We start from the raw sequence: 122,062 nt of genomic DNA, 5'->3' as shown, positions 1-122,062 counted from the left end.
TTCGTACGTCCAAACGGTTATGTTTTACGGAGCTGCAGCTTTGCTCAAAAACAAATTTACTTAAAGTATCAATTACTCCCAAGGGGACAATCAGTTTACTGCTCGCAGCAAAGGCCTGCTGCCAGTTGGAGGGGGAAATTTTATATAGGGACAGATGGATTTGTCAAAAGATTCCCAGCAGGGCAGAAGACATGGGGTGCCCCAAGATGTTTTAATCATTGCTCTGGCCTCTTGGGCATGTTGGTGCCCTTTTCTACATGCTTTCCAATCCTGCAGTCTCTTTTTTGAGTGCATTGACCAGAACTTTTTTCCTGGTGTGGTTGCGCCACAGATGGACATCACACAACGTGAGAGGGGCAGATTTATGATTCCTTTGTTAAGGATCCCATCTACATATCTTCAAAGTTTGGATAATTTTAACCCCAAATCACCCCACTGTATTTGCTTCTACTGAATCGTAACCCAGTTAGAAGCTATCCTTTTGTTTCCACCTCAAATATTTCTGGGTGGTCAGCAAACAGAACATCTTATTCCAGTTCATTCATGAACGAGTTTTAAAGAAATTTACCTACAGGAATCCCTTCTTCCTAAACCATCCCATGCTCTCAGGTCCTCTGCAGGACATCTACTTCACTCAGCCATAACTTGATAACGTACCCAGAGGACATTTTCTTTGGCTGCCCACAGTTTGCAGAATGATCTGCCAAAGGAGTTTCAGATACACTGCCTGAGTTCAAAACAACAATAAAGGTTAGTAAACAACAATAAAGGCCTTTTCCTCAGATCCATCCAGATGGTTTTTAAAGTAAGGATTATTTTAGTATGTATGCTTATATGCTCTCTGAATCGATGTGTCGTGTTTTTAAACTTGGTATTAAGTGTTCAATCTCTTTTTGCATTTTAATCAGTTTTCCTTGCATTGATCCATAGGGAAAAGCAGGTAAGAGAGAAAGATGATGATGACCAGAAGTGCATGGCTACTTGGATACCTGATCAACACTAAATGGTGGGTCAGCCTCAATGTATCCTTACTGCAGTTGACCTGTGTGTGGGTTGCCCAGCATTTAACAATTATACCTTTTGCATAAGATTAATTCCATCTTCTTTTTAGGCATAAAATTAATTCCACCTTCCTGGGAAGTGAAAAGTGGTCCATAATGAGTCAGGCTTTCCAAGTATGACATAGGGGACAATTGGAAAAATGAATGTCTCCTCTCTCCAGATCACTCAGTCAGCCCACCCCCAAGTATCCATCTAACCAAGAAAATCAAGCTCAATATTGCAGCTCGAGTTTAGCGCATGCCAGGGCTCAGATTTCAATGCATCAGAGGTTTTTGCAGAGGCGACAACTTCTGCTCAGGAAATGAGGAGACAGAAGAGTCCTGATGATTAATTCAGGAAGAAAAAGAGAAGAGGGTGTTGGCTCTGAATGATCAGGAGACAAAAGACGACACCAGACCTTGAGGTGTGGGGGCCCATCGTCTGCGAGATGTAGGAAGGCAAGGATGGTGGGATGGGAAGTCTGAAAGTACCAAACATCACGTTACTATGTCTCTGAATTCTATGAGCAAGAAGAGTTCACTAAGTTGGGAAATAGCAAGTTTGACCACAGGGAGGGATCCCCTCCTTTTGTCACCAGCTGAGCGTGGCACAGAAGGAAGATTGGCCAAACTTTCTAGATACAACTAGCAGATCTCCATATATCTCTCTCAGTGTCTTGCCTTTTTCCACAGTACCTGGTCAGCTGTAGCATCTCTGGGGTGCAGTACCTGTTTTTAACAAGGGCTGGGATTCAAGACACAGCTCTCGTAGCCCTAATGCATTATCACCAGAGGACAGTCTGACAATTCTTGGCAAGTGTGCAAGCTTCATTAATAACCCAAGATGGGAAGAAACCTGGCGGTAAATTGATGCCTTTGAGCTGAGATTGGATGCTGCAGATTCTAAAGCACAACTTTCTTTTCCAGAGTGGTTCATTTGCACAGGAAAGAACATATTAATGTCTCCAGAGCCTGCTTTGAGCCAAGTACTCTGTCTCTAGTGCAGATAGATGGGGTTGCCTGAGATTATTCAAAAGCATTGTCTCCTTCCCAGGGGAAAAGGTACTGGGTCTCAGATTTCACTAGATTTTTCACTCTTTGAGCTAAAAACCATCCCTGCTAATGCCCCAATACACATTTTTTAGTTTTCAAGATACTTTGCACATGCTCAGGGTATTTATTCTTTCTTTGCAAATTCTGAAGTTGAACCCGTCCCAGCAGGTCAAACAGATGCCAACAGCAAATATAATCTGCCTAGGCCACTGACTGTGCAGGCTAAGGTATTATGGGGGTTGTAGTCCCTTCAAATATCATCCTCAACCTCTGCATTAGTCTCTCATCGTCTTCATGTTGCATGTCAGGCTGAGCACTGCTTTTTCAAAAGGTGATCCCGGTGAGAAAGTGCTGGTAGTCAGACCTGGACATGAGGAACATGCTTAGCTGTAAGGACAGGATGTCTAAAAATAATTTTGCACCTATATCTTCATTGCATGACCACAGAAGTAATTTGGTTTTTCCCTCCAGTTATCTAACCCACCAGCCAGTCTAGCTGATGCTCAGTATTCTCTCTGCAAATCCTTGAATGCTTGAAAAGTCTTCCAATGCCCTCTTGTGGAGGATCTACACATGGTCACTCATGAAGCAGCCAGTTCATTAAATGAGCGACAGACAGGGGAGAGTGGGTCATGTTCTGTTTTCTGCCCTCATGGGTGTGCCATGCCTCTGCCTGGGGACCCTCGCTCAGTTTTCCTGATTGGAATCTACCTCCATCAGCACACCCAAGTTTCAAGACCACCCTCCATGACGTACTTAGAGTATTTGATAGACAATGTACCCAGTGTTGCATGCACCTGGAGTGGATTGCTCCCACAGGCCACTGGGATGGGAACTGTGCAGTCTTCCAGATATTGAGGACTGCAACTCCCAGCAGCCCTATCCAGCATAGCCAAGGAGGAGGAAAGCTGAGAGTTGCAATCCACCAACATCTTGGGGACTGCACAATTTATGCCCTGAGGCATGGACCCCTGAATGGAGGGGTTGAAGGTGGGAGTCTTAATCCCCCAGGAAACGATCAACAAAATTGGATCACCAAGACTCTGACATAGTTAAGCCCCCTCAGGAATTATCAAACAAAAACATAACATAAATGGTCATTATTTTGCTATCGTTTTCATTGTACTTAGATTGTTAATACAGATATTCAGTTAGATGATAACCATAATGAAGATACAGTAATTCTTTTAATGCAAAGTATTGCTTTGTAAAAACTTACCTACATGTAAACTCCCTGCCAATTTTGAACCCCTCGCTTCACCTTAAAAACAGTTCTGATACACAGGTACGTTTAATCACCTTTCTCCCATGGGAGACTCAAGGCAGCATGCAATAAAACAGTAGAAAAGCATACAATGGAATAAAAATATGTACAATTTGGAACTTAAAATTAAAAGTGCACACTAGTTAAAAATACAGCACTCATCTTATTAAAAGCCCTTTCCATATCAACCAAAGTCTATTGCCAAAGGTTTCCCCAAATTAAAGGGTGTGCAGGCCATTAGAAAGACAACAGAGAGCTTATTGTATTTCCCTAAAAAGTTCACCATATCTCATATAGGTTGGCTCAAAGGCATCCAGCTTTACTTGTTGTGGATTGTGGACTGCCTATCTGTTTGGAGCATTTTAACAATACAGTATCTTGCTTCCTCCACCTGGCCTCCAGTGAAGTTCATTTCCACTGTTAAGGCTTCAGCTAATGTTATAGGTTCTCTCACTTGCAAACTGTTACATCAGGACATCAGAGTTTGAAAGTCAATTCCCTGGCAGAGAGGTATTCCGAAGAACCGGCATCTCCGAAGTGTTGGACGCAATAATCTCAGATCCTGAAAGCACACCCACAGTGGTAGACAGACAGAGGCAAGACAAGGTGCTTTCAAAGGCTTTCCGGAAGGACCTCATACGGAAGACATAGACCACGGGGTTGATGGCAGAGTTGATGTGGGAGAGAATGATGGTGGTCAGTATGACCTGGTTGGGGATGGAGCAGGTGGGACAGAAGAGCATGACGGTGTTAAGGATGTGGACTGGGAGCCAACAAGCAGTGAAGACGAAGACAATGATGAAGAGTGAGGTGGCCGTCTGCAACTCCTTGCGAACAATGATTCGGCGCCTCTCTTGAGCACTGACATCTACTTCTCCTTCAGCCACCTTACGGATCTGGCGTTTGACCTCCAAGAAGATCCGTCCGTATAGCACCATCATGACCGACAAAGGTGCCAACATGCATGCCATAAAGTTGAAGTAGACCATGTATGTGTTCTTGATGATGCTGTTGAAGAGGCATTCCCCGTTGGCTGGCAGTGGGTTGTGCCATCCCATCAGGGGCAAAAGGCCGATCAGAATAGCCAGCACCCAGCAGGCCAAAATTACCAAGAGGGAATTCCGAGGACTCATCAAGGACTTGTATTGGAAAGGCCTCAAGATGGAGATGTACCTCTCCACAGCGATGGCCAACAGGCCAAAGATGGAGGCTTGTGTGAACACTAACAATGTGCAAAGCATCAAGAGGCACAGCCGTGGCCTGTATCGTGGCATACCCAAGTTGGTAAACTGGGCACAAGGAATGGCAACAGTCCCCACCAAGATGTCTGCTATGGCCAATGAGACCAAGAAGTAGTTGGTGACAACAGCACGTAACTTCCTATTTTGCAAGATGATGGCACAGATGAAGAGATTTCCCACAATAGAAAGCAAAGCTGTCAGGCTCTCACAGAGAAAGTAGGGAACGTCTAGAACTGGGGTGGATGTCATGTTGGCGGCTCGGAGGCATGACTGCTTGGATGATGAATTATCAAAAGCTTCCATTATAGGATGTCGGCCATCTTGTTAAGAAGAACTTTCTTCTCTTGAAGCATTCAGTTCTCTGGAGATTGCCAGCTCATTACCCCCAAATCATAAGGAAGTTCCCGAATCTGTGAAATTAATGGGGAATATTTATTTTTTTCATTATCAGCATGCCTTTTCCAGTTTTCAGTCTGCCTTATCCTGGGAAGCTACTACAGTAGTCGGTTTGACCTAGCAACATCATCCATAAATGGCAGTAGTGGGTTTCCTGGATTTTACAAGAATTTCCCTCAAAACCTACCAAGATACCCCTTGTATTCCCCCGAGGGTATTGTCCCATCCAAGTACTAACCAGACCAATCTTGTCTAGTTTCCTAAACCAGATGCTATCAGGTGTGTTTAAGAAAGGGGACACAAAACACTTGTACATAGCTGATGATTCTGGGGGATTCTAGGTGATGCGCTATCTGATCAGATAACAAAGGCTGAAAGTCCTTTCCCAGGAATCAACAATCGGATTCCAGACTGGTTGATGGCTTTAATTTGGTTGTTGTTGTGTGCCTTCAGATCATTTCAGACTCATGGTGACCCTAAGGCAAATCATGGCAAATGCAATGATTGAATTAGGCTATCTCAGATGGATGGAGGAGAAAGTTTGGCTGGGGACACAACAGAGGATAGGCAAAGAGGTTGGCTTATGGTTTTGTTTCAAGTTTTGAGAAGAAATGCAGATTACTTGGGGGAAGGAAGGAGCACTTGATATTTGATGGTTTTGTTTACCTGGATGTCCACCTGCCTTGGAAACACGTTCCTTTTTTCTTGGGAACCTGACCTAGTCTTCCAGAAAGATAACTGATCCTTCAAAAATATGCTATCTCTAGATACATGATATGAAAATATGAGGATCCCAAAATAGTGAGGGGTATGTAGAGATGCTTAACTGAGTGAGAGGGAAATAAGGATATTGCATACCCTCTAACTGTCCCAATTTGGCAGGTAAGTGGAGTGCCAATCCTTACCACTATAGTCCCTGTATGTATGTATGTATGTATGTATGTATGTATGTATAGGAGGTAGTAGACTTTCCACAATGTGTGTCCAAAGCCCACCATATAGCAAACTGGAAATATTTATGTAAGTTACTCTGCAGTATAAAGAATTACCGCACAACAGAAAATGAATATTGATGCTAGATTCACAAGGCAGACAAACAGTAGGATTTCAAGAGACATTTCCCAGCTTTTGCAATGACGGCAAGATCGCCCACCAAGTCTCAAAGACTGATAAGTTTTCAAATCTCCCTTTTCTTGCGGTCACATTTCCTTTTTGTCAGAATTTTGCTGACCTCTCTGCTTCTTGGTGGCTCACAGATTGAAAAAGATTCTGTAAGGTTTGTTTGTGACAGTCCAGATTTTGGAGCAAGAAGCATCAGAGATGCAAAGATGAGGCATGTTAGGAAATGTCAACCTCGGTGCAGAAGAAGAACAAGTGGGAGAGGAGCAAAATTTGGAAATGTTAATATTTTGGATGACAGCTCCCATAATCCCCAGCCAGAGTGGCCACGGGGAGATTCTGGGAGCTGCATCCCCCCTCAATTCATACTTTTCATGAAAGCCTTCTTTAGAGTCTAGAAAACCAATGCAGGAAGAATGCTATGGATGAGCAAGTATAGCAGAAATTTGACTCACCTGTGGGTTCACTTTCAGAGTCACCTGTTTCCTCCTTCTCTGTCCTCAAAAGAGTGGGACCAGGAATCAAACACGTGGGTCCCCCAAATCCACATCCCTTGCAACTGGAGCCAATCGCCCCATCTACACCCTGCTGATGTTGCTTCCGTGTCATTCTGTTTATAAAAATTAGATCTGATAAGTGGGCAGTTGGCATACAAAAGCACCTGCATATGCCATGGAAAGGTAGGAACAAAAGACCGGGTGGCAGACAGAGAGGGAGTATGTTTGCCTGGCTGCAAGAGAAGGGGGGCAGGAGGAGAAGAAGGGCACACGACAGATGTATTTGAGGTGGACCATGGCAAAAGATCTGGTGGAGTTCAGTGATGTTTCTCATGTTAGCCCAGGTAGCGTGACAGAGAAACAGCTAAGACTTGGTTGTGAGAGCAAAGGAGAGTTGTTATGGTGTTCCTGACTTATGGCGACCCTATACAGTATTAGGGTTTTCTTGGCAACATTCATTCAGAGGTTTGCCACTGCTTTCCCCTGAGGATGATCGATTTGGCCAAAGGCACCCATACTTTGAGTTAAATGCAGTGAGCCCTTAATATCCACTCAGTTTGGTATCAGGACACACACACACACACACACACACACACACACACCCCGGTGGATACCAAAATCCATGGATGCTCAAGTCCCATGAAATGCAGTGGTCTAGTAAAATTGTGTCCCTTATATAAAATGGGGGAGGGGGGGGGGGAATCAAGGTTTACTAGTTGGAATTTATACTTATTAAAAAATATTTTGAAGCGACACTAAGGCAACTATCGTGGCTGTTCAGAGGAGGTTTTGCCATTGCCCTCCTCTGAGGATGACAGTGTGTGACTTGCCCAAAGTCACCCCATAGGTTTTGTGGCCAAACGGATAATAGAACCCTTGTTTCCAGAGTCGTAAGCCTATGCCACGCTGGCTCTCGGCAAAGGAGAGATGTCTCGTATATTAGGAGATCTCAAGGGTAGTAAAGGTATCTTCCTGGAAGGACAATGCCTATATTTTCCTAATGTGTATCCACACAGCAAAATTACAGCAGTCTGATCCCACTTTGACTGCCAGGACTGGAACCTTTTGAATTCTGAGGTTTGCAGTTTGGCAAGGAGCCTTCCTTTGAATCCTAGAACGTCCTAGCAAAGGACACTAGAGATTCCCCACTTGAGCATAAAAACCCACTGGGTGACCTTGTCCAAGTCACATTCTCTCAACCTCAGAGAATGGCAATAGCAAAATCTCCTCTGAAGAAACTTGCCAAGAAAACCCCATGATCGGTTTGCCTTCAGATCGCAATATCACTTGAACACATACAACAACAACAAAGTGAGCCACAAGTTGAGCAGTGCAATGCTTTGAGTGTTGGGTTGGACTCTGAGAACAGGGTTCGAATTCCCATTTCGCCATAGAAACCCAGTGGGTGTCCTTGGCAAATCCACCTTCTCTCAACTTCTCTTGCCATCCCCTGAGACTGAGACAGTGTGACTTCCAGAGTCATAGTCCAACACCTAAACCACTACGCTATGCTAGCTCTTAAGTGAGCCATACTGATCATTAATTTTATTTTCACCTGATTTTGGTAGCGTTTGAAATCCAGGGGCTTTGGGGGTGCAAACTTTCCCCCACCCCTGTTTTAGAAGCACAGGAGCACCACCAGGAAAATATGTTGGCCACCCTACCCCATGTCGCTCACCCCCCAAAATCTGAAAAACACATTGGTTTCTGCACACTGGAATAGTCAGTAAACAGGTCTCTCTTAACTTTATTTTTGTTTTATGCAAAGGAAATATTGACTTTTACGTCAAACATGGCTATAAATCTCTTATCTGGAGATGTGCCTGACGGGGGGGGGGGGGGGGGGGGGGGGAACCAAAGCTATTGTGAAAAGCTTATATGGAAGGGATGGCTCATTAAACCTGTTAAGTTGCTAAAAATGGTGAAGGAGATGTGGATATAATGCTGGATAAATAGACATACCTGGCAAGAGAATGGGAGCAAAACCAAGCAGGCATGGATGGGGCTAAAAAGACCCACGGTTTCATGTCCATGGAAGAGCACACAAAAGGGTACCCAGAACTGGATGTCTGCTTCTTAGGCGTTCAATGAAGTTCCATGAAAACTGGAGAGAAAAATAAATATTGATTAAACAAACAATCATATTTGTGAAAGGCAGGCACGAAGGAGCAATTGCAAAAGAAAGCAAAGAGCAGGGAAATCAGTGCTTTGCTTAGGTCCTTTTCCCTATAACAAGTTGTTGTTATTAATTATTATTATTATTATTATTTATACAGTACCATAAATTTGCATGGCACTTTACAGGCGCCATCCCAACAGCATATAACCTGCTAATGGCATGCAACCTAAAAGTTATAAAATATATACAGAATTAAGCAAGTTACGCAGTTGAAATACAAACAACTAATACATATAATCCCATATAAAATTATAAAACAATGTTAAAATGCAGTTCCAAATGCTTTCGAGAACAAGAAGGTCTTTAATTTAGATTTAAAACTAGCAAGAGAAAAGATAGTCCACGGAGTTCAGGGAGGCAGTTATTTATAACATCCTTCTTTGTTGTTGTTGTTGCTGTTGTGTCCCTCCAAGTCATATCATAGGATTTTCTTGGCAAATTTATTCAGATGGGGTTTGTCATTGCCATCTTCTGAGGCTGAGAGAGTATGATTTACCCAAGATTAGCTCCAGTGGGGAATTGAACAGCAATTTTTGTTTAGGACAAAACAAGGAAACCTGGGGCCTGAAATGCAAAATCTAGGTTTAGGAACAGTTTATCCCCACTGTTTTTGGTTTAGGATTAACGGCGCTACGAAACACGCTCCAGATAAGACAGGTTGCGCATCTGCTGACTTTCCCATCTCCATAGCAGGATTGTACCTGCCTTTGTTGAAAAGCACAAACGGCAGTGTGCGCTTGTGGAGCCAAATTCAAGCTAATTCAACATATCCTCCAGTTGTTGCTCCCATTTGGAATGGACAGTCCTTGTTAACCCCATTTATCTCGCTTTTCCAGTTTTAAAATGTCTGACGGCACATCCGCACTGTCAAGATAATGCAGTTTGGCACCACTTTAAACTGCCGTGGCTCCATTCTAGAGGCGCCTATGTGCGTGTTGTGTGACTTCAAGTCGTTTCTGACTTAATGGCAACACCCCAAAGCAAACTTACTGTGTTTTTTTAAAATTAGATAATTTTAATTGTTTTAAAATGGTTATTGTAAAGTTTTTAAAATGTGTTTGTCTTGTGAGCGGCCTGGAGTCCCTTTTTGGGAGGAAGGTGGCATAAAAATGAAATAAATCATCATCATCATCATCATGAAGTTTTTTTTGTCAAGATTTGTTTAGAGGGAGCTTCCCATTTCCTTCCCTTGGGATTTGTAGTTTTGTGAGGCATTTAGCCTTCTCTGTCAGGAGAGCTCTGGTGCCAACTACAATTCCCAGAATTCCACAGCACTGAGCCATGGCAGTTAAAGCGGATAAATCTGGATTATTTCTACAGTGTGTAGATGCACAGGTTGACACCGCTTTAACTGCCATGGCTCAATGCTATGGAATTCTGGGAAATGTAGTTTGCGGTGGCACCAGAGCTCTCCTGACAGAGAAAGCTAAATGTCTCACAAAACTCCCAAAGCACTGAGCCTGGCTTTTGTAGTTTTCTGGGACAGTTAGCCTTTTCTGGCAAGAGAGCATTGGTGCCACCACAAACTACAGTTCCCAGAATTCCACAGCACTGAGCTATGGCAGTTAAAGCAGTGCCAAACTGGATTATTTCTACAGAAGTTGGCAGCACTGTGTTTCTCCTCTCCTCCTTTTGTTTCCAAGGTCCAAAACACACTGCAGAAATAATCCAGGTTGAGACTGTTTTAACTGCCCTTGTTCAGTGCTATGGAATCCTGGGAAATGTAGTTTTGGGAGATATTTAACCTTCTCTGTCAGAAAGCTCTGGTGCCACAACAAACTACAATTCTCATGATCCCCTACCCAATGAACCAGGGCAGTTTAAAAGGTGTGAAACTGGAATCCCCCCCCCCTTTACAGTTTATTGGGGGTTAGACCCAAGTAAGGGCAAGAAAAGGGCAAGGTGTCGCTTCAATGGTGGATTGTGAGCATGCGCCACGGGACGACGCATCTCAGTACTGTACGCTCATCAGAGGTAGAAGGCTTTAGCCTAGCGACCTGACCAGCCAATGGCTTCGCGTCGTCATCGCTCAGTCCTCGCCTACCCCTGTCAATCAAGGCTTCATTCTGTAATGGGCGCGAGGCCCAGGCGAAGGAGAGCTCGCGCTTTCCCGCCTCTTGGAGGCCTTTGTTGTGAACCAAAGGTATCCCTGTGAGGGGAGCCATAAAACAAGCCTTCAAGCTTACCACTATTTCATTCTTCTTCCCAGTATTATTATTATTATCATCAACAACAGCAGCAACAACAATAATAATAAAGTATATTTCTTTTCCGCCTCTCCTCATATGTCATGTTAAAATTAAATACTGTACATAAAAGCAACAACCCATAAAACCAACAACTCAACACAACTATTAAAAAAAAATACATGTAATACAGTCTTTAAATATATTACTAGTTAAAAAGCCATGCTTTAACATTGGGTAGGCCTGTTGGAAGAGATTGGTTTATTTTGTTTATTTCATTTTGTAAGCCGCCTTTCTCCCCCCAAAAAAGGTACCCAAGGCGGCTTACAAAAGTTAACATCTTTAGTGCTGTTTTAAAAATAGTATTTTCAGCTGTATTATTTATTATTACTGTATTAATCCTCACAATGTACCACTAAAGTAAAACAAAAGCACCCATTCTTAGTCAAATAAATGCCTTCTTCCTCATATTCTGGATAATCGATATCAATTTCTCTTATTAAATCGTGAGAAATGATGTATATTTTAGTCTGCCAAGATTTTGAGAGCTAATATGATCAGGATAAACAAATGTCCTTACTACAAAGGAGGACAAGGTGCCACAAAATGTGGGACATTCAAAGAAAATATATGACATTACCAAGTATAATAGTTAAAAACACTCATAAATATGGATTCATGCTTCTTTGCCGTGCTCACAATAGACGGCATTCAAGAAAAATGGAGGACATTACCAAATATAAAGGCGAAAAACACTCATACAAATACAGATTAATGGCGGCATTCAAGAAAAATGGAGGATATTATCTAATATCAAAGCTAAAACACAAATAAATATAAACTCATGGTTCTTTGCCATGCTCAAAATAGATGGCATTCAAGAAAAATGGCGGATATTACCAAATATAAAGGCTAAAAAAGCTCATATATAGATTCATGCTTGTCAGAATAGACAGCATTCGAGAAAAATGGAGGATATTACTCAATAAAGGCTTAAAAAGCTCACATATAGATTAATGCTTCTTTGCCATGCTCTGAATACTGAATAGAGGACACTCAAGAAAAAAATGGAGGATATTAGCAAGTATAAAGGCTAAAAACACCCATAAATATAGATCCATGCTTCTTTGCCATGCTCAGAATAGAGGACATTCAAGAAAAATTGAGGATATTACTAAATATGAAGGCTAAAAAAGCTTATATATAAATTCACACTTCTTTGCCATGCTCAAAATGGAGGACATTTTGGTATTTCTCCTAGTCAGAAGGCTGAAATGGAGGGCATGTCCTGGAAAAGGAGGACATCTGGGCACCATGATATCATAGTCAAAAGCAAGATAGTAAAACCAAGACATTATCCATGTTTCCCTTCCTCATGTTAGCCAATTTTTCCCCGTATTGTGTTTATATCTGTGTATAATTTGTGAGCCAGAAATGAACATATTTCTCTTTTTACTCTCATTTCTCTCTGTGATAGATGGGGAACCCAACTGGACTGGTTTGTACCCAGAAATCGAAAACGAACAGCAAGAATATCAAACAGAATTTGGACGGCAGGTGAGCCAACAACTTGAAATCCAACATAATGTAAGCCAGGATGGGAATCAGGAGGTCCTCCATGTGTTGTTAGTCTGCATCTCCCAGTTTTGTCACCATTGGTGAATTGTATGTTAGGGAAGTGTAATAGCAAAATCTACATAGCTCTGCTTTCTTATAATCATAAACTTATTGTTAGAAAATCAACAATAGCAAGCAGTTGCATTCGAGAAAAATTAGCTGCTGATTTTGGTAGGAAGATTCTAAACGCGCAAACATGTATTATTTTTGTTTTCATTCTCAGCAGAATCAGCAAACGCAATAACTATGCCAGCACACTTAAAGAACTGGCTGAGATGCTGCCCATCCCATTGCAGACTGGCTGCAAGAGGTTGACAAAGGTATTGCACCACCACAGCATTTCTATGAGAATTCAAGGAGGATTGTGGTAATAATATGTGATCTGCATAGGGCTGAATACTGGCCCCATATAAGTAGCAGGTTTAACATATATTTAACACGTGACGTTGCATCCAACTGTCCAAACATGTCAAGGATGATCCAAATTCTTCCTCTGTCATCCCACTTTCTCAACTGCTTTTAAAACATCTTAGCTTCTCCTCCTCTCACTTTCCCTTTTGTCCTCAGCTTATTTCAATGGCTGCAACCTGAGTTCAAAGTCTACAAGTAGTTTGCACTTAGTTTACTCAGCAGGGGGAGAGGAGAAGAGGGACAGAATTTTACCCTTCCCAGGAGGCTCAAACAAAAGCAAGCTACTTTAACCTCTCCTAGCTTGGTTATCCTTCCTCATTAATAACTTGTCCTATCTTGGCCACATTCTGATGTGTAACTATGCCACACATGTCCCGAGTTTGATCTGCAAAATGTCAGAAGGCACGATGTGGCCACATGGTTCTGCTGTTTCCAGATTTCACATTAATAAGAATTTAAACGGTTTCTCTTTCTTATTTGTTTTGAATTATCTGACTTGAAACAGAAGGAAATTATCTTCCGCGTCCTCCGCTACATTGAACACTTACAGTCAAGCATTGATACTGCCAAATCGCTGCTCCGAGTCAATTCGGAGGGATCAAAAGGTAAGGGAGCACTAAAAGGAGGCAGCAAAGACAGAGGAGTTAACAAAACTGAGTGGGTGTCATGGAGTGAAAGGAAAGAAAGGCATGCAGCAGTGTGATGCAGTGGTTTGAGTGCTGGATTACACAATTCTGGTGACCAGGGTTCAAATCCCTATTCAGCCATGGAAACCCACTGGGTGCCCTGAGGCAAGTTACATTCTCTCAGACTCAGAGGAAGGCAAAGGCAGTCCCCCACAACCTTGCCAAGAAAACCCCATGATGGGTTCACCTTAGTGTCTCCATAAGTGAGAAATGACTTGAGGGCACATAACAACAACATCGAGAGCATCTTCATAAATAGTCACTGTCACTTGTACATAAAACAACAGTGAAAGGCTCTGGCCTTCACCCTCAAAATCAAAATCTGAACAATGAATGAGAGCTGTAAGGAGAAGGGATGCTGAGGTATGAAATCAGTTTAGGAAGTTGCAGAATGAAGAGCTGAGGTTTTAGTTGATGTGACTATACTAATAGAGATGGCTAGAGTCAGGGAGTTCCAAGGGAAAGGGAAGAGGAAGATGGAATTTGGCTTTTCAAGGAGAAAGGGTACCACTGGTATGATGTAGAAAGTTAAGTGAAAGTGTTAAGCGTAGCAGAAAAATCAGAGAAAACTAAATGACATCTTGAACTCAGGCCATGCAAACGTCAGAAAACACAGAACTTCCTTTGTGATATGACTAGGTCTGCTTTTCTTTATTAAAGCAGAAGAGACAAAGCAGGTGGTGATACCTGTCATAAAGAGAGGACGAAGAGAAGCCACACCACGCACAAAGAAAACCGAGCCACTGAATGTTGGCAAGAAACCTAGGAAGAGGAAACGCGCTCGCAGAGCAGGTTGGGGGAAGGATTCTGAAAGCATGGGGTTCTCTACTGCTTCTTCAGTCTGTTTTACTCTGTAGGCCTTTTGTTCTCCCTCTCTTGGCATTATAGTGTCTCCCTGCTGTTCTCCCTCACATCTATGGGTGACTTTCATCTGTACAAGATTCTTCCTTATCCCCATGTAGTTGAAGGGAGAGAGCAAAGTGGCACCACAGCAAGCCATGGGCTGTCCTGAGTTTATTTATTGCTTCTGGGGCAGTAGATAACTTGGAAGAGTTGGTACAGGCAGTCCTTAGCTAAAAGGGAAATGGGTCCCTGGGTCTATGCACCCTTGGGGAGATTAAATTTAGGGGCAATTGAACTAAGGAAGGCTAGCAGCAAATGGATAAACAAGACAGTTGAGTTTTTCTCGTGGTTTTGTGTAACGAGGAAGGAAGAGTTTTGCCTTTAAAGTACCTGCTGAAACGAAACAGATGACTGGCTTGTCTACATGATTAAAATATCCTCCTTCCAGTTATACACAATTTGCAGGAGTTCAGGTTTTTTGCCCCTTCCCCTCCGAAAAACTCTATGGAAAAAGTCCTTGGAGTTTTTACTGGAGTATCTGCGGAAATTCAAAGATGTGCCCATAATGCATTTATGTGTAGACTAGCCCTCAGATAGCTCAGACTAATCTTCTCCCAAATGACTTCATATTGTTCGGTCTTGCAGAGCGGCGAAGTGTGATCAGGAAAGCACGCAAGTGCCTTTCTCTGGAGGCTGAGAACATCCCTTCCCAAGCTGATGTCCACAGGGAGGAGAGCGTGTTTGCTGCGGGAAAAGAGCCCTTGGTTCTTTCATCCTCTCAGGAGCCTACGCCTTTCTTTCCCAGCCTCGAAGTTCTAGTGTCAGAATCTCACCAGCCTACAGGTAATGCCTTTCTGGACGCCAATAAAATGGGATTCCCATTTCACAACATGGGGGTGGCTTTCATTATGGCTTCATAGATGATTTCTGTGAACTTCAGTAAAAATAAAAATAAAAAGGGAAATACAATAATCAGAGAATTTATTTCCTTTATACTAGTTTGTCATTTGAAATTTAAAAAATTATCTTGAACTTGGTATGTTTTGTATTCTCTGGAATGACTGTGGGCACAGATACATGTGCTTAATTCCCCACCCTTCTCAAATCAATGGAATTTGTAAGGGCTTAACCTCAGCTGGACTCACCTGACTTTTACAGAATAGCATTTCAAAGACTGTATATTAAATGTTAACACACACACACATTTCAGTTCATATCTGTATTCAGTGCTTACTTAAAAAGGAAATTCCAACTTGGATTTTATCAAACGTTGAGAGGCAGCTCTTAATGGAAAGGTCTCTTCTGCGTGATGTACCTTCTTGTACTTGACTGTGATAAAATTTGCTTTCTGTAGTTCAAAGAACATGAAGTAAATGGGTCTTGAAATGTTTTAACAAAATTTCCCCCTTCCTCTGTAAATCTTATTGGCAGACTGGAACTTGGATAGCAACCAACAGGAATGCAAAGAGGAAGAGACGGCATTTTCTGTGTGTGCAGCACAAGTTGCCTACAATGAGCAATATCAGTAAGTACACTGGAGAGTCTGGATATTTACTGATGGGTTAAGAGCAGAGAATAACAAAACTGTCATATTTTGAAAGTGGGTTTCCACAAGGCTGTGGCTTTGAACTAGATCTTTCACCTGGAATTTCTTTTTAACACTGCCCATGAGATTTGAACAGAGATAGGCTCTGAAGACTAGAAGGGCTGGCATTGTTGATAGTAGTCGCTGGAGAAGAATTCACAGGTTTCAGAGGCCAGGATTCAAATCCCTGATCAGCCATAGAAATCCATGGGGTAGGTAACCTTGGGCAAGTCACAATTTGTCAGTCTCAGAAGAAGAAAATAGCAAACCCTTTGAAATAATCTTGCCATTGCCCCCTCCCCCATGTTTTGTTGTCCTTAAAGTTGCCATCAGTCAGAAATGACTTGAAGGCACACAGTAACACAGCCACTCTTTTTATGACTGATACTAGTGCCACCCCTTGACTGGCTTGCTAACCACCTCAATTGTGCTTTCAGGCAGGAGTTGGTATATTATAATTCTTCTTATGAGGAGGAAGACGAAGAAGGACCCAGAGCCAGCCCTTGGCTCTCAGCCCAGTCTCCAGTGGGGATCACACATGGTGAGTTGCAAGCACCTTTTTGGAAAGCTGGAGGAAATACGTGCTGGAATGCAGGGTTTAGGGACCTTGATGCAGGAGAGCAGAGTACAAGCTGAGATGCACAGTATAATCCTAAACTAGTTTATGCCAATTAAATCCCCAATAAATTGAATTTATATCTCAGTAAGGTACCAGATCCTAAAATAATAAAGTTGGAAGAGACCACAAGGCCCATCCTGTCTAATCCCCTGCCGTTCTGAACTTGGAAGGCAAGCAGAGTCAGCTGTGGTTAGTACTTGGACGGAAGACCCAGTGAATGCCAGATGCTGTAGCTTATATTTCAGAGAAAGGTACTGGCAAAACAACCTCCAATTATTCCTTGCATAAGAAAACCCTATGAAATTCATGAGGTTGCCATAAGTCGACAGGTGACATAAAGGCACATATGCATATACACAAGTGTTTTACTGGAATGTAGCCTAAATACTGATGAGAGGCATACAACGTATGCTGTTAACTCCCTCATACTATTCAACATTGTCTATATACAAAACGACTTAATAAATTACACTCTTTTCTTAACAGAGAGTTTGCAGCTGTTCTCTCCTGGGACTGGGACCCAAAGCAACAGTTGTTCAGATTTGGGGCTGAGCCCTTCGCTTTTCTCCTCTCCTTCTCGGCTGCTCCCCAGACACATCCTCCAAGGTGGTCAGGAGGCACTTTCCCCAGGTAAAACAGCAGAAAAGAACAAGGATCAGTTGTGTCTGACATTCTGATACCTAACATAAGTCTCATCACTTGCAAGGATGGTAGAATAGGAGCATTCTAAAGTGTGAGATTGTAAAACAGTCTTTTAAAAATGCAAGACACCTCCAAGTATGAACTTCAGTAGGTGGAAGGAAATGCAGGGAACTATTTCATGTACCTTATTTATTTTATTTTATTTTATTTTATTTCATGTCATTTATATCCCGCCTTTCTCCTGGAGTGGCACCCAAGGTGGCTCACAAAAAGGATCAGCTAAAACCAGAGTAATAAAAATGTAAACACAATTAATAATCAATCATATTAAAACAATTAGTTATAGATTAATATAAAATCATTAAAAAGCATACAGAAATTAAAACAAAGCACACACACACATCTATAAAAAGGTTCTCTGCAAGCAGTTACTCATTAAAATGGAAAGAGATCTTTGCCTACTGGCAAAAGGAGAGCAGGGCTGGGGTCAGTCTGACCTTCTGTGGAAGGGAATTCCAGAGGCGGGAACAGCCACTGAGAAGGCTCTTTCCTGTGCCCTTGCCAAATGAACCTGCGGTGGTACCAGTTGAAGTGGAATCATAGTGCTATAACTCTGAAGTGTGAAAAGGTCGTAAGGCACAGTGGGAGGAAATGTCCCTGGGAAAGTGGATGCTGTGTCAGGAATGTTCCTCTCTTTTCTATCCCTTGCCATATATTCTCAGTTGCTATCTTTTCATGTTCTATCAATCAACTCTCTCCATGGCACAAATGGACAATGGCCATGTTGAAGTTGTGATTTCTGAATGTGACACTGGTTGCATTGGTGCCTTGGGTCTGACTTTTCGGGTGCACCACTGACTCAGTGGTGTGCTCCGCATTATCCTTTGAGGTGAGGCTTTTATTGCTCTGTGTGTGTATAAGTGCTGAGGAATGAGAAACTGAAAACAAATTATAAAACTGGTATTTGCTTAATTTGTACTTCAGTATAGCATTTACCTTCGCCAGTCTTGGCCTGAGATGAGGGGAGGGGGGTATAGCCTTCTTTGAAAGTGTTTTCATGAGATTTACAAGAACCTTTCTCTTTCCCTGCAGTGTTGTTTGAAGATGTTTATCTATCCCCTCAGTCCAGTAATTTTTCTCAGACCCTTTCAAGAACCCTCTTGAGGAAGGTAAATCCTTTCCCCTTGGCTTTGTATATTTCTCTGCTATGTTTCTCTAAAGCTGTTTCACATGGAAACAGATCTATTCCAATATGTATTCACCCTGTGGAGCAGGGACAAGGAAAACATGGCCCTCCATATGTTCTTGGATAACAGTCACCCCCCACCCCTGATGTTGGAGATGACAAGAGTTACAGTCCAACAACAACTGGAGGGCTGTTCATCCTCTGTAGCATCTGTACTACATCTGATCTCCCCTCTTCCTGTTCCTCCTCCAAGACTGAAATATGTGGCCATTGGTTGGAGCCTGGTCCACTTATGGCAAGTTCCACGATCAACACTAGAGTAAATGAAAAAATAAATAAATTTAAAAGCAAAAGGAGTAATTGGGGTGAGAAGGAGTGTTTAGATGGAAAATCAGTAAGAACTGGCAGAGGTATGGGTACCTTCCAGTATTTCACAGATGAAAATTGAGATATCCAACAAAGTCAGAAGTTGCTGCCATTTGCTTTTGCCTGAGTGTAGTGGAAGAGCAAAATTCTGGCCCCTCTTCTCCTCTGTCCTGAGTTAATTGAATTCAGACTACCTTTGCACTTTGAACGAAAAGTTTGGAGTAACTGAAGTAAGTTGAAGAGGAAGGGGGAAAGTGGGAGAGAAAAACCAGGACATCAGCCGAATCAACCCTGGCAATCAATGGGGTGACAGATGTCGCAGCCAGATCGTCCTCACATCCAAAACTGGGACATGTAAGAAGCAACTGAAAGAGTGAGGCAGCAGAGAATTAATCAGGACAGCCCCTGACAAGCTGGGACTGTTGTAGGCAATTGCCATGATATGGTCTATGACAGTTCAAAGGAGTCCAGAGTCTGGTAAATTTCGTCTGATTCCATCAGCCAGGTTTAAAATGCTGTATTCATATGAAACATTGGGAATTAAAGATGCTGTAGGCACCAACCCTGTTAAGTAGTCACTCCCTTTTATTTTGTTCAACACATGCCGAGCAGGGCAAGTTTACAGTATATATAGCATATTGTCTCTGGGCCAAAATGTCTACAGTTGGTGACTCATTAACTATTATTTCCAAATAGCTAGAGCCACTAATTGTTCCAATAACTTTGTACCACATGAACAGTTAAACTGCCCTGGAATTCGCTCACTAAATTCCAGACATAAGGACTGGTCGAATCTTAGCTAAGATCATGTAACAGTGATTGTTAGCACTTGCTGTTAGCACAATAAATCTTGCTGTTGAAGGAAAAACCCATTTGGGACATAACGTTCCTTTTTGTCACTCCTATCATGCACCACTACAACCTTTAAACATTTCCTTGCAACAGCCCCTCTCTCTGATTTCTTCCCTCCCCTCTTGCAGTCAGCACTCACAATGGATCACTGCTACCTTTCCTACAATGAAATGGGTAAAAGCAATCCCAGCCCCGTGTCAAGAGTGAATGAGATAGCATCTTCATCATGGCACAAACCGTTCTTTAAAGAGGTGGGAAGAAAGTGTTGGGATGGGGCAAGGGGCGTTATTTTGTGCACCAGGGAAGTCATGCTGTGAAACTTGGAACCACTAGTTCCACTGTCAGAATTATTACATGGGTTTTTCTGCCACAGTTGTGACTACAGCCATCAACATGGGGTGCAGCTACACTGTAGAAATAATGCCGTTTGACACCATTTTAAACTCTGTAGTATGTAGGATTCCTATGGAATCCTGGGATTTCTAGTTTTACAAGATCTTCAGCCTCCTCTGTTAAAGAGTGCTAGTGCCTCACAAAACTACGAATCACAGGATTCTGTAGGATGGAGCCATTGCATTTAATGTGCTGTCAAACTGCATTTTTATACAGAGTAGATGCACCTTTAGATGGTTTTCAAAGCAGCAGGTAGTAGGGGTGGGATGATCAGTTACTATGGACTCTTTCATACCACACAATTGCAGCCGTTGATACAACTTTAATTGCCTCAGTTCTGTTTTTAGATGGAATCCTGGGATTTCTACATCGTTCCATTAAATACTTTGAATTTTCTTCCAGAGTTTTAGAGCCTTACCAAAACATGTCCTTGTGTGTTCTTGTCTATCACATACCTTAGGAATTAATGATTCCAAACAACAGATACATGTAAGTTGTACTTCTGTGCAACTAAGCAATTTCATATTATAAACTAAACCACAGTTATTTCAAATTAATTTCATTGTATGTGTTTGAAAACATGTTACTTATTGTAATAGTCACTGTGCTAGTAGGGTTTAGCCAGAAGTGCTTTCTTCTACAGAGGAAAGTTCAAAAATCATGCTTCATTTTGATTTTTTATGAGGCAATTTAAATTGCTTCTTTCTGCATGGTGCCATCTGACCTGACCCTACCTCTATCTTGTCTTTCTAGGAGGCTGCCACCCTCAGGCCTGAATGCCCCATGTCCTCCAGTGATGAGAACAGTGACAGCACCTGGGTGCCATGCAAGAGGGCCAGGAAGCCACTTCAGGTAGCCTCTCAGAAGAAGAAGAAGAAAGTGGTCAGGAGGCAGAAGTGCCAGGCCTTAGCCTGTGAGAAGCACAGTAGCTCCTCTCCTCTGAAGCTGAAGAAGAAATGTGTGAATGGGTTTATCATGTTCTGCCGCCTGAATCGCAAGCACTTCATCCGGTGAGAAAACAGCCAGACTTCTATGGAGAGGCTAAAATCCCTCTAATTAATAGATCTCTTCCATTTCTTCACACTACATACAAGAAAGATACTGATGAATTGTTTGTTTTTAAAATGTAAAGCAAAAGTAATTAGCATGTATGTGCAGTGTTCAGGTCCTCCTCTCGCTCTTGCTCTCTCACTTTCACACACACGCACTCACTTTTGATTGATTGATTGATTGGTTTAAATAGTTATATCCCTTCCTATATCTCAGGATCACAGAGAGGTGTCCAATAACATCAATAAAGTGCAACATTAAAAAAATAACATTAATTTGAAAAGGCCAAAAGCATGTTAATCATTTTTTCAAGAGCTCTTAAATCAAATGTAATCTTAACAACCCTTGAAGGTGGTCCATTGTTCTGATTTCCTTATATTCTGGAGGGGAGTCCAAGACCACATGTCAATATGATACCAGTTGAAATTCTGTCACTGGCATATCTCTTTATACAATTACAGATTTGAAATTTTAAATCTGTTGGATAGCCTCAAATTCTAGGAAACCTGTGCTTGTAGATAAGAGGCTGCTCATGTGTGCTTCTTAGCAATCATGAAGGCTGGTATATTTAATTCCCTCCTCTATGAAAGGTGAGCTAGAGAAGATTTTATCAAAAGACCTGTAGCCAGGGAACGGAGAGAGGCAGCATCACAAGCTAGAGCTCTCAAGCAAGACCATTCCTTAAGCAAACACGGGTCTGAGAGAAGTGCAACCCAATCCCTTGCGGTTGTTTTTAGTTATAAATTGCTAGGCTCCTCTGTGAGTTGGCTATCCTCTGCACAAATATATATATATATATATATAATAAAATAAAATCCTTACATCTGTGGGTTGAGAAGATGGATGGGTGTGTGCTGAAGTTCAGTTTCATTCATGTTTTTGTTTACTAAGCATTTTAAAACATTGCTCTTCATGGAGAGCAGAAGGCTGGCTGGCAGGGAGTTGCTACAGCAACCTTGTTCTCTTGGCACCTTTGAGGGGACATGAGGCGTTGGTTCTGCCTTGTGTGCACACTCCTTATGAGTCTGAATGGCCAAATTAGTGTGTGTGTTTGTTTTGTTTTGTGTTGGCAGGGCTTATCCTGGCATGGCTTCTACAGAGGCTACTAGAGAGCTGGCCCAGCTGTGGCGTGTGATGACGAAACAGGAGCGGAAGCCATATTGGTATGTCTAGTATTGGCCAAAAGAGACTCTGGGCTTGGAAGTACTGTTACAAACAACATCATTATCTATATCAAATTAATATTTTAAAAAATAAAACATATACAGTAGGCCCTCCACATTTGCTGGGGTTAGGGGCAAAAGACCCCTGTGAAAGTGTCATATATGTATATGCATATGTACAAAACTGGAGAAGTCACCATGTAATGAGCTTTCATCCCTCATTCCCTCTTTCTCATGGCCACAAGGCAATTATTGTTATTAGTAAGTGATTCCATTTGTTCTGTGTGTTTCTAAAACTAGGTGTTAATTAGCTATCAAGGGGGATCCAGTTATAAATGGCCGTCTCTAGTCCTTTATCATCACTTTGGAAGCTGCTAAGTGAGCTTACCTTGCATACTAATTTCATTATCTTGTTTTATCAGATAATAATGGCAACTATCACGCAGTAGCTTGTCTGTGTGGAGAATCTATTGCAGTCTGGCCTTTGCAGATAGCTGTCAACAGGAAAGAACTCATTAAATGATACCGCTTATCACTCATTTCCTCTTCCAGCCTGAAAGCCCGTAGATTCAGCCTCCTCAACAATCGCATTGTGAGAGATGACTTCTCCAGTGGGGAAGATGACCTAGAGCCTCCCAAGCCTTTCCATCTGCTGCTGGCTGAGAAATCCATCCCTAACACTCAGTTCTTCCATGATTTGTCTTTACTGGAGCTTATCCCCTGATGCTTTGTGCAGTACCGGTAATGGCATATCCCTCCACTGGGAAAATGGCACCTATCTTTGGTCAGTTAGCAATAATGACTGAGTTTCCCAGTTAATGTGTTTGCAAGGTAGTGCTTGTCTTCCCCTTCTGTGGCAAACAGGGCCTTCATGTCTAGGGCACCATAGAGCAGTAGCGTAGTGGTGAAGGATAGGACTGGACTCCCTTTGTGGCCACCCATAATGCATTAGTCCCTGCTCCCCCCATTTGCTGCTCCTTTCTACTGCTTAACAATGCCCTGCACCCTGCCAGCACTGTATTATCATTTGCTGTGCCTTCAGTTTCCAGACGCTGGTTGCTGAAGGGAAGGAAAAGCATACCCACAGCCACAAAAGTTGGATGTGCACCTTCATTACTTCCAGTTTACCTACTTGCCACCCTTTATGTACTATGCACCTATGACAACCCAAAGCTGATCTGTGATGTTTTGGGTCATGGCGCTAGCCAGCCACTGACCATAAAGGGATGGGAAATCTATGAAAGTGGAAGACACGGCAATGCTGACCACTAGTGATCACTTTGCTTTAGGTATTTATGTGGGCCTTAGGGCTTGATTGGCAGTGCTGAAAGGAGTAGGCATAATGTTGAGAAGGAGAAAGATCTCTGTGTTGTTGTTGTTTTTTAAATACCTTGTTTTTCTAACCATGACTTTTCTTAAATGTTGTCTAGTGGGCTGGAAAAGTGAGAATTTTTTTTAAAATGTATTGTCGAAGCTTTTATCTTGTCTTTCCATTCACCAGAACTTAAGCTGAAGTAGTATGTTTTATGCTATGCAGCCCAGCTGGTTTAGTTAGCCTTAACCCAAATGGCTGTTTTTTAGGTCCACGTGGACATGGAAAATTTGACTCTTTGTTATGTATTAAGTTGCTTTGTTGTGTACATTTGTCGTTATCTGTAGACAATTGAAGTGTTCATAATTTGCTCTGGAAAGCATTGGATCCCTATATAACATTATACTGTATGTGCCTGAATGTCAAAGTTCCAGAGGAAGGAATAGTGGGGTAGACTGGATCTATAGTTTGGTGAAGTCAGAAGGTTTCAGAGAGACTGTGATCTTACAAAGCTGAGAATGCAGAAGGTCAGGACTGCAGTTGTGAAGGCATAGATCAGGGTGTCTTCATGTTCTGGTCGGTTTTTATCTTGACAGGGGAAGAACTCCTCATCCGGCCTTCCATTCCTTGCCTCCACATTTGCAATCTGTTTGTGTTTCAAATTCTGTTACGTGCTTGAATGGGTTTTTCCCAATATTGTATTTATCTATTTATATATTTATTCATAGTTCTTCTGCACCTCTATTTATATTTAAAATAATTTTAAATGAAATTGTAAATGAAATTTTAAATAAAAATTTAAATGAATACAGTTTTGTCTGAATCCAGTGGCTTTGAGCCAGGCTAAAATCTTAATCAACCTTCTTAATTGGGGACTTTTCCATTTAAACAGAGGCTGCTGCTGCTGTATATACCTGTCCTTTACTTCCAACCCCTGTATCTTCAGTAACACCTTCTACAGTGGGTCCTTGGGATCCAGTGGGGTTTGGTGTCAAGCCGTGGATGCTTGAATCCGTGGATACGGAAGGATGATTATACTTCACTTCTATGGGGACATTGATTTTGCCACTGAGTGCATTTGGTGCTGTTTGTGTGTGAGCTAAGGAGAACAGGGGCTCATTCACACTATGGATTTATCGCATGAGTCCCATTCTCACCACAGTCATGCAAATCAATGAAAACACAAACATACTGGTTTCATGAGCAGCCATTATTGCACATCTTCACAACTGCGAGACTGTGGCTACTGCTGCCATTGCACTCTCTCCTGCATTCCCCCTTAACCCTGCCCTATCTAACATGGCTGTCACTTTATTTTATATTTTACTTTTTTAAATGCAGTTCAGAAGTTCTGGTAATGTGATTTAGGTTTTTTAAAAAGAAAGTAAGGAGTAAGAAGGGAAGGCGGACAGGGTCAGAGGAGGGGACTGTGACACCAGGTGACTGTGAATCTCACAACTGCCCTGGCAGTGATGCTTTGCAGTTGAAGAGTCCTAAAACTGCTATGCAATTGGGAGCTATTGATAGGTTTTCCCCATCTATGAAAAAAGATGCCCTACCCATGCTTGATATACACAGCAGCTACTAGTCAAAGGCGACGTCTTGTGGTAAGTATTGCCAACGGCGCTGTTTTATTATTATAATTGCTTTTAATTCAGAATTATAGTGCTATTATTCCACTTTAGCTGCCTTTGTTCCATCCTATGGAATCCTGGGGTTTGTCATTTGGGGAGGCACATGAGTCAGAAACGACTTGAAGGCACACAACAACAACATGACTATGTAGTGTTACTGAATGTGGAACAGTTACAAATGCATAACTGTGTACAGGATGCCAGTCAATATTTGAAAGCATTAGAACAAAGGAGGAGTCCATTGGCAATGCATGCAGGGAAATAGAGGTTGTGTTTTCCACGCTGTACTGTTTCAGGATCCCAAATCGACAAGAGTGGAAGTGAGGGGTCCCAGGAGGCTGTTCTGGAGAGGCTGGTGTTGCAGAAAATCCATCATTTGGGCACCATGAGCAGAGTTTCCCATTGGATCCGATAGTGGCAAGCCAGGGTAGATCAGGGAGGGACTGGATCCGTGAGCTGCTGGGCTGTCAATGGGGGAGCTCTCATCATCGGAGCTGAGGATAACGTGTCTCTCTCGTGGCAGGTCCCTTCCTTCCTTCAGAGAGCCACCTTCGCTGTTTTCCCTGCAAGGAGGAAGAACAAGAAGGAGAAAGAGAAGACCACAAAATCACTGTCCCCAGATGGTAAGAAAATCTATCCATCTGATAGGACTGTGGAAAGAGGTCCAAAGGTAACAGGACTCATTTAATTGATCAATTAAAAGTAATCAGTGAAAACAACTTGTCTTTCCTCCACCTTCTTTGCTATGTTGGTACAAAATAGATAGGCCACAGACATCTATACACATCTATCCATTATGCTTTAGTAAAACCCCAGAACTTACATGCTAGTCCCACATGGGCAGTCCTCACCTTTCCTTGGTCTCTGCTGCCCGGTCCCTTTGGCGTCGGTTCTTGAACCAGTTGCTGACCTGGGTAGAGGTCAATCCAGTGGCATCTGCCAGTTCCCTCTTCTCCCGAGGAGATGGATAGGGATTGTGGATGTACCATTCCCGTAACACACTCCGGGATTTTTCCTGCAACAGAAAAGCAGGAGTCAATAAAGTAACTGCAGTCAAAGACAAAACATAAAGCTGTTGAGGAAAATAGAAACAGTGAGAACAAAACCTCATATTTTTTTTTCTCAATGAGGGTACATCTACACTGTAGAAATAATGCAGTCTGAAACCACTTTTAAATGCTGTACCTCCATCTGATAGAATCCTAGAATTTTACAAGGTGTTTAACCTTCTCTGCCAAAGAGTTCTGGTGCCTCATAATAACTACAAATCCTGGGATTTTGTAGGATAGTACCATGACAGTTAAAGTGGTGTCACACTGTATTAATAATATTTGTATTCCACCTCTCCTTATATTGGATCACTGTACGTTCTACAGTGTAGATGCAGACTCTGAATTGTACCTGTATAAGCATTTTCATACATTTTCTTTCCGATAACACTGACTTCCCCTTCCCCTTTTTTATCCATTTTTATTGGTGGTGGAAAAGAGAAGATTATTTAAGTGGTACTGTTTGAGTTGACTACCAAAGTTACAATAGATGTAAGCAGGCATTGTAACAATCCCAAACAAGTAAACTAAATTGGAATACTAATCTGCTAATCCAATCCAAGGATATAGCCGTGTTAGCCTGTAGAATCTGTAGAATCAGTATGTAGAAAGGTCTTGTAGTACTTTTGAGACTAACAGCATGACTTTCATAGACTTAAGTCTGCTTCCTGAGATGCATTTGGTGGAGTGGAAATCAGGATCAGACATACCGTATAAGGATGAGAATGTCAATTCAAGAAAGGGAAGGGAAAGGTTACAGCCCCTTCTCTCCTTTGCCTTTTGCAGAGTTAATGGAGTACAAACTATTTTTGCCCTTTGAATCCAGCTTGTAGCAATGGAAGTATGCTGCAGATAAAGAGCAAAGGGGAAGAAGGAGAGAGAAATTGGGATGTTTTAAAAGCACTTGAAAAAGTGGGACGACAGAGGATTAAATCAGGACTTTCCCTGCCAAATCAGGACAGTTGGAGTGTATGGTAGCCTTACCTTGAAGCAGTAGCTTGTCTCCTCTCCATCCCAGATGGTCCGCGGCAGGGGAAACTTACGTCGCACCCTGTATTTCCCCACAGCCCCTAATGGTCTTCCACGCAACTTCTCGGCTTCGATGTAGTGGGCCTTGAGCCACAGTTGCTGTAGCTTGGGGTGATTGTGCGGTGAGAACTGGTAGCTCTCCAAAATCTTGTAAAGCTCCCGGAAGTTTCCTCGGTGGAAAGCCACCACGGCTTTGGCCTTCAGGACACTCTCGTTCTTGTGCAGGTGGTCACAGGCTGGCAATGACCAAAGGAACCGGCCCAAACGCTCGATGTTGCCCCCTTGCTGCAATACCTCACACACGCACGCCACTTGCTCCTGGGTGAAACCAAAATCCATGGTGGAGAGGATAGGACACAGGTGACCTGCTCCAAGAAGATGAGACAGTGACTCCCAGCTCCTCCGGCTTTTAAAACCCAACTCAGGCAGGGTCTGTAAACCTGATATGCCACCTACAAGGAGTCCTGAGTACAAAAGACAATGCTCTCTTTGGAGCAGAGGACATGAGCAAATCCTGCCTTTTTGACAGAGGAAACCAAATCTGTCCCACTATGGCAGGAGCATAGGAGGTGAGCAAGAGGCAAGTCTGACACCCGCCAATTTTTTATCTGGGATAGCCATATCCCCCTTCCAAAAACATACTTTATTTCCCCTTGCCCCACACCTCCACTTCTCTTTGCTGTCAGGACTCCCTTTCTCTCTGTCTGTCTCATGACTCTAGAGACAGTCGCCTGGGGTAGATGTCTGGGGGTATCAGTTACAGGCCCAGCCCACGCAGACTGCAGCTGCGGAGAGCCATTGGCCAACTGTACAAGAACAGTGAAAGAGAGAGAGAAAAGTGAGAGAGGAATCTTTTTAACCACCGTCACCCTTGGATGACAAACCTTTCTTTGGAGGGGTTGTCAGGTTATGGAAACTTGAGATGCTCCCCTGTGTTGGGGGTAGCTGAGAAGGAGGCAAACTTATAGAGGAACAGCTCTATGTCCTTCCCATATCTGCATCTTCTTTTGTCTCATTGCATCTGCTCAGGCCTACCTGTTTTGGATGGTGCCTTCTGCTTTCCACCTTTGGAACATGGATTCTGACTCTCATCCTAGGAAGCATGAACAAAGGACTCAAAGCTCTAATACTACCACCTTTTGCTGGGCTTCTTAGGGCTTGTCTACACTGCTAAAACCCTCCTCATTCTAGTCAATTGCGATGCTATCTGGCCACATAGATTTTGCAGGAGACTTTTGCCATGGGGGTCCCCCCAAATTGCTGTGCAGAAAATGCTGTTTTATGTAGACAAAACTTGTTTTCTGAGTTTAAAGTACTCTTTTCTACGCAAAAAACCCCCTGCATGCATATTTTTGGTCAAAAATAAGTCCTGCACTGTAAATAGTCTTTGAAAACTATGCACTTTCGACAACTCTCTTTCAGTGACGAGAAAAAGGATGAAGTTAGATGGTCTTGCTTTTGAGAACAAAATTTACAAAGATTTGCACACCTAGATAGTACATCCAGATGGATTAAGTAAATCCCAGATTTTGTTTCTATTCTTTCTGAATTTTATTTTGGAAATCTATACGCCTTTTGTTTATCCTGGAATATATTCTGTCAGCTCCCAGTACGATCAGAGACTTTTTATATGCACTCCTCATTTCGGTTTATTTTAACCCCGTACAATATTGAAGAAGCCTGGAACAAAATCAGTCTGGCTGTGCCCATAATACTGTACGTAAGGTTTCTTTTCCCCTGTGGCTGGTGAATCCCCATGAAAAAAAACATTCATGGTCTCCCTTTGTTCTTCTTGTTCCTGCCAGGTGACAGAACAGTCCCCCTCCCCAAGCAGAGCCCCTTCTGTTTCTTTTCCTTGCCCCTTTTGCTCTTCCCATGTGCAGATCATGTTTCCCCACCACCAACCTAGCAGCCATTCCTGAGACAAATAACCTGTTGCAAGACAAATAACAAGAGGCCTTGTGTAGTGGCTGGGGACAGCAACAACTCACTTTTATGGGTGAGGGATGGTTGGAGAGAGATGTTTTGAGCGGTGGACCTAAAATCAGAATTCCCGGCGTCTTAGTACAAAGGTGGAGGAATAATACTACATCCATTACAGTAGGAGCTGTTCAGCCGTGGAATAGCCTGCCTCTGAAGGTGGTAGACTCTTCTGCCTTGGCAGAAGTTAAATGGCCACCTCACAGGGTTGTTTTAGCAGCACTTTCTTGCATGGCAAGGCTTGGAGTAGGTGGTCCTTGGGGTACTTTCCAGCTCTATGATTCTATGACCTGCCTAACAAGGCTTGCTCCAGGTAGGAGGATGTTGTTGGTGTTTCCATGGCAAAGCTAAGTTAGGATCCTAGGAGTTCTAGTGCAATCCATAAACCACTAAACTACACTGGTTCTTCTAGGATATTTTGTTTTAACTGTCCTCAAGTCGATCTTGACCCATGGTGACGCTGTGGATGAGACATCTCCAAGACTCCCTATCCTCCATTGCTCTGCTTAGTTTCTGTAAATTCATACCCATGACAATCGAGTCCATCAATCTAGTATGTGGCCTTCCTCTCTTTCTCCTTCCCTCCACCTTTCCCAGCATTATGGTTTTTCTTATGAATCCTCTCTTCTCCTGATGTGTCCAAAATACAGCAGCCTAAGTTTTGTCCTCTTGGCTTCCAGGGAGATGTCGAGCTTGATCTGCTCTAGGACCCATTGGTTTGTCCTTTTGGCTGTCTATGGGATCCTCAGTAGTCTTTTCCAGCATCACTTCTCAAGTGAATTGATTTTCTTCCTATCCTTTTTCTTAACTGTCCAGCTCTCACATCCTTACTGCTAAGAAGGAATACAGTGACTTGGAGGAGTCTAACTTTTGTGCTCAGTTTGAATAGCTTTGCATTTCAGGATCTTTTCTAGTTCTTTCACAGCCACCCGACCCTCCCCATTCTTAATCTTCTTCTGATTTCCTAGCTGCAGTTCCTGTTACTATCAATGTTTAATCCCAGGTATGAAAATTATTTTACTATTTCTATTTCTTCATTGTCTTGGTTGAATTTGTGTAGTTTCTCCGTAGTCACTGTTTTCTTTATGTTCAACAGTAAGCCTGCCTTTGCACTTTCTTCCTTGATCTTTCTCAGTAGTTGTTCCAGGTCTGTGAAATTATCTGCTAGCATTATGGTGTCATCTTCATGTTAATATTCCTTCCTCCTATTTTCACTCCTCCTTCTTCTGTGTCCAAGCCTGCTTTTCTTACAATATGTTCTGCATATAAGTTGGAACAAGATATTTCTAGGATATTAAAAAGGGTTAATTTTGCCTTAGAGGAGTGGTCTCTTTTTCATCCACATCCCCTGCTTTCCCACCCAATTCAGGGCAAAATCAAATCCTTCTAAATATTTCCATCCCAGAAGATATTGCTTACACAGCCATCTGAGTAATACTATCCAACCTGGATCAACTTACTCCTTCCTAGCAACTTAACAGCCTCTCAGGGAAATGAAAAGAAAGGGGGAAGCTACTGTCGGGAGGAAGAGAAGCTTTGTTTCAGAGCTGGGATGATGGTGGCAGTAGCTAAAACAGCAAACTTGCTCTGTGTGGAAAATCAACCATAAGAGAAACACTTGAGAAGCACTCACTGCATCCCCATTAAGGCATTTTCACAAGGAAACCTTCAAGTCTGGACGCAGTAAGTCCGTTTGCCTTGATTTCATGCCATCACTTTCTGCATGAGGCTGCCTTTGGAAACTGTTTGCAGGGAACATGTAACTTCCCTGTTGAAGCAGCTTCACGGGTGACTAGTCTGAAATACTGGTTATGAACTAGAAAGTACGGCAGCCACAAGGTTGTGAGTTCGATCCCAGGCTGGGCTCCAAGGTCCATTCAGCCTTCCATCTTTTCGTAGCTCGGTAAAATGAGTACCCAACTTGTTGGGGCAATTGGCTTACACATTGTAAACCACTTAGGTAGTGCTAGTTCAGTGAGAAGTGGTATAGAGATGTACTTGCTATTACTGAATTGCTATTAGGTCCAGGCTATCTGGAAGACTGTGAAGTGTATCACATGGGGATAGAAAGTGAAAGTTCAGCCAAAGAGTAGTGCTTTTCTGCATTCCTTACCAAATGACATCGTAATGCTTCAGTTCTCTTCCTGCAGATAGACATAAAAGCAAGTGTCTTTTTTTCTAGCTGGAAAAATACGTTGGACAAAAGATTCACTTTTACAATTGTCTCCTGCAGGAAGAGAACTGATGAAGAGCAACAACGTCATGAAGTAAGGCACAGAGAAGGGCGCTGCCATCCAGCTGAAATCCGTTTTCTTTGAGCAAAAAGCTCCTGTATCTCTTGCTCTGACCTTGCCAGACCTTTAAAAGAACTTCAGAGTGGCCTTTCTCTTGGTCCCACCATCTTCACAGGTACAGTTGATGAGGATGAGAGTTTTCTCAATGCCTGCCTCCAGTTTATGGAATTCCTCCTAGTGGGAAGCTTGGAGTCCATCTCTTCCTGCTGGCAGGCAAAGACTTTCTTATTTACCCAGGACTTTGACTATTCACTGGCTATTGCGGAAAGTCTTATAACTGGGGCAAGCAGCATTTTTATCATGTTTAACTGCTTTTAAACAGTAGTGTAGTTGGACCTTCACATTTGTGGCTTTGACTTTTGCAGATTTGATTAATATATTCTCTCTAGAAATTTCTAGCTCCTCCAGCACAACTTTGCCAGACGTTGACCATAGAGTCATGCTGGAGGACCTAGAGATTCCTAAGAAAATACTTCTCTAGGCATTTGTATGTCCTCCAAAGTGATTATATGGTCAACCTCTGGTGGACATTGACCACAGAGTTATGCTGGAGGACCTAAAGATTCTCAGAGAGGTGTTCTCTCAGGTTAAAGCAATGTTTTTAATTTGTTTTCCCCCACTTTCATGGGTCCTGCACCCCTAACCCCAGAGAATATGGGTTGCTACTGCAGTAGTAGTAATAATAATAGCAACAATATAAATATATACACACATACAGCGCTCTAGGATAAAATATATTTATATATATATAAAATATACATATATATATATCAGAAATACACTTAAAAACAAGAAAAGATATAAAAATATCTCATTGAACTGATTGCTTCTCACAAACAAAGGGAAAATATGTAATGCTGCAGTACCTGGTTGGGAAAGAAGAGGAGGAAAAACATCCCGACAATCAAAATCATTTGCTTAGATCCCATCCTTTCTCTTCAGGAATGATGGGATACCCGCCACAGATATATGTCAACTATTTTTATCCCCCCCCCTCTTTCTTTATGACAAAATATGTGTCAACTGACAGAGTATAAGAAACCCCAACAAACAACTCCACTCAACAGTACTTTTCTTTTCTTTGAACTATGTACCATTCAGTTTCAGGAAAAAATATGGATATTAACTGAGTGGTTCAGCAGAAAATGATAGTAGCAGAGGGAAAAAAGGCACAAGAATTTCTGTTTGAGAGGACAAACTTCTGTCGAACTCTTAGGTACCATTTTTGGGGGTACAAAAGGACTAGGAACCTGCCCTACAATGGTTTGGACTCTGAATGTATTAAACCCAGTGCCATTTATATCAGTCTTCTCCAAACTGATGCCCTTCAGAGGTTTTGAAAATCCCAAAGCAGGTACGTTGGAGAATACTTAAAGTATGTTGTGGTCCTCCTAGGCCTCTATGTCCAATACACACTGCAGAAATAATCCAGTCTGAGACTGCTTTAACTGCCCTCAGTGCTAGGGAATCCTGGGAATTGTAGTTTATTGTGGCACCAGAGCTCTCTCACAGAGAAGGCTAAATGTCTCACAAAACTAGTCCCCAGAATTCCCTAGCACTGAGCCAGGGCAGTTAAAGCGGTCTCAAACTAGATTATTTCTGCATTGTGTTTCGGACCTATATTCCCATAATGTTTCCCAAACTTTGGTCTCCATCTGCTTTGGACTTCAGCTCCCAGACGCCTTAGCCAGTTAGGCCAACAATCAGGAATTATGGGAGTTGAAGTCCAAAACATCTGGAGGATCAAAGTTTGGGAAACACTGATATAGAACAAGCTAATTTCACTTGTAAGAGAACGTAGGTATTTTTTAAAAGAACGCAGAAGGGAACTCTTTGGAGAGGAACGAGTCAAAGCACCTTGTTCTGATTTTAATTTTTAATTTGTTCAGTTCTGATGGCTCAAAGTCTTGCCCTGCCTTTCCAAAAAAACTGGCACCGTGGAGGCTCTTTTGTTCATAAAATGTTTAAAATTCGTTCTGTGAGTCTTAGGGTCGCTGTAAGTCGGAAAGAACTTAAAGGCACGCAACAACAACAAGTACTTAGGAATACTGTGAGATTTCTGTCTTTCAGATGATCACTCAAAAGTGTTCCTAGTTAACACAAGACATGACTTCTTCCCAACCCCAAATAGAAAGGGATATTTGTCTGTGACTAAAACTCACTTCACTATGTCTTAAGAAGCTGCAAATCCATATCTACAATCTATTTGCATGTACCTTTCATTTTTAGGAATAACCTGTGCATCACCGAGTCCCTTAGTTTAAAAAATGTGCCTATGTTCACACATAAGTGTAGTGTCATGATTAGTCCAGGCTTTCTCTTGCTTTCCCGCCTGCACTAAATGTTGAAAGACTATTCCACAGATAAGGCACCGGCTGATAAAAACCAAAATGAAAAGTGTTTGGGGACAAACAATGGAGAAAGAACAGAGGACACTCTAGCTCTGGAGGACTGGCGCAATGTCCAACTGTTCCAATTTTGACTTGCTAGGATGGCGCCGATACCTCTAAATGCAATACTAAAAAGCCAACAAGAAACCAAAGCTTTGATGCCCCTCACCTCCTTGCAAAGAACACAAGAAAAACTGGATTTATTCTCCCTCCCTTTCCAAAACGGGATTTGGGGTCAAGCGAGTTAGGCTCAACCTCATCCCTTAGCACCAAGGAGGTAGGGAAAGGAAATAACCAATGTTTCCATGTGTAAGTGCTACCTGTCCAAAGTTAATCAGAAGTTACTATCTTTGCAAGCTGCATCATCAATCGGAGGATGCTCAATGGGCAACTCATAGGCTGAAGAGTTGAGGAAGAAATGGAGAACATCCTCAACTTTTGAAGACAAGAAAGAGGCAGCAAAGAGAAGCAAGATTGTGCTTACTATTCAACTGGCAGCCGCAAGGTGGCACCTAAGAGTGCTGGACACACAACTGTAAGGGGATGGAGGCATTGCCCTTGTGTTTCACTACTTTAGTGTTTGCAACACACATTCATACAAAAGTTGCAACCGTAGTCCTGATTGCAGGAAGAGGGAAGGCTCACAAACATGGGAGAAGAGTTTCCCTTATCAAGGCACTTGTAGAGTTCCTAAACCAGCATTCCTGGTCTGGGAGATGGCAGGAGAAGGGACCAAGAAGGATAGATTAAAAGGCAAAATCCCATTCTCTTCCTGCAGCTGGTGATAGATTACCTCCAAGCCCGACTCACTGGATCCCACCTATCCCATTCTTTTATAAGTCCAGAGAATCTTCTACTGGCACCGACTGCAGCTGGGTCAGCACTTTCTCCCCCGAGTCGAGAGCTTCTGGATCCATGGGGTCACCCCCCGAGTCATCCAGCAAGAGGCCTTCGTCTTCAGGAAGCCTGAGCAACCCCGCTTGCTCCACCATCGGGCTCTTGTCCATTTCAAAGAGCCCATCAGAGCTGGTCCCTTGAAGATCCAAGGGGTTGGGCCACACCATTTGCTGTTGGGACATGCCCAGGCTTTCGGGATGGGAGAAGAGAGAGTCTGGGGCAAAAGACGACAAGCTGGCTTGCCCGGCATTGTCAGATGCAGAGAGAGAGGAGACTCCGGATGTGATGCTTGAAAGCAACAGGTTTCCTGGACCACTGCTGTCGCCACCGCCATCACCGCCACTTCCTTCATCAGCCGCAAGAGATGCGGGTGGGGTCACCACCTGTTCCTGTTTGATGGGCAATGCCAAGGTGGGCACCGCAGGAGCTGAGAGGATGGGCGCCATCAACATGCCAGCTGGGAAAGTGGCTGTTAGGATCAGCTTGCCTTGCTGGAGTGCCATGCCAGTGACGATGGTGCCACTGCCTGTCGCTGGGTTGCTCAGGAGAATATTTCCTAAGGTGGAGAGAAAATGGGAGAGGCCTTAGGTATGGAAAGATCTCAAGAGCCCTGTCTTGCCCTCTCCACCCAGCTGGTAAATATTTCTCCTTTTTCTTATCCATCCAAACGGCAATTTTCTTTCTTTCTCTTCTTTGTCCACCCAAGTGGTAGACACCTTATGTTCTCTCGTTGCTGCCCATTCAGCCATATGACTTAAATACAGCAACAAATCTCCCTTTATGAGCCCATTAGAGCTATAAGAGCTTCAGGAGAGTCCCTTCTCTCTGCCCCACCACCTTTCCTGGCATCTTCGCTGGGAACAAGGGAGACAAGGCCTTCTTGGTGGTTGCTCCCAGACTTTGGAATTCCATCCCTAGGTTTGCTTCTCATAACTAGTCAGAGAGAATGACAACCCACTTGGCACAGTTGCCCCTTTGACCATGGCTACCACATACTCATTCACAGAAGTTATGCAATCCCAATCAGTAAAAAATGTCAAGGCAATTATTGTTCAGACCATTCCTGCTCCTGTCTTAATGATACACATGAAAATCTTCAACACTGTGATAGTTCTAGTCAAGTCCTTAATGCACATGTCTTTTCTCAAGCTTCCCCAACTGCTTGCCTCCCAAAATGGATACCTGCTGTTGTGCCTGGAAGCTGCAGTGCTGTCACACCAACATTGGTATTGATCAGATGCACGCTGTTGCTCTGTCCAAGATGCCCTCCTGCCACGGTGGCCTGTTGCGTCCCTGCCATGGCACCCATTTTGATGGGGGCAGCGCTTGTCAAGATCTGGATGGGGCTGCCCATGCTTTGTTGCAGTGTCATAACCTGGGAGGTGGGCACCACTTGGGGCAGAGAGATAATTTGTGACCCCTGGGGAACTTGCGGAAGGGAGACAAGCTGAGGGGCAGGCGGACCCTGGGGTACGGTGTAGATCTGAGTGGGGGACATGGGAACCATTTGAGATGGGGAGAGCACCTGGGTCCCCGAAACTGGCTGGGAAAGGGGTACAACCTGGGAAGGAGGTGAAACCTGGGCAATGGGGACCAGGGATGGGGCAGGAACGTGGAGAACAGTGGCCTGACCTGGAGAAGACCTGGGGATGGAAAGCAGAGATGTAGCCATGGTGGTAGGAGATGGGTTCGCTAGGGTCACTTGGCCACTGACAGTGACCACAGGGTCTGGCGCAGTTGGCAAAGCTGGAGTTGCAGGGACTAACTTGGCCAGGGAAACAACCGGAGGGCCGGAAGTGCCCCTAGGATGAGGTGTAATGGGCACAGGAGTGGTTGCAGGAGCCTCGTCTTTGGATGGGACAACTTGAGGCATGGAAAAGGCCCCCAAGAGGGTCCCCTTATGGTCAGAGAGCAATGTGGAGGCATCGGGGAGAGTTAAGAGGGGTGGGACGGAGTCTGCCTCCTCCGCCTTCACTTCCATACCAAATGGTAAGGCCTCTTCTTCTTCGGATTTCACCTCCCCCTGAAGGGCTGGTGGACCCAGGAGGACAGCAGCTGGAGGAAGGGGCTCTCGGGGGCCTTTGGCGACTTCCTGGCTGGTGGGTGCCATGGGTTTGCTGCTCAACAGAGTGGTGGAGCCGTTGAGGAGGATGGGGGGACTGGGAGTTGCTGTCACAGGACTCAAGGTGATGGTCTGGTTATCTCCCAGGGTCAAACCATTAAGGATGACACCACCTCCAGGGGTCTGGATGACAGAGCCGCCATTGAGGAACATGGTGGGAGAGGTGGCTGTGATGAAGTTCCCATTAAGAAGGATGGAAGAGGCGCTGGAGCAGGCAGCCGGCAGGAAAAGGCTGTTGGAGGCTGTGACCCCTTCAGGTGTGGTAGATGTCCCCGTGGCTGCTTCGGTTTCTTCAGGCCCATGGCTGGACTCGTCCTCCGTGCTAGGATTCCCGTCTGATTCACTGTCGGGTGGAAAAAGAGCAGGTAATAAACTCCCCAAAAGTGTGTGGGGGGGGGAGGAGAACAGCTGTGTTAGACTATTTAGAAGAGTATAAAATGCTTAATACAGTCAGCTCTCATTTGCCTTTGGGACTGTTCTGAGTTTTTCTTGCTGCTTTGGGGGTCTGACCCACTGACCCTAGAACAGCATTTTAAAATGTCTGAAGCTGTTTTAGTCCACTGGAGGAATCAGAAAAGGTCTTCCCTTAGGTCCACAAAATGCTCATCCCTGCCTGCCTCAGGGATTTAGCTCAGGCTGACATTTGTTCCAAGTTCACAATAAGCCCCTGGGCCTCCAGATTTGCTCCTGGACACTATAGAAACATGGGCCTCCAGGCTCAAAGCTGAGTCCAGGAGGAGACTCAAACTGTGGAAATGCATCTTCAGGGGGAGTGTAACCCCATCTAACACAGGTTGGATACCTCTTCACTGATCTGCCTTCCAACTGACCAGAAGCATCTTTGTCTTGTCTGGATTAAGCTTCAATTTGTTTATTCATATCCACTCCATACTGTACTTGAATGCCATTCTCAGTGTGCCTCACCACTTAGCTCTCGACTGGCTTGCAGTCCAATAAGACCCAGAGGGCTGCTCCTTTGACCATCCCTACTGCAGACAATACTGAGTGTAGACATACCAACAGTCTTGACTCACTACCAAGGGGGCTTCATATGTATTATTTTGTGGCAAGATGCTGGGATGGTTCTGGACCTATTAGGTTTTGGTGATGACAATGGAGTCCATCATCCACAGTGGTAAGGGAATGGACAAACACCCACTACCTCCCAAAGAGTCATAGGAAACTTAAAACCACTGAAGTTGTATTTTATAACAAGGAGAAAGAGCTCAGAGCTGCCCCTTTTCATATTCTGGCTCAGCACAGCTAACTTGCAGCAAAGTGGAAAGAGATGCATGAGTGTGTACATGACAGAAAAGATGTGTGTGTCCAGCTGCAGGAACATCTGGAGTTGCCAACACTGTTTTTCCCCATCCTACCCCCCTGGAAGGGTTGGTAACAGAGGAATGAGCTGGAACTTTCTCAGACTGCAGTGGTTTCTGTTTTGTTTGTAGAGGGAAGAGGAGCAAACAGGCACAGACAAACTGGAATTGCTCTTTATATTTTTAGCCTCCTCTAAGTGCAGAGGGGGACAACCACAAGAAAAGCGCTGCTGGCTTCCAGTTTAGGGACCCTGCCTAACATGGCGTGTCATTCTACGTAAAGCGTAGGCATCCAAAGAAATGGGATAGGCGAAGATACCAAGGGAATGCAAACACAACAGATACAAGGACAAAAGTAACAGAAGTATGAACAATTTATCCTCATCTTTTAGTGCCTACAACGCTACTATTTTGGGGACGAAAGGAAAATTTCATTTGGAAGAACAGAGTTTTAATGGGGGTGGAATGCTGCCTCTAAGATGCAACCTCAATTGAGGCTGTCGTACTTTGGTCATACAGTATCATGGAAAGGCATGATTCCCTAGAAAAGATGGGAAGGGAACCTGGGAAGGTGAGAGCCAAGGGGGGCACTCTGCCCATGCCCTGAGGATCCCTCCCCCCTTTCCCCTTTGGTATCCCTTTGGGACCAGATCTCACCTTTTGTTGGGTTCAAAGTGAAGGGGCGCACTAAGACAAATGACTGTACTTGCCCATAGGGAATCACAGGAGTAGAGTTGCCCATAGAGAATCATTGGAGAATACTTGTCCATAGAGAATAATTGAAGACTTGCCCATAGAGAATAATAGGGGAAGAGTTGCCCATATAGAGTAATAGGAATAGCGGTGCCCCTAGAGAATCATTGGCAAATACTTGCCCATAGAGAATAATAGAATACTTGCCCATAGGGCATAATACTGTAGAAGATTTGCCCATAGGGAATAATAGAAGACTTGCCAACACATCCATGCATTTGGGTACCCAATGTGGGTCTAGAAACCAAATCTTAGCAGATAGGGGAGGAAAGGGAACCAGGGCAGGTGGGAGCAGGGGGTGGCACTCTGCCCATGCCCAGAGGACCCTTCCACCCCTCTCCATCCTTTTGGGACCAGATCTCACCTTTTGCTGGGTGTGCCACCACCACCACCAGTTCCATGGCCTCCTCTTCCAGCTCCCCCTCGGTCCCTTTGCCTTCGGTTCTTGAACCAGTTGCTGACCTGGGTCAAGGAGAGCCCAGTATCCCTGGCCAGGCGCCTCTTTTGCTCAGGGCTGGGGTACCTGCTCCTGCCATAGGAATCCCTCAGGGCAGCCCTGGACCTCCTCTTGAAGCAGTAGACTGTTTCTTCTCCATCCCAGATGGTGCTGGGCAGAGGGAACTTCTTCCTGAGCCTGTACTTATCCACTGCCCCCAGGGCCCTGCCTCTGGCAGCCTCTGCCTCTCTGTACCTGGCCCTCAGGTAGAGGTCCTGCAGGAAAGGATGATGGAGAGGCTGGAAAGGGCGGCTCTGGACCAGACGGTAGAGCTCTGCGAAGTCCCCCTTTTGGAAAGCCAAGAGGGCCCTTGCTTTGGCTAAGCTCTCCAAGCAGGAGGAGGATGAAGATGAGAAGGAGGAGGATGCCTCTTCTTCCTCGGATGCTTCTGCAGGCAAGGAGCCCAAAAAGCGATCCAAGCGGCCAGGATCCCCAGCTTGGAGGAGAGCCTCGCAGACACAAGAGACTTGCTCTGCAGAGAAGCGTAAAGATGGAGAAGAGGAGGAGGAGGAGGAGGATGGGGAGGAAGGCTGGCTTGCCAGGGCCACCGATGGTGCCCCGGAGGCTGGCACTCCGTCCGGGGGAGCCAAAGGCTCCCCCGGACAGAGTGCCAGCCTCCGGGGCACCATCGGTGGCAAAGGAGCAGACAACAAAGTGGCCCCTTTTCCCTCCACCTCCTCCACCTTTTCCTCCTTTGCACCCTCCCTTGCCAAGGAGGCCATCTTCAGCCACTCCAATCCCTTTCCCCCCACCCTCTACATCCTCAAGTTGTCCTCCAAACTATAACCCACCGTGCCCCCTTGCCCCCTTCCTCCGATCCTGCCTTTGCCAACTTGGCCAACTCTTTGGCAAACTTGGCCAACTTGGCCAACCCTCCCTTTGCGCCTTTCTTGCCTCCTCCTCCTCCTCCTCCTCCTCCTCCTTCTCTTCCTTGGCCAAACTTTCCTTTCTCCTCCCTTTCCCCCCTTTCCCTTTCCTCTCTCCTCCCTCTGTCCTGCCTTCTCGTTGTTTTCCTTTCTTCCTTCCCTTTCTTTTTTGGGACCTCCCTCCCTGCAGCTCCTCCTTTTTTTGCTCTCTCTCTCTCTCTCTCTCTCTCTCTCCAGCCCCAGAGTTTTCTTACTTTCCTTTTTACGCACAAGGAAAAAAGTCTTTCCAGAGGTGGAAAGGCACATTCTCTCTTAGCAGATTCCTTCTTTCTAGATCCCTTGGGTAGTCCCTCCTTTGCAGATTCCTTGTAGTTTAGCTTCCCAGATTTTCCTTCTTTGCAGATTCTTGGCAAGTTCCTTCTGTGTAGATCCTTTTGGAAAATGCCTCCATTGCAGATTCCTTCTTTGCAGGTTCCTTCTTTACAGATCCTTTGTAGATTCGTTGCAACTGGTCCTTCTTTGTAGATCTCTTGGAAAATTTCTGCTTTACAGGTTCCTTCTTGGCAGATCCTTTGTAGATTTCTTGCAAGGCTCTTCTTTGTAGATCCCTTTGAAAGCAAACGGCAACATGGTGCATTTTTTGTAGACAAATAAGCCCCAAGGTATTCCAGTGGAATGTACTTCTAGAGAAGCGTACACGGCATTGCAACTTAAAATTGGCTAAATTATTCACAACTGATCCCCGCATCTATGTAACTCTGCATTTGCACTTGAAGTTTGAATATTGTGTGCATTCAGTGTATCAGAGGAAGTACATGTTATGCTCAGTTAAATCCATGAAAGCACATGCCAGAGGAAATGTATTAGTTTTAAAGGAGACACAAAGCAAAGCCAACGCACTGTAGTTGTCTGATGACTTTTTCACACGGAGGAATATATCATCGTCCCAAAAGGGGGGAAAAGGGGGGGGGGGCAATCCGAAAATGCAAGACATTACATTGTAGCTTATCACACGCACAGACGAACACAACATCCGAAAGAGAAAGCAGTGTGAATGCGAATGAATTCATCACATGAGTAGGTACCCATTGGCTTTTTGATTTCAAATTAGCGTGTTTGCGCATGCGCAGGGAGGACAGGATCCCATGGCCGACAGTAATCCCATGGCCAAACTGGAGGTGCATTTCATACTAACACAAATGAGAATTGACTGTGAATTTGCAGTGGAAGAGGATTTATAATTTCAATATTTTTCTGAATTGAGCTGTTCCTGGGATGTCTCACGATTGTGTTTGGATTGCGTTCCATTTGCGTGTGACGTCATTTGAAAATCTTTTGCGAAATTACGTGAAATACCTTGGATGACCCCAGATTGGTTAAACTTCCATTTTTCCCTGTGTGATAAAGTCCCGAGTGTTGAACTGCAACTTTGGAGACAAGGGTTCGAATACGCACTCAGCCATGAAACCCACTGGGTGACTTTGAGCGTGTCACATTCTCTCAGCCTCAAGGGAAGGCCATGGCAAACCTCATCTGAACAAATCTTGCCATGAAAACCCCATGATCGCCTTAAGGCAGCCTTTCTCAAATAGTGGGGCGGGCCCCCCAGGGGGGCGCGAGGCTCCGTAAAGGGGGGCGCGAGGCTCCGTAAAGGGGGGCGCGAGGCTCTTATGCAGAGGTGTACTTATAACAATTTTATAGACAAATGATACTATTTACAGTTGCGCGGGGGGCGTGAAATGTTTTCTTCTTCCTAGGGGGGCATGACAGAAAATAATTGAGAAGCACTGCCTTAAGGTCACCATAGGTTGGAAACAACTTGATGGCACACAACAACAACAACAACAAAAGAGACACAATACTCTCTGTTCTCCATTTTATGATGAATGTTAAATTGCTCATCCAGACTGATTTAAAGCAATAGGAAAGTCCTAGATTTTGTTCCTGTTTTTTCTTTCTTTCTGATTTTATATCTTATTTTCAATCAGCTTTTGTTCTTTGTTGCTGTTTGGTATGTCCTGCAATGTCCAGAATGGACACAAGAGGCCGCTGTTGTTAATGGAAAGTAGACTGGGATTAAATCTTTTGGGATTTAATTGGGAAGCGGTTGATATTTAGGGTAAGTAAGACACCTATTTGCATAGATCAGGAAATGCAGAAATGTATATTTTTATCACATCCACTCACAATCTATTCTTGGAATGAGGAGTGGAATTTGCGGAAGGGGCGCAGAGCAACAGATTTGGCCCACTTTATTATTTTAAACAGTAACAATTCTTATTTAGCCCCTATTCCCACCCCGCCCCATAGATATGTGTGTTGTGTGCCTTCAGAGTTGTTTCTGACTTATGATGACCCTGTCAAGGGCCCCATACAGACAGGCCAAAATAAAGCTGCTTCAGGTCACTTTGGAGGTATGCTGTTTAAAAGATGCATGCGTCCTAAGAGGCCAGAAGCCGCGCAAAAGCCACAATCCAGTCCTAAGGAGTGGAGCGCAGCTTTGGCACAGCTTCCTGACCCTTAGGACGCATCGTTTAAACAGCATACCTCCAAAGTGACCCGAAGCAGTCTTACTTTGGCCTGTCTGTATGGGGGCAAGGGGTTTCTTGGCAAGTTTTTCAGAGGGTGTGTGTGCGTTTGCCATTGCCTTCCTCTGAGGCTGAGAGAGAGTGACTTGCCCAATGGTTTTTCCTGGCTGAGCCATGATTCGAACCGTGGTCCCCGGAGTCCTAGTCCAAGGTTCAAACCACTCTGGCTCTCTGCCCCATAGCTCTGTCTATTTTGGGGGAAACAAAATACATCCCTAAAGACGCACTGCCTTTTCATTGCTCCCCAAATGTGCTGCTTGAGGCGGCTGCCTCATACTGCCTTAATGCTTGCATGTTGGATAACCAACGTGGGGGAAGGAGTTGAATAGTTGTTTGCTAGCTATGCTTCTCTCAAGGGCACCTTGGCTTGCTCTAGAAAATAAACTACAAATCCCCTGTGTAAGCTGGCCTTTGCCTTCTCCCAGTCACCTGTAACAACCCTTCTCAGGTTCCTTGCAGACGTGTGAAACCAGGGGGTTATTTGGACGGTGAAAATAATCCTGGTAGAATGTGGGTTGAATCTTTGTGGTTCACATGCCTTTCGAAGGCACCAGAATAACTTTGGGTGCCACAATCAACTGCAATGCCCTGAATTCCAGAGCACTGAGCCAGGGCAGTTAAAGTGGTGTCAAACCCTCTGTCCTTTAATCCTTCCCTTTAAAATGACCCAAGTAGGATTGGGGACAAGTTCACATTGGCAGCACTGTGGAAAAACATGGGTTTTCTAAAAAGAAACGATAGGAAATCCAAAAACCCTTGATAAAGGGGATTTGTCATAGGTCCAGCACAAATCGGGTGTTCAAAACCTGGTGCCAGTGTGAACTACCCACTTATAAACCATTTTGCAAACCGGTGTGTAACATAGTGTGAATGGCCCCTTAGTTTGGTGGAGAGTGATAGGCACCCTTAGGGTGACCAGCTGTCCTCCTTTTCTAGGACATGTCCAATATTTCAATCTTCTGTCCAGGAAGAATTTCACAGTGCCTTCTATTGTGAGCATGATTAAGAAGCATGAATTTATGTTGTGTTTTGAGCATTTGTTTGGTCAGGGCCTACATTTTTCTGGTGTGTCCTACATTTTGCAGTGTTCTGTGCAGAAGGCTTTCCCATAAGGATATATATAGTCTTTAAAAAATAACACGGTGATACAATTATTGAAGCATTGGCACATCTCACTGTATTTGCCCTTTGGGGTAGCTCTTTGGAAAATATGTTTATCCCTAGTTAAGCCTCCTTACATTCTCTATGGCATTCCAATTGGCAGCATCTGTACCTTAAAGACACCAGATCTGTACTGACCTTAGAAGTTCAGCAGGGCCAGCCCTGGTTAGTACTTGGATGGGAGACCACCAACAAATGCCAGGTGTGTAGGCTTTATTTCAGGGGAAGGAACTGGCAAAACCAAGAGCCATCATGGTTTGAGAATTAGACCACAAGTCTGGAGACCAGGATTCAAATCCCTACTTATGCATAAAAATCTACTTGGTAAGCTTGGGCAAGTCACACTCTCTCAGCCTCAGAGAATAGCTATAACAAACTCCCTCTGAAGAAACTTGCCAAGAAAACCCTATGCCTTAGGGTCGCCGTAGGTTAGAAATGACTTGGAAGCACACAAACTGGCAAAACCATCTCGAGTATTCCTTGCCTAAGATAACCCTATGCAATTCTTGGAGTTGCCATAAACCAGTTTTGGCAAACATTTTAGAGACTGAGTGCCCAAACCGCAACCCAAAACCCACTTATATATCGCAAAGTGCCACATCCCTCTGGCTTTCTAGTAACAAACTCTGGCAAACACTGTGCTGAGGTGATGGCATGTGTGCCCACAGAGAGGGCTCTGAGTGCCACCTCTGACACTAGTGCCATAGGTTCACCACCACTGCCATAAATCAACAGGCAACTTGAAGTTGCACAATGTGTGCACACATACTCCATTGCTAGGATGTATTTAAGTAAATGTATTTGCCATTTTATCTAATGAACACCATTTTACTACCTTGTTGTATTTAATGGCAGTGGAGCAGCCACTGAATTTGGTATTCCTGGAACCAAACCCCAGCGGATGCCAAGGGCCCACTGGACTGTTTTGTTGCTGTTGGGCCTTTTTTGAGTCCAGTTTAGGGGAGAGGTGGCATATAAAATAAAATCAACCAATCAGTATAAATAAAGAAGGCAGCGATGGGGTTAAATAGGAGGCTGGCCTCTGGTCCTCATCCAACTCCATTCCTGGGACCTTTAAATGGGCATGGAGTGCGTTTGCGCCTGAGGCTGTGTCGGCCTTGGCACAGAGGCACTGGGCTGGGCAGAGCAGAGGGCAAACAGAAAGGTCCAGGGTGTGGTGTTCGAGAGAGGGCAGCAAGGGGGACTTTGGACTAACTTAGTGGCACAGCCAGAGAAAAACACATGCATGTGTGCATACATGCATGCAGAAGGGTGGTATGCTCTTTTTCTCTGATAGTGTGGACAAGAGGGGTGTGTGTACTGTCTAAGTAGAAAACCTCATGTGCAACTTCTGAGAAGTAAGGTGGTGTTGGTGTGCATCCGTGTTTGGGAGATGGTTGCCGCCTTGTATGCATGCCAAAAGAAGAGGTTTGCAGAACCCAAAGAGGAAGGGGCAATAAAGGAGTGTGTGTGTGTCAGTGTAAAGGGCCCTGTTGTTGTTGCTGTGCAAAAGGGGGAGGGAGGCACCTATGACAGGGAAAGGGGGAAAGGCATGTGTGTGTGTGTGTCTGTGTAGTGCATAAATTAGGCTGTGTGTGGCAAAGAGGGCAGGCGGTACACACCCAGTGCGAGGGGTGCTGGAGAGGGAAGCTGCTTTTGCCAGTGGGAGAGTTGTGAAAGAGGGGAGAGTGAAGTCTGTGTCTGGGGGGAGACAAGTTAGATTGTGGGTTTGTGTGTTTGTGAGAACGTGCGCGAAAGGGAGAGGCTAAGGGTGATCTGTGATTGAGAGAAAAAAGAACGAAAGTTTGCTAGGAGAGCATTCATCAAGAGTCTTCTGTGACTTGGCTAGCAACCCCAAAACCACACCGTTTTCCAATCATTTTTCCACGTCTGGTGGTTGTGTGCGTTGACAAGTTGCCCATCCTTCCATCTGCCAGAAGAGAAGGTCTCTCTCCGTCCTTGGTGCCACTCTGGAGCAGTCGGTGGATCTCAAGACGCCGGGTTGATTGCCCAGGAAGGAGATGGTGACTGTGCCCCCAGTGGCACAGGGGAGTGCCCCCTTGGCATAGCGGACCCAGGCCCTGACAGTCAGCCTTTGGATGCAGCTGGAGGCCCAACACTAGCAGCCTCTGGGGTGACCCCTGTCCCCCGCCTGGGTCCCACCATGGCTGCTGAGGTGCGACTGAAGAAGCTGGAGGAGATGGTTTTGGACCGGGGAGTAGTGGGCTTGGAGACCTTGGTGGATCTGCTGCTCTGTGTCCATCATGAGTTGAGCACTTCGCCTCTGGCCCAGGAGAAATACATCAGGGAGTTCTTGCAATGGGGTGAGTCTGCCAGATCTATGGGTCCCTCTTCCTTGGCGGGCTACTAATCTCGGCTTGTAAACGGTCACTTGCCCATGACTAGTGGACACTGGCCACAAGACAGTGAAGGGCTTGTTTGCCAAAAGAAAAAAAAAAACCTTCTTTCCTTTTTAGTTGCCTTTTTGTGTGCGTCTGTGCCATAGACAGTTTCCATAGCTATGTGGGCTAGTTGGCTATGAAATTAGGAGGAATAGTTGCCTTTTGTGAGCGTATTTGCAAGCTTGCTTCAATTTTGCCGTACACTTTGGTGTTTCCAAGGCCTGGCATTTGGAAGGTCGTTCATTCCTTCTCCTACGAAGCTTGTAATTTATAATTTGTTGCTGTTGTTGTGTGCCTTCCAGTTGTTTCAACTTATGACTATCCTAAGGCAAACAGAGAATGGGGGTTTTGTTGGCATGTTTCTTCAAAGGGGGTTTGCCATTACCGATTCGGAGCCTGGTCTCCAAAGTCATAGACAACACTCAAACCACTACATCACAAGGGGGGACAAAATGAGTGCTCCCTCCCGAATAAAAATTCAGCCCTCCCATAATTAAAACCTTCATTCAGTCCTCCAATTTCCAGCATTGTAGAGAGTGAAATGTTGAAAAGTGTTCACACTTAGAGTGCTTTCATTTGCTGTGTTTGCCTTTGCTTTGTCTTTATATGGCTAAACTCTTATTTCTATGTGTTCAACTGAAGTTTGACATTACTGCAGTGCAAGAACGTTTGGACTGTTTTCCTTCACCTTGTGGAATATTTACATATACATAATGATATATTTTGGACATGGGACCTGAGTCTAAACATGACATTCACTTATGTGCCATATACACCTTTATACACATAGCCTGAAGGAAATTTTATGCGTAATATTTTTAATGATTTTGTGCATGGAACAAAGTTTGCACACATTGAACCATCAGAAAGCAAAGGCGTCACTTTCTCAGCCACCCGTGCGGACAATTTTGGAATTCCAGATAAGGGATATTCAGCCTGTATAGCATTTCTTTGAAAATTCACAGATGCTATCTTGGTCCTCCTTACAACAATCTTGTAAGGTAGGCTGTGAGTGTTCTGCAATGTATTCCTTCATGTTCCCATTTCACCGATGGGTCAAGGAATACCTTCACTTTTCCTAAACCCAGCTAGTGACCCCTTTGCTGGAATCTGAACCTCTTGCATGAGTCCACATCCAACATCTAGCACTTTTATTAATAGGTAGGAATGAAGGAAGTAGCCATGATTCCAGTTGTGAAAGGTTTTCTCCCCCATTTGTCACTTTTGCCATCATCTCCACATAATGATGCATGTCTGGTTTTCATTATTGGAGGATACGGAGTGATGGGATGGAGGAGAGAAGATCTCTTATCAAGTTGTATGTATAGCTGTGAATGTTTTTATACTCATTCCATACTGCCCCCAAAAAGAAAATGAAATGTGAGTGACCTAACAAGAGTGCTTAACCCGCCACAGGATTTCTGATTGAAAAGCTCAATAGAAAGTTTGTTTCAGGGCGATCTAAAGTTGCGGGAAAAGCAATCCTGTGAACTTTGCCTTGGGGAAGTGTGGATTGTTGTTGAATAGGTGTGTGCGGGTGAGATTAGGTGGCAAACCAATGTTTCCTAAACCCTAGGAAATGGCACACCGCTTCCCTTTCTCTTTCAGCTGGTTAGAGCTTTCCCATCCCTTCGGTTTAGAAGCCTGTGTCCACACTTCACACAGTTGTAGCACTTTAATACTACTTTGGCCTCCATGGTGCCATCCTATGGAATCCTATGATTTGCAGTTTTTAAATAGATATTTAGATTTCTCTGCTAGAGAACTCTAGTGCTTCATCAAATTATAATTTCTAGGATCCCAGTCCCATAACATCTGGCCATGGCAGCTGAAGTGGAACTTTGAAACCTATTTCTACATTACACTATTGTAGCACCTTGATACCACATTATCCACTATGGCTCCATCATATGCAGTCCTGGGATTTGTAGTTGGGTGAGCCAGGGTGCTGGTTTGAGCGTTGGACTAGGACTTCAAGAGACCAGGGTTCAAATCCCCACTCAGCCATGGAAACCCACTGGGTGACACTCTCTCAGCCTCAAGGGAAGGCAATGGCAAACCCCCTCTGAAGGAACTTGCCAAGAAAACCCCATGCTAGGGTCGCCATAAATCGGAAAGGATTTGAAGGCACACAACAGCAACAAACGACACCATTTCACGATGCCATTGTATTTACTGCCTTGATTCCCTATACTGGGAGGAAGGTGGGATGATGATGATGATAGTAATGCTGTAGTTTCCCACAGCACAGCTCTACTCTCTGTCACTGGTAAGATACTGACTTGAGTCTTGAAGGCACACAACAACAACAAACAACAGCATTTCACTATACCATTGTATTTACTGCCTTTGCTCCCTATACTGGGAGGAAGGTGGGATGATGATGATGATGATGATGATGATGATGATGATGATGATGTAGTTTCCCACAGCACAGCTTGATTTTATGTCACTGGTAAGATACTGACCCAAGTCTATTATTTTCATTTTCATTATTATTATTAATATTGTTTACATTGACTTGAGCATCCAACAGATTTTGGCATCCAGGAACCAAAATCCAGCGGATACCAAGGGCCCACTGTATCTTTGAAACGGCAAAACTGACCCATTCAGAGGCTGCGTTGTGTTTTTGCACATGTGCAAGGTAGCAAAACAATACTCCCCTGCCCTCTCCCTAGCAAGATTTGTGTTAACTTCAGCAGAAAGGGAGACAAGAGGATGGGGGATGAGGGTTGTGTGCCGATTGTTTCTGGTTGTTTCCTCTGCAGCACAGCCGCCACCACCACAACAAAACATGCCCCGAACCCCACCCTTTGGCGGTACACACTGCCTTTTGTGGACAAGTTGGCACAACCCAGCCGTCCCTCTCCCCCTTCCCAGGGAAGTCCAGCTGCTCCCAGGCTTGGATGATATGTTGCCGGGACTTTGCAAAATGCCATAAAAGGCCACCAGCTCTTGATGCTGTGCTCCTGGGCCTTGTCCGGTCTGCTGTTGTAGTTTCCTTTACCACCTCCTCTTCCTTGCCTGGCTCCCCTACAATGCTGTGTATTTGGGGTCCAGATCTAGGCTGGCCTTAGGATCCCTTCAGTTCCCTTCTGTCTGTGCAATTCCTTTTTGAATTTATGCTGAGCCTGATTCGGAGCTAGATGTGAGCCAGGTCTCCCTTTAAGCTTTTGGCTTGTTGTGTGCCTCCAAGACATTTTTGATTTATGGTGACTCTAGGGAAGGTAAGCCTATCAAGGGGGTTTCTTAACAGGTTTCTTCAGATGGGGTTTGCTGTTGCCATCCTCTGCAGCTGAGAGAGTGTGACTTGCCCAAAGACACCATGGAGTTTCCAGGGCTTGAGCAGGGATTTGAACCCTGGTCTCTAAAGTTGTATGCTTAAGCCACTATAGCATGCCGGCTGTCACCACTTTTCCAGGGTATGCATTAAAGGTCAAACAATTGGCAGCCACTTCATCTGATTTTAAAAGGGGTGGAACACAATCTAGCAGCGTCTTTCACACTATGTGTATGTTTTGTGCCTTCACATTGTTTCTGACTTGTGTGGCAACCCTAAGCATGGGGTATTCTCAACAAGATTGGTTCAGAGGAGGTTCACCTTAGGGTTGCCATAAGTCGGAAACTACTTGAAGGCACACAACAACAACAACAACAACAACAACAACAACATTGCAGGCAGTTGTGTCAAATTCATAATGACCTGCTTTAAAATAATTGATAATCTTTCTGTTATACTGAATTTCCCCCAACACTACGAATGTTAAGGCTAAATCATACTCTTTCTAAGTATCCATTGCACTTTGTTTTTTTATTCCACACTGGTCTAGATGCAAGAGAAACGGATTTCAAAATACAGTAGTACAGAATTGTATGTTACATTTTGGGCGCTTTATGTTTCTATGGTGGGTATCTTGGTATCCCCATGGATACAAAAATCCATAGATGCTCAAGTCCCATTAAATACAGTGGGGTAGTAAAATGATATCCCTTATATAAAATGGAAAATCAAGCTTTGCTTTTTGGAATATATATAGATATGAATATGAATATTTTCAAGCTGTGGATGGTTGAATCCATGGATAAAGACTCTGTGGATGCTGAGGGCTGACAATATTTTCTGAGCTGCGTGTCTGTAGCTTTCATTAAATTGTCAAAAGATTTCTGTGACTCAAAGGAGCTTAAGAATCATTTAGACTTAAAATCTTTAGCCTTTTATTGCCAGCAGCCTTTTTTCCTCAGTCCTTATTATCTAGGTCTGGTCAGCTGAGGTTATGAATAAAAAGCTTTCTGCGCATGGTCAGGAGCACCTTTTCCCTGGTTGGTACCGCAGAAGGCTTGACGCAGTAAAGAGGTTTTTGCAGAGGCCGAGGCAGAATCGGAGATGAGAAATCCCAGCCGGCACCACCTTTTTGGCTTCAGCCTGCTTTGTATATTGGAAAATATATATTTCCCCCAATGCTTAGGCATTCTTCCATGCTCTCCAACCTCTGCAGCCAACCCAGCTTTCAGTCTCGGAGGGCCTTGGTGGAATCTGAGAATTGCCACGAGCCCAGATTCCCAACCCTCCTTTGTGCCTGAAATAGGAACCTGACAAGAGGAGCAAAGCAACTCGGTTTCGGGGGGGGGGGGAAGTCTCGTAAACACAGGTTGGCTTGGAAGAGACTTTAAAAAATAACCCTCATTCTTGGCTAGAGGACAGTGTATGTTTAAACGGCTAAAAATATCCTTCGGTCTTGGACAACTAGATATAGCATGCAGAGCTGGGAGAAGATGTATTTTTTGGACTCTAACTCCCAGAATCCCCCAGCCTGCATATGCCATCGAAGCCTATTGAATTTTGAGCTGGGTTTTTGACCTGGGTTGGCTCTTTCACACATGCATGTCAAGCCCAATGCTGCACCTTGCAAATGTTGAGCATGCATCTCAAGACTCGCCCAGGAAAAACAGGGGTTTGATCCTTCTCTTGAGAATGGTGAAACCTTGGCTTGCATGAAGTCCCTGTTTGATTAAATAAATAAGTCTGTCATAAGTTGGAAATGACTTGAAGCCACACAACATGCGCACCTGTAACTAGGATAAGGAGAATAATCAGGTGGTGGGGCCAAGTGATTTTTTGGCTAAACTTCCAGAGGGTTCAGAATCCAACTTTCCCGAAAATAAAAGGTGGGTTGGAGGAAAGAGACTGCCTATATATCTGTGGGGTTTATCACACTGGGGTTGATTTCGGCATTAAAGAGAGATTAAAGGGCATTTAAAGCATCCTGCAAATGAAACGGGAATGGCAAGTAATTGCGTGAATGATTATCACACGCAATTGTGCAAATGAAGTGATGTCAGAAATGCATTATCGCTGAAATCCTAAAAAGTAAAAAGATGTGCATTGATGCTTCTTTGTGAACACTTAAATGGTGGGTTTTATACAACGTCGTGTGAAATTGGTATGGATAATTATGCAATTTTTCTGGGGTATTCACAGGATAAACTCCCGATCTCCTTCGCCTGATAAACTCCTATGTGTGTTTATGCATGTGCATTTAAGGGCAGGCTTTGCGTAGACCCAAATTTTGCAAGAGAATGCTTCAACATTTCTCTCAATCAACCCACCCCTCAGCGCCGTAGGTTGCTTGTTCTCCAAAAGAGACTGTCCTGGACTTCATAGTGCAAAGTCGCCTTGGCAGAAGGACATGCCAGTTGGCATTCTGGCCTTTTGCCACATGGCAGTTAACTGTCTCTAGGGTTTGACAATGCTTCTCCTGACCCAGCAGGGCTGGGGAAAATGACGGAGAAGTGTATGTGTGTGTATATGAGAGAGAGGGTTGGAGTGGGTGGGTTATTTTCTTCCTTAATCCAGACTCGGGGTGGGAATGGCAATACTGGCAATGGCTTCTCCACTGGCTAAACAGCATGTTGGAACTAGATCTGCCTTTGGTCCGATCAGCTCAGCAGGGCTCCTCTTACATTCTTTGCTTTCGTCAAGTGCCATCAAATCATCTTTGACTTATGGCGAGCCTAAGAATGAGAGACCTCCAAAAGACACCCTGTTATTATCAACAGCCCTGCAAACTCTTGCAAACTCAGTGCCAGCAATGGCTTCTTCAACTGAGACACTCCACCTGAAATGTGGTCTTCCTTTTTGCTATTGCCTATCACTTTAGCAAGCATGATCTTCTTTTCCAGTGAGTCACGGTGTATGACAGCCAAAGAATTAGAAATCAAAGATACGTCCATGTTACTCTGTAGAATCAGTATGCAGAGAGATCTTGTAGCACCTTTGAGACTAATTGAAAGAAAGAAGTTGGCAGTATGAGTTTCTTTCGTATACTTAAGTCTGCCTCCTTCCAAATGCATCTGAAGAAGTAGACTTAAGTCTAGAAAAGCTCGTGCTGCCAACTTCTTTCTTTCAGTGAGTCTCAAAGGGGCTACAAGAGCTCTCTATATACAGCCAAAGTAGGACAGCCTCAATGTAGTCACCTTTTCTTCTAGGGGTCAATTAGGCTTGATTTGCTCTAAGACCCATTCCTTTGTCTTTTGGACAGTCCATGGTATCCGCAGATCTCCCCTCCAGCAGCACAGTTCAAATGAATTGCTCCTCTTCCTCTCAACTATTCAGTGTCCAACTTTCACAACACTCTCTGCTGGGTTGTTGAGTGGATCAAGTGTCGAGGAAGAGAGCAAGCCACCTGTGCCTTGTTGGATGGAGGGAAGGTGACACATAAATGTAAGTCAGTAGGTCTTCTAGGAGATCGGGTTGGAGAGGGCAGTGTTTGCCTCCTACCTTAGGCAGCCCTTGGTCAGCTTGGCCTGAGAAAATCCCCTGTACTTCTTGGCATGTGTGGAAGCCATAGCAAAGCCAGAGGTGGAGGGGAAACTAAACACATGAGCAAAGGCATTTACAAATGCAGAGGCAGCAATACTGACAGTGAGGCAGGTTGCAAAGTCTGCACTGTGGTAATGCTTTTATTGTTCCTATATCTATGTTGTTGTTGTTGTTGTCATCAGCTGACTTGAGTTGACTTTGACCCCATGAATGAGACACCTCCAAGCCCTTCTGTCCTCAACTGCAGACTTAGGGCCATGGTTTTCGATTGAGACCATCCATATGGTGTGAAGACTACCTCTTTTCCACCATTATTGCCTTTTCTAGTGAGTCATGCATTCTCAGTATGTTAAAGTATGGCGGCCTCAATTGAGTCATCTTGGTTTCCGGGAAGAGTTCAGGCTTGATCTCTTCAAGGATCCATTGGTTTGTCTTTTTGCCTCTCCACTCTTCTTCAGCACCACATCTCAAATGAATTGATTTTCTATCCGTTCCCTTCATTGTCCAGCTCTCCGCCTCTTTATCCTCATCCTCTACTATTGTTTTTGTTGTTTGCCACAGGCGCAACAGAAAACCGACCAGATCTGAGGCCCCTTAGATTGCAAAATGCATCAGGATGGAGCCAGTGCTAACAAGGCATTGACTGGCTCTTTTGCTTGGCTGGTGGATACTTGCTTGAGCAAGGGTATGCCAGCCATTGCCCAGTTCTGCCACCCTTTTGCACTGTGCCGCTTCCTATGTTGCAGGGGGAGTTGGCAAAAGGGAATGTGGTGGATGCGAGGCAATGCAGGTGAGGTGAGGCCAGGATGGAAGAGATGCCAGGGGTGATGGGAAAGGCACTCAGATGCTGCAAAAGAGCAAAAGGACAGGTAGTGAGTGCCCCTTAGCATATGCAGATGCACATTATAAACTATCCTTTTTGGCCCATATGACAGTTGGCTGTCCTCATCCTCTTGTTGCAATTTATAGGCTTCAAGAGAACTCAGACTCTGCTAGAGCTGGCAAAAAACTTGGCTTCTCCTCAGCTGACAGCTTGTCCTCAGGAGACACACCAGTGGCCTTTGGTGTTTTTTCCCATCAGGGTTAAAAAACAAGAAACACAGACTTTTTTTGTGTTGGGGGACTGGCAGAGTACTGCTATTAAGTGGTTGCCTTGTTGGTAGTGCGTCTGACATTTTCCCTTGGAGAGGAACCTGCCCATTCAGCGGAGTAGTAGCCGAATCTGGAAGCAGACCCTGGGAGGATGAGAAAGTCCAGAATGATGGAGTATATGCATGTGTGCTGTGTGCCTTCAAGTCGTTTCTGACTTAGGGGGACCTAAAGGTGAACCCATCCTGGGGTTTTCTTAGCAAGATTTGGTCAGAGGAAGTTTGTCTTTGCTTTGCCTTCCTCTGAGGCTGAGAGTATGTGACTTACCAAAGGTCACCCAATGGGTTTCCATGGCTGATCTGGGAACTGAACCACTAAACCATGCTGGCTCTCATGATGAAGTAGAGAAATGTATCTCTTCTGTTTGCTTTCCCCCCTAAATAATCTTATTTCTCCTTTTCAGGCCAATTCAGGATTTCACTCCTCCACTTTTTATCTCCTTTCAGTTTGGTCTGTGTCACTGTCATCCTTGAAACCCTTTTTAAAAAAATTGGCAGCCGCATTATCCACAGCGAAGCATTTTGCAACTGAGCTCCTCTCTATAAGCCAGTTGCAAATAACCCCTCGATTGTTGGGCTGCAAGGCCTTGGTTCTTTTGCAAGACCTTTGAGATGCCCTGAGCCCCCGAATGGAGATATGCTCCATGCCTAACATCTTACAAAGGCTTTTGCCCGAAAACTACAAGTCAGCAACGCCTCAATTAGAGCCTCTAAAGTTCAGCAGCTCAATGGAACAAAATCCCAGACCATATATGTATTGTTCTGCCTTAAAGTATGAGATGTCTACTAAAAATTTTTAACCGTATGAGATAGTAATGCATCTATTAAAGGTTTTCAGTGGAAAAGAGCAACAGAGGAGTTCACAGTAACTTGGTATTTCGAGGTATTAGTTCAATACGTGAAAGGAATGCATGTAAAAAGCTTCCAACGCATTGCAGGCCATGTTTGTTGTTGCTGCTATGTGCCTTCATGTTGTTTCCAAATTATGGCAAATGATGCGGTTTTCTTGGCAAGATTTGTTCAGAGGGGGTTTGCCATTGTCATCCTCTGAGGCTGAGAGAGTGTGACTTGCCCAAAGTCAACCAGTGGGTTTTATGGCCAAGTGGAGAGTCTAATGCTCAGACCACTACACCATGCCGCCTCTCTTGGAAGTAAGTCCTAGCTGCATCTGCACTGAACGAATAGCCCAGTTTGACATCACTTTAACAGCCATGGCTCCATGCTATGGAGTCCTGGGATTTGTAGTTTTGTGAGCTATTTAGCCTTCTCTGTCGAAAGAGCTCTGGTGCCACAACAAACTACAGCTTCCAGGATTCCATAGCATTGAGCCGTGGCAGTCAAAGTGGTGCCAAACCAGATTATTTCTGCAATGTGGGCACAGCCATCCCAAGTCCTGCTGCGGCTTCATCCCGAGAGGGCTGTAGAGACCTTCAGAGTAACTTTTTCATTATAATGCTTATATAATGTTTTGCTTTTCTTTGTGACAGTTTCTACGATATTAGCTGTGGCTTTGCACCAAACAAAACATGCAAACTTTGTTGCATAAGCCATACCTCCAAAAATACATTGCTCAATCTCTATAGATAGGTTGGCTTGTCTAGAAACAGCCAAACAAGAAGAAACAGCAGCAACCCTCTTTGTTTTCTTTGCACCCTTGGAAAATATGTTTCTGTTTGGGTCCTGCTTTGCTGGGTGCCAAGAACCAGTCCCTTTTTTTGGCCTCTCCAGTGGCCAGAGAGGATGAAGTATGTAGCAGTTGCCTAGCAATCTCTGGCATACATATTTGGGAAAGGGGGGACACTAGGGAAGGCTTTCTACCATCGCTGGGCAATTGCAAAGACTGCCTTTGGATACCTTGTTCCCCTGTCCTTGTTTTTTTTTGGGGGGGGGTTGCAATGAATTATTGCAGGGAAATGTTCCTGCTTTGTGGACTACAGCTCCTAGGATGTTGGGAGTTATAACCTTCCCAAAGAGTTTTAACTCCAAAAGAGCAATATGTCCAGGCTCTGGATTTATTCTTTCCTTTGGGTATCCTAGCCTTTCATATAGTTGCCGACTCCTGATCTAGTGTGTCAAATGCCACCAGAAAATGGTCCCAGGCACAGAGGCATGATGGCAATCTTCACCCAGATTGAACATAATCATCCGATCTTGAGTTCCAAATAATGCAATTAGCTATATATAGTTAATTCTGGGAAGCAACAAGGATGTAACAAAAACCCCTTTTCAGGAAATAAAGCGGCAAGCGAGGTCAACATTACAGTCCACCCTCTACATTTGCAGCTTTGATTATTCACGGATTTCATGACTATATTCCCTCTAGGAATCTCTCCATTCTCCAGCATGACTCTGTGGTCCACCAGAAGTTGCACTGTCTGGAGGACTAGAGACTTCTAGAGAAAATACTTCTCTAGGCATTTGTAGGTCCTCCAGCACAATTCTATGGTCAACGTCTGGCAGATGTTGACCGCAGAGTTGCGCTGGAGGACCTAGAGATTCCTAGAGAGGTGTGTTCTTAGGTTTAAAAAAATAGTTTTATTTAATTTGCATTTTTTCCACCTTCATGGGAGACCTGTGCCCCTAACTCTGTTGGTACTCTTGAATGGCTAGTTTTCATTTCATCCGTTAGCTACAAGCTTGGAAGATAAAGGGAATGCTGCGGTTGTAGTGTATCTTGGTCTCAGTAAGGCCTTTGACAAGATCCTCCATGGATACTCTTGTTGCTTCAGCTGTTGCAAACCCGGTTCAAAATGCAAAAATAGTTTGCCCTCCATTAATTCAGCAATGGAGAGAGGAGAGGAGGAAAGAGAATCTTCTCTTTCCCAATGGGTTTCGGCAAAAGCAAACTGCTGCAGCCTCTCTAAGCTTGTCTGTTCTTCCTCATTAATAACTTTGGCCATCTTGACCACATCGTGTTCATTTTTTAATGTATGAAATGTTGGAGGATTTAAACCGCACTCCATTTGCGGTCTTTGACTGCAATCTTGTGAAAGGCTTTCAGATTGCAGCACTATTGTCCCATCATTGAAGCGGCATTGTATTAATGTGAACTCCCATTAATGCAAAATGCTGGGCCATGCCACTTCAATGATGGGACAGTGACGGGATCTGCGCAACATTGTTTGAAAGTTTTTGGCATGATCATGGTCAATTGCGCTTTACTGGACAGGGCAATGTTCGGATAAGCGCAACGTTGTTCGAAAACCTTCTTGCATCCTTGCTCTTAGAACTTAGATCCTCTCCAAAGCTCTTGTTTGGATGTGTGGAAAAGGAAGGAGGCAACGCTGAGGCTGTGCTTACATACCAGCCTTTGCTCCCCCTCCATCTCTCCTGGTTATTTATCCACTCTTTTGCAATCCCAAAATGCCTCTGCAAACAATTCCCATTCCAACTGCCTTGGTCACATCCTTCGGCTATTTATAAACTCTCTCCCCTCCCTGTATTCTGAAGCCTTTTCTCAGCTGTTTTGTTGCCAGCTGGCCCTATTACGTCGTGCTCCTCCTACTTGCGCCTCCTTGCTTTATCTTTCTGTCACCATGTGAGGAAATGGTCTAAGATCCTTGGGATCTTCCTCCACCCGATCCCCAATGCATTGCCGCCTTGCAGGGCTGGCGGCTGAGTCACCCGTTTGACGCCAGCATCTGAGGTCACTTGAGTGGCGATGGATCACATCACCAAATGCATGCCCCCCATTCCCAGTTAGCGCCACATTTATTTTAAGGCATGTGCTCAAGCCTTGGGTGCAGAAACCCTCGCCTAGGAAACATCTGAGTCATGCTAGCGCCGTCCAGAGTTGGCATGGCTGTATAAGGGAAGCTCTCTCTCCGGCTAATAATATTTGGCCAAGGGAGACGGGCCAACGCCTGGTGGGCTCAGTTGGCAGCAGGTGGGCTAAAGACACACATGAGAAAACCCCACACATTTTTGGGTTCCTGTTCATCTCAAGTCACCATCCCTCATCATGGAGTGGTCAGGGACTGAAATGAATTAGCGGACATCTCTTCCTGTAGTTTATAGCACTGAAGTTATCCTAGAATTACAGTTGGCACTCCACATTCACAAGTGTGACTTTTGCAGATTTCATTACTTGTGGTTTTGAGTAATATGTTACCTCTAGGAATCTCTAGGTCCTCCAGCACAAATCTGCCAGAAACTGACCACAGAGAACCAAGACGTTCCTAAAGAAAATGCTTCTCTAGGCATTTGTAGGTCCTCCAGCATGATTCTATGATCAACCTCTGGCAGATGTTGACCACAGAGATGCACTGGAGGATTTGGGGATTCCTAGAGAAGTGTTCCCTTAGGTAAAAAGAATAGTGGTTTTTAAAAATTTGTTGTTTTTCCACATTTATGAGGCTCCTCCATCCTTAAAGCCCAGTGAATGTGGAGGGACTGCTGTATGGTTTGGAAACGGACCATCCAAACCGACCCCTGCTCAGTGCAGGACTTCCAGCTGAAGTGGTCCCCAAACTTCGGTCTTCCAGGTGTTTTGGGCTTCAGCTTCCAGAAGCTGGGATTCTAGGAGGTAAGGTCCAAAACACCTGGAAGGCCATAGTTTGGGAGTCACTGAGCTAGAGCATCCCTAATGGTTAGCTGCCCAGCCCACTTTTGAGAGAAGGGCCTAAATACCCAGACTGTCACTGCTAAATGGGGACAATTGGAGGCTATGGATGCTCAGCTGAAGTTTTAAATTGCTGCAGTGCTAGAAATGTGAGGACGGAAGGGAAATGTTTTCTTGAGGAAGCAGTGTCCTCTTCCCCACCCATGACAACACCTTTGGCTTAAATTGGATTTAACTGAAGCCTTCATTAACTTGTGACATTGTTCAATGTCTTCTTAACCTTTTAAATAGTTTGGTACTGTTTATGTAGTTTTAAGCTGAACATGTTGATTTTCTTACACGCCACCCTGAGGTGTTCAGATAGAAGGCAGAATAGAAATACACACACACACACTGGGCACATATCCTATCCGTTCTTCTTCTTCTTCTTCTTCTTCTTCTTATTATTATTATTATTATTTCCCCAAGTATTTATTTACTGCCTCCTTTTCCATCTACAGCTGAGCCAGTGACATCCAGATTGAAAGAGCTTCGGTTGCAACGGGACGATTTTGAGATCCTCAAAGTGATCGGCCGAGGAGCCTTCAGTGAGGTGAGGACAACTGGTGGGAAACCTATGGCAGCCTATGGGACCCCAATCTGTTCTCACCCCTTTCCCTAGTACACCATAGTTTGGTGGCTTCCCAGCTTTTGCATCTTTTATTTCCTCATTCTGGGACGGTGAAAAGCCCCCTTCCTCTGGTTTAGTGGGGAAAACATAGTATCCTGGTCCCAGTCTTTTCTTCACCTGGGCAAGAGAAGGGAAACTGGGTTTGTCAAGTTTGGTCTCCCCAACGTCTTGATCTCCAGAAGTGTTAGGCTGGTTGGAGGCGTCTGGGAGCTGAAGTTCAGCATCTCTAGAGGGACCTTAGGTTGAGGAATCCTGATCTAGAAGATGCTAAAGTATTTGACCACCCACAATGTCTAATCCGCATTCACAATACTTACTATTCTAATTCAACAGCAGACTCAATGCAATACAATACAATTTCAACATAATTTATATCTGGAAAACATACCCAGGGGTTGTTGGGTTGGCCTTATAGCAAACTACAATAACACCCCAAATCCACAAAACAGTTATACCTTTACTGGGCCAGTCAAAATGCATGTTGCAAGCTTTCAAAGCTCTATTGGTTTCTTCATCAGGTAAAGGTGTTAAAAATAATACAGGAAAGACCGACAGTGTTAATCACAGGTCTGCATTTTGTCAAGCTGCTGTTGAGTAAAGATGGTATGGAAGGATATCCATGCAGGTAGGCCATTCCTCCTGGCCATGGGGGTACTAGGGGACAAAGCATCTTAAAGTCCAGGAAATAAAATTTAAATTCCAGTAGCAACACACAAAGGCCTGTTACAGACTGCCAAAATAAAGCTGCTTCGGGTCTCTTTGGAGGTATGCTATTTAAATGATGCATGGGTACTAAGAGTCCGGAGGTCGCGCCAAAGCCACACTCCGTTCCTAAGCACTGGAGTGCAGCTTTGGTGCAGCTTCTGGATTCTTAGGGTGCATGCATCATTTAAACAGCATACCTCCAAAGAGACCCAAAGCAGCTTTATTTTGGCAGTCTGTAACAGGCCAAATAAACTTCATCTGATTTTTATCTGATTTGCATTCTTTGGGACAGATGTTGCAAATATGTCCACCCTTGATATCACAGGGGAGACTGTGTTACCTTCCTGCTTTCCTTCCCTCCTGCATTCTGCCTTTGCAGGTAGCTGTAGTGAAGCAGAAGAGGACCTCACAGGTGTATGCCATGAAAATAATGAACAAGTGGGATATGCTGAAGCGGGGAGAGGTAGGTACAAAGGTGGCACCTCACCGGGCCAAGATGACTGTCGAGTTTCTGCTGATGGCATGGGATTGTTGTTTGCTGTTGTGTGTAGTCCAAAAATACCTTTACTGGGATTTAAATTCTATTAGTAATACAAAAAAGATACTTCCATTGGTATCAAGTTTGTCTCTGTCTTTGCAGAGTACACTGAATTTCTTCCATGCTCTTTTGTTAGGAAAGCTGTTAGGATGCTGTTTGGGTAGCAAAAGATGTACCTGAGGAAGACTATCTATCTATCTATCTATCTATCTATCTATCTATCTATCTATCTATCTATCTATCTATCTATCTAGGCCTTTAATCTTATGTCGCAGAAGCCAAACCTTGGAGTTTTTCAGTCTAAAATCTTGCACCTGCCTACTCTAGGTCTCCTGTTTCCGGGAGGAGCGAGACGTTTTGGTGAACGGAGACAAGCGTTGGATCACACAGCTGCATTTTGCATTTCAGGATGAGAATTACCTGGTGAGTGCTGTTGTCGGGTATGAAATGCTCATTAGAACAGCAGGAATCGCAGCACTGGGTTGGCTCTGAAGATCTAGTTGGCCCCCTTTTCTGTCTTTTCTGAGAGTAAGAATCCAGAAGAAACTCCAAGGAAAGCTACCCAGACAGTGGTAGTAAAGCCCCCGTTTTCTGATTTCACAATGAGAAAGTCAAGGCAAAAAGTACTACTTCCTCGACCTTCCAGGGCCCATCCTAATGTAGTTCATCTGCTCCCTCCTTGTAGTATCTGGTGATGGACTACTACGTTGGGGGTGATCTCTTGACGCTGCTGAGCAAATTTGGGGACCGCATCCCTATGGAGATGGCCCGGTTCTACTTGGCTGAGATGGTGATGGCCATAGACTCAATACACCGCATGGGTTATGTGCACAGGTAAGCAGACAGGTGAGATGGGAGCAAGGTGGGGTGGGCTTTGGGCAGAGGATGAGCCCTTAGCTACTCATAGGGCATTTTGGAAGAAATGGTTCCTGGGTGTCCAAAGGTACAGGAATGGGGGCTTCTCCACTATGTACAACGTTGACATTCAGATTATATTGAAAGGTCCTCCCCCCCCCCCCTTTGAAAAAGGAGGATGTCAAAACAGAGTCGCAAATACATTTAGATGCATCAGTATTCTAGCCATTTTTATTAAACTGCCGTGTGTGTGTGTGTGTGTGTTGTGTGCCTTCAAGTCATTTCCAACTTATGGTGACCCTAAGTTTACTTGGCAAGATTTGTTCAGAGGAAGTTTGCCATTGCCTTCCCCTGAGGCTGAGAGAGTGTAACTTGCCCATGGTCACCCAGTGGGTTTCATGGCTAAGCTGGAAATTAGGGGATTCTGGGAGTCATTGTCCAGTTTTCCCACCTCTGTGTTTCATATGGAATGGACTGTACTTTCTAATTCCGTCATGCTCCACAGAGGCATGAAGATCAGTGGGATATAGAGGTGTTCTGTAATGCATCGTGAAATAAGACTGGGGTTAGGGGTCGAGATTGCAGCAAGGGGAGAGGATCCTTCCACCTTCAGGCCTGGCCTTGCGCCTTCCTGCCCTCCTTCTCTTCTCCTTGCCCCTCTTCCATCGCTGGGCCCATTCGGCCTCCATGCATGAACAGCTCTTGCCTCCCGGAGCCAAAACAGCCCTAGATGTTGTCCTAGATTCATAATCGCCTAATTCATCTCAGGCTGAGCAAGACATCCTGGGCTCCCCTCCAAACCACATGAGCTGCAGCCGAAGCTTGGGAATGCAAAAAGGGGAGGAGGGTTGGGGCTCGGGAAGAGAATGCTTGTGGGCCCGAATGTGGGAGGGAAATGATTGTGACAAGGAAATAGGGGATGCCAATCATGTCATCAGTGCAGGATTTGGGACAGAGGTCCACATCTGGAGGACCCCTCCAAACACAGCGCAACATCCTCTGGTCAGAATCCTTGGGGTGGCTCAACACTGGTTTTATTTCCAGTTAAATACTTGCCAACATTTTGTAGATGGAAACCATGGTCACATATAGTCAAGCAACATCAGAACGCAGCCAAGATGGCAAATGTTATCTATGGAGTTTATCACACAAAGGAGATCGGGAGTTTATCCCATGAATATCTTGGGAAAATTGTGTAATTACACGGCACGATTTCATGTGACATTGCACAAAACCCACCAGTAAAGTGGTCACAGAGAAGCATTAATGCACATCTTTTCACTTTCAAGATTTCAGTGACAGTGCATTTCTGATATCACTTTATTTACACAATTGCATGTGATAATCTTTTTCCCCCCTCTTTTCTTTTTTTGCACAGAAGAAGTAAGTCCCAAATAGCAAATAGTTTTTGAAAATCTGCATTGGACAACTCTCTCACAGTGAGATGAAAAATTGTAAAAATATTTATTGTTGCCTGTGAGAACAAAAATTGACATCATTTTACATCCCTGCTTCCTCCCTTCTAGTGTCTCCTGAGGCTTTTGGTAGCCTGCCCAGTCCTCTTTCTCTGTTTCTGCCCTATTTGTGCTGCATTATTGATGGGTGAATGGTTGTGAGTTTGATGAGGAATGCTTTGCAGCTGGGGAGGGGGCCACGGCTTAGTGGGGAGAGCACATGCTGTGCTGTTCTTACAGAAGGTCCTGAGTTCGATTCCCACCACATCCAGTCAAGAGGCTAATAGGGCTGGGAAAGGCCTTTCTTTCTGCCCAGGGCTTGGAGGAGAGATGCTGCCGTTCAGAGAAGATGGCACTGGCTAAAATGGACCCATTTGGGATCAGGCAGTTCCCTAAGCTTAAAAAATGCAGAGAAGAAATCTTAGTTGAGTAGTCTGTGATTAGTTTGTAAGGTGTAAAAAAGTAATTAATCACAACTGTTTGTTGCAGTGTTGTTGCATGGCTCATTTCCTTTCTGTTACTTTTGGAGAGGGAGGGGGAAACCCCATCCATAGGATTGATGAGGGAATGCCATAAAACCCAGAAAACAATGCTATTGAAAGGTAACATTTAAGATAAATGGGAAAGTTGTGACTTGTTAACACTGGTAAATTTGTTTGTTTGTTTGTTTCTTCCCTCCTGGACAGAGATATCAAACCAGACAACATCCTTCTTGACCGATGCGGACACATCCGACTCGGGGACTTCGGCTCCTGTCTCAAGCTCCGTGAAGATGGGACGGTGAGGTTTTAATCCTGGGATAGGGATGGTGGAATGAGATAGAAATGGTTTGCTGTGTTTGCTCAGCCTCACAATTTGTAAAGCAGGGCTGGGGAAATGCATGGCCTGCCAATTGTGGCTGGACTGCAGCCACAGGGCCACACTTTCTCCACCCCACAATAGAAGATAACTTTCTGAAGATGAAGACCAGCTCTAGGAGGAGTCTTCCAACATCTCTAGTACAGACACAAGGGTCAGGGAAGACTCTTTAGACCAGTGGCTCTCAACCTTCCTAATGCCGTGACCCACAGGTTGAGAACCCCTAAGGTGTCATGACCCACAGGCTGAGAACTGCTGCACTAAAGTATTATAGATTATGGTGCCAACCCTGGGTCTTAGGAGACCCCTGTGAAAGGGTCATTCGACCCCAAAGGGGTCGTGATCCACAGGCTGAGAACCAGTGCTTTAGACTATTGACACTGAACTTTGTCTAAAGATATAGATTAGGCATTGCAGCCAACCGAGCATAGATGTTTAAAATCATAAATGAATGCTAGATGCTGAGATGGAGCAGCAGGAAAAAATTGGAGGGTAGAGGGAAAATTGCATTTCCTTCTCCCAGCTATTCAGCTTGTGGATTTCAAAGATGCCTTATCTACAGTTGTTAATGAAAACAGAGATGATGAATTAGACGGAACAGTGGTCTTTAACCCTACAAGACTGCTTAAGTTCTTTTCTTGGATCCCACCATGGTAGGTCTGCTCGACAGTGGCGGTTGGCACTCCAGATTACCTCTCCCCCGAGATCTTGCAAGCGGTGGAAGATGGAGCTCATTCCTATGGCACAGAATGTGACTGGTGGTCTCTGGGCGTTTTTGCCTATGAGATGTTCTTCGGTCACACTCCCTTCTTTGCGGATTCTGTCGTGGAGACCTATGGCAAGATCATCCATTTCAAGGTAGGGGCCACATTCTCTCTTTGTGTCCATGCACATATCCCATTTTCATGTGGCAACCTGAGATTTCTCTGGATGCTCTGCCCAAATTTCATTGGAGAAATAATACTTTTATTGGTACAAAAAGATATGCCAGTGTTCAGGATCTTCAGCTCTCTTTCCAAATGAAGAGTCTCAAAGATATATTATTAGCATTTTGCTCCTGTTGCCAATACTTTTTCTTTTCATTTCTTTTCCCAAGGAGCATTTCCAGTTCCCCTTGTCAGCCACAGAGATCCCTCCAGAAGCCCTGGCCTTAATCGAAGGGTTGATCTGTCCCCGGGAGACACGGCTGGGGCGCAATGGCGTGCGGGACTTCCAGGAACATCCCTTCTTCGTCGGCGTGGACTGGGAGAGCCTGCGGGACTGCCTGCCACCGTTCGTCCCTGAATTCGCCAACGCCACCGACACGTGCAACTTTGACGTGGTGGACGACTGTCTCACTGACATGGTGAGAGGGGGAGGGGTACGTGCCTTTTTCGTTTTTTCTTCCCTTCTTCCCTCTCCGCTCAGTTGGTTCAAATGTAACTAGAGGCTGAACTTTGACTTTGGATGGTTTAGGAGAGAAACGGTGCGGATTTGATTAGTATGGCCATCTGTTGGGGATGCTGTGCCCCTAACCCCAGTGAATGTGGAGGGGCCACTGTATACTCTTTCCAACGACCATCTGCAAAGAAAAGTGAAGGTTAGGGATTTCTGCATTTACTAACAGAATTTTTGTTGGCCCAGTAGCCTTGCCAGAAAACAAAGTTGACAACCTTAAGTTGTAGGCAACACGATGGCTAACCCCTTTGTGCTTGGATTGGAACCGATCCCAGACCTCTCCTTCTTTGTCCTTATATCTCCCTTTCGTAGGAGACCTTGTCGGATGTGATAGAGAGCTCTCCTCTGGGTGTGCACCTGCCTTTTGTGGGATATTCCTACAGCTACACAGCCGTGAAGTAAGAAGGCCGCTGGGTGTGTTTGTGCGTGTGTGTTTTGTCAGAGAACCCCAACTTAACTTTGTAAGACCAATGGGTATTTCCTCTGCTCTGTATTTTCTCCCATGTTTGCCAGTTCTCAAGGAAAGGACAGCTCTGAGCCTATAGAATGCACCTTTCCTTGGTTGGCGAATTGTCAGATGCATAATAAATTGTAGCATAAGCTTTGGTAGACTTGGTCTACTTCCTCAGATGCATCTGAGATGCTATGACTTCTTTCGCACAGTTAGTCCTAAGGGTGCTACAAGATCCCTTTGCATGCTGATATTCCAGACTACCATGGCTATATCTCTAATGTATTTCGGTGGTTATCAGTTGCCTTCTTTAGATGCTCTGAACACCTGAAGAATTGCATATGACATTATTTTAGAAAATAATACTGTAATAAGTCTGAGCTGTTGGTTCAGTATTTAACAGATATCTTGCAGGGCAGGCAGAGGCTCACTAGTTCACCAATGTGACTAGCAAGAATTATAGCAAAAGCTGAATGCTAGGTGGTCCACTGCAGCTTGGCCAGAAAGCCACCTTTCATAGCCAGAGAGGGGGTCCGTGAGAATCTCCCTTTCTCTTAGACAGAATGAGCCAGAAGAAACGGTTCGCAGGGACATCAGTATGGAGATGGACTGCACCAGGAAGACGTCGGCAGGAGAGCCAAGGCCCAAACAGACCCCTGAGGAGCTGGTAGGTTGGAGAAGGGGAATTGCTAGTGATCTTTGGCAGCCCCAAGATGTGGAACATTGGTCCTTACTCCTCTGCCCTTGGCCACACTGATGCCACTTCTGTTCCTTGCCAGGTGTACAAACTACCAGACGGGCAGAAGCTGGACCTCACCACTTTTCTTGAGTTGCAGTCGGCGCTGGAGGAGGAGCTGAGGAGCCGAGAGATGCTGTGTCAAGAGCTCAGCATGGTCAAGTTGGCCAACCAGACCTTTGCCAGGTAAGGGAGACCACAGAGAGAAGGTGGAGGACTCAACTCGACGCATCAGTTTGCCACCTTCTCCTTGGCAATGAAGCATGCAAAACCCATGGCTCCTCCTAGTGGCCTGTAGTCTTTTCCAAGGGGATCCTGTTGTTTTTAAGCTTTTTTTTTTTAATCCTTGCTTGAAAGGGTTTTAATTCTGTATGTTTTCACTTCTGTCTTTGTAAATGTTTTAAACTGTATTTGTTTAAATGTTTGTAGGCCTCCCTGGTTCCCAGTATTGGGGAAGAGGCAGGAGGGAAGGATGTGGGGAACCGAGCAAAAGTTTATATCATTACTATGTATTTATGTTGCTATTTTGTGAGCATTTCTAGAACCATTATTATTTTATGTTGTTGTTAGGAGCAAATCCCCTTTTGCAAAGCACGTGTTTCTGTGATTTGGTGCAGTATTGGAACTGGTGAAACTACTGTTGCATTTCAGTCTCTGGTGGAAAGAGTGAACTGACTCACTTTGGAATACCTCTGGGCTGGTGCTGTTTCCACTTTCACATCAAATACCAATTGTCTTGCTTTTGCCCATCCAGCCAACTGAAGGAAGCCGAGAGCCGCAACTTAGAACTGGAAGCTCAAATCAAACGCTTGGAAGAGCAGGTCGAAGGGATGAAAACGGTGGGCGAGGAAGGCAAGTTTCTCCTGTCCATCCCAAGCCTTGTCCCTGCTTTCCCTTCTGGTGACCCTTCTGGAGAAACCTGTTTCACCCCCCCCCCCTTCTATCCTTTGATTTTGTTTCTTGCATCTTTACCTCTGTTCCTTGAATCTCTTTGCAAAGCTCTGATGCCACAACAAACTGCACTTCCCAGAATTCCATAGCATAGGCCCATGGCAGTTATAGTAGTGCCAAACCTGATTGTTTTTGCAGTGCGGATGCAACCTAAGTAATAGTGACTATGAATGAGTGTACGGTCTATGCATGCCATCCTACTTTAAGTCTGTGAACAGTTAAGGAAGTGTAATGAACTGTGATTGCTCTGCAAGCTTTTGGAGAAACTTACCCACTTCAGGTTCCTTCAAATATATTACTTTCCTATTAATCAATTTGCCTTTCTTTGATGAGGCACAAAAGTTTGGGAATTTTAACTCCTTCAAATCCCAGCCAATCTGCCCAAGGCTCAGGAATCTGGAGAGGAGCGGAGTTTGAGAACCGCTGCTTGAAGGCATTCTGTGCCTGAGCCGTAATTGCATGGAATGTTTAACCAGCCAGCAAACAAAGAGAATTACTATCGGCCCTCCAGATTTGCGACTTTGACTTTTACGGATTTGATTGACATGTTCTCTCTCGGAATCTCTAGGTCCTCCAGCATGACTCTATGGTCAGCATCCACCAAAAGCCATGCTGGAAGACCTAGAGATTCCTAGTAGATGACCTCTCTAGGCAAATGTACGTTCCTCCAGTGCAATTATGTGGTCAACCTCTAGCAGATGTTGACCATAGAATTGCACTGGAGGACCTAGAGGCGTTCCCCCAGGCAAAAAGTGTTGTTTTTTTTTTATTTGTGGTTCTTCCACTTTCATGGGGGTCTTGCGCCCCTAACCCTAGCAAATATGGAGGGCCTGCTGTATAGCAAGCCAGTGATGCACAGAGCATGTGTTTCTTTGCCCATCCATCCTGCAAGCTGGCATGATTTGTCCTTGGCATACCTCTAGGCTAGCATGTGTTGTCCTCTTTCCCTTCCTCCCTTTCCCAACCTTCTCCATACTTTCCCCACCCCAAGAAAACCTGGTCCCACCTTTCTCTTTTCCTTCCAGCTCCTCTGGTGTGGAGCCCTCGTTGGCCCCCCAACCACTCGCACCCTTTCTTTGGCTGCATGGAGCGCCCGGCTGATGTAAGCCCCATTCTTCCAGACTCTGCCAGATCTTACGAGGGAATTTTTAAAAAGGAGAAAGTGGGGTAGGGGCTCCCTGCTGAGGGAAAAAGGAGGACCAAGTTGTAGAGGAAGCAGAGAGATCTGTGTGTGATTGTGAGGTTGTGTATCTGGAACTGTTGTGAATTGTGTCCTTACCCTATCCATCTCCCTTCCTGGCCAATGCTGTAGCCAGAAGACATCCTGAAATTTCTTGGCATGCTTCCACGAAACCTTCCTTCCACCATTTTGTGTAACAGGTGACCCAAATGAAGTGACAGGTAGAGAAAGCCAGGATGGCGTTGTGGTTTGAGTGCTAAGACTCTGGAGGCCAGGGTTCGATTCCCAGCTCAGCCATGAAACCCACTGGGTGACCGTGGGGAAGTTGCATGCTCTCAGCCTCAGAGGACAGCAATGGCAAACCTCCTCTGAACAAATCTTGCCGGGGAAAGCCCAGGATAGGTTTGCCTTAGGGTCATCATAAGTCGGAAATGACTTGAAGGCACACAAGAAGAGAAAGGCGGGTGGGGAAAGCACTTGTTGAGGTGGCTTTTTCCTGCCCAGGACTAGGAACTTGTTTCTGTAGAAGGTACAGTGTCTATATGTACTACAAAAACCTGCTACACCTACACAAAGTGTACATAGCAGTGCCTTGTTCCTCTTCCCCTCTCCCTTTGTCTGTGTGCTCTGCTTGACTGGTGACCTCTGCTTTCTCTTTCCAGCAAGGCGGCACCATGGCATCTCGGCTCTGTGAATACCCGCTTGTGGTACCTCTGTACCGGCACTTGCTGCTCTTTTCCAGGGTATGTCAGCTGCGCGCACATAGACACGCACCCTTCTTGCTTCTTCAGCTCTGCTGTGAAAAGCGGCACTTGCTTTAGCTGGTAGTCAGCCTGCCAGTCTCCATCTTTTTCCCCATCCTGTTCTTCACTTCCGCTCTCCTCCATGCCCAGTCCAAACGCCCAGATGTGACAGCTTTGAAGCAAGCTTCTGCTCCGTGCAAAATTGGGGCAGGGATGGAGGAGTGGACAAGAGCAGTGGATTCTAGGGACATGACAGAATGCATCCTCCATGAGCAAGTGCTTTGATGCACTTTTATTGTCTCAGAGCCTGGAGAATTTCCTCTTTTTTTGGACAATTCCCAGAATCTGCCAGACCAGCACAGCATTTGAATTGTAGTTCAAAGTAACACCGCTGAGCTCTGAAAACCAGGATAGTTTATGGGCCCTTTTAAGCAGCCATAACTAAAAACCAAGAGCCAGATTAGCTGTTCTCAGAAGAGCTCTTTTCCATTTTTGAACTCACTTACATTGCCTCTTTCCAATGAAACAGGACCTTATCATTGGGTTGTGCTGCTTAGGGCTGATGGGAATTGCTATATCCAGAAGGCCATACTATGCCCAGCCATATAGCAGTGGAAAACACAACAGGGCTGTGTTTCCATGCATCTTTTTATCTGGTCTGTAGACCTCCTGAGATTCAGTTCAGGTCAAATTGTGCAACATGGAAGAGCAGTTCGGGATTAGGACACGGTTTGATTTTGGACTGTCATTTGCAGCAGCTTGGGGCCAGATTTCCACCCACATGACAAAGTGTTACTCTGATGTGTCCCTGACCCACCTTTCTGGCAGCCCATCCAGTAGGGGAGCCTTCCTCTTGACTGGCCTGTTTTTCCTCCCCAGGTACATAGGCCCTGCATCGTCAAGGTGGGATACCTGCTCCTATGCACTGGCCGTTTCGGACTGGAGGCCTCTGCCCTTCGGAGCATTGCGGATGTGGTTTGAACAGTGCTGCTGCTGCTGCTGCTGGAGCCCTGGGCTATCGCTGCTGCTGGATGGGTCTGTGCCTTGTAGTTGCCTAGTGAAGACTTTGCAGATCAAACGCTGGTGGCCTTGGGGAATGAGGACAACCCTGCTCCCTGTGTCTCACCAGCCAGATGTGGTCTTTCTGCTCCAGCTGCAGATGGCCTGGCTCAGATCCTTGCACCAAGGCTCTCCCTTGGCTTTCCAAGGACAGCATTACTGGCTCTCGGCAGCCACTGCCCCACCTTCATGGGCTCAGAGGCGGCATTTTTTAGGGGGGATGAGTGGCTGGAACTAGCCAGGAACTTTGGAAAGTGATGCAAGGGCCTCTCTATATTCCCCTCCCTCTCTGGTCCGGCCTCAAAGGGAGCCTGCCTTCCAGCACTCCTTGCCCTCAGACCTTTCGGTGTTGAACCTCTTAAATCCCACCTTCCTCAGGTGCCTTCCAGCCCCCTCTCCGACTTCTACTTGATCCCACTTCTGTTCAAGCTGGCAAGGAAATGCAACTAGCTCTAACCTGCTATCCTCCATCTGCATGCAACTTTATAAATCTGCCCCTGGGTGGTTTCCAAGAGGCAAACTCTCTCGTCTTGTGGAAAGATCCCTTGTCAGGAGTCTTGCTTCTCCTCTATAGTTGTTGTTGGAAGGCCAGTTTCTTTGCTGCCAAGACCTGCGTCAGCTTGTCTCTGTATAAGCTGGCAAAAAGACCCTTCCAATAACTGCTGATGGTCCGAAGGCTGCTTTGCACCAAGTACCCCTCAAGGTCTTGCCTATAAGAAACCACAATAGAGGGGCAACTCCTGGATGAGGACTGATCTCCACTGGAACTGGATTCAGGTTCTTCTGTGAGGATCCCTGGGGACTAGAATTTCCACAAAAGGGGGTCTGTTGTCCCAGGATCAGTAGGATGTTTTGCTTTGCAAAGGCAAAGGCTGTGACCAATGCCTCCAAGTCATGAATTGGCCAGGGTTTTGCCAGGGTAGAGTGTGGCCTAGCCTCTGTGAGGAAGCAGGCACAAGCCCTCTCTCTGCCACAAAGCCCTGTTGTGACTTTGGAAAAGGTTAAAAGCTATCTGCCTTGACTCACTCGGTGGTGGTGTCAAATAGATGTGCCACCGCCTTTGACATATACCTGCACTTCTACACTTCTTGACACTGGGTGGCAACACCAACTCCTACCTGCTCCACACTTTGGACACATGCGAGGATCTCTCTTTCTCTTGGTAATTTATTTGGAGTTGTGGTGTTTTGTAGTAAAGCATATTCCCCCACCCCAGCAAGAGGAGTACTTTGGCTCCCCACCTTTCCCCAAAAAGCCAAGAGAAGTTGTGTGTGCATGTTTTCAAGAACAACAAGTGCACAAAACAAGATTATAGCTGGGGAGAGGGGAGAATTTAAACTGCTAGTTTTAAGGTTTTGCACTAAGCTCCCCTTGTTCTCTGGTCACCTTTCCCCATATTTATTACGCTCCCCCCCCCCCAGTGTAATACGGTACGTTTCGTTAGACGCATGAGAATACTGTACATTTGTGACAATGTGAGTTAGGAGGAGTCACCCTTGTTAGAGATAAATAAAGCTGAATGATTCCCTGTTTGTTCTTGGGCTGCCATCTTGGGGTGGGGAATCGTTAGAATTTCACAGATGAAGGTAAACCCAAAGCAGAAAGGAAAGGGAAGAAAAACGGTGGTGTCAGAGATGTCAGCCCAAATCTTACTATTATTTCCGAGAGCAGTCTTTCAGCCATTAAATCAACATGATCTATATCAGTGCTTCCCAAGCTTAGATCCTCTAGGTGTGTTTGACCAACGATCAGGAATTCTGGGAGCTGAAGTCCAAAACATCCAGAGGACCAAAGTTTGGAAACTACATAAACATTGAATCTCACTATTTCAATGTCTGAATTGGTTCTGCTCTCACTGGGATAATAAATGTAATGCTGTTAACAGTGGCTGTACATGATTGCAGTTATGAATGCATAACCAAGAGTTACACATTCATAACTGATTTGTCTTTGTGATCCCTACACATTCACAACCGTGGTAAGAGCAAGAGGGTTAAATAGGAGCCAATGGATGTCTGATCTCCTGTCAACTGGGATGCAGCAGACTTGACAGGAGGAAGTGGAATTGTCAGCTCCGATCAACAGAAGCGACTGCTATCATTTTCTTAAAGCATCTGTTGCCAGGGGCTTTAAGAGGACTGGACTCTATCCCCGGGGTGGGAATTAGGCGATGCTGAAGATGACAGGATGCAACTCTCAGCGTTCCTCACCACTGGCTAGGGTTGCTGGGAATTCCAGTCCGTCAACACCCAGATGATCACCTGATCCCACCCCAGCTCTACAATGTGCCCTGCATCCCCACAACCCACATTTAGCAGGGGAGGCTGTGATGTGAAAACCATTTCTTTAGTATAAACAGGAGGTCACAATTCCATAATTTAAACACTTTTTTTTTTGTTCCCAGACACACAACAGTAACAAACGTTTAGAGCAGGTAGTAAAGTGACGAAGGCACAGGGGGAGCGTTGGCAGCTTCCGGGCACGTTCTTCTGCGGACTCGGACGCCAGGGGGCAGGGCTAAGCCACCAGACACCAGCTGGCAGGCAAAGGCCGCAGGGCTTTGGGTGGGGGGCAGAGAGAGTGGGAGGGTGACATGCATCTGGAGGAGAGGGAAGAAGAAGGGGGAAAGTAAAGAGCAAAACCAGAAGTGTCCTCCGAGGTCCTCGTGACCATTGTGGTGGATCTGAGCAGACCTAAAGCCATGTCAGCTCCTCCTCCTCTCTTGCTGCTCTTGCCAAGCTGGGACGAAGCATACATCGATGGTGCGCAGGGGTTCTGGCCCCAGTATGGCTTTTTTTTCCTGGGGGAGGGGAGCCAGTCCCATGGGAGTCGGAGTCCTCCTCTGGGAGATTTTCAGCTGCTCTGATGGGAGAGGATCTCTCTCTTGGGGTGGAGTGGGGGGTGAGGACAGAAGGAGGGTCAAATTCTGCATGTGGAGAGCCCAAGGGGGGTTCACAGTGAGCTGGGAGGGAGAGGGACCCCCCACTCTGCTAGTCCAGAGTTTGTTTTGGAAGTGATGGGTGGGTGATATAAATGAGGGCAAAGACCCCTGTGGTGAACACTTGAGCCAGGCTGATCCCGCCAGACGACACCACAACATGCAAAGCGACAACCAATGAGAGTGTGCTTTTGAGCATATACAGAGAATAGGCTGACTGACCTGCCATGGGACCATATTCAACATCCCAGGCAAATGCTTTTTCAGCTATTGCAGAGAACCTAATGGACCAGTTCAGCCATTCCTGGTTTCTTCAAATGTTCCCTTCAGCCGCTGCTGGAGTAAAACAACTGCTGCTGAATCCGCAGTGTGCAGCCATGCCTCAAACAGAGTTTGGAAAATTGGTACTACAACTCATGCAACTGCTCCTTCTCCAGGTCAGCCTACCATAATGGAAACACAGAAGTCTCCCTAGTACTAACCACACACCTAAACCCCTTGCTTAAGACATATGTCCTCCCAGATCAGGGGTGGGCAAGCTGCACCCTGCCAGCTGTGTGCAGCCCCCCAGGCCTGTTTTGTGGTAGCCAAGAGTAAAAACAAAACAAAACATTTTTATGCCCCAGAATGTCCTCTGGGGGAATGGGGGCCAAGTTTAGGCCCAGAGAAGGCCTTTTTTGGAAAGAGGCCTCTAATGGAATGTCCTCCCCTCTCCAAGCATGGGAAATGTGTCCCTCAATGCTACATAAAGGCTGTCTGGGGGCCAAAAAAGTTGATTTTGTGGGGGTGCAGACCTCCAAATTCTCCTGGGGGCTAATGCAGCCTTCCACCGTTGCCCACCTATCCTGCACTTTGCTACTGACCCCTTGTATCCAGCACAGACATTTCTCTGGGGAAGCAAAAACTAAACCAAGCATTCTCAGCAACCGGCTGGCTGTTTTCAGGCCAAATTATTGAGATACTTTGGCCCTCAAAAGCTTATATTCAGTCATTCCATAATACCAGAAACACAATCCCGAAGGGAAGACCTACAGCAAGTAGCAAAAAGCAGCTCATGCCCTCAGCACCTGCGGATGTAACCCAGGCTCTCTTTTTAACGCACAGATTGCCAGTTCCAGCCAACGGGAGATTAACATCAATTGTGTAAGCCATGCAATGTCACACAGAAACAAAGCTGAGGTGAAAACAGATTCAAAGCCATCCCAAACTTAAACTATGTTTAATCTTTATCCGCTGATAACCAAGCTTAGAGTGGGCCCACTGAAAAATCAATAGGACTTCAGTCAGCCACTTCTAAGTTACCTTATTGAGTTCAATGGCTCTACAAGTGCCCAAGTCTGGATCCAATCCAATCCACTCTATATATTATCAAATTATCCTTCTGGACATTTTCAATTGCCAACCACTAGATTAAATACATATCTTTTAAAAGATGATTTTGTTTGCCTTGAACCAATTTCCAGAGCAGCTGTTAGCAAGATGTTATGTGAGTTAACACATAACCTGGTTCCTAAGGAAGTCCATTCATGAAGGCTAACAAGCAGAATCCTTGAACTGGCCAAAATCTCACTTAGCTTGGGGGTACCACATTCCCAAAGGCACACATTCACAGAACAAAGATAAGCCAAGCATGCCATCTACCACAAGTCAACTATGAAGACAGTGAAATGCACCTGCTGTGTCACAGAGCCCAAATGGCATGGCAGAGATCAGCTCTGTGAGCCCTTATAGAACAGTCTCTGCACATGTGACACCTCCAATAGTGCCATATTCTAAATCCTACCATCCCTGGCATCTGCCAAGGTTGCCATGACTTGGTGTCCAAAACATTTGTAGGGTGACAGGTTAGAGAAGTCCAAGAGAGAGAGAGAGAGTCCGGTCCAAAGTATTTACTTCCAGCTACCAACCCAAAGTGTCCACGATAGGAAAGCCACTGTCCCTAAGCTGAGCAACGTTAAGGTATTCTTTCCTCAATATTTCCTAACACAGATGCTCTCCAGACATGTAGGACTATAACACCACTGTACCCAGCCATGGTCCTATGCTACAGGATTCACAGTCCAACATATTTGGAAGGCATTCTAGCTGGTAAAGGCAGATCTATCTGGGCAGATGAACTGCCCCACCACACTGGTAATTCCACTTCAGTAGCCTACACTAATTGTAAAATGCCATCCAGTAGCACCTGGATACTTTTGCTTGCGTTTATGTGTGTAAGAGAAAGAGAGAGAGAAAAGAGGTCAGCTGTTGCTCCTGTAGTTTTAACTGGTGAAACTACAGTCAAGAACTAGAAACCCTGGCCTCCGACTGGCTATAATGGCACGTTGATTTCATTATCCTGGTCCAGCCCAACCTTAGCATTAGATGACTGACTATGTGGAGTTTGCATGGATGTGACAGTGCAAATGTATGTGGGAAATCTCCATTGATCTGGAAGGTGGAGTGGAGAGAAACAAAAGTGTCTTCAAGTAGCAAGCTCAGCTAGTTCAAAGTGAAGTCCTCTGAGCATCTCAAAAAACTGGAGAGAAGAATTTCAGGGGGAGTCAGAGAATGAGGGATGAAAGAGCAGACAGCAGCAAACTGGACCCCAACACTGAAACACGACACTGGCAAAAGAGTGGCAGGAGCTCTTGGGCAGGATCTTGCTGGATCTCAAAGACTAAGACTAAGGAACGCTTCTTTGGGGATCATTTGGTTGCACTAAGGAGTCTGGCAGGGGGACTGAGAGGTTGCTCTTAAGACTGAAGCGACTCTCTGCTGGATGGAGGTGCCAACTGTGTCCTCTTCATCAGCAGAAAAACTGGAATATCTTGTGCAAAAATACACAAAAAACTAAAACAGAACTTTAAAAAAATAAGAAAACAAAACAAAAATTACAGGGGTTCTTTTAAAAGGGTTTCTTTTTGGGGGGCAGGGTCATTTCCACTGTGCAAAAGGGATTCTTTCTTCTTTCATCTAGGAGCTGGGCTGGGGCCACCGAAGATCAGGAGGGATCCAGTCAAGTCCAGAGCAGCGCAGCTCAAAGGCAGTTCAGAATCTCTTGTCTGGGAGTCTTGGGGCAAGGGAAGCAGGGGAGAAGAAGAGAGGAGAGGAAGGGGCAGCTCAGTTCACCCTTGTGCAAAATCTGCCCTCCAGCGGCCTGTGCTAAAATCCTTAGCTTTAAATACGGTTCGTTAATTAATACTTTTAAATAGCTGAGAAGTGCAAAGGGTCCTGTGCTACATAGGTCTCCATATATTAAGTAACTCCATTAGTGTCTCTCATTCCAGGAGAGGGAGGGAGGGAAGAACCTGTACATACAGCAGATACCGAAGAGTCTGAGCGTTTCACCGTCTTGGCCAAACGGCTTCAGCAGGGCAAGGAGCCAGAGACACCTGGTTGGACACTGGCCGACTGAGAGCTAGTGCTGGGTTATACTACCGTGCCGCTCGGAGAGCCACCGTTCTGAGTGTTCAGGGTCTGAAAAGAGACAAGGGAGGGGGGAAAGTGTAAATGTCACCATGGCCTCTCCATGCCATAGGTTGGGTCTAGAGATGTGCAAAAGCTACCTAAATGTGGAGTGGGGCACAAATCCATTCACAAAGAGTCCAGAATCCTCTTTTTCAATGGGGCACAAAGAGTTATTATCTAGTCCTATGCTCCATAGCCAAAACACACACCCACACACACAGGCAGCTGTCAAACCTCAGGGGGCTACTATCTCATTTTACTAGCAGGTGACACAGTTGGCCTTGGCTGCAAAGAAAAAGGGCAAGAGGGAAAGGTGCTGCACTTGGGAAATCAGCCATCATTTCCCTTCCCCTGGCAGCTGAGACCAGCTGCTTCTTCCCTTTGCTTGACGTCTGCCAGTGTAAGGGAAAAGCACAAAACATTCTGTCCACTTGATCCAAGATCTTGACCAAAAAGAAAATAGCACACCAGGAGGAACAGTTACAACTGGATCTGGATTTAGCCATACTGAGTAACCCAGTGTGACTTGAACCCAACAGAACCTAGCTAGGGTAATCATGAATAACTTGTCCCACTGATTCCATTGGGTCTGGGTCTGTCCTAACCATGACATAAAGTCAGTTTCACTCTCAAAACCTTTCTCCCTGATCTGCTATTTTTTTAAAGGCAGGGAGGTCTGTACCATGAAAAGATGTTCAAAGAGTATAGAAAAGGCTCTTCCAGGCAGAGATTCCGTTAGTTCCTTCAACAGGCTCTTTGTTCTCTCCGCTATGGAAAACTAGCGCCCGGCTTGGGTGTCTGCCCAGACCTGCCCCAGGATTACAGCCAGGGAAAAAAACAAGAGACAAGGCATCAGCTGCTGCCACCAGAGGAACAAAAGCAGTGAGAAACAGCAGCATTTCCAGGGGATGAGGGCCAGCGTAAGAGGTTCAGGGGGCAGGAAATACCAAGTGAATTCCAACTTGTGACAGGTTTAGTTACCATTCTAGACCTGCACACCAATGAAACTAGAAAAGGTAAAGAGCAAAAAGAAATATCTAGCAAGAACGTCCGTTTTAGATCCATGACCATTTTGCACCAGGGCCTCAACTCGGTTTATCCTTACCACACTTACAGGATGCCTCCCCCTTTTCCCACTGGAAATCTGCAGCCAGCCCTGTCATAATTTGAAGAAATGCCTCCTCCTGGGGCACATGGGGGGGGGGTCTAAAACAAGGCTGGGCCCAGAGTCTCTCTCACAAATCATGCACAGTGTACACAACATCCTCCAATCTTTACACATCTTAAATGTAGAACAAAGTACCAATGAGACATTAAATGAACTTAGAATTAAATGACCCATTAATGTCCCATTCCCATCCTAGGAGAAAGACAGGGTATAAATCAACCCATCAATCAATCAAACAAAACTAGCCTTGGAGGATTAGAATAGGGCAGGCATTGTTTTGCCTACAACTTTCACAAGCCCTAGCCAGCACAACCAATGGTGAAACTTTGTGGAAGATGCGGTCCAGAAATATCTGAATGGCCACATAATCCCTGCTTCCACTTTAGAATGGCTAGTATTCACTATCACAATTACAAATGAGTAAACTAGTGTCACTCATTTGTAACTGATCTGTACTCATGATCCCTCTATATTCAATAGTTTAGGTAATGCATAGGGATCATAACAGTTCCCTAGCTAACTAATTGGGCATTTGCCCCTGTGAGCCATTAAGGTCTGTTCTGTCAATCAGGGGAGACTGATATGAGGAGAAATTGCAATAGTAATCCAGTTTCTGTTGCACTGGAGATCACTCATGGTAGAGGGTGAAAATGTTGGTCTGTTGTGCCCCAGCCGACAGAACAGGGCCCCGTCCCTCAAAATGGTTGATGTCCAGTAAGAAAGAACTGGGGTGGGTGGGCCAGGAAATGAGAATCTGGCTTTTATGGGAGGGGTGATTGACTTAGGAACATTATTGGGGGAAAAGGTGGGATATAAATGAATATAAACAACAACACAGCCACTGGTCCATAATAGGGATCAGGGCCACCCTAGAGAAGGGTTTCATTGCACATCATTCCTGCCGGTGTGTTTGTATGTGTATCGTTTTACTTACTGCTTTCCCTGGCCTGGCCCAGGTGCAGATGAGGCCCTCCTGGCAAGCGGTAATAATACAGTCCTCCAGGAAAAGCAAGACGGTTAGCCGCTCATGGGCAATCTTCTTGCAAACGAGGGGCTCAAGGAGGGGCACTTCGTTGATGCGGGGGCACAGGGCAGTGCCCAAGACCTTGGCGGTGTCCAGTTTGCTTTTGGGCACCACATTGAGCTTATCGTTGCTCTTGCTGATGTTGCCCAAGCTGTGGTAGCGCTTGTGCTCTTTCTCAGCATTCTTCTCCTTTCGCTCCTGCAAGGTGAGGGTGGCAAACTTGCCAATGCTGAAGGGCACCACCCCGTCAGCCACGTGGCTCTTGGCAGCACTGGTGACAGCCGGGTGGGGCAGGCTGTTGGAGCGAGACAGGGAGCGAGGGAGGGGCCCTCCGCTGGTGGATTCAGCAGCCAGGTTGCTCCCACCGCTACCAGAAGGGGGGATGCCAGTGCTGAAGGTGTTGGTGAGTGTTCGGGCCCGGGACAGTGGGTGATGAGGGTACAAGATATCTTCCGTCAGATCCCAAAGGCAGAACTGTGTGTCCTGTCCGGCAGAGCCAAAGCGGTAAGTCACCGAAGGCGTACTTTTGGTGCTGTGCTTGGAGAGGTGGGAGAGGGTACTGCTCGTCCTCACCCGGCCAAAATTGGTTGAATCCTGGATGTCCTCGTCACTTCCACTGAACTCCCCGCTCTCGTCATCTTCTGTGCTAGTGGTGAAAGGGTCAAAAGCCACCGCGTTGACCCATGACTTGTGGCCGTGACCTCTGGCAATGACTCGGCCCTCAGCAAAAGACCAGACCGTCACCAGGTCATCCTCACCGCCCGTCACGATGTAGCGCCCATCAGGGCTCCAACAGACGCACAGCAGGCCCCCAAAGTAGCTCTTCATCATCCCCTGCAGGAGCATGGAGTCAAAATGGAAGACGCGGAGACAGCCATCTTGGCTGACACAAGCCAGGTAGCGGCCATCAGGGGAGAAGGCGAATTCGTTCAGAGCTCCTTCACCGACTGCCCACTTCAGCAGTGGGTTCCGGGCATTCTTGCTCTTGCAAGCGTAGACGGTGAAGCCCTCGCCTTGCTTGAGGAGGGTGTACTGTGGCGAGGCTGAGCCACAAGGGTGCTCCACGTTGTACAGGTAGAGGTGGCCGCTGGCGTGAGAAGCCAGGAAAAGGCTCTCTGTCTCAGGGATCCATTTCACAAATGTGACTTTCGTCTTGTCAATCAGCCGCTGAGGGGTGAGAGGCAAAAAAGGGGGCAGCAACAAAAGTTAAATCAAAATAAATAAATAAATAAATAAAATCAAGTGTAACTAATTTATTATCTAAAGACTGCAGCCACAAAACATATTAAAAGTGTCAGTTGCAGAAATACAACTGGATGCTGCCTATGTGACCTTCATTCCATGAAGCTGCCTTGTACAGAGACAGAGGGGAAACTGCATAAGGAGGGATCCAAGAGGTCAAAATACTTCCTTGTGCAACAGACTTAAAAGTACATACATCCTTGTATAGTCAGCCCTTGGTATCTGCTAGGGTTTGGCTACAGCACTCTCCCCTCCACAGATACTAAAATCCATGGATGTTCAAACCCCAATAAATACAATGGCATAGTATGATGGTGCCCCTTCTATAAAATAGCAAAATCAGTCATTGAATCTGTGGCTACGGAAGGCTGACTGTAAACCCAAATTATGTGAGCATATGTCACCACAAGGATCCTGGGCTTTGACTCACCTCTTCATTGAAAAGCTTAGTGGTATCTTTCTTGATGAGATCCAGATACTGCACCTGCCCAGCTGAGAAGCCGACCAGCAGCGAGATGGTTTCCGACGCAGCTGTGAACTGGTTGAAGTCGTGGCACGTAGGCTGCGTCCCCTTGTAGATCCGCTTGTCGATGGGCTTCTTCAGGTCAATGGACTGGAAATTCAGCCAAAATAAAATGGACAAAGGCATTAGAGTACAGGGATGAAGGGCTAGAAATGAAACCTTGCGCTGACTGGGTTCAGGAGATGTTTACAGACGCTCCTTTACTCTGCATACAAACTCTGACTTTGGTGTGCAGCTGTTTCACTAATGAAGGCCTCACATCACGAGGCTCCTGCGCTGGCCACAGATCCCAACTTCTTTGGCTTTCTTAACTCACTTTATGCAGGATCTCCATTAAAAACAGCCTAGCTCTAAACCCTTCACCAAAAATCTAGTGTCAACTACCTCTATCAAGAACCACAAAAGTTACTAGTCCAGGTACATACAACCATTGTCTGTGATGCAAAAGGCATTTCTGTAACACTTCTCAGCCTGGCTAGGCAGCTCAGAAGCAATTTCGATGTGCCCCGGGACACAACAACGACATGTTTAAGCAGATGTAACTTGGCTCCGTTTATTCCCTTCTCCTTATTCATCAGGAAGGACGAAACGCCTACGCAAAAACCTCAAAACAATTCAGCTCCCAATGATCCATCGCTTTGCCAGATTGTCTGCAGTTTCACTTAAAACACAGCCATCCCGCCCACTCTTTCTCCAGCTAGGCTTCTTCCTTCTGACGCTTCTCCGCCTCTTCTTCCATTCCTTGGCATTCCCTTCATCCTCACCTCCTCCATCTTCCAACATCTCAATCCTTCCCTTCAGTCTCAGTCTGAACTGCTCCCTTGCTTCTTCTCCCTGCTAAACTGCTCTCTTCCTGAAAATGTGGAGTGGATGAAGTACAGGTCAAGAGTCAGGGACGATGGGAACTGTAGTCCCAAACCATCTGGAAAAGGAGAACCCATTTCCACCCAAGGATCCCAGTCTTTTGCTGAACCCTCCCTTCCTTCCCTGCCAGCGATGCCAGACTGAAAGCTGGAAGGAGTTCTCTGACGGAGAAGGCTAAATATCCCAGGAAACTACAATTCCCAGAATTCCACAGCACTGAGCCATGGCTGTTAAAAGTGGTATCAAACCCAATTATTCCTGAAGTGCCTACGCAGCCTTAAGGTATAATTCTGTAATATGCTAGCCTTTATATCCAGTAATGTATGGGCAATTCAATTTATGAGTAACAGGCTCCTCTACTGTACGGGGGGGAGATCAATCTGGCTGTGGGTTTGTGTTTGTGTTGGTCATCCTCCAGGCGCCCCTTCTGGTTTTCGCAATGGCAACCCGGCTCCTCTAGCTCTAAGGATCTTGTATGATATAATTTAAGGGTGTGATTTTTAATCCTCCTTTGCCGCGGGGATGGCACTCCTCACAGGCATTAAAAGCACAGGAGCCCTCTCTGGCTTGGAGGGTGGCAACCCTTCCCTCTAAGTCTGAGGGTCTCGCTTGATACTATAATTGAAAGGTCCAGCTGTGAATGTCAGAAGAAGGGAAGACATCAATGGAGAAGGAAGAGCCCATTAGAAGCACAGGAGCCCTCTCCGGTTTGGAGGGTGGCAACCCTGCCTGCTACCTGTCTCCCCTCCCCTTCCTTCCTTCCTTCCTTCCTCACCCGTCGCCCCCTCCCTGGGGCTCCTCCGGCTCCGGAGTAGAAGTAGAGCTCCCTTCCGAGGTTGAAGCAGACGCGGCTCCTCTCGGCGGACAGGGACCCGGCCTCGCCATCGCCGCCTCCTCCTCCGCCGCCACCGCAGGGCTCTGTTCCGGAGGAAGCGGAGTGGAGCCGCACCAAGGAGAGCCGCACCGGGGGCAGCGAGGGGACGGGGGGCGCCGGGCCGGAAGCCGAGGAGCCGGAGGAGGAGGCGGCGGCGGCGGAGGCAGCAGGCGGAGGGGCGTTGGCGGAGGCGGCGGCCGAGGAGGCTCCGGGGACGTTGGCGGCAGCGGAGGCAGGCCTGGAGCGGGGCTCCGGAGCCCCCAGGAGCCGGTAAGCGCCCTCCCGGGTCCGGAACTGGCTCTTGATCTCGTGCGGCGGCGGCGGAGGCTGCGGCGGAGGCGGCTGAGGAGGCGGCGGCGGCGGGGACGGACCTCCCTCTGGGGCCACCGCCGCCGCCATCTTCCCACCGCCGCCTCCACCGGAAGTGGAGACCCCTCGCCTGACCCCGGAAGCTGCGTCAGCGGAGCCTTGGCAACGCCGGGAAGGCCGGGGCGGGAGAGAGGCGTCGCCAGGCAACCTCGCAGTAGGAAAGGGACAGGCCTTAGCAACGGGGAGAGGCCCTTAGCAACCGAGGGAGGAGGAGGAGGAGGCGGCCCTTAGCAACCAAGTACCAGGATGCTCTTTGTAAGACACTAGTCTTCTCTGGATGCATCCTCACTGAAGAAATAACCCGGGTTGGCACCGCTTTGACTCTTTACTGGATCAAGGCTATGGAATTCTGGGAGTTGGCGTTTGTGGTGGGGCCCAGAGCAGAGCTCTGCTCAGGGCCCCACTACAAACGCCAACTCCCAGAATTCCATAGCCATGAGCCAGACAACAAGTTAAAGCGGTGCCAAACTGGGTTATTTCTCCAGTGTGGGATATAAATCTCCAATATAAATCCCAGAATTCCATAGGATGGAGCCATGGCACTTAAAGGGGCATCAGTCTGGATTATTTCTGCAGTGTGGATGGAGCCAGTGTCCTGGACTGGTGCACAAGTTGCCAGATTGAAAACTGGACAGGGCTCCCCTGAACCTTTAAAGGTTGCATAGAAAAGGGGACACTGGAGCAAGAGGTGCTTGTCACACAACCAGGCAACAAGCAACACTGGCTGGAATTACCTCTTGCTACACAAAAACTGAAGGTGAGGTAGATTGTGAAGCCTTTGCAATGGGCCTGTAGTGAGGAAGCCCTCAGTCAGGGCTGTCCCAGAAGCAGCACAGAGTCAGGGAGGCTACCCTTTGCAACAGGACAATAAGCTATTTGAAAAGTGAAGAGGGAGAGATACCTCTAAACATGGCCTAAATTATCTTCATGCTTCCATATAAACACTTGAAAAAGAAAGAATGAATGAATGAATCTAGGCTATCTTGTTGTATTCATCTACCACAGTCAGTGTTTCTTCTCTGCACTGAGATAGGAGTTTTCCTGTTCCAAGCCACCCTGCAAGCAGGAAAAACAAGGAACAAGAGCATACAGATCCTGATATTCTTTATTTAGAAATCTAAATCTCTCTCATTTCCATTTCTGGCCCCTTTCCTAACAGGCTCAACCATACTCCCTGCATCTTCACACAAGTCTCTCTTTTCTGCTCCATGTTTCCTTTTGGCTCATCATGTTGTCTTTTCCCTGAATCATCAGCTCTCAGTTTTCTTCTCTTGCTCTGAGCTGGGCTTGGGCTGTTCCTCCATTGGGCTGGGCGACTTTTCCTCGGCTGCTTGGCTCTCTTTTTCAGGCTCCTCTGCTGAGGGAGATGGTTGGTTAGCTGTGGGTGGTTTGCTTGAAGATCCCTCATCTGAACTGCTGCTGGCTCCTCCTTCCTTGCTTGGCAGCTCCTGTGGAAAGACACAAAACGCCCGTTAGAGTTCAGAACTGATCAGCAACAACAGACATCCAAAGGCTTAGACCTCTGTCTGAAGCAACTTGATTCATTTTCATGTTATTCAAACTGTGAATCTGATAATCTCCAATGCCTTCCTATGGTGCGTGGACACATTTGGAGAAATGTACTTGGACAATAATGAACCCAAACCCACTCTTACAGAAAGACAAGAGTAGCCCTCTGAAGACTTTGAAGAAGTGTGCCAGCCCAGTTTGTACTGTTAAACTGGTTTTATTTTGTGTTGAGAGAACTTGGTTGCTCTCATACCAGAGAAGAGCCATGTACACTGTCCTGAGTTCATGGAAGGAAAAGTGGGATTGTAAACGTAATAAAACAAATGCAACAAAATACTCCTGCGGTTGATGGGAATGGGTTTGATAACGGGAAAGAAAGGTTTGGGTACCTTGTTGGGCCAGGGTCCCTCCAGGCTAGAATCCAGCAGAGAGCCCTCCCCACCAAAGCTCTCATCTTCCTCCTGCATGCTGATGAAGATGGTGGGAGTCTCTGGCTCTGGAGCCTCCTCTCCCAAATCCAGAGACTCTTCAGCAGGAGGGGGGGCTGATGGGACTGAAGGGCGAGGCTGTTGTTGTTGTTGTTGATGCTGCTTCTGTTTCAGCTTCTGCTCTTCCTCCAATTGGCGCTTCAGAGCCTTTTCCTGTGCTAAGCGGAGGGCAATCATGTCCTGAGACACCCGAGGAAGAAGCGGCTGGGGTTCTATTTCTTCCTGTAATGGAAACAAAAGTTTGTCAGGCACAAAAGCCCCAAAACAAAACCCTTCTTCATTCTTTCAAAGTCTCAGCTAGCCCAGAGTGCAACTGCAGAACATTCAGGTTGCTTGCTGGGCTTCCGTTTCCTTCACAGCTGCAGAAAAAAGTATTATCACTGGTTTCTGTCTGCACTACACTACAGAAAGGCCATCGGTATGAATAGCAGGTCTGTAAGTCTGAACTAACCCAGCGAAGTCCCATAATATTGCTCAAGTGTATGCGGTTGGTTGACAAAATTAGGTTGTTACATTTATTATATCAGCTGCAAATGTTGAGCTTCAAACAAAAAGTGTGTGGTGTGGGGGTCTTCTAGCAGATAAGAAAAACAAAGTTCATATGGTTTAAACATGAAAAGACCCTGGTGACAAAGAAATGTGTGGAAGAGAAAGTGCGTCAACCTCTGTTTCAGGAGATTTAATTCATGGGTCTGTGAGCAAATTCAGTGGGTCTCAGGGCTAATCTTTGGCCCCTAAGATCCGCTGAGACCACTCAGTCTACCAAAAATGCCACCAAATTTAGGGTGGGGGAATACCCATTTGAAAAATAGGTATTGTAGAGAAAGGGCATCCCCAATAGATATCTGCTCTTCTGTTTGAAGATCCTATCATGGAGAGGCCTTTGCCCACTTGTAAATAATCTTTCTCCCAGTTTTGTCTCCCTTCACTTTTCTGACACTCACAAAACCGAAATATCATTATATGGTTATAGTTACTCAGCAAAAACCTCAATTGTTCATGGTAATGAACCCCTGTTCCATGCTCTCACCTCTCTCTCTCTCCTCATCGCCTTGCTCCTGGGTGGGGCAGTGCCTCGCACTTCCTCTGCGGTCTGCAGTTCCTTCCCTTCGATGTCTTGCTTATTGCTCGCTTCCAGGATAGCCATGGTGGAATTGGGCACATGAGCTTGCTGAAGGTTGGGGAAAGCAGAGACACAGAGAGGAGAGTCATACTATCAGGTTAATGATTAGCAGTAATCAAGACAGGACTAATGAGAACATTTCCTATTTCTTAGTACCAGGGAGTGACTGCAATCTTGTTTTGAATTAAATTAATCACAGTTAAATTCAGATGGTTCTTCAAACCTGCTTTAAATACTGCCCTTCCCATTGGTTTAGAGGGAACTACTCTATGACAAATTGCATATTAAAATCTAAATGCCACTTCAGGCACACCATGAGTTTGAGACTCTGAATTTTGATTTGACTGCCACCAACTTCCACCCTGCTCTTTTCCCAGCTCCATTTGAACAGCATACCTGATGAGGGGTGAAGGAGCGGACGTGGGCCAGCAGAGGCTCCCGCAGCTCTGGGCATTTCTCAAAGACAGCGCTGAGCTGCTGAGGAGGCAACTGGAGGACGACCTGGAAGGACTGGGGCTTCGTACGTTGGCAACACTTAATGAAGCCCTCCCAGACCTTGGGATACTTCCATACCTGCAGAGGAAGCAAGGAATTAGCATCAGCAGTAAGGATTTTCTCAGTGTTTTGCCCCTCTGGTAAAAAAAAATACAGGAGTGGCCGTTGAGGATCATGTTAAGATGCACCAAGCTGACAAAGATCTCTAGTAGAAAAACTGTGAAAATATGATCTCTTACATAAAAATTAGTTTTTCTCTCTGTTTTTCTGCCAGTCAAAGAAACAATGGCCATGGAATTGCATCAGCAACATAACTACAAGGACAGAACTCCTTCCTTGTAGTTATGGCTGACAATGCCACCCCTCAATATCTACCTCTGCAGCCTTGCAGCACTGCAACCAAACTGTTTCTGAGGTGCTGGGGAAATACATTTCCATCTCTCAGGCAACTGGAGAAACTCCTTGAAGTGCTTCCACAACTGTTTGTCTGAATCAGCCTTGCAACCGGTAAGAGTGCTGGAGATGTCATTTCCCAGAGCCTTGGAAACTCTTTGGTGTTGCCAGAAAGCAAATGTAGGTTATAGGGGTCATGTTTGGTTGTTCACAACTGGAAACATGAATTCTGCCAGTCACACGATCACAAGTCCAGTTTAAGATCTCATAACTGCAGAAGCTCACCTGCTTCAAGATGAGTCGGGAGAGGATGTTCATGACAAAGCCACCCAGGCGGGGATACATGGTCAGCGACTGGATAACTGTCCGCATGAGGAGCATGGGCAGTGGGTTTTGTTCCATGAGCTGCTGCATCACCACAGCCAGAACCTCTGATGTGTACACATTGCGTTCAGCAAAGCACAGGTTGGTGGCTGTGTGCAGGGAAACAGACAAGAAGAGCAAGTAACACAAGGGAAGAAGTGTGGGGAAGCCTGCCAAAACATGGCCAGTTGTTGTTTCCAATTTATGGCAATCCTAAGCCAAGCCTGCCACAGGGTTTTCTAGGCAAGAATTGCTCAGAGGAGCTTTGCTATTGCCTTCTTCTGAGGCTGTCAGTGTGTGATGTCCCCAAGGTCACCCAGTAGGTTTCCATGGTCAAGACAGGATTTGAACTCTGGTCTCCAGAGTTCTAGTCCAATACCCAAACTGTACCAAACTGGCTCATCAGGAAAGAGTGTTAAAATTTTTACTTCCAAGTAAAGGTACAAAGGACCAGAATGCAAACTTCATCACGTGCCCTGGAGCCCTCTCCCGACTCTGACTACTGTCCAAGTCAAATGGAACAATCTCTATAGAAGAACTCATGGGGAGATTTAACCTACATACCTGTGCTCTTCCTTTATAGCCATAGCATCCAGAAATAGCAGACTCACAAAACAGTAACAGTACCAAGGAGGATTCGTAAACAGCCAACCCAGGCCTACCATTTGAAGTTTTCAAGATCACAAGAACCCTCTTTTTTCCCCTTCACCCACAAAGAAAAAAATGAGAAGATACCCAGTCTTATGCACACAAAAAGGCAGCCATACCCTTGATGATAGACTTCATGTCACACTTGGTGGAATCAATGTTGTGGAGGGCTATCAATAATTCACCAGGATTCAGAGGGGAGACAGCAGAGTTGCCTTCACCTGTTGGAATTGTGGCAAAAGAAAATCAGCATTTGGCATAAGTTGTAGTCTCCAAAACCATTTTTTCAAGGCTCTATCAGATTTAGGAGAACAGATTCTGATAAAATGGACAGTTAAGTGCCATTTGGTTGATGTTTTCCAATCCATGTTATAGCTCTGCTATTCACAGACGAGTTACATTACAGCTCTGCTGACTATTCACAGACAATGAGCTACATTCTATTCACTCCTCTTTTCCCATCCCTAGGACAACTTGTCCCAGCTAAACAACCCCCATTAGAGAAACTCAAGGTCTGCTTGCAGTTTGGATCCCTACCATGTTGTGTTCCCAGCAGGCGATTAAAAACTTCCTTCACAACAATAGGGTTCAGCTTGATAAGCTTTGGGAGGGCCTGGATCACCTCTTTCTGACAGAAAGAAGAGAAATAGAGTTTCAAAAAGGAGGACAAAAAACTCACATTGCATTTGTCAACAAACACTCCTGAGGCAGAGACCTGGTTTCTGCCATCTGACACTCTGAACACTGCCCCGCTTTCCACAAAGAGACATGTATGCTTAAGATACTTGGTGCTTTAATGGCAGGGCAGAGGATCCATTAAGCAATCACAAGAGCACAATTAGTTTTCTTGATAGGAAGGACGTCCCAGACTTTAGTAGGCCAGCCTCGGCTGTGTGACACTATCAATACAAGTTGAGTATACCAGAATACTCCAAAATCCAAAACTGTCCACATGGGTGGCTGAGATAGTGACATGTTTGCTTTCTGACCATTCAGTGTACACAAACTTTGAATCATGCACAAAATTATTACATTTTTACACTTTGGCCCCATCTCCAAGATGTCTAAGTACATGCAAATATTCCCCCCCAAATTAAAACAAATTCCAAATCCAAAACACTTCTGATCCTAAGCATTTCAGACAAGGAAGGCATGACCTGTACTGGCAGTTTTAGTTTCAGTGCCTTTCCTAATGATCTCCAGAGTGGCATTGGCCTCTTTCACAGTCACCTCACACTGGATCAAAATTTTATCACTGACTGCTCTTCTTAACTTCAAATAACCTTCTGCACCCTACTGAAAAATACAATCAGAAGATGCTCAGGTCCAAAGTGACTGCCAGTTGGGTAATGATGAGAGACATCATGGATCATAAACCAGCTTTGTACTGGGCCTCAGAGAATACCTTTTCCAAGCCGTTGAGGACAGGGATAAGAAATCGGACATCTGGGAGCCTTTTGTTGTACAGATCTCGAACCCGCTTCACTAACTCTGGAGACGGAGGAACTGAGTGGAAAAACTAGTGTTAGATTATGCAACAGAACAGAACCAAGCTTGGATAGCACACAGCCTAGTCCTACAGTAGTTCTCAGACGTCTTTACTCAGATAATTGCTATCAGCCACTTTTGAGTCCCTGGGAGAGGACAGCATGCCCATAATCATTTCTATTCAGCCATATTAACATGTAGACGTCTGAAGTCTCCAGACTTTGAAACTAAAGGAAAGAAAGTCTGTATTGTTCCATCCCTCCACAGAACACTAAACATGCTTTGCCTACCTTTATCTGTGAGGCTGTGCAGGCAGCGGGTCACCAAGGTCTCTGCACCTTTGGGGCAGTTTTTAACCAGTTTGAGCAACTCCTGGGAATTCATGCCCATCCCACGGATCTGGAGAAGAGGAAAAATGAAAACAGAAAGATGACGAAGGGAAAGGAGTAACATGTCAGGAATGGGGAATCCCTTACAACAAGGGTGGGAAATGTCTTTCAGCTCAAAGGCCAAATTCAGTTCCAAAGCAATTCTTTGGGGCCACAACCCAGAGGTACTGTAGGTGGGTCCAAAGATACCAGAAGCTTAAAGCTCTTATTCTGAAAATCTGAGACTGCTGCCACACTTGCAGAAATAAAGCAGTTTTGACACCACTAAACTTCCATGGCTCAATGCTATGGAATTCTGGGATTGGTAGTTTTGTGAGATATTTAGCCTTCCTTGCCAGAGAGGTCTGGTGCCCATCATACAAATCTCAGAATTACATAGCACTGAGCCATGGAACTTAAAGTAGTATCAAACTGCTTTATTTCTGGGGCAGTGGGGCAGCAGCCTGAGAAGAGGAACTAAGTACCTAGAAGGGAGGAGTTGTACAAAGTCTGGAAAACCACCAGACAATAGAGTTTTGGTGAAACAGGTTCTGAGGAACCCTCTCCTGATCCCCAGGAGAACTGGATTCAGATCCTTCATCCAGGCATGAAGTTTCCCATCCCTGGCCTACAAATCACCATCTAGGCTGAGGCTTCCCAAACTACTCACTGGCTGCTCAATAACTCTGAGGACGGTGCGCTTGATGTCGGCAATGGCCTCTGTGTACACAGACGCCAGTTCATGGATCAGTTTGTGGTTTTGGGGCAGAAGGGCCAGGTAGAGGTAGAGGCAATGCTTGATGGTCTCTTCTGTCCAGGGAGCAGCCACCTCTGCAAGGCAACAAAGAAGTTTGGAGAGGAAGTATATTCTGTACATATGTGTCCCATTATATATTTCTGCACAAGTGGAACTGAGGACTATTCTACTTCAGTGCGTCTTTATTATTATGGGACAAGCCCCAACCTGCAGCTCACACGTATACACACCACCTTGACCTGGGTCAGATCAATTACCTGTATCTTTGTCAGCACCAAAGAGGACCGAGGGAGGATTGGGATGGACCAGGAGCTGCAAGTAATTCAGGGCAAACTTCTCCACATATTCCCGCAGTTGGTCTTTCTCATACATCCGCTTGATGAATAGGAGCGCTTGCTGGCGAACCTGAGACAGAGGCAGATGGGATACTATAATAATCATCTGAAATACCAGCATGAAGTTGCAACACTTGTAGGGTTTTTGTGTGTTTTAAATTGGAAAGCTTCTTTAATTGTTCAGAAACTTTTTAATTATAAATTGGTTTGGTTTTCTTTTTCTTTTTTTGGTTGTATTATGTTTAACCTGTGTTTTTAGGTCTGATGCTAGAAGAAAGATTAAATCAATAGAAGCAATAGATTAAATAAATGTGGGGGGAGGTTTGTTGTTAATGTTTGCCTTCAAGTTGATTCTGATTAATATCCTAGGATTTTCTTGGCAAGATTAATTTACAAGAGATTTGCACTCACCTTCCTCTCAGGATAGGAAAGTCAAACTTGCCCAAAGGTACCCAGTGGGAAACTTTGGGCAATGGTTTTCTATGACCAAGCAGGGATTTGACTCCCAGTCTCCCTGAGTCCTAGTCCAACATTCAGCCTATACGGCTCAATTAAAATAATCTGTGATTTATCTGAGGATTTAAAGCTGCACACAGGCTCCCTCACACCAGAGCATGATGGCTATTTTTGTACTACGATGTCGAGAATTTCCCAAACAGCATAGCTACTGGCCATGCTGGCTGCTAGATTCTTTGGTCTGCTTCTGATCACCAACATAAGCTGGTTCAAGACTCACTTTGTCCTTCTCATGGGAGCTGAGGTCCAAGAGAACATGCAGGTACTCAAACTGCCTAGCTGGACGTTTGAAGATCAGATCCCGAAGCGTTGACATGCCCAGGTACGTCCGGCTCTACAAGAGAGTCAAAGAAATATTCTAGTCAAACCAGAATTCCCAAAGGAAGGTAGGCCACCTTGGGGAAAATGTCATTTTGAACACACTGGATAAGATCCAGATTGGGGTCATATTATATACTTCTACACAGTTGAGCTGCAAAAAAGGTTTCCCTACCCCGTCCTATCCATGGCAGTCCCATCAGCCCTCCACAAAACATACCAGATTGGTGGGTTCTGCTACAAGGCGTGTACAGCAATGTAGAGCAGTGCTTCTCATAGTATCTGAGGCGAGGGCCCAGTAGGTTGTGGGTTTGTTTGTTTTTTCTAATGTATAGGGTGATTCAAAAAGAATGGTGCAAAAGTAAAGCTATTCTTATTTGGTTTTGCACTATTCTTTTTGAATCACCCTGTACCAGGGACCAATATCTTAACTGTGTCGACTGGCTAAAACTGTTTCCTTCTTTCCTGGAAACGCTCCATGGACTGGCAGCCAATGGCTCACAGGCTGGCACCAGCCCAAGGACCACCATTGGTATCGGGAAAGACCCCCAAATCAAGGGGTTGCATGTTCCATTTGCCTGATGAAGAAACCAGCAGAACTTCAAAAGCTTGTATTATGTATTTTGCACATTTTGGTTAATCCAATAAAGATATCACTGTTTTTGTGGATGTTATTGTACATCCAAAGGTTGTCAGGCTAAGGAAGACTGTTACACTCACCTCATCTTCACAGTACTTCCGAATCACCTCCAAGGCACTCTCAGTGATCAGTGGGGCCTCAAGAACTAACTTAGTGAAGATCCTGTGGGGTGCAAATCCAGACAGAAACTCTCAGAAAGAATTTAGAACAAAGCAACAAAAAGATGTAAACAGTAAATAATGTTGTTGTTGTGTGCCTTCAAGCAGTTTCTGACTTATGGAGCCCCGAAGGCAAACCTATAAGGCATTTTCCAGACAACATTTGTTCAAAGATTTGCCTTTGCCATCCTCTGAGCTGAGAGAGTGTGACTCGTCCAAAATGACCCAGTGGGTTTCCATGACCAAGCAGGGATTTGAACCCTGGTCTCCAGAGTCGTAGTCCAATGCTCAAACCACTATGTCATGCTGGCTCTTTAATACTGTTATTATTTTATAATAAGGATTGTTAACATTTTGTAGCAGCCAGTTGAATAGAACGTTCTTTATTAAGCAAATGTCCTCAATTTATATCAAGTGGTTTGAGTGGTTGTTTTTTTTAAACTAGTTTTTAACAGGAACCCTGACCACAAACATTTAAAACAGAGGTTGGATATCCATCTCTCAGGATTGTTTGAGCTGTGTATTTCTGTGTGGGTTTAGACAAGATGGTCCTTGTGGTTCCTTCTAACTCTAAGATTCTATGAATCTGAGGAGGAAGAGGAAGACAAAAAGGAGAAAGAGAAGAACAGCAGCAGCAACAACAACAACAACAGAAACTCAGCTGAAAATGGCAACTGGAAGTGATGTGGTGTCATTTCCCATGCATCTAATTGCCCCTGTGAAGCCTGTGTTTGTGTGTGTGTGAGAGAGAGCGATTGAGAGAGAGAATTGCCCTCCACTTTCTGCACAGTAGCCCACCCCTGATCTAAGGAATATTTTCTATCCCCGATCCCTTCTACATCTCCGCAAGGGCAACTACGCACCCGTCCTTTTGATCCGGCTTCTCCTGAAGCCCAGAGAGCAGGCCGATGAGACACTCGTCATAATTGTTGAGAGAGCCAGAGGGATACTGACTCAGGTAGGCATTGTACTCCTGGTACAGCCAAGCAAAGGCCAGGTCTAATCGGTTGCGGATGTCCTCTAGGATGAAGGTCAACACTTCATGCTTCAGAGGGACATCAAACTGGGTCACCAGGGCTGAGAGGATTTTCACACGGGCCTGCCAGAGGAAAGCTAAAGATGAGGGCCATGTCCCCAATATGGACAGCACTAAGCATACCCAAGTTCTGAAGCACTTGCCTGAGCAGCCCCGCTGTAGGCCACAGCCTTCTCTGAGCGCAGGATCCGCTTCAAGGCTGCCAGCTTCAACTTGCCCTTCTGTACGTCCGTCAGAGGCTTGATCACATCGCTCAGGCGGAAAATCTTCTTTCGTCCACCAGCACCAGCCAACCTGAAGAGAGACCAGGAGAAAGCCTTAAGATTGGAGTTTGCTTTGGTGGCAGTAATGCAAAATACTGATGGATATCAGGTTCTGGCTGGGCTTTATGTTAGCATTACAGGAACTGGGTGGGAAAATATCCAACTGTGGCAAGACATTGAAAATATTATGAAGATCCAGCACAGGAAACCTCCAGAATCTAAATTATAAATTAATATAAATTAACATGGTTATCGCTAGTCTCTTTAATTACAACAGAAAACTCTCTAACTGAATCTATTTCCAACACATACACATGCCAATGTACACACAACCCGCCATGAATGAAGTGGCTTGGATGGCTCTGACCTGGGCTGGGTGGAGGGGATGATGGGTTCTGGGCGTCGTTTGGCCTGCGGTGCCCCCGCCTCAGCAACAGTAGGGGAAGTGGAGGCCTGAGCTCCCACCACCGAAATAGCCTGGCCAGCGCTGAGCGTAGAGAGGCGTCGCTTGATCAGCACACTTTCAGGTTTGGCGATTTTCTCTTCTTTTATTGCCTCCTTGGCCAGTTTGCTTTGTTCCACACCTACCAGGAGTGGGGATGGATTGAGAGAAGAGCATTATACCCTGGCAAAATATAGCCTACCCTTGCAAATTTCACACTACTTTAAATAAAAAATATCTAGGGAAATCTGAAACACTGCAAATATCTATTTCATTTTTAGTATATAGCTCAGTTTTATTGTTTGCAAAGTTGGGAAAAGTTAATTCTGTGGAGCAGAATTTTCCAAATCTCTCAGTCAGGAGAGCCAGCAGGGGAATTCTGGGACCTGAAGTCCCAAACAGTAATTTGTCTAATTGTCCAGCCTTGAAAATAATACTTCTGAATTAACCTGCTGATCGCCTGACAATGAAACTATGAAATAGTCAAGAACTATTCCAGTCATATGTGTTAACAAAAGGGTTCTTTTAATCCTCCAAAACACACACTCACATACAAATGAAAAGCAAAAAGGCTTACACAACAGACACTACATATTGCGAAGAACAGTACCTCCCCTGTACATTGTATCTTTGGTGTAAGTATGGAGTAGGTCCCACCAAGTGCTATTTGCAGACCTACCAGGTCCCAACCCAGCTGCTGTCATCTGGGTAGCCATTAGCCGGGCAAGGTGTTTGATCTGCACTTCTGTACCAGCTGATTCCACTGGTGTGTAGGTTGCTTGGAAGGAAGCAGGCATGTTCTCAGGTAGGTAGACCATGCTGATGAGCACCTGGGGGACACGGAGGAGAAGTTAGAAGAGCTCAATATATCACAGCCAAGTAGGAAAGCAGGTCTATCTTTGAAAAAACCTCTAAATTTGCTGAGACTTTTTTCCGTCAAGATTTTACAACTGAAGCATGTCAAGGATAGTTCAGCAAAGCATCACATGCTTTTGATGTTATCTGAATATATCTTTCAACAAACAAGGCACCTCCTTTCCCTCCACCCCAAAAGCACAGCGTGCTGGGCCTCCTTGTCTCGAGGAATGTTCACTCCCAACAGCAACAAGTGAACTGAGCAAGGATAAGCAATGACATTTTTTACTGGTTAAAGCGAAGAATACACACCAAGTTGGCCACATTATCTGAAGTCAGAAGAGGCTGCAGAAACTCAGCGGTGATGTCGATGTCCGACTGCATACTGACTTGAATGGAGGGCTTAGGGCTTGGGGCAGCCACCTGCTCCAAGTCTTTATCCTCATCATCCTCCCCAAGGGATGGTTCTGCAGCCAGGAAAGGAGAAGGACAGGAAGAGAGGGGAGAGGTCATGGGATAGGCATTACATAATTGTAATTATCATTGATGATGCTATGATTTTTATTTGCTGTCAAATCAGCATCAACATTTGGCAATTCTATGAATAAGAGAGCTCCAAGAGCCCTGGTCATCAACAGGGCTTGCAAACTCATGGCAGCCGTGGCTTCCATGATTGTATCTATCCCCTTGTAATCTGGTCTCCCTTTTTTCCTGCTCTCTTCCACTTTATGAAGCATTATCACCTTTTCCAATGAATCATGTCATTGCATGACAAATTACGATAACCTCAGTTTAGTCACTTTGGTTTCTAGTGAGAGTTCAGGTTTAATATACCCTGGGACCCATCTATTTGCCTTTTTAATGGTCCACGGTATAAGTAGAACTTCTCTCCACCACAACTTTCAAATGACTTAATTTTCCTGTCTTCAGCATCCAATTTTCATGGCCTTACATAAAGACTAGGAACACTACAGCATTAACAGTACTGACTTTGGGAAATGTGTGTGTACATGTGCCTTCATGTCAACTGTCAACCCATGGCAACCCCAAGAACTTTAGGGGTTTTCTAAGGCAGGAAATACTCAGAGGTAGTTTTGCTAGTCCCTTCCTCTAAAATACTGCCTACAGCATCTGGCACTCATTGGCAGTCTCCCATCCAAGTACTAATCAGGCTTGACCTCACTTAGCTTCCCAGTTCAGACAGGATCTAGCACCTTCCAGCTATTTAAGGTTCCCAATAATATATCTTTACATCTGAGGAAATTATCCAATTCCTTCAAAGCTGCCTTTCAAAGTCTTAGCTTTCTTAGCTACAGTGCCCATTTTGACTGAGAAAAATATACAGAAAATCTTTAAGTGTCACAGAACTTAGAAAAGAGACTGTTTCTCTAACAGGCCTTTCCTGCCCTTCTTTTGTCCACTCACCAATCTTCATTTTCTTCATGGCAGGATCACTCTCGTCGCGTGGGCGCTTGCGCAATTCCTTCAGGTTGGGCATGTTGCGGGTGATTTCAGCCTGCTGCGTGCCCAGGTCCATCAGGAGGGTGGTGATCTGGGCCTGGAACTCCACTGATGCTGGGTGCTTCAGGACACTCAGCAGGTGGAGCTTGAGATTCTTCCTCACACTGCTCACCTGGGACTTGGCCAGCGTTGGGGGGAGATTGGCTGTCAGGAAAGTAATAGGGGGGAACAGTTAAGAAGGCAGCAGTATCAGAGGTTGTCTGATATTCCTTCCAAAAATAAAGTTTTTAACATTGGGATCAGAAGAGAAGCAAGGAATCGCTGGCCCACCACAACATCCCTGTAGCCCTAATAGTTCGGATCTGGTCAGCCCAACCAGTTACGAGCACAATGTTGAACTTGGCTGCTCAGAAATAATCTTTAAAAAATTCAATTAGACAGCGGAGCTCAAATTAAGGATGGTCTGAATCAACAAAGGTAATTAACAACAACAACAAAGCACTCTATGCACCATGATCAGAAACAGCAGGTTCAAGGAGACTTATAAACAAAACCTAGACAACTTATAGCAATGGAGGAGACCATAGGAAGATTTCTTATTTCTGAAGAAAGGGAGTATAATGGTTTTGTAAGCCCCAGTCAATAAAATGGATCATAGCCTATTTAATCTAAGTCTACCTTCAAGTCTGTTGATGCAATGAATCCAAGAGACTTACCATGCAGTGTCTCATAGGCCTGGATCACCTCTGACATGAACATGGGCCGCTGGCGGGCGATGGAAGCCAGAGAGCCCAATGCTGCAGTCAGGTTGATGCTGGAGATGGCTGGATGCACCATGAACTTCAGCAGTTGCTCCAGGGCTGCTTTTCCTTCTTCCCACAAAATGTCTTAGAGGAAAGAATGGGGAAACCAGAGTGGAGAGCTTAACAGAAATCATGTTAGCCTCCAACATGATAACACTTTGCCATACCACCCCTGCAGCCGATGACTGGATGGAGGGGATGGAGTTTGAGGACAGACAGACTCTTCAGCAGAGATGGGAGAGCTGTAGCTTTCCAGATGTTAGTGTCAACCCCTAACAGTACTGACTACTGGTCCTCCTGGTTGGGGCTAATGGAAGTCCAACATCTGCAGGAACAGTTTCCCCATCTCTACTATACACCTCATATTGCTGTGTGCTTTAAAATCATTTCTGATTTATGGCAAACCTATCATGGGGGGTTTTGCTTTTGGGTTTTTTTGGCCCGATTTTTCAGAGGAGATTCACTTTTGCCTTCTTCTGAGGCTAAAGTTCACCTCGTGGGTTTCCTGAGCAGAGAAACATACTCTGGTCTCTGACAGTCCAACACTCAAACCACTATACTGTACTAGCTCTCCCTCTCTACAGAGCACTTAATCCAGCCCTGTCTTCAGGTCAGTGGAGTGGGAGCACTGTATTCTAAGGAGTCATGCCATCCCTCTTGGCTTTGCATTCCCATTCCTCCTCCTTCTCCTTACTGTATTTGATGTAGGGATGGTCAGTGGGAACCCGGTCAAGACTGATGTCATTCTCGTGACGCTTGGGCACTTCCGAATCTGGCATGCGGGGTGAAAGGGTGATGATCAGTCCCTCCACAAACTTGACAGCATGGGTGCGGATCCCGTCATTGTCTGAGTCCAGCAGCTGGATAATTTCACTGGCCATGGCTGATACCATTTCCCAGCAAGCCTCTTGCATGTCATTGATGACTCTGGATTTCACCATCCACTGTGTGAAGAAACAAGGAAGGGCTCTGCATGAGCAGCTAGAAATTTTCAGGTAGCCATACAGATGTGGGGAGCAGGTAGAACAGGGACATTTCAAGACTCCAGAACAGAGCCACATGGGAACACTTCTTGATTCATGCATTCCTTTCACCCACAGCCACAATCAGAGCATCAAAAATGTACTTTTTTGGAGAACAGTTCTCAGAATCTTGATGCCAACTAAATTCTGGGAAGTACAGTTCAAGAAAGTAACCTTTTGAACCTCTGGCTACATAACACTAGCCACAGATTGTGGTTTCTGGAAGCAAGATCCTCCCTCCTGAGAATCTTGGGATTCAATCTTTATTTTACGCTACATAAACTTTTGGTTACAGAAGAAACCTAGAGGTGTGTTGGGTTTTCTTTGTGCAATTCTAAATGTCGGGGAAAGAAAAGTTCAACAGTTCATATAGATATTACCAGGATTCCCCTGAGGTATAAATAAAGCCCTGGCAAGAGGTCAGAGCCTGAAGAAAACTCTCACAGTGAGACAAAGAAACATAAAAGTGTTTTGACTAAGGCAGTCACCCTTTCATTCCATCACAGAACATAGGGGAAATGCACTACTAAAAAGTGTGTGTGTGTATTTGTGATGGGTAAATGATTCTTTCCCAGAGCTTGGAAAAAAGTAATGCTTTGGACTAAAGCTTGAAGAATCTCTCAGCTAGTATGGCCATACTCTCCCCAGTGTAACTTTGCCTGATTAATTTTTTAAGGAGCGTCTCATACAATTTGATTTGTGCTGGAATAATGCCCTTCATGCTTTGTGACTGTGCTGTTCTGTTCTTTCATGCATCATCCAAAGGAGAAAGGCCTCACCTGCAGTGCCACCTTATACAACTGTGTCATGGCAAGGATCGCCTTCTTCACCACGTTGACATTTTCATCCCTCAGCAACATGTTCAAGTTAGCAATAAGCTTGAGCAAAAGCTCTGTGTCCCGTTTGCTGGAGGCAAATGGAGAAAAGGGAGAAATGAAAAAGATAGTAATGCAAAAGAAAATGGTACAAGGGGTTGACCTATAGCACCTAAACAGCCAGGCCAAGGAAGCCATTTTGCGAGACTTGAGGAAGGTTATCAACAACAGGAGTCTTTCCATTGGCAAGTCAAAAAATTCTTATGTCATTAGGATTTTAGAAATGGACTGAGCTGGGCTTTTAATGATATGCTGTATTGTCTTGTGGTTTTTATATAGTCTTTTAAATAACTTTCATCTTCATAATTTTATTGATGTTTTTGTACAGCTTTTAATCTGTACAGCTTTTAATATGTTATAAGATGCTTTGAGTCCCATTATTGGGGGAGAAAGGTGGGATATAAATGAATTAAATAAACAAACAAGCTACATAATATTATCCTCAAAGCCCCCCTCCCCAAAAAAGCAGCAGAAGATAGGATGTCTATTAGACATTTGATAAATTGGCTCACCAGGCTTCCTCTATGAACCCAATGACAAACTTCCGGACTTCGACTGACTTGTCTGCCTGGAAAGCTATGATCTCCTGCAATGTAGGGGCAAAGAGAAAGTCATTCAGTCAGTCAGCCCATTCTTGGCTCTGAGATATACCAAAAAAACCAGGCAAAGAAACCCTATTCCATTCTGAGCAGGTGAAGAGAAAGGTCAGAGGTTGACCATAAAGTCACAGTAAGGTAGAGTCATAGTGAAGAAAAACTATCCTTAACCAAGTAAAATTTTTAGAAGCTGTGGAGTTATAAGGCAGTTAGGAATCTCAAGGAAAAGCAGACTGAGCATTTCCCAAGCACTCACTGACTAACTGGCATTTTCTATGAACAATAATATCAACCTAAGGGAAAGGTTCAAGTTAGTGCATGCTTGGTAATTTTCCATTACGGTTTCCACTACTTTTTTAATAATTGGTTAAAATCTATCTCGCATACAGCTGTGATTTGCTATATGTTGCATGCTGCTAGTGGGTACGTTCCCCAAAACTACAATACATGGCAAGGTGTATGCTTGCTTCAGCGCCAGATTGTTCATTTTTAATACTGACATCTGGACCATCATCTTGTTAAATAAATTACTGTCTTCAATTCACGGATGCCTCCATTCTTAAATCAAAGAGGGGGACCATGTTCCCCCCCCCCCCATATAGGGATGAGAACACAACAGAAGGAACAGAGCCAAACAAGACACTATGAGTCACAAAGAACTGGAAAGCAGAAAATGTGGTTATTTCTAGCACTGGTCCAATGTATCTCCTCCAATCAATACTCACATCCAGGAAATTATCAAGCAAAGTGGGATCCTTGTTTATAATCAGTTCTTGGACCTAAGAAAGATAAAAAGGGGAAAGGAAAGATAATGCAGCCAAACATGGATGAAACAACCAGAAGACCCTTTCTGGTATAGCAACAGATTCTTTGCTAACTTGGCTAACAGATTTAAATTTTGCTATCTAGAGATACCAAGTCCTGCTAGGTCCTGCTAAACAAAATAATTTAACCAGTAGTTTTCATTTATGGTTATCCAGATGTTTTGAACATCAACTCCAAGATGTCTTAGCCATCATGGCCAATAATTTGGGATTCTGGGAGCTGAAGTCCAAAATATTTGGAAAATCACTGATTTAAGCAGAGAAAGTCTGGGGTTCAAACTTGAGAAATGCACAAGCGATTACTCACCTGCTTGAGGATTGTGATTTTAGATTCATTGCTGATTAAGGCTGCCTGATTTAGCAAATCCACAACCTGTTTTAACAAAAGAACAAAACTGAATCAATGTTACACATAATAGGCATTTTCTGATCTGTCTACCCCAATCTATGCACAAACATAAATAAGTGAACATTTCCAGTATTGACTATTATAAATGGTGGGAGAGAATATTAAATACACTGGGCTCAAACTAAGAAAAGTCTAGACTTCTGTTTAAAATTAGGATTTGCTTTGTTGCAAAGAGGTGACTTCTGGAAAACAAGGCTGTTTGTCTTCCCTCATATTTCCAGAAACAGATGATGGAAGGGTGCAAGTCATAAAGCACCATGTTTATCAGAAGACTATATGGACAAAGAGGCAGAAAAATGAGGAATAGAAGACCTGGGGAAAAATATGTCCTGGTTCATGCCATTCTACTCTCATGGAAGCTACATACATGCCCCCCTCTCTCTTGTTGACAGACCGTAAGATTATAATTGAAGGTGAGGTTTGCATTTAGAACAGGAATGGGCACCCTTTTAGAAGTTGGGGGGCTGCAACTCCCAGCATTCCTCACCATTTACTAGGGCTGATGGGAATTGTGATCCCCTCCACCTTTGGACCTAGATTCTCAGTTCAGTTTCAAACAAGTGTCATCTTACCCTTTCTGAGGTAGTCATGGTGTCTATGCCAGTAGTCTCCTCTCCAGCAAAGAACTGGGATGCAATGCTCATCCGAGAGAGGCCAGGGTCTCCCATGCTGCTCATATTCGCCATGGCTGCCCAGTTTTGCTCTCTTCAAAAACCGAACTCAAGGCAATCAGAGCAAGGCCTAAAAAAGCAATCACGAAAGGTGATATTAAAGCAAGCTGCATCACAGGAAAAGAAAGCTTTCAGCCTTCATGTAAGGATGAGGGAATTTGGTTGCTCGAGTCTATTCAATCTAATGCAAGGACATGTAGACCTATTTCTCCAATCACAGCATTGTACCAAATCTGAGTTTTGCCCACAGAGCTCTGTATAACCTAAAGGCTTGCATGCACCCTCACTGAGGAAAGATTATTGTTGCTGTGTGCTTTCAAGTCATTTCCATCTTATGGCAACCCTAATTTGAATCTATTTCTTGGAAAGATTTGTTCGGAAGGAGTGTGCCAATGTCTCCTTCTGAGGCTGAGAGAATGTGACTTGCCCAAGGTCACCCAGTGGGTTTCTATGGCTGAGAGAGGATTCGAACCCTGGTCTCCTGGGGTCTTAATGCAACACTTAAACCACAACACCGCACTGGCTCTCATCCAGGAAAGATTATGCATATGTCTGTCCAAGTCACTTGTTGTTGATTTATGCCAACCCTATAAATTTAATGGGGTTTTCTTAGGCAAGGAATACTCAGAGGTGGTTTGCTCAGTTCCTTCCTTCTTACAACAATGTAGGATTTGCAGTTGACACCATACTATTAGCAGAAAACAAGGCAACTGCTAAGGAAGATCAAGCAAGAAAGTGCAAAGGCAGGCTTACTAGGGAATTATGGGAACTGTAGTTTTATGAAAAATTGAGCCTCTTCTGTCAGGGAGCTCTGGTGCCACAATAAACTACATCTCCCAGGATTCCCTAGCACTGAGCCAGGGAGGTTAAACTGGATTATTTCTGCAGTGTTTTTTTGGACCCAAGAAGACACCACAGCCATAACCCAGCTTGACACTACTTTTTAACTGCCATGGCTCCATGCTACTAGGGAATCCTGGGAAATGGACTATATCTATTCTGCAGTGAGGACATTTTAAAAAGAAACTGAGAAAGCAGGCCAGCAGAGGATTCACTGGGACTGTGGCAGCCAAATGGGGAGAGGTGGAAGAGGAAGGATTTGAACCCAAAACCCAGTGCAACTCTCTCCAACCACAAGGCCACACCACCACCTCTTAAAAGCCCCTGAAATCTTAATGGACCCCATTTTCTCTTCTGACCCCCACCCTCCCAGTGCCCCCCTCCCTCCCTTCCTCCCTGTTACCATGACAACCCCGTACCCCCAATAGGCTTCATGACAGCCAGTAGGCCTCATGCTTGCCCTCTCCTCTTACCAACGGGGCCTGCTCACTTTTTCAGCGAAAGGAACCCAATCCTTTTCTCTTTTCCTGTCTTTTTTACCCAAGTAGCAGCCGGAAAATAACCCAATTTTTTAATTTTAAACTATTCGTCAGTGCGCATGCGCAGAAGCGAAAGGCTCATGGGTAATGTAGTCTTTGCCCCTCCTCCTCTTCCTCCTATAAAATGTCACCGCCCACTTCTCTCGCCTTTCGCTTCCCTTCTTTGGCCATTTGCGGGCGGGAAGCGCGGTGCACCTTGGGTAATTATGTTTTCGCGGACGCTTAGAGCGACGCAGCCTCGCTCGGTCCTGTCCTAAAATGGCGGCTGCTCGCAAAGGCGTGTGGTTAATGTAGTTTTCCAGGAAATGGAGCTCTGTTTACCTCACCTTTCCGGCCCCGAGAGGAATTATGGGAAATATAAATTATGGGCTCATTTTCATCACCGTTTGAGCAGCACTGAGGAAAGGCAGTTTGCTCTGGACTGCAGAAACAATGCAGTTTTAACACTGCTTTAACTGCCATGGCTCAGTGCTATGGAATTCTGGGATTTGTAGTTTTTTGAGGTACCAGAGCTATCTGACAGAGGCTAAATCTCTCACAAAAATACAATACCCAGAATTCCATAGCACCACTATTCTTTAAACTTTTTGCTTTAAAAGCCTGTCTGATTATAAAAAGGCTGGAAGACTACATCGGAGTCATTCTGGGTGGGGGATTCTGGGAGCTGTAGTCTTAAAAACTAACCACCAAGTACTGAATTGAATACTATAAATAAACATGCGTTGCGTAGGACTGCAATCACATCTCCTTGTCTTCCATTTCTCCATATAACAACTCCATATAGCAATAACAGCTTTCTGCTTCGGATGAGACTCAATAGCCTATGTTACTGTACTGCAACACCCATCATCCGTCGCAATTACAGTAGTTGCCCAACAACATGTGGAAGGCCATATAATGAAAAACCCACAGAAAGCTATGGATGCCGGCCATCAAAGCCTTGACTTCACATCATTTCTACCTTTGGCTTCCATCTGCAGAGTTGCATGGCTCCCTAAAGTTAAATCTGGAGCCAAGTAGACCATTAATAGACAACAAAACTAATTAGTTGCTGCTGCTGAGTGCTTTCAAATCAGTTCTGACTTACGGCAACCCTAAGTTGAACCTATCATAAGATTTTTAGGGTAAGATTCAGGAGGTTTGGCTTCTTTTTGCCTTCCTCTGAGGCTATAAATGCTATAAATATTGGGACTGAAAGAGCATTTTGTTGTTGGGGTAAAATTTCTACTGGCAAAGCGGTGTTCACCTTTATGTTCGGTCCCTCCCAGCAAAACCTCTGATTTTAACTTGTTAGATGGTTTAGTGTAGCCTTAGCTCTCTCTCTATATATATATATATTACTGTTTACATTCTTTTAAGTTGGTCATTTTATTTTATTATACACCAGCCTGAGATCTTTATACAGTGCGCCCCGGATATCCATTGGGCTTTGGTTCCGAGATTCTCCATGGATACCAAAATCTGTGGATGCTCAAGTCCCATTAAATACAGCAGCATAGTAAAATGGTGTCCCTTATATAAAATGGCAGACATTAAGGTTTGCTTTTTGGAATTTATACATATATTTAAATATTTTCACACTGTGTATGGTTGAATTCGTGAATGAAGAATCTGTGGATATGGAGGACCAATTGTATAGATGGCTGAACAGGGACAGTTGGAGGGGATGTTATCCTGGCATTTCTGATACTACGGGTTTTCTGCAACGCACAGCTTTTATTCTTTCCCCTTCTTCCCCCTTGAGATGTTCTGATTTGAAAAGCAAAGTCCTGTGTTTGTGAAACCTTTCTGGTTTTACCCATTTGACCAGCGTATCAGGTGGACTTTTTTCTTCTTCAACACGAATGCTTGCCTGCTTTGAACTGGTTCCCCGGCAGCCTTATTGTGTAATGGGGTGCAGCAAAGATTGGGTTACAAGTGCTCCTCCGCTAAGGATTAGAGAGGGAGGAGGTAATTAGGTAATTGTGTGCTCTTTTCCCCTGTTTTCTTTTGTGTGTCTTCTAGATCTTTAATCCTGAAACCCGATGGTTGGATCAGACATTCTCCTGACAACGCCGCACAAACCAGAGAAATGACAGAGGCAACCGAGGCTGTTAGGAAATATGATTCGGAGTGACAAGGACGACATGGGAAGGGAGGCGAAGAGCATTAAAAAGGAAGGGGGCACTGGAAGGTAGAAGGGGGCAGAGAGAAGCCAAGTCAAGCAATACAGCCTGGAAATCTCTGGGGTGCCGTCTAGGTGCAGATCTAAGAAAGATGTGTTTTCTACTTTGTTTGGCAGAGAAAGGATCATAAAACAGGGCTTGTGAATGAAGGGTACTATTCCCCCCCAAAGTGAGCTGATGTGGCACAGTGGTTTGAGTGTTGTACTAGAATACTGGGGGACCAGGGTGCGAATCCCCACTTGGCCACAGAAACCTTGGGCAAGTCATGCATTCTTAGCCTTGGAGAAAGGCAATGGCAAAGCTCTTCTGCCATAAGTCGTTTGAAGGCACACAACAAGAAGTCCCCCCAAAGGATTCCTCTAATGACTGGAATTTTCCTTCAGCAGTGATCCACCGATCATAGGTTGAGATGGGCTTCCAGGCCAAGCAAACTCTTGAGTTGCGACATGTCATGGCTTCACTGGAGAGATCCTTTTCACAGGACGTTTCACAGCTTCAAGAGATGGCATTAAGGAGCACGCTGCCTCTGAAGATGTACCTTCAACCTTCCGGAGGTAGAGATGGAAGATCCATCTCCTCAAGAGACAGAGTGTTTAGTTCCCAGCTCAAGAAATGGCACAAAAAGAAGGTACAAGTGAGCTGGAGGTCCTCAGTGCAACATCTGCAAGAGTGGACCATCCTCCTAGTGAGACCATGTGCTAAAATGCTTACTCCTGAGCCCTGCAGCTGTTACAAAAAACCTCAGTTCTTATTAGAAATAATGTCTGTAGCTGGATCTTACCAGTGGTCTGGAAGCCATACTCTATGAGAGCGGCTTAGGGATCTGGGTATGTTTAGCCTGGAGAAGAGATGGTCATGGGGTGACATGAAAGTAGTGCCATATTTGAAAGGATGTCATATGGAAGAAGGAGCAAGCTTATTTACTGTTGCTCTAGAGACTGACATGGGGCAATAGATTCAAGCGACAGCAAACAAAAGCCCACCTTAACTTTAGAAGAACTCCCTGACAGTAAGAGTTCTTCAACAATGGAAAACAGTGGAAGACAATGGAAGATGCTGCTGCCTTGGAGTGTGGTGGAGTCTCCTTCTTCGGAGGTCTTTGAGCAGAGACTGGATGGCCATCTGTTGAGAGTGCTTGGATTGTGTATTCTTTCTTGGAGGGGGTTCATCTGGATGACCCTTATGGTCTCTTCCAACTCTATGGTTCCACCTCAACATTAGGAGGAACTTCCTGACAGTAAGGGCTGTTTGACAGTGGAACACTCTTCCTTGGAGTATACTGGAGTCTCCTTCTTTGGAGGTCTTTAAACAGAGGCTGGATGGCCACCTGTCAATGGGGATGCTTTGATTGTGATTTCCTGCATGGCAGAATGGGGTTGGACTGGATGCCCCTTGGGTCTCTTCCAACTCTATGATTCTATGATTCCTTGATTCTTTGGATCTTGGCACCTGAACCTATGTTCTGCTTCTGATTACCCTTGACTTCTGGCAAGGTTTGAGTCCTGGACCCCTTCTTGACTTTGGTTCTGCCTCACCTGGTTTACCTGTTAGACCCATTTGTGTTTGCCTGTGACTTGCCTTTGGCTGCCCTCTGCTTGGACCCAGCTGGGTTAAGATTTCAGCTCTTGAGACTTTACTAATAGAGCCTGCCTTATTCAAAGCAGGAGACAGCAATATCCTCTTGTTTTAGAAATGAAGGGGCAGGGAAGGAGGGAGATCAACCTTGTTGCTAGACACTTTTTAAATCTGGAGGATCAAGTGTCACACGTGAAGTACACACACACACACACACACACACACACAGGTAAGAGGAAACCTTTCCATCCAATTGTTGCTCTCCAATCCGTAACCCTCACAGGTACGCTTCTCATCAGGTGACCCCATTCCTTCCCAACAGGACCATGGATTGGTTTGGGCTAAATCCCTCCAAATCTCCCTGTGTCTCTGCCGGCTGAGCCCCCCGGCTGTTAAATAGATGGGGCTGAGGGTGCCAGTGGCTGCTTCCACACTTTGCCTCATTGCCTGAAACCAGTGCCTTAACCTGCAGAGCTACCTTCAGCCTTCGAGAAGGATGACCAGCTTTAATGGTCGCACTAGGGTTCTTCCCGTGAAGACCATTTTCAACAGTAAAGGGGCCACCCCCATCCTGGCCACCCAGAAGCGGTCTTCAAACTACCTGGAGCAAAGGGACCTGCCTGTGCCACAGAGGACCAAACCTTCTCCTCAACGCATAGCTGACTTCTCCATCCGTTCCATCCTGGCCTTGGATGGCTCTGGAGGAGAAAGAAGGAATGGCGAACAGCCTGCAAGAGGCATCATAGAGGGCAATGGGACTCCTCAAGGCTACGCATGGATCAACGGCACCCGCTTCAAGCCCCCTTATGTGCCAAGTAAGACTTCTTCCAGCATACTCTCTCCCAGACACCTCCTTTGCTTGCCTTCTGGCCACTTGTTGTTGTGTGCCTTCAAGCCATTTCCAGTTTTTGGTGACCCCCAAAGCAAACCTATCAGGGGGGTTTCTTGGCAAGGTTTCTTCAGAGGAGGTTTGCCATTGCCTTCCTCCAAGGCTGAGACAGTGGGACTTGCCCAGTGTGGGCATCCACGGCTGAGTGCAGATTATTTGAACCCTGACCCAACACCGAAACCGTGATGCCTCACTGGCTGCCAAAACAAGAAGCACTGTCCTTATTAATGTTAAACCTTTCTTCTTCTTTTCCACAGAGATGAAGCAGGCATGCAGCCCTTGCCTGACGTCCCGCAGCCCCCGGGTCCCCTTCTCGGCCACCCAGCTGGGAATCCTGGAGAACAGCTTTCAGCAAACCCGCTATCTTAGTACTGGGCAGGTGAGGGACTTGGCCTTGCTGTTGGGACTCACAGAGAACCGGGTAAGAGAGTGTTGGGCTCTCCACTTTCTTCCAGGTGAAGGGATGGGGTTTTGGGCATGCTCTTGAGTTGAGCCAATGTGATGTAGTGGTTTGAGTGTTGGATTAGGGTTCGAATCCCCACTCGGCCACGGACACCCACTGGGTGACCATGGGCAAGTCACACTCAGCCTCAGAGGATGGTGAGTTTCATGGCCGAGTGGGGAATTGAACCATGGTCCCTAGAGGTGTAGTCTACTCTCAAACCACTATAGAGTCACATTGGATGTGCTCTTATAGGGTTTGAATACTGTGCCTTCCTAACACTTTAGCAAGAAGTGGAAGCAAGCAGAATTATTCCTCTAAGGCTTTGGGAGGGTAACTCTGGTATTTTTTTTTTAAAGAAAGGGGTGGTGGGTTTCCCAAGTAGATAGAGGTCAGAGAAACTCCTGACATCCTTTTCCTCTCTCTTTGCTCCTAGGTAAAAATTTGGTTCCAAAACCGGCGCGCTCGTGAACGGCGGGACTTCCTAAAGCAGCATCCCAATGGCAGTGTTGGCATGAAGGGCAATTCACTGAAGGGCCAGCCCCATTTAGGGTGGCATTAAGACCAAGCTGAGGCAACAGGGTGAGGTTGCATATGTTTCCCTCCTGCTATTTCGCCCTTCTTGCCCCAGTTCCTAAACTCTGTCACTCCCGGGGTTTATTCAGAGGGTGAAAATAATCCCGGTAGAATGTGGGTTGAATCTTTGTTGTTCACATGTTTTGCATATATCTGCACCATCAACTTCATCTTTATTCACAGTGCCGACGTATGTGAGCAACAGAAAACACAGAGATGTGCAGAGATGCTGTCCTAATTAAAAAATATATAGTGTGAACTAGAAAACTGGAATGCATGAGTGAGATTATTTGCATGTTTGCACTGAAAAATAACAATGTCTGCATAACGCCAGAGAGTCAATGCTGGAGCCTAGGAAGCCAGCAAAAGAATCCCCATTTATTTCCCTCCCCAGCCTGCATTCATAATCTATCATATACTTTTTACTTGCAATAAAAAGTTGTCCGTTCTTTATAAGGGAGTTCCGTCTTGATGCTGTTGTGCTTCCAAGGAGGTTTGCCAACTGATTAGATGAAGAAAGGGGGGGGGGGGAAGTAAAGTCATTTATCTCACATTTACATTGGCTGTGTGTGTTTGGGTCATCCAATATAATATATGTTACTGTATTGCCCCCTTGTGACCAGTGGTTAAATAGTATTTTTCTCTTTCCCCAAAACATTTTTGGGGATGGAGAGATGTACCAATTCTAGATTAACAGCATTTGGAGGCAAATATGAATAGCTCCCCAGTATAGGATAGTTGTTGCCCAGTTTTACCCAAACTGATACCCAAACTCAGTCATGAGTTCAATAGTGTGATTTATATTATTATTATTATTATTATTATTATTATTATTATTATTATTATTAATTTCTTTTTTATGCCGCCTTTCTCCCAGAAAAGGACCCAAAAGTGGCTCACAAATAAAAACATTTTTAAAACTTCACAATAAAAATTTAAAAACAATTAAAAGCATTGAAGTAAAAGCAGTATAAAATTACACACGTAAACGACAACAGCAACGTGGGTTTTGTGTTAGCAGCATAATTGTTTTAACTGTTTGTATGCATGCAACACATTTTGTGCTTTGATAGCTATTTTTGATAGCCAGCGTGGTGCAGCGATTTGAGCATTGGGTTATGACTCTGGGTTCAAAACCTTGCTCAGCCATGAAACCCACTGGGTGACCTTTGGCAAGTCCCACACAGGGATGTAGCCGGGGGGGGGGGGAGTGGGGGGCCGGGCCCCCCCCCCCCCCCCTAAAAAAATTAAGGTGTGTGCTGCTGCGCCGCCGCCCTCAAGCCACATTAATAATGGGGGCACTTAGTCTGGACCCCCCCCTTCCTAAAATCCTAGCTACGTCCCTGCCCCACACTCTCAGCCTCAGCTGATAGCAATGGCAAACTTCCTCTGAAGAAACTTGCCAAGAAAACCTTGTGATAGGTTCACCTTAGGGTTGGCATACGTTGGAAACAACTTGCAGACGCACAACAATAACAAGCAACAAAGCTTTTTTGTTAGCTGTTTTTTGCAAGGCGCACGGAGGCTATCATGGAAGATGGAATAGAAATGCTCAAGATCAGCCTTCTGTTAGGGATTGTCCTGGGGCTGATGGCAGTTGTAGTCCAGCACACTTGGAAAGGCCTCATTCCCACTTAGAAATAAATCGCATTGCGATGCAAATCAATGGAGCGGTTTGGCACTTGGAAGGGAACAGAGTAAGGAAGACTTGAGTGCTATCCTTATGAGGGCTATTCTACTGAGAATTTGGATGATGATTTGTGATATTAGGATTAATTCACAAGTACAACTTTCTGAACACTAAAGGTTGGTTTAAGGATGTCAGTAGTGGCTCTACATTACTTTTTCCAAAATGTCTTGAGGTCCACCAAACAAAACCAAAATCAAAATAATGTTGTGTGCAAGGAGTCAGATGCAACTCGATGGTTCAAGCAACAAAGCCAGTTTAGATGTCGTACCCAGTGTTTGGAAAATTTACTCTTTGCATTACAGTCTATTCAAGCTGAGGAATTCTCCAGGATTATTCCTTTTTTACTTTCATCAGCCTCCACTTTTCTCATTGGTGGCCAGTGGATGCTCCCATTTTACAGGTCTGGCACATTGAGGCCAAGAGTTAAGCAATTTGCACAGAAGGGAGGGTTTGGGGTTTGCTAAAAAGGCCATTTCTCTTCCATGATTGGGAGCCAGGATCCCTTGGGCAAAGGTCTATGAATAGCTCCCAGTCTGTCTCCTGCCTGCCAACTGTGTTAAGGGTTAACTCGCTTGCATTGAAGTTATCTGAAAAGGTGTTTTGCAACGCAAACAGTTCTAGGGCTACGTTGGGAAGCGCTTCCATGGCAGGGGCTGCCCCTCTCTCCTTAATCTCCTGCTGCCCCCCAACCCGGCCTCCGGAGTTTAGGCAAACATGATGGAGAAGAAGCCCTACAGATGTGGTTCCAAAGTTTGCTCCAAGTCCTGTGCAATCCACATGAGCTCAGTGGGGTGTGTAGCTGGGATCCGTCTTTCCTACTGCCTTCTATTCTTGGGACTGGGGCGGCCAGGATGGAGGTAACACCGAGAAATTAAACCACAGGACACACACTTGGATTTAGTACAAGCATCTCCAACTAGCACTTGCTGTCAAAAGCACAGGAGCTGGCTTAAAAAATGTAGGGCGAGAGAGGCAAAACTATTATGGGGTTCAGGGATCATATTCCACCTGCACTGGCTACTGGTTTCAGTGTCCCCATGTATGTTCCTCTTGGTTATAGGCAGGCTTAAGACCTTTCCACACTACATACTTATAGCACTATGATTCCATTTTAACTGCCATGGCTGCATCCTATGGAATCTGGAAGTTTATAGTTTTGGGTAGCACAAGAGCTCACTGGATGTGGATTCCACTCACTAACTACCAATCTCAGACTCCATATGAATGAACAAATCCCAGTGATTTTAGCCCTAGTCCAACTCTGATTTAGTCCAGACACCAATGCCCTTTGTCCTTCCAAGCCTAATAGGTAAACCAGTCGTTTCTGGACAGAGATCAAAGGAGGGGCCAGAGTTATCCCCATCCATTCCCAGGTTAGGAAACATTTATTTTTTTAAAGAAAATACATCTTTTTCTCTCTCTACAGTTTATTTCAGCCCAGTTCCTTCCATCCCTTGATCAAGGTCTGCCTCTGGGAAAAGCAAAATGATAGGAAAGGAACATGCGTATCAAACGTATTCCTCGCCATCCACTCATATCGTTTAATGTGCTTTCCATCTCTTGCTAATGAAGATAGGGACAAGCACTCTTCATTTGTGATCTGGTATTCTGGATATAAAGAGTCATTATTTTGGCATAAAAGACTACTAGGTCTCCTTTTAAATATACTGTTTGTAATATAAATTGCGGCTGGTCGATTGAGATACATTTGTTATTTGCTATCATCAAGTCAATTTCAACTTATGGTAACCATATGACAGAGGAATCTCCATGAAGTTCACCAACAGTCCTACTCAGGCCTTGCAAACCCAGGTCTTTTCAATTGAATTAATCCACCTAAATCTCCCTCTTTTCCTGTTGCCTTCCACTTTACTCAGCATTATCATTTTTTCCAATGAATCACATCATTTCATGATATGCCCAAAGTATGGCAGCTTCAGCTTAGTCCTCTTCACTTCTAGTGAGAATTCAGGCTTGATTTGCTGTTGTTGTTGGTTGTTGTGTGCCTTCAAGAAGTTGTTTCTGACTTATGGTGGCACCAAGGAGAACCTATTCTGGGGTGTTCTTGGCAAGATTAATTCAGAGAAGGTTTGCACTGCTTTTCCTTGAGGCTGAGAGAGTGTGACTTGAGCTAAGAACTGAACCCTGGTCTCCAGAGCCATAGTCCAACTCTCAAACCATTACTTTGCATGGTTTGCTCTTCTTAGACCCATTTATTTGTCTTTTTACTAGTCCACTGTATTTGCAGAACTCTCCTCCAGCATGACATTTCAAATCAGTTAATTCTCTCCCTGCCTACTTTTTTCCTGCTTTCACTGCCATAGGCCTGTTACAGACAGGCCAAAATAATGCTGCTTCGAGTCACTTTGGAGGTATGCTATTTCAATGATGCATGCGTCCTAAGATTCCAAAAGCTGCACCAAAGGCACACTCCAGTCCTAAGGACTGCAGTGCAGCTTTGGTGCGGTTTTTGGACTCTTAGGACGCATGCATCATTGAAATAGCATACCTCCAAAGTGACTCGAAGCAGCATTATTTTGGCCTGTCTGTAACAGGCCATACATAGAAATCAGAATTATGCCCTGGATGATTCTGACTTTGGTATTTAATGATATACCTTTACACTTCAAGATCCCATCTGGTTCCTTCGTGGCTGCCCTTCCTAGGACTAATCTTGTTCTGCTTTCTCGCCGACAAGTCTCCATTTTGGTTAATGACTGAGCCAAGGTTTAGGAAATGGAGATATGTACGAGGGATGAGAAAGAGAGCGCAAGAGAGCGCATGATGTACTAGAAGCAGAGATCAGAACATTGGGAACAGTTGGAGTTGTTGAGCAATCGCAGCCGCATCTGTAGCTGTGGACAAAATGTCCAGAAAGGATATGACTCCCCGGCGGTTCTCTTTTTCCCAGCCATAGCCCTGGATTTCCCGTACCTAAACTTGGAAGCACCATCAGGCTTGGCTACTCATAATGGGGCGGATCTGTGAACATTTATTGAAGGATAGATGTCTATAATAATCCACGTTGCAAGATTCCAGAGGACTTTGGAGTCAATTGATCTATTTGGGCAAAGCTTTGGGGCAGATGTTGAGGTCCTCACTTGAGTAGATGCAAAAGTCCCATATGCAGCCTGGCTGGCTGGCTTACTATATTTTGCAGTGATGGAAACAATATATTACCATCTGTGTGTCTCAGAACATGGCCTAAAAAGGGGATAGTAAACCATGGTGGCATCATGGTTTGAGTGTTGGACTACAACTCTGGAGACCAGGGTTTGATTCCCAGTTCAACCATGAAACCAACTGGGTGACCTTGTGCAAGTCGCACACTCTCAGCCTCAGGGGAAGGCAATGGCAAATCTCCTCTGAAGAAACACGGCAAGAAAACCCCATGATAGGTTCACCTTAGGATCTCCATAAGTTGGAAATGACTTGAGGGGCACACAATAAGAACAACAACAACCATGTTAGGGCAGGGGACATTTTTCATCCCCATATCTCCCCAGGCAGGCTTCCCAGTGTATTTGGCGTAACCCAAAGCGACACCACATCATTTCCAGTTTCAAAACCTATGGCCTTTCCCCCAAGATTTGGGGTTATGGGGAGGCTGATCCAGTCCATATTTCCATTGGGACCACAGTTACTAGAAGAAAGAGGAATAAAGTTTCTTATTTTGCCATGTTCATTTTCTGCGCATAAACATATACTGTCGGCCCTCCTTATCCACAGATTTTTTTTTTATCCACAGATTCAAGCGTCCATGTCATGAAAACATTTTAAAAAGTATAAATCCCTAATAGCAAATCTTGCTTTTCCATTTTATACAAGGGTCACCATTTTGCTATGCCATTATATTTAATGGAACTTGAGCATCCACGGATTTTGGTGTCTATGGGGAGATCCCCGAACCAAACCGCAGCGGATAAGAAGGACCCACTGTAGATGCCATATAGTACACTACTATTTACCATTCATTTAAATAAATAATTTAAAACAAATCATGTAGAGACGGGGATTCCCAGTATTTAGTGTGCATTTAATAAAACCATGGAAGAAATGGCTTTTTAAAGCCATTAGGAGGCACTGCTTCCCTGCTGGGCTGCAGAATCACTAGACAGCTCTGCAACTCAAAAATAAGGCTACAGTGGTTTAAATCAAATGTCCTCCGCAGGTACTTTTCTGGGATGTTTGGTGGGTTTTCAAAAAGATCAGATGCAACAGAGTATTTCTGATATCACTTTATTTGTGCAGTTGCATGTGATAATCATTCGTGCAATTACACGCCATTTCCGCTTTATTTGCGGGATGCTTTAATTGCGCTTTAATCTCTCTTTAATGCCAAAATCAGCCCCAGTGTGATAATCTCCTATGTATGTATGTGTGTGTGTGTGTGTGTGTGTGCGTGCAATTTTTTTGTTTAGTTTTTGTCTTTGGAGGCCTGGAGATGGAAAAGCAGCCTGCAAATTATACACACACACACACGAACGATCAAGAAATTTCTCCCAATGGCTGGATGTATTTGCTTACTCCAGGAAGAAAGGAACGATTAGGTCTATACACAGGCTTGCTTCTAAAGGTCTTTGTGCAAATTGTAGACACCTTGATATTCAGAGAAGCTGAAGGAGAGCAAGGCTGGAAACTGGAAGACAAGTGCTGGAAGTCTTGGAGTGAAAATAGCAATAGTAGAGCCTTTGGGCATCCTCTGTGCCGGTTGCATTGAACAACCGAAACTACCGTAAACAAAAACTGCACCATCCTTACTTTTCCGGGTGATCAGGCAACTCCATACAAGGCTGAAGACATTTTAATTCCTTGAGATCAAGGATAAGATGGTTTCATTTCCCTGAAATACAGAAACCAGCTGGATTGAGGGAAGACTGAATTTCAATGGGGCAATATTAGCTCTCAAATGAGCCACTACAGTCAGACGCCAGGGCTGAGCCCAAACCATGAAATCGGTTGTGTGACTATTTGTATCCAAAACCCAGTGTGGTGTAGTGGTTTGAGCATTGAACTACAACTCTGGAGACCCAGGTTCAAATCCTTGCTTTGGGCATGGATGACTTTGGGCAAGGCTCAGCCTCGGAGGAAGGCAAAGGCAAACCCACTCCGAACAAATCTTGGCAATAAAAATCCTGCGATCAGTTTGCTTTAGGGTTACCATAAGTTAGAAACAACGTGAAGGCGCACAGTGACAACAGTTCGTATCCGCTCTGACGTTTTGACCCAATTGAAGATGGGTGTAGACATGGCACTGTTGCCTATGGATCCTTTTCGACACGAACAACCTAAAGATGTTGACAAGCTGCCTTTGCTACTGAAACCTACCATATAGCCTTTAGATCCTTCATAGCTAGTGAAGTGTCCCAGAGATGGACTTCAGAAGGATTCAGTGATAAATTAAGGGACACACTTCTGAGGTTTTGAGGGTCCTAAAAGAGACAATATTGAAACTTATTAATGATTAACTAAACACATTACCCCCCCCCTCTTTTTTTTAAACTAACTTTCCTATCTGTACTTACAGCACACAAGACAATAATGATACAGAATTGGGGTCAGGCAACCTGGTGCCCTCCAGATGTTTTGGATTGCATGGCATACATATAGTGTGCATATATATATACATATAGCAAGGCTGCCTTTACATGATATGGGGATCACCTAGGGACACACAGCTCTGCTCGGCATTGAATCAAATCTTGGGTCCATGCATTCAGCATTATCTATTCAGATTAGCAGCATCTCTCCAGGGCCTTAACTTTAGATTTGGAGAACTGAACCTTGGACTTTTGGCATGCAAAGCCCTGCCAACGAACTATGGCCTTCTGGCAGAAGAGCATAACAACATGGATAAAGCCTTCCAGGGCTTGTGTGTGTGTGTGTGTGTGTGTGTGTGTGTGTGTGTAAAATTGCAGCATCTCTCCAGGGCCTTAACTTTAGATTTGGTGAACTGAACCTTGGACCTCTGGCATGCAAAGCCCTGCCACCAAACAATGGCCTTTTGGCATAACATAGATGAAGTCTTCCAGGACTAAGATGTGTGTGTGTGTGTGTGTGTGTGTGTGTGTGTGTATGTACACACACACACACACACATAGTGGGCCCTTGGTATCCTCTGGGGTTGGTTTCCAGGACCTCCTATGGATACCAAAATTCCTGGATGTTCAAGTCCCATTAAATATAATGGATAGCAAAATGGTGTCCCTTATATAAAATGGCAAAATCATGGTTTGCTTTTCAAAATGTATATAATTTTTAAATGTTTTCAAGTCATGGATGCTTGAATCCATGGATAGGAAATCCATGGATATGAAAGGCTGACTATCTATCTATCTATCTATCTAATTGCAGCATCTCTCCAGCATCTATTTAGGTTTTAGGAACTGAACCTTGGACCTTTGGCATGCAAAGCCTTGCCAACCTTTGCCGAGGAGAGCTAAACAACATGGATCAAGCCTTCCAGGGCTAAGATACATACATACATACATACATACATGCAACATCTCTCCAGGGCTTTAACTTTAGATTTGGAGAACTGAACCTTGGACCTTATGCATGCGAAGCCCTGCCACCGAACTATAGCCCTTTGGCGTGGAGAGCGTGGAGAGCAAAACAACATGGATAAAGCCATATATCTATAATTGCCTAGCAGGCCTGGGTGATACCAGTCCTCTCTCCTTTGTCCTTCTGTCTCTTTTATTCCTCTCCATTTCAATCCCAACAAGCTGGGTTTTTCTGCCATCTTTCAGGCGCCAACAGGAAGTCCTGGTTAATCATCGACTGGGCAGCACTGCCATGACAGGTGTGGGCCAAGGACGCCAAGAGATAAGCCGACAGACGGTGGTGGCAAGCAGTGGAGTTGCTGGGGGAGACCCACCCCATAGATAACATGTAGCTGCTACGCTTAACCTTTTCTCTTCCGCGACATCCTCCATAGAGCCAGCATTGAATAAAACTGAATTTTGAGGAGGCCGCAGGAGAGCCGGCTTGACTTGACATGAAATAACAAGCTCACCGGCTTATTATTTCTAATATTTCTTTCTTTATTATATCTCGGTATCGCCTCCCAGGCGATGAACACATAAAAACATTGCCTTAGGGTCGCCATAAGTCAGAAATGACTTGAAGGCAATGGTCTTCCGTATCCGCGGATCCTTTCTCCGCGGATCCAAGCATCCACAGCTTGAAAATATTCCAAAAAATATATAAATTCCAAAAAGCAAACCTTGGTTTTGCCATTTTTTCTAAGGGATACACCATTTTATTGCCCCATTGTATCTAATGGGAGTTGAGCAGCCATGGATTTTGGTATCCTTGGGGTGGTCCTGGAACCAAACCCTGGTAGATACCAAGGGCCCACTATATAAGAATTAAAACATTGAAGGACTCACATTAAAATATTCTTTAAATTAAAAACAATCCTGCAATACAAATTTAAAACAGTTAAACCAGAGCAATTTCAAATTGCATATGCACAACTGATGCATTTGATGGCTGTTGTGTCCTAATGTTGTTGTTGTGCGCCTCCCTTCACTTTGTTTCTGACTTATGGCAAACCTAAGGCAAACCTATCAGGGGGTTTTCTGGGCATGTTTCTTCAGAGGAGATTTGCCATTGCTTTCCCCTGAGGCTGACAGCATGCGACTTGTGGGGTCAAAGAACATAGAATCTCATAAGAAGTTTTATTGGGCATAAGATTTCATGCAAAAAAAAACCCCAGTAATGTGCATTGTGGTATCCTAGGTTTGTGCCTTGGATTATGACTCTGGAGACCAGGGTTTGAATCCCGGCTCGGTCATGTAAACCCACCTTGTGCAAGTCACACTCTCTCAGCCTCAGATGATGGCAATGGCAAACCCCCTCTGAAGAAACTTGCCAAGAAAACCTCATTATGTTCTGCCTTAAGTGTCGCCATAAGTCGGAAATGACTTGAACAACAACAACAAAGCATCAGATGGAAGAGGTTAGAGACCACGGACGTTTATGCCAAATAAAGCTTGCTAGTCTGTAAGGTGCTGCAAAAATCCTTGTTGGTTTAGCTGCAAGGAAATGGTGGTCTCCGTACTTTATCACTCTCTCAGCAGCACTCAGATCCATGCAGGTTATCATGAACAACATAAAAACCCTCCTCTCTGCTGTCAGAGAGTTTGTCGATTTGTGGCTCTTGCCAAGTGAGCAGAGTGGCTTTTTCAATTGCTTTCGAACAGAGCTGTCCTGTTATACCTTCATTTTTGCAAAATGGGGAACCAAGGAGGAATAGATGCTGTGTGGAGCAGAGCTCACAGAGCATCTAACTCAGGAGACATGGATTGATCTGCTGCTGTTGTATTATTATTAAGTATTATTATTATTATTAACCCAAAATATTCACTGTTGCTTTTCCTGTGTCACAAATCTGATTCCCCGCTGCCTCTCTGCCTCTTTCGCTTGGGCTTCCCATCCTGCTATTCCTTCTTGGGTTTCATTAACAGTGGATTTTCCCTGTGCATCAGATGTTTTTGTCCCCCTTCCAGACTTTCTGAAAGCATGGTAGTCACTGCCATTGAATTGATAGCAATTTATCACAAAAGCATTTTCTAAATCCGAATGAGGGAGGTGCACAGGCAGAGAAACAAATTTATCATTGGGCACCGCCAGGCTTTTGATGATGGCTTCCATGCTGGCGGACTGTGACTCTTGTACTGACCAAAGTCTGTAGAAACTGGCCTATGAAGTCCATTTCTTCCATAGCCAGGGAGGGAAGAGATAGAATGCGCCATAAGGGTTCTAATGCATATTAACTGAGTTTTAATGTATTCAAAAATCTTCAGTTTGATTGAAGAAATTTCTATACGTTTAAGTTTTGTATTGACTGATATTTGCCACAGAGTTGTCTTTGTTCGCTGCCTATAAAAAGGAAGATTTTACTTTTATTCTGGGTCTCAGGTATTGATTAGGATAGCAATCCTAAACTGAGATCCTGCTAGCAACAAACTGTTCCTATATCAAACTGGGTCTTCTTTTGCTTGTTTTCTGTTCTGTTCAAGAACCCATCCCTTGAATTGGATTATTCATACTGAAATCTATAACAACTTGCGTAGGAGACCGCCAACAAATACCAGGCTCAGTTTCCGAGGAAAGAACTGGCAAAAGCACCTCTGAATATCCCTTGCTGAAGAAAACCCTATGAAATGAATAAGTCGACAAGTGACTTGGAGGCACATGCACACATGTGAGGTTTGCATTCTACTTAAATACCAGGTTTGCCAAGACATCATCATCATCATCACCATCACCACCATCATCGCTATTAGACTTCTCTGGAAGGTTTTGTTTTGCACCTGCACATTGAAGGGTTGGTCTGCAAAACCTCTTTTTATAGAGGTATGACCCGGAGGGGGACTAGCCCAGAGGTAATCCCTCATGGCAAACAGAGCATGTGTGCTCAAGATACCGGGTGCATGATAGACTCTTAACCCTTCAGCTAGAAACAGCAGTGCCTCTCCCACCATCCCCACCATCGCCACCACCCCAAGCCACAGCTAATCCATCAAACTGGGACAATCCTGCTGGCGGCCCATTAAACATTAACCCCGGTGCAGTTTTGCTCCCTTTTAGGCTGCACCGGGAGGGTGTTGCCAATGCTCCCAGGTTGGGCGAGGTCCGTCTTTTCTCATTGCCACCGCCAACAGCTTCCATTTGCCACCCTAATGTCCATAATAATTTTGTGGCAGGGGAGCCTCAGAGAGAGATCGAAATCTCTAGGGGTATCCATGTTGCTGCTGTCGTGTGCCTTCAAGTCGTTTCTGACTCATGGCGACCCTAAAGCAAACCTGTCATGAGGTTTTCTTGGCAAGGGCAAAGCTCCTCCGAACCAAACGTGCCAAGAAAACCCCATAATAGGTTTGCCTAAGGGTCGCTGTAAGTCGGAAATGTCTTGAAGGCACGCAACAACAACAACATGCGAATCTCCATCAAGGGCCATCATGGTGTAGTGGTTTGTGTGTTGGACTACAGTCCTGGAGGAAAACAGGGTTCAACTCTCTCAGCCTCAAAGGAAGGCAAGGACAACTCTCCTCTGAACCAGTCTTGCCAAGAAAAATCCATGATGGTTTCGCCTTAGGGTCAGAAGTCGGGAATGACTTGAAGGCCCACCACAAGTGATGGGAATTGCAGTCCCACCGACTTGGAGGGAGCTAGTTTGGGCATGAATGCCAGAACGGATGACGTCTCCCCCTTCAGCAGAAGATAGTGGGTTTTCCACTGGAGGAGGCCAACCCTTGTGGAGGGAGACACTGGTTCCTTCAAAAAAGAGAGGGGAAAATTGCCGTGTGAGTTTAACTTTCCCCCACGAGTTTTGGAAACCCACCTTCCTTCCACATCAACTGGGACCTTCTTCTCTCCAAAGCCCCCTCCTTTCCTTTGCAGCAGCCACCACACCACCTCCATTTCCACACACAACACACACGCGCGCATGCATGCACACCCTGCGTCCGTCTGAGTTGTCCTCCTGTCTTACACCTTGGAAGGAAATTGGCAACCTGGACAGGAACATCTTTATACTCCCAGCCTGGAAGCCCAGGTCTTCACACCCGGCCCACCTAGACGGATACAAAGGCCCGAGTGTTTGGTGTCTCCCCCCCTGTCCTGGTCTGCAAAGCCCAACTGCCTGGAAAAGACACACAGGGCCTCGGTGTTGGTTTAAGAATGTATGGAGGTATATATATATATATATAATGCGACTCCAAGCAACCGGGCCAGGAGACGGATGTTTTCAGGGAAACCGAGCGAGGATGTGAGGAAGGTTGGACAGGCAGCGGCCCAGCAAGCTCAGGGGTACATCGGCAAATCAATAAATAAATCCAATTAAATCCAATTAAAAAAAACCAACACACATTTTGGCTGTCTTTTCTCTCTTTCAGAATTGGGGCACTGGCTCTGCAAGCTGAGCATCAGCTACTTTGCAATTTATTATTATTATTATTATTATTATTATTATTATTATTAGTTTTGCCATCTCTTCTTCCCTTCAGAACTGTGGCAGTGTCCCAGCAAGCTGAGCCTCATCAGCTCCTTTCCATGATGATGATGATGATGATGATGATGATGATGATAATGATAATTTTTGCTATCTCTTCTTCCCTTCAGAATTATGGGAGTGGACCAGCAAGTTGAGCCCCAATGGGGTAGATCAGCTATTTTGCATT

General features: G+C 45.1%; 8 protein-coding genes across 25 annotated transcripts; 3 read left to right on the top strand and 5 right to left on the bottom strand.

Moving 5' to 3' along the window:
• Positions 1 to 3,209: 3,209 nt before the first annotated feature.
• LOC121915163 (adenosine receptor A1-like) lies at positions 3,210 to 11,983 on the bottom strand. 3 transcript variants are annotated; one of them, XM_042439106.1, is made up of 4 exons: positions 10,787 to 11,983; positions 8,573 to 8,714; positions 6,569 to 6,723; positions 3,210 to 5,008 (listed from the first exon to the last, which is right to left on the bottom strand). In XM_042439106.1, the coding sequence occupies exon 4, from the start codon at positions 4,899 to 4,901 to the stop codon at positions 3,849 to 3,851; it is 1,053 nt and encodes a 350-aa protein (XP_042295040.1). In that variant the 5' UTR covers positions 4,902 to 5,008; positions 6,569 to 6,723; positions 8,573 to 8,714; positions 10,787 to 11,983; the 3' UTR covers positions 3,210 to 3,848. The 3 variants fall into 3 exon arrangements, with proteins under 3 accessions (XP_042295040.1, XP_042295039.1, XP_042295038.1); XM_042439105.1 differs by lacking the exon at positions 10,787 to 11,983 and adding an exon at positions 10,592 to 10,716; XM_042439104.1 differs by lacking the exon at positions 10,787 to 11,983 and adding an exon at positions 9,491 to 9,808.
• MEIOSIN (meiosis initiator) lies at positions 10,780 to 24,507 on the top strand. Of its 8 annotated transcripts, none has more exons than XM_042439069.1 (14): positions 10,780 to 10,932; positions 12,453 to 12,532; positions 12,819 to 12,912; positions 13,509 to 13,608; positions 14,350 to 14,481; positions 15,178 to 15,375; positions 15,964 to 16,057; positions 16,555 to 16,658; positions 17,223 to 17,366; positions 18,471 to 18,547; positions 19,911 to 20,033; positions 20,929 to 21,185; positions 22,299 to 22,388; positions 22,941 to 24,507. In XM_042439069.1, exons 1-14 carry the CDS (start codon positions 10,798 to 10,800, stop codon positions 23,110 to 23,112), a joined length of 1,800 nt encoding a protein of 599 aa, XP_042295003.1. In that variant the 5' UTR covers positions 10,780 to 10,797; the 3' UTR covers positions 23,113 to 24,507. The 8 variants fall into 8 exon arrangements, with proteins under 8 accessions (XP_042295003.1, XP_042295004.1, XP_042295002.1 ...); XM_042439070.1 differs by having other exon boundaries at positions 12,816 to 12,912; positions 14,353 to 14,481; XM_042439068.1 differs by having other exon boundaries at positions 12,816 to 12,912.
• An 897-nt stretch (positions 24,508 to 25,404) lies between these two features.
• Positions 25,405 to 28,100, bottom strand: LOC121915168 (homeobox protein SIX1-like). The gene is made up of 3 exons (XM_042439118.1): positions 27,368 to 28,100; positions 26,186 to 26,349; positions 25,405 to 25,897 (listed from the first exon to the last, which is right to left on the bottom strand). Exons 1-3 carry the CDS (start codon positions 27,749 to 27,751, stop codon positions 25,627 to 25,629), a joined length of 819 nt encoding a protein of 272 aa, XP_042295052.1. The 5' UTR covers positions 27,752 to 28,100; the 3' UTR covers positions 25,405 to 25,626.
• A 5,227-nt stretch (positions 28,101 to 33,327) lies between these two features.
• On the bottom strand, positions 33,328 to 40,292 carry SIX5 (SIX homeobox 5). The gene is made up of 3 exons (XM_042439881.1): positions 39,532 to 40,292; positions 36,156 to 37,438; positions 33,328 to 35,529 (listed from the first exon to the last, which is right to left on the bottom strand). The coding sequence occupies exons 1-3, from the start codon at positions 40,290 to 40,292 to the stop codon at positions 34,910 to 34,912; spliced, it is 2,664 nt and encodes an 887-aa protein (XP_042295815.1). The 3' UTR covers positions 33,328 to 34,909.
• Positions 40,293 to 45,398: 5,106 nt separating this feature from the next.
• On the top strand, positions 45,399 to 72,381 carry DMPK (DM1 protein kinase). Of its 6 annotated transcripts, none has more exons than XM_042439052.1 (15): positions 45,399 to 46,602; positions 59,713 to 59,804; positions 60,967 to 61,050; positions 61,453 to 61,548; positions 61,811 to 61,959; positions 64,121 to 64,214; positions 64,950 to 65,150; positions 65,389 to 65,652; positions 66,042 to 66,127; positions 66,739 to 66,847; positions 66,960 to 67,102; positions 67,671 to 67,768; positions 68,893 to 68,969; positions 69,710 to 69,790; positions 70,670 to 70,914. In XM_042439052.1, exons 1-15 carry the CDS (start codon positions 46,443 to 46,445, stop codon positions 70,769 to 70,771), a joined length of 1,836 nt encoding a protein of 611 aa, XP_042294986.1. In that variant the 5' UTR covers positions 45,399 to 46,442; the 3' UTR covers positions 70,772 to 70,914. The 6 variants fall into 6 exon arrangements, with proteins under 6 accessions (XP_042294986.1, XP_042294985.1, XP_042294984.1 ...); XM_042439051.1 differs by having other exon boundaries at positions 45,400 to 46,602; positions 65,389 to 65,637; positions 69,714 to 69,790; positions 70,670 to 72,381; XM_042439050.1 differs by having other exon boundaries at positions 45,400 to 46,602; positions 69,714 to 69,790; positions 70,670 to 72,381.
• An 837-nt stretch (positions 72,382 to 73,218) lies between these two features.
• DMWD (DM1 locus, WD repeat containing) lies at positions 73,219 to 83,364 on the bottom strand. Its single transcript, XM_042439063.1, has 4 exons — positions 82,834 to 83,364; positions 81,102 to 81,284; positions 79,340 to 80,596; positions 73,219 to 77,246 (listed from the first exon to the last, which is right to left on the bottom strand). The coding sequence occupies exons 1-4, from the start codon at positions 83,329 to 83,331 to the stop codon at positions 77,199 to 77,201; spliced, it is 1,986 nt and encodes a 661-aa protein (XP_042294997.1). The 5' UTR covers positions 83,332 to 83,364; the 3' UTR covers positions 73,219 to 77,198.
• A 1,024-nt stretch (positions 83,365 to 84,388) lies between these two features.
• SYMPK (symplekin) lies at positions 84,389 to 103,626 on the bottom strand. Of its 2 annotated transcripts, none has more exons than XM_042439020.1 (27): positions 103,488 to 103,626; positions 102,059 to 102,227; positions 101,385 to 101,450; positions 100,979 to 101,032; positions 100,170 to 100,243; positions 99,562 to 99,688; positions 98,455 to 98,704; positions 97,674 to 97,844; positions 96,922 to 97,161; positions 95,809 to 95,963; positions 95,321 to 95,471; positions 94,567 to 94,783; positions 94,080 to 94,230; positions 93,764 to 93,999; positions 92,823 to 92,904; positions 92,005 to 92,118; positions 91,191 to 91,338; positions 90,847 to 91,007; positions 90,099 to 90,207; positions 89,726 to 89,826; positions 88,858 to 88,948; positions 88,440 to 88,541; positions 87,595 to 87,782; positions 86,818 to 86,994; positions 86,329 to 86,469; positions 85,200 to 85,520; positions 84,389 to 84,749 (listed from the first exon to the last, which is right to left on the bottom strand). In XM_042439020.1, the coding sequence occupies exons 2-27, from the start codon at positions 102,170 to 102,172 to the stop codon at positions 84,552 to 84,554; spliced, it is 3,939 nt and encodes a 1,312-aa protein (XP_042294954.1). In that variant the 5' UTR covers positions 102,173 to 102,227; positions 103,488 to 103,626; the 3' UTR covers positions 84,389 to 84,551. The 2 variants fall into 2 exon arrangements, with proteins under 2 accessions (XP_042294954.1, XP_042294953.1); XM_042439019.1 differs by having other exon boundaries at positions 103,471 to 103,614.
• A 909-nt stretch (positions 103,627 to 104,535) lies between these two features.
• LOC121915170 (homeobox protein MSX-1-like) lies at positions 104,536 to 109,635 on the top strand. Of its 3 annotated transcripts, XR_006100658.1 has the most exons (5): positions 104,536 to 104,660; positions 105,541 to 105,709; positions 108,423 to 108,586; positions 109,044 to 109,189; positions 109,367 to 109,635. XR_006100658.1 is itself a non-coding variant. In XM_042439121.1 (4 exons), the coding sequence occupies exons 1-3, from the start codon at positions 107,773 to 107,775 to the stop codon at positions 109,167 to 109,169; spliced, it is 567 nt and encodes a 188-aa protein (XP_042295055.1). In that variant the 5' UTR covers positions 107,098 to 107,772; the 3' UTR covers positions 109,170 to 109,189; positions 109,367 to 109,635. The 3 variants fall into 3 exon arrangements, 2 of the variants coding, with proteins under 2 accessions (XP_042295055.1, XP_042295054.1); XM_042439121.1 differs by lacking the exons at positions 104,536 to 104,660; positions 105,541 to 105,709 and adding an exon at positions 107,098 to 108,091 and having other exon boundaries at positions 108,423 to 108,544; XM_042439120.1 differs by lacking the exons at positions 104,536 to 104,660; positions 105,541 to 105,709 and adding an exon at positions 107,119 to 108,091.
• The last annotated feature ends 12,427 nt before the right edge of the window (positions 109,636 to 122,062 follow it).

Source organism: Sceloporus undulatus, chromosome 9 (assembly GCF_019175285.1).
Source record: "Sceloporus undulatus isolate JIND9_A2432 ecotype Alabama chromosome 9, SceUnd_v1.1, whole genome shotgun sequence".
Classification (NCBI taxonomy): Eukaryota; Metazoa; Chordata; class Lepidosauria; order Squamata; family Phrynosomatidae; genus Sceloporus; species Sceloporus undulatus.
Note: the sequence above shows the minus strand (reverse complement) of the source record. Positions and strands in the feature narration are given on the sequence as shown.

What these genes read in the sequence shown, in the direction of transcription:
- LOC121915170 (XM_042439120.1), top strand. Translation starts at nt 107,773, where the DNA reads ATGACCAGCTTTAATGGTCGCACTAGGGTTCTTCCCGTGAAGACCATT. An exon ending in CAAGCCCCCTTATGTGCCAA is followed by an intron (nt 108,092 to 108,422) that starts GTAAGACTTCTT and finishes TCTTTTCCACAG; the next exon opens with AGATGAAGCAGGCATGCAGC. An exon ending in TGGGACTCACAGAGAACCGG is followed by an intron (nt 108,587 to 109,043) that starts GTAAGAGAGTGT and finishes CTTTGCTCCTAG; the next exon opens with GTAAAAATTTGGTTCCAAAA.
- LOC121915163 (XM_042439106.1), bottom strand. Translation starts at nt 4,901, where the DNA reads ATGGAAGCTTTTGATAATTCATCATCCAAGCAGTCATGCCTCCGAGCC.
- SIX5 (XM_042439881.1), bottom strand. Translation starts at nt 40,292, where the DNA reads ATGGTGCCCCGGAGGCTGGCACTCTGTCCGGGGGAGCCTTTGGCTCCC. An exon ending in GGTGGCACACCCAGCAAAAG is followed by an intron (nt 37,439 to 39,531) that starts GTGAGATCTGGT and finishes TCCACCCGACAG; the next exon opens with TGAATCAGACGGGAATCCTA. An exon ending in GCTTCCAGGCACAACAGCAG is followed by an intron (nt 35,530 to 36,155) that starts GTATCCATTTTG and finishes TCTCCACCTTAG; the next exon opens with GAAATATTCTCCTGAGCAAC.
- DMWD (XM_042439063.1), bottom strand. Translation starts at nt 83,331, where the DNA reads ATGGCGGCGGCGGTGGCCCCAGAGGGAGGTCCGTCCCCGCCGCCGCCG. An exon ending in CCCCAGGGAGGGGGCGACGG is followed by an intron (nt 81,285 to 82,833) that starts GTGAGGAAGGAA and finishes CTGAATTTCCAG; the next exon opens with TCCATTGACCTGAAGAAGCC. An exon ending in CTAAGCTTTTCAATGAAGAG is followed by an intron (nt 80,597 to 81,101) that starts GTGAGTCAAAGC and finishes CTCACCCCTCAG; the next exon opens with CGGCTGATTGACAAGACGAA.
- LOC121915168 (XM_042439118.1), bottom strand. Translation starts at nt 27,751, where the DNA reads ATGGATTTTGGTTTCACCCAGGAGCAAGTGGCGTGCGTGTGTGAGGTA. An exon ending in AGACAAGCTACTGCTTCAAG is followed by an intron (nt 26,350 to 27,367) that starts GTAAGGCTACCA and finishes TTTCTGTTGCAG; the next exon opens with GAAAAATCCCGGAGTGTGTT. An exon ending in GCAGCAGAGACCAAGGAAAG is followed by an intron (nt 25,898 to 26,185) that starts GTGAGGACTGCC and finishes TCCTCCTTGCAG; the next exon opens with GGAAAACAGCGAAGGTGGCT.
- SYMPK (XM_042439020.1), bottom strand. Translation starts at nt 102,172, where the DNA reads ATGGCGAATATGAGCAGCATGGGAGACCCTGGCCTCTCTCGGATGAGC. An exon ending in GGGTTCATAGAGGAAGCCTG is followed by an intron (nt 99,689 to 100,169) that starts GTGAGCCAATTT and finishes ATTTGCCTCCAG; the next exon opens with CAAACGGGACACAGAGCTTT. An exon ending in CAGATAATGTGGCCAACTTG is followed by an intron (nt 95,472 to 95,808) that starts GTGTGTATTCTT and finishes CGTGTCCCCCAG; the next exon opens with GTGCTCATCAGCATGGTCTA.
- MEIOSIN (XM_042439068.1), top strand. Translation starts at nt 10,798, where the DNA reads ATGGCTTCGCGTCGTCATCGCTCAGTCCTCGCCTACCCCTGTCAATCA. An exon ending in AAACAGAATTTGGACGGCAG is followed by an intron (nt 12,533 to 12,815) that starts GTGAGCCAACAA and finishes TTTCATTCTCAG; the next exon opens with CAGAATCAGCAAACGCAATA. An exon ending in GCTGCAAGAGGTTGACAAAG is followed by an intron (nt 12,913 to 13,508) that starts GTATTGCACCAC and finishes GACTTGAAACAG; the next exon opens with AAGGAAATTATCTTCCGCGT.
- DMPK (XM_042439050.1), top strand. Translation starts at nt 46,443, where the DNA reads ATGGCTGCTGAGGTGCGACTGAAGAAGCTGGAGGAGATGGTTTTGGAC. An exon ending in CGCATGGGTTATGTGCACAG is followed by an intron (nt 61,960 to 64,120) that starts GTAAGCAGACAG and finishes CCTCCTGGACAG; the next exon opens with AGATATCAAACCAGACAACA. An exon ending in GAAAACGGTGGGCGAGGAAG is followed by an intron (nt 67,769 to 68,892) that starts GCAAGTTTCTCC and finishes TTTTCCTTCCAG; the next exon opens with CTCCTCTGGTGTGGAGCCCT.